The 121,542-nt window shown below is 31.8% G+C and overlaps 7 protein-coding genes and 2 long non-coding RNA genes across 15 annotated transcripts; 4 read left to right on the top strand and 5 right to left on the bottom strand.

Moving 5' to 3' along the window:
• The first annotated feature begins 13,586 nt into the window (after window positions 1–13,586).
• On the top strand, window positions 13,587–60,156 carry LOC148614943 (uncharacterized). 6 transcript variants are annotated; one of them, XM_088589490.1, is made up of 44 exons: window positions 13,587–13,610; window positions 21,383–21,554; window positions 22,752–22,885; window positions 26,771–26,844; window positions 29,013–29,076; window positions 29,671–29,877; window positions 30,327–30,422; window positions 30,858–31,008; window positions 31,744–31,811; window positions 32,146–32,346; window positions 32,883–32,978; window positions 33,660–33,810; window positions 34,690–34,781; window positions 35,050–35,247; window positions 35,898–35,993; window positions 36,311–36,461; window positions 37,078–37,424; window positions 37,721–37,822; window positions 39,050–39,200; window positions 39,893–39,978; window positions 40,196–40,396; window positions 40,662–40,757; window positions 42,174–42,324; window positions 42,947–43,074; window positions 43,778–43,975; window positions 45,043–45,141; window positions 45,714–45,867; window positions 46,279–46,391; window positions 47,004–47,198; window positions 47,673–47,771; window positions 48,305–48,461; window positions 48,843–48,961; window positions 49,322–49,519; window positions 50,188–50,286; window positions 51,901–52,051; window positions 52,291–52,404; window positions 53,433–53,548; window positions 53,938–54,024; window positions 54,425–54,505; window positions 54,875–54,974; window positions 56,080–56,220; window positions 56,503–56,556; window positions 59,590–59,633; window positions 59,884–60,156. In XM_088589490.1, the coding sequence occupies exons 1-44, from the start codon at window positions 13,602–13,604 to the stop codon at window positions 59,986–59,988; spliced, it is 5,646 nt and encodes a 1,881-aa protein (XP_088445616.1). In that variant the 5' UTR covers window positions 13,587–13,601; the 3' UTR covers window positions 59,989–60,156. The 6 variants fall into 6 exon arrangements, with proteins under 6 accessions (XP_088445616.1, XP_088445618.1, XP_088445617.1 ...); XM_088589492.1 differs by having other exon boundaries at window positions 42,953–43,074; XM_088589491.1 differs by having other exon boundaries at window positions 39,053–39,200.
• Window positions 13,617–26,745, bottom strand: LOC148614944 (uncharacterized). 2 transcript variants are annotated; one of them, XR_015923800.1, is made up of 4 exons: window positions 26,394–26,745; window positions 16,299–16,488; window positions 14,100–14,733; window positions 13,617–13,906 (listed from the first exon to the last, which is right to left on the bottom strand). It is a non-coding gene; the product is annotated as an uncharacterized LOC148614944 (long non-coding RNA). The 2 variants fall into 2 exon arrangements; XR_015923799.1 differs by having other exon boundaries at window positions 13,617–14,733; window positions 26,394–26,738.
• A 144-nt stretch (window positions 60,157–60,300) lies between the features above and the next one.
• On the bottom strand, window positions 60,301–64,350 carry LOC148614945 (uncharacterized). The gene is made up of 5 exons (XM_088589500.1): window positions 63,347–64,350; window positions 62,743–63,021; window positions 62,128–62,262; window positions 61,790–61,880; window positions 60,301–60,753 (listed from the first exon to the last, which is right to left on the bottom strand). Exons 1-5 carry the CDS (start codon window positions 63,408–63,410, stop codon window positions 60,348–60,350), a joined length of 975 nt encoding a protein of 324 aa, XP_088445626.1. The 5' UTR covers window positions 63,411–64,350; the 3' UTR covers window positions 60,301–60,347.
• On the top strand, window positions 63,523–66,768 carry LOC148614946 (uncharacterized). Its single transcript, XR_015923801.1, has 2 exons — window positions 63,523–63,644; window positions 66,480–66,768. It is a non-coding gene; the product is annotated as an uncharacterized LOC148614946 (long non-coding RNA).
• Window positions 66,769–67,584: 816 nt separating this feature from the next.
• LOC148614947 (interleukin-1 receptor-associated kinase 1-binding protein 1-like) lies at window positions 67,585–70,959 on the bottom strand. The gene is made up of 3 exons (XM_088589501.1): window positions 70,675–70,959; window positions 68,857–69,053; window positions 67,585–67,949 (listed from the first exon to the last, which is right to left on the bottom strand). Exons 1-3 carry the CDS (start codon window positions 70,957–70,959, stop codon window positions 67,685–67,687), a joined length of 747 nt encoding a protein of 248 aa, XP_088445627.1. The 3' UTR covers window positions 67,585–67,684.
• A 52-nt stretch (window positions 70,960–71,011) lies between these two features.
• On the top strand, window positions 71,012–78,614 carry LOC148614948 (protein jagunal homolog 1-like). Its single transcript, XM_088589504.1, has 2 exons — window positions 71,012–71,350; window positions 73,978–78,614. The coding sequence occupies exons 1-2, from the start codon at window positions 71,262–71,264 to the stop codon at window positions 74,462–74,464; spliced, it is 576 nt and encodes a 191-aa protein (XP_088445630.1). The 5' UTR covers window positions 71,012–71,261; the 3' UTR covers window positions 74,465–78,614.
• Window positions 78,258–89,093, bottom strand: LOC148614949 (eukaryotic translation initiation factor 2 subunit 3-like). Its single transcript, XM_088589499.1, has 13 exons — window positions 88,994–89,093; window positions 88,314–88,377; window positions 87,967–88,028; window positions 87,017–87,082; window positions 86,514–86,635; window positions 85,407–85,501; window positions 84,406–84,567; window positions 83,685–83,819; window positions 83,218–83,312; window positions 81,506–81,650; window positions 80,778–80,947; window positions 79,988–80,160; window positions 78,258–79,536 (listed from the first exon to the last, which is right to left on the bottom strand). The coding sequence occupies exons 1-13, from the start codon at window positions 89,009–89,011 to the stop codon at window positions 79,464–79,466; spliced, it is 1,380 nt and encodes a 459-aa protein (XP_088445625.1). The 5' UTR covers window positions 89,012–89,093; the 3' UTR covers window positions 78,258–79,463.
• Window positions 89,094–90,969: 1,876 nt separating this feature from the next.
• LOC148614950 (eukaryotic translation initiation factor 2 subunit 3-like) lies at window positions 90,970–104,692 on the bottom strand. Its single transcript, XM_088589498.1, has 13 exons — window positions 104,586–104,692; window positions 101,624–101,687; window positions 100,783–100,844; window positions 100,034–100,099; window positions 98,729–98,850; window positions 97,947–98,041; window positions 97,438–97,596; window positions 96,374–96,508; window positions 95,669–95,763; window positions 94,188–94,332; window positions 92,285–92,454; window positions 91,741–91,913; window positions 90,970–91,277 (listed from the first exon to the last, which is right to left on the bottom strand). The coding sequence occupies exons 1-13, from the start codon at window positions 104,655–104,657 to the stop codon at window positions 91,214–91,216; spliced, it is 1,422 nt and encodes a 473-aa protein (XP_088445624.1). The 5' UTR covers window positions 104,658–104,692; the 3' UTR covers window positions 90,970–91,213.
• A 227-nt stretch (window positions 104,693–104,919) lies between these two features.
• Window positions 104,920–116,892, top strand: LOC148614951 (membrane-bound transcription factor site-2 protease-like). Its single transcript, XM_088589497.1, has 9 exons — window positions 104,920–105,350; window positions 107,890–108,159; window positions 108,957–109,060; window positions 110,019–110,265; window positions 110,874–111,054; window positions 111,705–111,799; window positions 113,000–113,195; window positions 114,187–114,262; window positions 114,785–116,892. The coding sequence occupies exons 1-9, from the start codon at window positions 105,276–105,278 to the stop codon at window positions 115,002–115,004; spliced, it is 1,464 nt and encodes a 487-aa protein (XP_088445623.1). The 5' UTR covers window positions 104,920–105,275; the 3' UTR covers window positions 115,005–116,892.
• The last annotated feature ends 4,650 nt before the right edge of the window (window positions 116,893–121,542 follow it).

Here is a 121,542-nt window from a genome sequence, read left to right on the forward strand (position 1 = left end):
ATACCCGACAGTCACAGCAACAAATACATACAAGTTTGTTGTAGACTAAAATAAGTTGAGTGTTTTAGTTTTAGAGCTGTATAATGAATCTTTGACGGCCTTTTTTCTCGTAGCCATACAAATGCATATCGAGGTAAGGATTTTTCTGTTTCTTTTTCACATAACAGTTCGCTGTAATTTTGATCCAAGATTCGTAATAAAGTAAACCAAGTTTAAGCTTTTGGCGGTATTGGCCACGGTTATAATTAAATTATATACAAACATATAATATAAAACAATACTTGATATTTAAAAATGCAAGAACTGTTCAATATAAATTTAAGGAATTATTTGTTTATTAAACCGGAAGTTGGGGAATCATGCGATACAGCGATTCCCCATAACACTGTCACTTAATGTTGAATAGGTATACTCTGTATTATTGTTGTTGATACGGATAAATTGTCAAATAGATCACTAAATATTTAACCGGAAGTGTCAGAATGAAATGTTGGACCCTGGGGTAGAGAGGTCCAGTTATACTTTTTCAACGAAATTATGTCACTGCGCGAAGTACGCTATGGTTGTACCGTAGCTTAATGATTCCTTTGGATCCCGGGTTGGAGAAGACCATTCTGCAGTATTGTTTTGCCACTGGATACACGTGATTATTCTTTGGTAACATTTATAAAGAAAGCACAGTCTATTAAGTTTCATCCTATGCATCTAGTGCTCTACGTGTCGATAACGATCATTAATTGTCTATGACAAGCGTCGAATTTGAATTTACAAAGTACATGTAACATCTATTAGGCAACAGACAGTGGAAACTCAGCTGAAATTAGAAAAAAAAGGAAACCCAAACAGCAGTATCTGTTATATTAAATAAGGGCGGGTGGATGGGTTTTAAAATATCTTTAGCAAATAGTATGATTCCAACCAGTTTTCAATTTAGCGTGAAGGGAAAATTACGTCGGTTTTACGTCACTAAGGATGCATACAATTACCAATTGCAACGTCAGTTAGGCATATCAACGCACGATAACGTACTGCAAATACCAGCGCTTGTATAAACCAACTTTTGTTTCATAGTACAAAAATTGCATTATCCAAGAAGCGTAATAAAGTAAACCAAGTTTAAGTTTTAGGCGGTATTGGCCACGATTATAAGTAAATTATACACAAATATATAATATAAAACAATACTTGAAATTGAAAAATGCAAGAACTGTTCAATATAAATTTAATCCAAGATTCGTAATAAAGTAAACCAAGTTTAAGCTTTTGGCGGTATTGGCCACGGTTATAATTAAATTATATACAAACATATAATATAAAACAATACTTGATATTTAAAAATGCAAGAACTGTTCAATATAAATTTAAAGAATTACTTATTTATTAAACCGGGAGTTGGGGAATCCTGCGATACAGAGATTCCCCGTATCACTGTCCCTTAATGTTGAATAGGTATACTTGTAAACTGCATTCTTGTTGTTGATACGGATAAATTGTCAAATAGATCACTGAATATTTAACCAGAAGTGTCAGAATGTTTGTTTGCTGTTTGTTTGTTGGGGTTTAAAGTCCGAGCAGCAATATTTCAGCTATATTCAGACGATAAACATGATAGAGGTGATAAAATGAACATGAAATGATGATGAAATGGAAAAGGGATTGGACACAAGGACAATAGGGTCGACAAATTTTGATTGCCACTGGAAATAGGGAGAGGTGGGTAGGGTCGGGCAATTTAGCCTACTGTGGCGGAGCCCTACGGTTCCTACTCCGGGGGAATACCACAGTAGGGTTCTTTAACGTGCGAGGAACGTGGCATCTTTCCCAACACGGTGCACCACTATGGTTTGCGGTCAGGTTTTCCGTATTATAGCCTGACAACCCCAGCATGTAACACACCAGGGGTACCCCATTCCACCACCTGTGGCACACAACCAAGTTGCTCTGTGGGCAGAGCGCCCTATCCCCCGGCTAAGGTTCTGAGCACTATTTAGTCGCCTTTTACGACAAGCTTAGCGCTGCTGCAGGCCTATTCTTTAGACACCCGGACCTGCACGGGGCTGAAATATTGGACCCTGGAAGGCTATTTAGGAAAATGTCGTTCCCCATATATGTCAAATGTACGCCGTCTTTTTAAATGAAGCCGCCTGTCAAGGAAATGTCGTTATAACGTAAGTAATGGCCGCCTTAACTGACCACAAATGCACCAATAGAATTGCTTATCCTTTTCCTTGCTTCATTCATTGCTTTCTTATTTTCTGAATAACGCCACTTCGATCTTGACAGGATCTCAGACCATATAATTCTAACATTCAGAATCATTTCGTTCCTCAAATATCCTACTTTAACTTTCTCCAGGTCATTGCCCCCAGCATGTAATACTATAAAGTAAGGTGTGTCTTCCACTTTGATCAGATTCTTAATTTTAGGCAAAATATCAATTACCTCTAGACCACCTAGGCATCTCAGAGTAGTTCCATAATAATTCTCAAAAGACCAAGATGTATACCCTCCTGACTTTTACAGGCCCTATTAAATGCGTCCCTTATTATTGAGGAACCTATAATCCAGGTCTTCAGTAGAGCAGACAAATCCTGAGCTATAAATTATACTGATAAACAAATTTACTTTTGATTAATCTTATAGACTGGGTATACGGATGTAAGTCTTGAAAGCTTTCGACTTCCATAGACCCATTTTTGAATGTCATCATTGGACAGACCTATCATGGCTGAATGGATCCCCCACCCAATCCTGAAGGAATGCGTGCCAAACTTGCCTAGAGATTTATAAATCAAAATCGAGAGAGACTTTTTTTTAAAATTGATGAACATTGATACCTTGTCAATGGTTTGCCCCCATAATGACAGGAAAGGGGGCCTTGAAGTGGTGGTCTAATAGCCAAATAGGATTGTATTAGATGAATCGGACAAATTTTGGTTACCGATTGCTTGGATGTATTGATACTGACACCTTCGTGAAATTGGTCGTTTTTTGATGATTCCAAAAATATGTTTACTGAAGAAGCGGAAACTTGAACGTTTTCTATTTGCAGCATGTGGTTTGAATTGGCCTGCGCTTTTTCAGTGGCGACCGTGACTTCTCCAACCCTAAGTAAGGCAAAAAGTGCTGATGAAAATGCACTAGAAAACATAGTAGCTTGATGTTTTGAATTACAAATATTAGGCAAAACTGATACAATCTAAGTAAGAATTTCCAATGTAATCAAAAGTCTAGAATCTCTTTGGGGCTTTTTAACCCTTTTAAATCTTCAAACATTATTTGCACGACAAATGATTATTCAGCTATGTTATTGTGCACAGCCAACTTATGGTAGTAATTTATTCCAGATATATGGCATTTTGTCGTAGAAGGAGAAAACCCATTTAATGATAAATAAGCTATGTATTGTGTTATGTGATCAAGTGTTATTTGCCAAGAATCATATAATTTCATAAAGACACGAAAATTACTGAAGGACTCTAAAGCCTGCAGTAGGTTTTCGTTGAATTAGCGGAGAGGGAGTTAATCTGTCAATTTCAAGCTTGATATCAAGCTGTGAAATGCCTGTGGAATTGGATCTGGCTCTTCCGCCGCTTCCGGGCACAACTTCTTGAAACGTCTTGTCTTAAAGCGTGAAAGACTGTCAGCGACCTCGTTCTTGACCCCTTCTAGAAATTTGGTCTTAAACTATATACCAAATTTCATTGTGAACAAAACCAATGGACGAATGAAGACCATCACCATCTTGGACATTGAAGTCCTATTATTTACTATGGAGCACAATGTATAGTTGTCTATTCTGAAAATTATTTTAGAATTAGATAATTTAGATCCCCATATAAATAACGATAATACAATGGGTACAAGCTCCAAGAAATGATGTCCCTCATAATAGGTTGATTTTCCCAAACAGAAGGCCAGCGGCACTGCACAAATCGACCCTGAAAATATGACGCACAACCCAGTTTGGAAGATCCGCTGTAGTCTGAGAACAACTGTAGAGTATCATTTGTCACCCAATCATCACCTGAGATGTAACATATATCTTGAAGTCTTTGAGAAATTTTAACCAAACTGAAACATCTTCCCTAATTTCCTTATTAACATGTATCGAAAATTGGGGATTCTTATACTTACCTGTAGCCAAAATGTCATAAAATCGGAGCATAAATGATGACGCAATCGCTTTCGAACAAAATGCCATCAGACCCACCATAGATTCCAATTCTTTGATCTTAACACGTTTCTTCCACAAAAAGGCTCGTGCGAAGCCCTTAAACGGCGTAGTTGATCTTCAGGTATTCTAACCAACATTTCAATGGTGTCTATCTCAAGGCCAAAAAAGACTAACTTTGTAACGGGTCCTTTACTCTTTTTTTTTTTGGCTATAGGAACCCCCAGATCCTGAACAATGTTAGCGAAAGTATCCATTAACTCGAGACAATCTAGAGTCCCATCTTTCCCGGCAAAGAAATAAGCATCTAAATAATGTGAAAGCGAACTTTTTCCGGATTTTTCAGCAACTTTTCAACGAATGAAAGATGAAAACGTCTGAAAAACTGAACATGATATGCAACAACCCATCGGAAGACATTTATCGACATTTATCGTTGAAATATATTCCGAATAAATCAAAATCTGCTCTGTGCACTGGCATTAAATGAAAGTCAGATTTTATGTCATGGACCCCCAACAATGCCCCTCTACCCAAAGAACCTATCATTTGCATGACTTCATCAAATGACCCGTATTGTACGCTGCAATATATCTTATCTATAAAATCGTTTATGCTTTTGCCTTTTGGGTGTGACAAATGCGTAATAAGCCGCCAACCCCCATCACTTTTAGGAACAATACCGATTGGCGAGGTGCGTAATGTCGCTATGAGAATTTCGTCAAACGGACCCGCCGTACGACGCAATTCTATCTCTTTTCCTGTAGTACAAACTTATTTTCGTCAGCTGATATTTTTTGGATATTCTGGGAATTCTGGGAAACTTGTATTCTAGCCGAAAACCAAATTTAACAATTTTGTTTTTTTGGTCAGTAAATGGGTAATCTCTCAACATATTTTCCATAATTTCGATTTCAATGGGCGTTTTACCTAGGGCCCACACATCTGTAGCTGCTTGCGTTGTTTTCCCCAAATCTGAATCTTTGACGAAATCCAGATTTGACATATTGTGCACGAAAAGAATCATTGGTTCTGGGGGTGATATGCCTGTTTGTTAAAAACCTAATAGGACCTTGAGATACATGTACTTGCTTATGACAATAAATCTGAGCGTGAAGTTCATCACACCTTAAACAAGAGTGCTGATAAAAACAGCCTACTTTTCTACAAGTTCCAGAGTAGTTAAAATCATAACATTTGAGATTGTATGCGTTTCGTTTTACTGGGTAGGTTGGGAGAAATGTTTGGGATTGCATACAAAGTAACCACAGCTCAGAGTCGATGGCTCCCCAAGAATTAGTAGGGTCTTGGGCCTTCTTTAACCTGTATTGTTCGTCATGTGATATCCAACCATTCCCCGAGCAGCGTTTTGCCCCAAGCCTAGCAGTATTTATGTATTTTAATAACTCCTGAAATCTAATTTTGAGAACCGAACACATTTCAATGTTTGTTATTTGCTTTGTTTATATTGATGGCTCGACAAACAACTGGCCCTGGCTGAAACTTATGGTCTGTTTCTGGTTATCATTTGTAGAATTATTGATCAATCTCGACAATTCTACATGTTCTCCCTTAATTATCGTTTCTTTTATTGGTTGTGGAACATTTAATGCTATTTCATCATTGGCACATTTAGTCATATTTGGTGTGTTAAATTGGTTTTGTGTTCCCATATTCATTTGCACTGGCAATGTAATTGAATTTGTGGTTGTATTTAGTGCCTGTGTGTAATTGAAATTACGTGATACGTTAGTATTACCTTCGAAATCCGACGATTGTTTTCCCGATGGGCCCCTGACTGGGTTTCTAAGCGTTAAATCAGGCGTGAATGTAGAATTATAAGATGGAATGCCTGTTGAATGTAGCGATGCTTTTCCGAGTACTTTTTCTCAGGGACAGCATTTTAACCAATCTGAAACTTACCAATGTACCAGTTAACATTTAGAACATTCAACTCGTACATAATTCAGTAAAATTTCCTTGCAATTTAAAGATAAGTCTGGTGGATATACTCCAAATCCGAATACTGTTTCCATCCTCACTCAGAGCATTCGTTTATTCGCAAAGAAAGATATCATCTACTCAATTTAGCTTCCAAGAAGATAAATCATTTACACTTGTCAAAGCTTATAGACCAAATTTAATATTATAACCGTGGCCGGATGAATGAGGTGTCCTTCATGGTACTTTACATCATCTAACATTCGTCAAATGTACTTTCAACACCTCACAAATTGTGTAACAACTCAAGCAAAACAAATAGTCAACACGTTTCAACACTATAAAACCATGCCTTCATATTTTATGGGTACTTTACCTTTTTAAATATCTTTAGCAAATAGTATGATTTCACCCAGCTTTCAATCTAGCGTGAGGGGAAAATAACGTCGGTTTTACGTCACTAAGGATGCATACAATTACCAATTAATGTAAGTACATCAGTCTCATCAGTACAAACATTGAATTTTGCAATACAACAAAGCATTGCGGTATTGCTGTTATCAAATATGGCGTTACTTGTAATTACAGATCCTTTAAAGAGGGAAGAAAACATTATTGCTTATATAGTATACCATCCTAAAATTATCTTCGAATAGACCTTATGCATCTAAAAGGTGACTCATTTAAAAATACCAAATAATCACAGTAACCAATTATGGCACGACAATAACAAAATAGTTTCATAGGAATTTTACTGTTAAAAGCCAAAACATGAATGAAAAATCTTTAATTTCTCGCAGATGTGTATCAAGGTATGCATTAGAAAAGTTTCAATAATACATTACATTCTAGTCTTGATGGCAGTTTTGCAGTCTTGGACGCTTATGTAGTTTGTTTGAAATGGCATTTGTTGCTCCATTTTAATTTTTGCATCGCTGTGTTCAGCGAAAGTACTTTGTTCGCGGTACTGAGAGGTTTATCGCGTTTGTATTACTTATTGTACCTTAGTAACAGACCAAAATTCTTTCTTAAAACATTTAAACATCAATTGTTTTGGAATATTATCACCAAAGGTGTTTCATTTGAAAAGGGACTAATTATCAATTGGTGTCATTTAACATAAACAAAAACTTACAAGAAATAAAGTGACCAATCAACATTTCATATTTAATATATTCCAATATCTATATCAATCGCAATAACCAGTTTAAAGTCAGTAGTTAAAAATATGTTTAAGATTTTCACAAGCTCTAAAACGGCTTTATGATTGCATGTTTTCCTGCTAGATATCTATCGCGTTCCAACAACAAATTACAACAAAATGGTTTGTTTATTTTAAGTGAAGATAATAACAAAATTACCGAATAACACATTTCGATATCAGGGTAAAAACCAGAAAGATAGGAACCATCATCATAATAATCCTAATTTGTTAAAGGCATCTCCAATATTACAGGCGGTTTAAAGGAGGTTCCATATCACGCTTAGCTTTCCATTACGGTTCATTATTTACGGTATATTTCAACACAAACGCTAAGTATAAGAAGAGGCCACACGTTAAAATCAGTTAATTACGAGCATCAAAGCAGTAAACAAATGAAATAAATAGAAACTTAACACAATTAAAATTAAATAATCTAAAAAAAACGAGGATAAAAACAAGTCTTGAACATTGTTGGGAAGGCGCATCAAATTGGAGATCAAATTATGAACTACAGAAAATATTTCTTAACGTGAAGGAAATCCATCACCTTTAAGTTGTTTGAACGATTTCTGTTTTGAAAAAGGGGAAATCAGTGAGGATGTTCTAGTGATCTATACTATATCAACTTCATTTAGCTTTTGAGAAAGAAAAACAAGGATCATGTTTGCAAAATATGGATGACAATTCATAAAGAACCTTGTAATTCGATATAATGTGAACGACTTTATTACCAGTTAATGTACATGCTCAGCGACCAAACGACTTCCTCCCTGCCTATAACTATCGCTTAGAAACTACAGTCACTAACGGATTAAATCTAATCTTTATGATTTTGTTGAAATCGCTTCTGAAGTATTTTTTATATACATTTGAAAGAAAATAATCCCACTCGTGGTGGGTGTTTGTAATGTATTAATGACTAAATACCGTCTTAGTCATTTGGTTTTATCTGATTATGTTAACACAACTGTATGAGTTGACTTTTATTATGAATAAAAGGATATTTGAAGACCTTTCGTTTCATTGAAACAGGATTCGTGATCGCAAATTTGGAAACTTACATTGTTTGTTTTCATTTAAGCGACAAGTTATATAATCTACTCTGTTAAAGGAAACGTTATGGAATCAAATCCTGTTTACATGATAAATGATAGTCGCGGGTTTAATTAAAGAAAATTTCACTCCTTATCACCAAAATTTCTGTTGAATGTAATTTTGAACCATATAAGTGTAATGTCACCTTTACTTTTGATTCTCTGTACGTGTTATTTTGGTTATTTCATAAACGTCGTTGTGTGTGTTTGTTTTGCGTGTGTGATCTTTATTCTTCTATTGTATTCTACATTTCTGCTTTAATCTTGGTTCCCTTGATTTCTCTTTGGAAGCTTATGCTCGGTTTGAGTTTCATATATGCTGATACCACAAACTGGAATAGAAATTAGTCAATAATTAATCGTGTAAGATCGTGAAATGTATATCAAAATGTATATCAAAATGTGCGAAATCAGAAACCCTATAAAAACAATTTCATATTCAATTACATATCTTAATATCATCAGTACAAACATTGAAGTTTGCGATACAACAAAGCATTGAAGGGCTGTTTTATCAAATGTGGCGTTCCTTGTAATTACAGATCTTTAAAACAGAGAAGAAAACATTACTGCTTATATTATATACCATCCCAAATTTCTCTTTGAATAGACCTTATGCATCTAAATGGTGATTCATCCAAACATATCAAATAATCACAGTAACCAATTAGCAAAAGACAATAGCAAAAATAGTTCCATATAAAAATGTCTGTTAAAAGCCAATACATGAATGAAAAATCTTTAATTTCTAGCAAATGTGTATCAAGGTATGCAATAATACATTACACTGTAGTCTTGACGACAGTTTTGCAGTCTTGGACGCTTGTGTAGTTTATTTGAAATGGCATTTGTTGCTCCATTTGAATTTTTGCATCGCTGTGTACAGTGAAAAATCAAATCAAATAAATAATTATAATGGGAAAAAGTACTATTTTCACATTAAATTTCACATTAATGAGAAGTGACGCGTTTTTGTATTTCTTTGTGTATCCTAGTAATAGATCAAAATTATTTCTTTGAACATTCATTTAACTTCAAGTTTGTTTTTTTTTTAATTTTATCGACAGTGTTTCATTAGAAAAGAGACTAATTAACAATGGGTGTCATGAAAAAAAAAACACGTAATACAGTGCCTCAACGACATTTCATATCTATACATATTGCATTCATTCCAATGTCTTCATCAATTGCAATATTAAATTTTACAGTCAACAGTGAAAGATGTATTTGTGATTTTATTTTTCAATCACAAGCTTTAAAAAACGGCATTATATTTGTTTGTCTGCTATATATCTCTCGCTTAGAGGGTTTTGTCTGCATCAAATTCACACGGTTATATTTGTGACTATAAAATAAAAAAAAACGCTTGGTTTTACGCTTGTTTGTATGTTTGTTGGGGTTTAACGCCCGAGCAGCAATATTTCAGCTTTATTCAGGCAATGAACATGAAGTGATGATGATGAAATGAAAAAGGGATTGGACACAAGGATAATAGGGTCGACAAATTTTGATTGCCACAAGAAAAAGGGAGGGATGGGTCGGGTCGTTCAATTTAGCCTCCTGTGGCGGAGCGCAAAGGTTCCTACTCCTATCGAATACCACAGCAGGGTTCTTTAACGTGCAAGGAACGAGACATCTTTCCCAACACGGTGCACCACTATGGTTTGCAGTCAGGTTTTCCGTATTATAGCCTGTCAACCCCAGCATGTAACACAGCAGGGGTACCCCATTCCACCACCTGGGGCACACATCCCAGTTGCTCTGTGGGCAGAGCTCCTAGCCCCGGCTAGGTTTCTGAGCACTATTTAGTCGCCTTTTACGATAAGCTTAGCGCTGCTGCAGGTCTATTCTTTTGACAGCCGGACCTGCACGGGCCTTGGTTTTAAGAAAAGTACTAAAATATGTTAACGTACAATACATTGTATCGAATTGCATGTCGATATTTAGTTCACTTCATGGACGAAAACAAAAGGTTAAAAAAACAAGAAACAAAACATTTAACCAAAGAAACTTCTGTATCTGTTGCGTGTTGACAAATATTAGAAAAAATACTTCCATGCAATATTGTTTAAGGTTTTTCTTAACCAAACACAACCAATGTAAGCAGTAGATTTTTAAAAAATCATATAAATACTTTTCACCTTAATTCTGTTTAACTCGATTTTTGTCAAATTTACTTTAACCTTCCATTATTCTCTTTTGTATTAAATGTTGTTCGGTACATATATATGCTATGTTTTCTTTGGTTATGTGCTGCTGATCCAGGGAAGTTATCGTGTCGCTTAACAAATCATCTTCCAAATACAACAGAGGAAGATGTTTACAAAATGCTGGAATTTTTAATCGACAACATATTTTTTCAGTGTTGTGGACGTGTTTTTCAACAAACGGTCGGCATTCCAATGGGAACAAAGTGTGCTCCTTTACTTGCTGACCTATTCCTTCACTCTTATAAGGCTGACTTTATGGCTGATCTGATCAGAAAGAAAGAATATCGTTTGGCTAGATCCTTCAATCTCAGTTTCCGCTATATAGATGACGTATTATCTTTAAACAATCCTAATTTCGGGGATTTGATACATCGCATCTACCCCATAGAACTTGAGATAAAGGATACTACAGACACTGTGAAGTCAGCCTCATATCTTGACCTACACTTAGAAATCGATGGTAAAGGAAAACTATTGACCAAACTTTACGAAAAACGTGATGACTTTTCATTCAGAATTGTCAACTTTCCTTTCATCTGTGGCAACATACCTTCGGCACCTGCGTATGGAGTGTTCATATCACAACTCATACGTTATGCCAGAGCTTGCCGAAACTACGCAGACTTTTTGTATCGCGCAAGAACTCTAACAAATAGGCTTCTGGAACAGGGTTATGTTGCTACAAGATTGAAGTCATCACTACAGAATTTTTATGCTCGTCATCATGAACTCGTGGATCGTTATGGTGTATCTATCTGCACCATGAAAACTGATTTATTTAACGGGTCATAGTTTTCCTTTCCTCGTTTGTCTACCCCGGACTTGACTTTTTATGAGCAACTCGTTGGTTGTTTCTAGAAAAGCAGAGGACGCTTACCCTACCGGTACACCTGGTCCACGCTCCCAGTTTTTAATGGAGTCAGAGTTGCTCATTTGCTTTTGTTACTTTGTATGTATGATTTTAGTTACTTTATGTTCTTTCTTGTGTATGTCTGTTTTCCATGTCTGGTCTTTGTCCCTGGATTACATTCTTTCAATTACCGCTATAACCTCGGTTCCCTTGATTACTTGTTACAAGGCTGAGATGTCAAGGCATCCAAAATTTTACATACTTATCCAATATTGTAATGTTTGTTTGGTTAGATTTTTTGTTTTTTGTTTTGTTTTTGTTTCATTTTGTTTTGTTTGTTTTGTTTTTGTTTTTGTTTTGTTTTTGTTTTCGTTTTCTTTTAATACACTGTTACAGAAAGATAAGAGCATTTCTCCATACACAAAGATTTGGTCAAATGACTTTTTTTTTTAAATATTACAGTTTTATTATAAATCCTTCATGAAATTATCCGCAAAAAAACATTATGAATTTTGATCTGAATTTTAGAGATGTATCTTGTAACAATATGTTTGTTTAATTTGTAGGAGTCAATGTTCAGACTTTTTTTCAAAATAACATTTTTCTTTAACAGTTCTCTATCAGTTTTTATCTTGTATATCTATTCGGTAACGAGGAAGTTAGAGGAGTGTAGGTAGATAAAAAACGTTTAAATGAGCTTTTAATATCGATTGTTCCAATGTAAAAAATCTAATCATATACTTTTAAAACTATGTTACTGTGATCGAAATTTACATTGTCATGATGATTTGTCATTGCGGAAATATATTTCTCCCATAACTACGGTCATATCATTGTTCAATGTCTCATAGATTGAATCGCTTACTTAATAAACAGACACATTATCTTAGCTGAAAGCAGACTGGATACAGAAAGGTAAGACAAAACACAAAATGCCACCTTTAATGATTATGATATCTTACTTTAGGCTGTTCCCAATATGTTTCCTCGTATTTTCTCCGGAGAGTTTTTTTAATTGAAATACAGGCTGATGCTTATATCTTCGAAAACGTATATAACAGTCAATTTATGATGTATATAGACAATGTCTCCACAGATTAAAGCATTAAAGTTTTATTGGTAAATATTCATGCGCTTTTAATAACTAACATTTATGAAATTTTCATATTCCAGAGCTTCTATTGCATTTCACTAGGTATGCCATTCTGTGGAAATAGTTTTAGTTTCGAGCAACTTCAAACGTCTTTTACTTTTAGATGACTATATTTTGAACTGATGGGGAACTGGTGTATCACTAAGAGACCTTTGTTCATGGTTTTTGCTTATTTATGAAGTTTTTGTTTTCATTTTTATGCTTATGTATCTACGGTAGTTGTATATAATTGTTAAAACAACTATTTATAAACAAATATAGTATCTGACATATTTCAATTGCCGTTTATTTTTCAACTGTTATTTAATTAACATTTTAAATTTTGCTATTAATTTTGGTTGTTCTTTATCAAAACGTGTAGAATACTTGAGCAGTAATGCGATGTTTATTTTAAATTATCTAATAAGAATTGTATATTGAGTGCATTGTATCTACTAACTACTACTGATGTGCTATTTAAAACTAAAACAATAAAGTGGCACTTTATCACATAATAATCTTGCTATAGACTTAATAACGACCTTGACCATTTTTTTTTTTGTTGTTTTTTTGTTTTTCTCTTGTCGCTTAATTGGGAAGATAACCTTACAAGATGACAAACAAACCTATGACAAATCCCACTGAAGATCTACCCTATGTATCGCTGTCATCAATATTATGTATAAAAATATGTCCACAGTGATATCTTTTAAGTCAAATATTTAATGGTGTATAATCGATAAAACTGCTGATTTATCAGATTGGTTTTATTTTCTTAATAAAACGATACGATAAAAGATAAAAGTTTTGGCAATTTATTATCCAACACCTACGTCGTCAAAAGGTAAGCTTTACTTCCTTTTTTTCTTTTTTGCTTGGTAATAATTTTTATATCTGTGTAAGAAACTCTTGAATCAGGGGTATCAGGAAATGCGTCGGAAAAGGTCTGTTACCAAATTCTTCATTAGATATCAGACATTGTATATTCACACCACAATGGAAGAGGTAGGTTTAGCGATAGAAAACCTAGATTTAATCCATCATTTCATTTGAAATGCCTGCATTAAGTCAGGTACCAGCTGCTCCAGTGGTGTTCTATTTTTTTCCTTTTTTTTTGCCAGATTTATTTTGGATTTGAATTGATTATGGATAGTATTAGTGTTCTGTAATTTTGTTGTTACCCTTATTTGGAACGAAAACGTGCAGTATTGTTCTATTTGGTCATTAATGATGATCTGTCCTACAGTATAGACAATAAAACATCACGGATAGTTTCATTCAGCTGTTGCAGGTTAACATTTCTACAATCAGACGAGACATTTTACTTCATTTACAATCACGATAAAATAGAACAGAATTAAATTAGGATGAATTGATTGGTTGGTTGTGGCTTAACATACTTTGATATATATTTCTTTAAGACAAAAACAGTTTATCAATCAAAGCAATCCTGACTGTACTTGCCCTACCGAGCAATTTTGTTAATATACTAACTTGCAGTAGCTACCGCTTGCAGGCAGGCATTCCAATACTATGTCGCATTATCCAAAGACAACTAAAGTCACTCCGTTTCATATAATACATATGTATGAATGAGAAGCAGTTACCATCAATTTTGAAGTCTCTGGACTTATTTGACGGCCGGAGGTCTTCAGCGCTAAAGGCTAAAAGCCACTAATTCCACTTCCCATAGGCTTCTATGCTAATTTCACAATATTCAATGGCTTCTCTGGACTTTACCTTAACTTTAACCTGCAGAGGACTATATATCAGCATGATTCTACATATGTCAGCTCACAATCCTCAGAATGGCATGTGGGGTTAGCAGACTTGCAGTGCAGTACTGGTCACCGGAAGTGAAGGGTCTATAAATAGCATGGGAAATCCAGTGTTTTCACAAGATCGCGGTATATTTAAAAATCATTATGAAGATTAGGCTTCATAATCACAAGAAGCAAAATGCACCTATAAAATGTACAGAAATGTTTTTACTTTCAGAAACTGTTTAAATTTTTTAAATAAGATGAGAACTTTTTTCACAGCACTATGAGGAACAGGGGTAATTTCTGCGTAGGACTATTTTTGCGTACGTTCCAAATGATCATTGGTTGAATTGGTGGTCTGTAACCTAAAGTAGAAATATATCATACATTGTACAGCATTTTATTATCTTATATATCATGGTATTACAGTTCGAAACCTTAATGACACCTTAGATTTTGAATTATACCCACATTATTTCAACAAACCATATATTAAATATGAGTACTTTAACAATGGACTGTTAATAGATTTCCCCATATTGTAAATTGTCTTTGCTATCTTAAATGCACGATATTTAACATACCATTTGTCCTAATAATAAATCATGTGATTAAATAAAATTGATTTGTCATGAGTGATAAATGAGTACTTGAAATATATTACTTTAATTTTACTATTAACAACTTTGTCGTACATAAAACTATTTAACAGCACCGTAAGGTAAGACACTAATTTTGAAATGTTTGTAAAAGTTAAATAATATATATCAAAATATGTTTCATCATATTTTTTCTTCTAACAATTTGAAAGAAGTATTATTAAAGATAAGTATCAATTACCGGATACAATGATAGGTGTGGTGGACGTTCGTTAAATTAAAATGTTAAAAAAAAAGTTTGCATGGAATCTTGATATTTTACAAAGTATAACCCCGAAAATTTTCCTGACCTGCTTTGCTCTGCATCTCACTCTATTTACGCACATAACCAAAAATTCTATATTCGCGCACGATAACTTATATAAATATCATAAATTCTATTTTTGCACATATTTCTTTTACTATTTTCTGTCAAAAGCATGGAACTGAATGGTAGATTTTGTTTTTTCAATTTCAAAGTTAAACTTTTACACCGATCAATGAATATTTTTGTAAAGCACGCCGTATTGCAGTTGTGATATCAGTTGACATGACATTTTTTGTAACTCGAGCGTGCAAAGTATTATTGCTCGCGGGGTACCAATTTTCGCGTTTTTTTTTAATGGATTTGAAACTTCCATTTCATTAGTTTGATAGATTTGTCAAAGTCAGGAATTCAAGAATCTACGAAAGGATAATTGTTCTTGAAACCACGAATATTGGTACCCACGAATAAAAGTATTTCACAGTAATATAAACTTCATTTATAAAAACTGATATCATTAACAAGGCGTGACTCTTCGATTTTCGATGCTTAAGTGCAGTTTAGTTGTTCGTGAAAATGGTCTTTTAATTCCATTGAGTATTATTTCATACTGATATCTGTTAGTTTTGCTACAATATCACCGATAATACATCTTTGTGGACAAACATTCCTACTGCATTAACCACTTGTTAACACTAATATCACTTTAAATATCGTCTCCACTAAGTTATGAATATTATACGGAAATAAACATGACTCTTCATAATAGGATATTTTAACGTAAATGGATAACAAAATGTCATATTGAAGAGCATGATCCACATCACAAACAAGTACCTCAAAGAGATAAGGATATTGTTATCGGTCAAATTTTATAAATATAATTGTTTAAATTCGTCTTCATTATTTTTATGATATTAGAAACTTCTATATATTTTCAAACGAAATCGAGTAGAATAATGATGTTCGATAACGTAAGTAAAGTCAAATTGTGTTTCCTCCTCATATTTTTTTAATTTTGGGTTACCTGGCAGAAGACCATGTGAGTTATTGCCACCACTTGGTGTCAGTCGTCATCGTTAACAATTTCTTCAAACATCTTCTCCTCTGAAACTACTGAATGGATTTGGATAAACTTCAAATGGTTGTTCCTTAGAATATCCTGCACAAAATGACCGTTTGGATTTTTGATCTGCTAAAAAACATGACCACCGTTTCTAAAAATATAACATAAGGGTCAGACAGCAAACCGTTAGGTTTAACCAATTTATGATATGGGAAAAAAGTATTAATCATGATGAGATCTATCTGTGGTCAAATGTTGGTGAAAATCTGCTGATCCATGCTGGAGTTATTGACTTTTTTGTACGTTTTCAGCTATTTTTGATGTTATTACTTTAAAAAATCTTCTCCTCAAAAACTACTATACAGAATTCAATGAAAGTTTGTAATTTTGTTTTAGGGTATCCTAAACAATATTAAAAGTTCAGAGAGTAGTTGTTTGCATATATCTCCAGAACGGTTAGGTTTAGCCAATATCTTTCAAATACTGAAATGATCCTTATTATAAGACCTACAACGGTCTCTTCAGGATCAAAGTTGTCAGAGGATTCCATGTAAGAGTTATTGCCCTTTATAGGTAAAAAAATTACTTGTTTTACAGTTTTCAGCCAATATAGTGAAAACTATGACAGATAGAATGAAACTTTCAATTGCTGAAATGATTCTTATGATAAGTCCTACCAAAGTCTTCATGGAGTCAAGATTGTCATTGTTAGAGTTATTGCCCTTGAAATGCAAACATTTAACCAGGTGAGCGATTCAGGCTTCTGAGAGCCTCTTCTGTCATATCATATCTATGGCATTTTTATACTGAGACTACCTAATGAATATTTTTAAACATAGTCTTGCTTAGAAATTCAAAGACTCTCATAGTTTTTACTTTTGCCTATCCGTACATTTTAAACCATTACAGGGTATGAGTGTTCCAAATACAAGTTGGTTTTGTGTCAAGCGTTATTCATCTATCTACAACAGCTGATCTTATTTACAGACTACAAAAAGGGGATCACCAATACTTTTATTTTTATATTGTCGAATATTTGATAACAAAACGCCCTCATCTATGTAGGATATGGGTTTTGTTAAGCTCATAGTTCAAATCCACACTTAATATCGCTTCAGGTACAGACACTACAAAGAACAATACGTTCTGACGTAAACGAAAAAAGTCATCATCCATGGACTAAAAACCTAATGTTTTACCGTGAACAAAAAAGTCATCATCCATGGACTAAAAACCTAATGTTTTACCGTAAACAAAAAAGTCATCATCCATGGACTAAAAACCTAATGTTTTACTGTAAACAGAAAACAGTTTAGGTACAGGCAACACTTACTTCTTAAATAAACTTCTTCCAACATTTTATTTTTTTACATGAAACAAAATATATTTTTTTGTTTTTGCTTTTTTTTTGTTTGTTTGTTTGTTTGTTTGTTTTTATTTATTTATGTTTTTGTTCAAATAAGTCTATTGTACAGTCCATTTTAAGCCAACTTTAAGAAAGTTAAAAGTAAATTTTGGTACAGATAGCTACACTGCATTTAAAAGTGAGAAGTTCAAGTTGAACAAACAAATCTAATTACACTTGATAAAAGGTTTAAGATAGTAATACACGATCTAGATGTTACACTGAAATAAGTATTAAACCGTCACCCAAATTTACAGTTTTTGATGACAGGAAATTATGTATTCATTTTATATTCAATATTTTTTTTTAAATCGAACTAATTCAGTTCGTATGTTACGACATTTGTTCTATTCCACCTTTTGAACTTATTTCTGTTAAATTTAGTAGGAAGATAACCGCTCTTTTGAAAATGTGAAAACGTTTTGCTAAGTCATTATCATTTGTCCTGACAAAAAGTATGAAAAATGTGTTACAATTAACAGTGAATATAACGTATTAAATAGCTTTCCTGTGTTAAATATGCCACTGTAAGTCTGTACACGCTTTCAGTAATTTTCTACAAATATACATTTCGTTCGTCTCTGCTAAATTAATATGGAACGACGTTAAACACACGTTTTGTAAAAGTTAACAAAATTGTAGAAAATTTAGGGCTGAATGGCTTTTTAATGAGCGACTAATTTTGAGTGTAGTTGCATAATCGTCAATAAAATGAACAGTTTAATATTCAAGACAAAATGATGAAAGGTACATTCTATTGCTTTAATTTCTTAAAATATTTTGAAATTACACAAATATAGATCAAGAATTATTTTCCAAATTAGAGAGTGTTTTGTTTACATATAGAATTAAATGCCCTCAAATACATTTAGTTTAACTGAGTTGATTGTAAAAATACTATAACAAATAACATAATGACAACTGAACGCATATTAACTAGACTACTTAGATCATCAACTGTATAACCTTTTGTTATATATCTATTTTGACGAAATTTGAACGATTAAAATTTCTGTCGTCATTTATTTCCTTCATCATCTTAATTTAAAAATCCGCGTTTTAATATTCTCAAATTATTGCGTTTTTTATTTACGGTAAATTTCTACCCTTTTGGGATAAATGTTTAGCTTAATAAGTAATTGTGGAAGAGTAATCAAGGGAACTAAGATTATAGCGGTAATCGAAAGAATGTAATCCAGGGACAAAGACCAGACATGGATAATAGACATACACAACAAAGAACATAAAGTAACTAAAATCATACATACAAAGTAACAAAAGCAAATGAGCAACTCGGACTCCATTAAAAACTGGGAGCATGGACCAGGTGCACCGATAAGGTAAGCGTCCTCTGCTTTTCTAGAAACACCAACGAGTTGCTCATAAAAATTCCGGGATAGACAAACGAGGAAAGGAAAACTATGACCCGTTGAATAAATCAGTTTTCATGATGCAGATGCACGAGTTCATGATAACGACCATAAAACTTCTGTAGTGATGACTTCAATCTTGTAGCAACATAACCCTGCTCCAGAAGCCTGTTAGAGTTCTAGCGCGATACAAAAGTCTGCGTAGTTTCGGCAAGCTGTGGCATAACGTATGAGTTGTGATATGAACACTCCATACACAGGTGCTGACGGGATGTTGCCACAGATGACAGGAAAGTTGACAATTCTGAATGAAAAGACATCACGTCCCCAAAATTAGGATTGTAGATTGTAGATAATACGTCATCATAGCAGAAACTGAGATCAAATGATCTAGTCAAACGATATTCTTTCTTTTCGAATCAGATCAGCTATAAAGTCAGCCTCATAAGAGTGAAGGAATAGGTCAGCAAGTAATGGAGCACAATTTGTTCTCATTGGAATGCCGACCGTTTGTTGAAAAATACGCCCACTATACTGGACATATATATGAATTTTACTTTTAATATTTTTATGGACACCAACTGAGAACTTTCGTAACCTAGCTCACCTTTATTTGAACGTTTAAAATTTCAATACGCTAATGCTCAGCTTGGAATAGTCATGTTTGCTTTAGTTCTAAAAAAAGTCACTTTTATGTATAAAAAACACCTTGATATCACCCTATAAAAACTGAATTTTAAGAAGTGAAACATATTTTCATTGTTCATGAAGCATATACAAATCACATTGTCTAGTATCCACTCATATATTTATTTTTGTTTCTGTTCTAACATTTATAATGCTTTGATCTGGATTTTAAGCGTTTTAGTTATTAAATTTATTGATTCATACCAAATGAAATGTTCAAACTGTTTTCTATGCATTTAAATATCAAAGGATGAAGATTATTATTAAGAAAATATTTATGTCATAGCTGTAGTAAAATATAATGTATATGATATCATTGAAAAGGTTAAAAACTGTCTTAAACTTTGTTACCCGGTACATCAAACGAAAGAAGACAAAATATACTCAGGTTGTTGACCAAACACCTTCATTGTAAATAATATTCCTTAGTGACACAAAAATCAGTGGTAATGTCAAAATTGAGGTGTAAATATTTACCACTGATTTAATTTACTACATACCTAAACTTAGCCAGTCTAATCATCAATTTAATCAATATTGTAGTAGAGGCCCTGATAAAGTTGACTATCATATTAACATGTTTGTCTCGTGACGGATATTTTCCTTTATGCACTCTAAATTGGATTAAATGTGGCTGTGGTACGTAATTCATTTTGAGCCTTAACGTATGTTTTACACGTCATACTTTCAATGCTGTATATTTGCATCTATTCATGCAGTATTACATGATCACCTGAATGAAAACAAATTAATTTAAAATTAAAAGTATATAACCTACATTTTTTCATCACTACACGTGAGAGTCGTCAAGCTATTTCTCAATTTACAAATGTCCATTTATGTCTTTAGGTAAAATGTTTGTCTCTACAGCAAAATACTCCGATAATTTGTTAATTTAATCATTAACTTTGAAATCATCAGTGGTTTAAAGTTCTTTTTAGATAGACATATTTTACTATTTCTCGAAAATATCATTATTCTATTTATTTAATAACTTGTACCTACCGGGGCACCTGGTCCATGCTCCCAGTTTTAAGTGGAGTCTGAGTTGCCCATTTACTTTTGTTACTTTGTATGTATGATTTTAGTTACTTTATGTTCTTTGTTGTGTATGTCTGTTTTCCATGTCTGCTTTTTGTCCCTGGATTACATTCTTTTGATTACCGCTATAACCTTAGTTCCCTTGATTACTCTTGTATCATTTAATCCCTTGTTTGTTTGAATTCTCCTCCTCAAGGAACTTATATATGCAGTTAATTTGCATTTACTCCCGACTACAAATCTAAACAGAATTTACTAATCTTTGCATTATTCTGACAGAAAGGATTATAGATATTATTTCTTGAAAGACTGTTCTTTTAAATACAGACTAATCTGTCAGTACACAAATGCCCATTGTAGCATTAACATATTTATTGTGTTAGGGTATTTTAATTCAACTATTTATCCTTCAGCAAATATTGCTTTGTTGGACCAACGATTCTTTTTTATGCAGTAACAAATTCTCCACCTTGGAGTGAATATAATATTTTATTGTAACATAATATATTACAAAAACTCCTCTATAGAATTGTTAATTTTAGACAATGCTGCGTCTTATGGTTGTTGTGGGGCTTCTGGTCTTTGGCAACAGTTTCCCGTACACTAAACAGACGAGATTTTCTTGCCAGAAATCAGAAAAGCAGTATGTTTTACAAACAACTCCGGCACCTTTTACACTCTCCGTACAGGAAGGACAGGATGGAGACTTATTAGGTAAGATATTATCAATAGAATATCTATATACTATACCGATGAAGGGAATTGTTACTAAAATTTGATAGAAAATTTCATACTTATATACATATGTTTAAATAGAAAATAGTATTTGTATATTATCCTCCCATAAACCCTTAAATGGGTGGTAATATTTATCGGTACTGAATGTGGTTTTCTATTTCGATATATTTGGTTTTGAGAACTTCTTATATAAACTTTGGTTTCTTTACTTTCCTGTGTTTCCTGTGCATCAATTTTGGTAGTAAGACTTCCTCGATTACCGGTAAATTACCACGTGTGCAAAGCTATGTTGGCTCAAAATTTAAACCAAAAAATTGAACAGTTGGTTATATTTTTGTAAAGACGTGTTCTAAAACAATGATATTGAAAAGACGTCCCTTGATACATGGGTTGTTTTGATCCCGAATGAAATATGTATGATGCATCCGTAAACGGAAAATGGCAAAATCCTGAGTTTTTCGAAGACCATTTTTACCACAATTGGTGTTACCGAAAGAATAGGAAAGGCGTATAACGCTCAGGTAACCCAAGGGTATATAGGACCAGTAACGTTTTATTAATGATCACTCAAGGAAACCAAGTTTCAATCGGGAATTAAAAGTAAATAGTCTTAAGGGAAAATAGACACACGCAATGAAGAACATGAAATCACCAACGTAACACGAAAAAAGCGACCCACACTCAACTAAAAATTGGGAGCAAGGATTAGGTGCATACAACGAAGGGTGAAAGGATGTCAACCACTTGTTTTCTTCTTCCCACTTTCCACTTGAACGATACCGAGGTTAAACTAACTTAGTAAAGTTCATTCGTAGTAATTATTCTTCGTTAGAATCTTAATTTTGTGGTTTAACACTACCCAAGAAAACCACAAGAATTGATACCCAACAAATAATCATGAATCCATTGTACAATATTTTTTTTTATCTTTAATTTACTAAGTATTTCATACTGATGGGAAGTTACTTCTTGAAAAACATGTACAGCAGACCGAAAATGACAATGATGTATATGATTGATATTTTGTAAAAATCTTCCTTCATTTGTTCATTTTTTAAATGTTTAAGAACTAACGTTTCTGCCAGTTACATTTTTTATTGCTTTTTGAACATACTAATCCAGTTCTGTCCCTCCAACTATTGTTTGAATTTTCTGTTTCTATTCTATTTGAAGTTACAATTTCCGCATCGACTGACGTTCTTATTTCTGGTTTTGATATCGATACAACGGTAAATACTAGTATATATACGGAGGCGATGTTCTTACTGATTGCCGATGACGGAGACCTTGTGGATGAGTGCAATATTGTAAGTAAACACATTTTTCCTTCAAAATTAGTATCATAATCCGTTTATTTCCTCCAGTCTTAATATATTGAGAGAGTGTTCTTAAAAGTTAATCATGCACTTGCAATAAAGGAACAATCCTTAATATTAAATTATGATGATATATTAGAAGCACAACGTACTATTTTAATGTTCATTTTATGAATCAATTTTGAACCTATAGATAATTGTGACATACATTTTTATTTGAGTAAAATTATCTCTTTCACTGTTGGATCAAGGATAACATGATCTGACCGAAATAATACAAGGCGAATATACAAATTGGAAATGCTCTATAATTTGTCCTACTTTTTTAAAACCCATTCTAATGTGACGTGCTTCAAAGCTCTTTAGACCACAGTCATAGAAAATAAAAATGATAAACACATGACCAACCTTTCGCACAATAAATAGGCTGTGTCTTTTAAAACATATGAAGAAGCCATGCCTAATAGAATTGAAATAAATCATGGAAACTGTCGCTAGGGATAAAACAATGCGACATTAATGACCAGTCCGTGGAAAAACAGAGATGATTTTATTTCTTAAATCACATGACATTTTATTATTTATTTTCAATATTTAATTCTTTTTGTTGTTTTATTTGGCGTTGTTTTATTCATTTATTTAGATATTTTTGCAATGAAGTTACTTAGATATTTTATTCTTTGTCAATTTGTTTCTGGTTTGAATGTTAAACTCTAGATCAAATATTAACATTTTTACACCTTGTTTTATTAGCCAAGTTTTTTTGTATACCGATTATATTAGAGTCACATTTTTAGCTAACCGAACTTTCTTTATTAAAGTTGTACACTGTGACAAAAAAAAATTAAAATGATTTTGTAAAGATAAATTTTATCAAACATACGGATACACTTTCATAACTGGTAGACACTTTTACACTTAAAGTCCAAAAAAGGACACATTACTGTATTAATTTTGGTAACTTCTATTTGCAACTGTCTTCCTAATACAATGGTATAATGAAATATTTGTTTAAACGTGTATTGGATGTTGTTTTTCTTTGAATCATTGTATCCATGTCGCTGAAATTGCTAACAATTTCGTTAATAACTAGCTAATGCAGTATTGCCAAGCAATATTATAAACACATTGAAATTGCATAAATCAACACTAAACATTTATAATTACTTATGAAGATAACACTTATAATATAATGATTTAATTTCACAAGTAACACGCTTTCCGATCGGATAAAAAATTTTAGACCATAGACCAATTCTGTAATGCGACAATGGCGTCATCAACCTTTTTAAAGATCTGCTCCTTGAATTTTGATACTAAATTTAATCATAAGGAATGACCGTGATATTTTAAACTATCTATTTGAAATAGCCTCAATGTCCTTGCTGCACAGTTGAAAATAACCTGCGTAGCAGTTATTTAGTATGCATCATGTGATTGAGGATATTATTTTATAGAGAGAAAAAAAAATAAGTCATTCATTCCTCAATCAAATATAATCATTTATTCCTCAACCAAATATAATCATTTATTCCTCAATCAAATATAATCATTTATTTCTCAACCAAATATAATCATTTATTCCTCAATCAAATATAATCAGTCATTCCTCAATCAAATATAATCATTCATTCCTCAATCAAATATAATCATTTATTCCTCAATCAAATATAATAGCTCCTGAAAATAATTTTGAATATTTTGAAGTTTATTGTGTATCAGACTTTCATTTGTTTAACTAAAAGGAAACAGTCATTCAGAAAGAAACTTAAGTGTTCTTCTACACAAAAATAAAGGTGGTGCAAACAAAGTAGCTATGGCAATGCTAATCATTAATTTCTAAATACATGTATAAATGAAGATTATGAGTGTTAGTGAAATATTGTTTTGATAAAGTGAATATCTCAGGTAGTAAACTATTTACCTTCCCAGTATTCATACTGAGTAAATGACTCAAGTGTCAATAATGAAATAATGATATACATCAACAAAAATGAGCCCTAGAAACGCTTAATATCATTTTCAAAAGATGAAAATAACACATAACTTGTGAAAAGTCTCTAAAAACCTGAGGACGTTTATTTCGATATGTTCTACTTTTTTATTGTTTGCTAATGCCCTGATAGCATACATCATGCGGTGATAAATAAATAAACACATGACAAGATAAACCTTAGTAAATGGGGATGCTTTGTCTGTCTCAGTTAAACAAAGACTTTGAATTTGTGCGATTAAGTTGTTAATATAAATCTTGTGTCTGTTTCCTTCATGATGGGTTCTCTCTTATTTGACGCTTATTTTTTCCATATATGAAGATAATTTGTAATATTGCAGACAGCACTGTCAGAAGTGCTCCATGTTTGAGATTAAGTGTTAAATAATTTTGCTGGGTTTAATTTTGTTTTAAATGATTTAATAGGTTCTTCTGACAGCCACTTTGCAGTGTTTTGTTTTGTTTAGTTTTTTGTTTGGTGTGCTTTGTTTTTGTTTTTGTATTGTTTTTATTTTGTTTTTGTTAATGTTTTTGGTGGGAAGGTTGGTTTTTTTTTTTTTTTTCGTTTTTATTGTTTTTTTTTGGTTTTTTTTTTGTTTTTTTTGTTTTTTGTTTTTTGTTTGTTATTGTAATCACTTGTACAATGAGTGCATTTGACCTCATTTTATGAATAAGCGGACCGTAGTGTTTGAGGCGATACGTTATCGACAATCATTATAGCCTATTTATAAGATGAAAGTTTTCATTTCAACAGAATTTGCAAAGACATATGAATCAATGATTCACATACTGAACAATCTTGATTTATATGCAGTCATAAATTCCCCCGAAACAACTCTTAGAGATTACAAACTGTAAAACAATCGGAATATAATATTGTATCCAGTATATAGTCCTCAGTCCTGTTTTCTTTACCCCATAGGCTTATTTAGTAAGCCTTAAATTTTCATGATGTAAAACAAAATAGTTTCAATCTAACTTTTGACCATGTTTATTTTTTTAAGGAAATGGATTAAACTTGATTTTCTTAAGTGCTGATACAGCAATAACAACGGAAAATTGGATCAGACGGATTAATAATAGTGCAAAATATTGGGAAAAAATGTCATTGAACATATAAATTAATCTTCATTTTTACAATTTGATATTAGACGGGAACAGAAAAAAACAATGTGTTGTATAATTTAAATGTAAAATCGTTTTTAGGGACAAGAAACCAAACACTCTATATCGATCATTCAGACCATGCCAAAGGGACGGTTCTTATCATTTTGGGAAAATATCCAAGTCAGGTAGCTTTCGTGCAATATGTTTAGCTCAATAGATTCAATTGTCGAAATTTCTTGCAATTTGTTAAACTTAAAAGAAAAAAATTACTTGCGAAAGAGAAGAAAAACTGTTACTACATTAGAAATAACATTTGATAATTGAGAATTCAAGATTCAAAGCCAGTCGAAAGCTAATTATTTCATTAATTTGGGTTTAAGATAAAAATTACAGGCTTACTTCGGTGTATCTGTGGTGTCCTTATCATCAAACTTTCTTAGGTAGATGTGATAAATATAGTCACCATATCTAGAACTGTTGAATGATAAAACGACACTGAAATGATTGGGACAGTGTTAACGTGCATACATTTTGCTCGGGTAACATATGTAAATAAAGTATGCTTTATAAGAGTAACATATGTAAAGGAAGTACGCCTCATAAGAGTAACACTTGTAAATGAAGTATGCCTCATAGGAGTATAGAAGAAAATTAATTGATAGAGGTATACAATGTTCATTCCGTCGCAATGTAAACTGTTTTCCCAAACAATAGCGTTCTAGGTCGCTTGGTACGTATTTTAAAGTTGCTATCGTTATGTTCTTCTTTATTTATAGGAGAATCCGAAGAGAGATGTTACAGTTTTATTGAAACTTAAAGGCCGCAGTGTTAAACACGATGTATTGCTAGAGTAAGAACTTGTACAACATGCACATTAGGAAAAAAAATTGAAAGTAATCCTCTACAATTATGGCGGTTGTATTTGGTTTACTATGCCAGCAATCCACAGTATTGTAGAACTGCCTAGTTTTGATCTTGTAATCTGATGCCTTATAACATTTTTCACTTTAAAAAAATTTCAAGCATCTGTAACTCTATATAACTCGAAATAGCTCAAGCCAAGGCCTGCAGAATGCAGTAAAAATTTTCTGGAAATAATTTATCCACAACACATAAGGTTACCATAGAAACCATGAAAAATATGATAAAATTCGCGAAAAAGTTGATAAAATCAGGTTAAAAATATTCAAATATCCTACAAAATATCTTAAATTTTTATTTCATGCCCTGAAAGAGTAATCAAGGGAACCAAGGTTATAGTTGTAATCAAAAGTATGTAATCCAGGGACAAAGACCAATACACTTAGTTTAGTATGGTAAAGAATTGACTTACTTTCACTTTCACAATGAAATCAAATTGTCAAATTGAAAAAAGCCCTTTCAACATTGAAAATATATGAAACATTGCAGAATACTTTTAAAAGTCCACTTTTCAGAAAATATCTACAATAGATTCATTTTTAATCACTATAGCAACCACCAGTTTCCATGAATGTCATTTTTCATCCCTATCCAAAAGTGCAAAACTAAACTAAACTGTGGAGTGCAGGCTAAACGTATTAACTGTGAATTCACTCTTAGCTGCTTGGTTTTTATAAAGCAGCATACTCTTATCTGGTCGCAAAATTTTATACCAAAGACAAACTAAAGGAAAGGAACATATTAATTCAATGTTGATACAAGATAGAAGTAATAACTAAACAAGTTTTGTTGTCGTCATCACACACTCGTGGTTCATCACGGTACATCTATCTACACCATGAGAACCGATTTATTCAACGTTTCATAATTTTCCTTTCCACTTTCATCAACCCTGTACTTGACTTTTTAGCATCTCAGTGAGTGTTTCTAAAAACAGAGGACGTTTACCCTACCGGTGCACTTGGTCCATACTACTACTTTTTAGTCCGAATTGCTCATTTATTTTTGTATCTTTGTACTTATTATTTTGGTTATCTGGTGTTCTTTGTTATTATGTGTGTCTGTTTTCTCTGTTTGGTCTTTGTCCCAGGATTACATTCTTTTGATTTCTACTAGAATCTTGGTTCCCTTGATACCTCTTAACTTCTAAATATCTCAGTTTGATCTGTTTTAGGACTCCTGGATGGGTTGTTTCTTTTGGATAAGACATGCTTTTTGAACAATTTGTTTCAGTACCGTGACTTAAATAATTACAATAAATACTCGAATACTCAAAGATATCCCTATAAAAAATTTAGTTTTTGATGTATGTCGTTTCTATTAATACAGATATTCAATTATAAGGATTTAAATGATTTAAACAAGTTATGCTTGCATTGAATAATTAACATTTAAACAGTTTGTTGACGTTTGTTTTACTTTTCTGCTGTATTCACAATTCTGGTTAAAAAACCGCTTATTGAAACTTTTTTCTGGTCCTATTCATCGTGTACAATCATTTTATCATCATCAAATATCTACGATTATTTACTTGTGTTAAAAATTACCAAAATGAAAAACGAAACACACGAATAAATTATAAACTTTAACTTCAAACATATTTTGAATCTCTTATTATTTGATGTCATAGTTTAAACTTCATTCTGTTGGAAGATCAAGACCAGAGCTTTGAGGTCAATACCTAAATAAAATGCATATTATTTGTGGATACGGGAAACTTCATAACCCTCTACATGGAGGAAGTCATCAAATGACATTTCAATGTAATTGATAATACTAATGTGTAGTTTTTACTATCACTTAATGTGGATTAATATGTTTACATTTTACCCACCGGACAGGATATAGACCTGTTAGAAATCACATCTTGCTGACATCTGCATTTTGTTTGTTTTTTATCCATTTGTTAAGATAATCAAAGTGAACTACGACAAAGAATTACAATGTTGCCGAGGAGTGATTGATAGCATAAGGCAAGAGGAAAGCACGTCTATCGTAAATTGATTAGTTACGTATTGGTGTAAATAAAGGTGTGACGGAAATGTTTACTCTTTTTCAAATTTCAAAAGGAAAGTACGTAATTCAATATTCATTTAGTTTCAGAGCGTCAGTCTGGGGCAACGATTCGGAATATTGGACAGGAATTTCGGCATCATATAAGGTGTTACATAATGAAACAGTCAATAAGAAGCTTCTATGGAAGTATCATTATTCAATTAGCTGCCCCAAATGAAACACAGAAAGTAAAAAAAAAGCAATATATATATTTTATTCGTACACTTAAAACTGAAATAAGTTCTTGAAAAGTACATATGTAATTACATAAAGCCCTCATCTATGTCAAAAACAGCACTGTGTCAATGTTCTCTGCCACTCACGTTCTTTATATACCTAATTTTATTATCTCGCTTATTTTACTCTCTTGGCAATCTTTAAGTCTCATTTTTGATGTGACTGATTTATCCCTTGTTTAATGAGAAAGTGAGGTATTGTAAAGTGCTTTTTTTATATTAAAGCGTTTTGTTTTATATCATATCAGTAGAACTGTAATCTCCGTTCACCTTTACACTTAACATTTTTTTCAATCTAAACGTTTCTACGAAAAATGATGTTTGTTCGCATTCTTTCTTTTAAAACAGCGAAGCTTAGCTGAAATTCATTGTTATTCTCTCAATGTTTATCTAATGTGTAAAAGTGAAAGTTTTTAGTATTTATTATTTTATCATTACTAATCGAATTTATATCACCCCTTTAGTCAGTTATTCCTATTCTGCCACCAAACCCTGACTGTGGAACAAAGATTGAATGCTTTACAAACTGTACTGGCGTCGAGTGTCAGTATATAATCAGCTGGTTACAGATGAACAACGAAACAATCAATTTTAAGATCCAGACTAAGATAAACAAAGGAACGTCTTTAAATACATGGGCTGCTATTGGGTTGTCATCTAACCAATCAATGGTAAGCCATTTATCTGCTATTCAAGTAATGGGTTGAATTATGTAATCATTTATTTTATCATAATTAGTTTTAGCTAAAAACTCTGGTTTTAAGTATGTTAGTAAATCAGTCGAATTAACTGCATAAAGTGAAACTGATTTAGTAAAAGAGAAGGCATTTCGTTCAAGAAATATGGTCGCAAACTTCTGAAACTTGGTTTCTATTTATGTTAAACACGTTTGACGTCATCAGCGTGTTATATTCTGAAGCAAACTGTCCGCATTATTGATCAGAATTTGTCTCCTCATTTGGCCACATGAATCTTGGATGGTTATAATGTTATGTATTTTAAGTTTCAATTTTCCAATATGCAAGAATGTTCCTCAGTTAGTGGAAAAGTCGAGGCATATTCAAATGCAGTTAAAGAGCTTATTGCCAATACATAATATAGAACAAATAATATTTTATAGCCAGGGTCAAGTATATTAATGTGTATGGCCATCAACGGGAACATGTCAGGACAACTTGGGTTTACTAATGGCCACCAATATGAAACACTGGTTACGGTAAGGTATTTTTTGTTGATATTTGAAAAAATAAGCAGGAATAAAGCTCCAATTTCTCTTTAAAACGAGTTTATCTCAGTTAGATGTTATATTAAGATGCTCACCTTGTAATCACGCCGCTCATTTATATTGTTTAAATGCTATTTCTGTTTCTTTATTTATGTATGTCGTTATTTAAAGTCATACCGTAATAACATTGGGGGTTTCAGAAAAAAAAACGTTATGCAGACAACAACATTAAATTAGTATGGAATAAATAATACTGATCGTTTAACGATGATTGAATTCATATAATTTTTAAACTTTAAGTCAAAAGAACACGAACCTTCATATGATATCCCACTTTGACAAACAAATTTAATTTTATACAAAATCAACTTAAAACGCTCCAAACAACATTGGCTTCTTCAAAATTATATTACTTCTACTTAACAGGTACCGGGATTGTTCACCTATATATATGGATCAACCGATGGGAATACTTTAGAATGCGAGCTTCAAAGGAAGATAGTGTCAGATGAAGAAAAAATATTTGACTTGTCAGAGGAGTGGTACTTACTTTTCGCGCGTGGAAACGTCAGTGAAGGTAATTGCTATAACGGATCAAGGGGGTTTCATTGATTTTATGACATTGTCAGCGGTTATTAATGACTTCTTCGATAAGAGACTTGTTTTTACCAACAAGTGTGAGATTATACTTTTAAATAGCTCTTAGTTTGATTGAGTTAACAGTTTGCCTTAGTAATATCAGCATGTTTTTGTTATAGCAAAAACATTTTATGAACATTTAATTATATAAATGCAAAGAGTCTTAGATAGCCATTACTAAAATAATACTTATATATAACTAAATGCAGACGAATAGACTCAAATACATTAACGTACAACTTAATTTCAGAAGTAACACGGTTTCCTATCGGAAAAATCGTCCATCATCTCATAGACCAAATTTTGTAATGACTAATACGTCATGAAACATTTTAATGATTTATTCGTTGAATTTTGATACTTAATTTCAATTATAAGGAATGACTGTTATATTGTTCTTTCTTTTTGAAATTACCTCAATACTCGTGGTGCCACTAATATTATTTAGTGTGCGCCACATGATTGAGGTTATTTCTTCATAGACCAAAAAGAAAATAACTGTCAATCTTAAATATTATAGATGTAAGTGTGTCTGTTTATCTAACTGGGTAACTAATGTGATCCTATGTATGTACATTGTATTGTAGATTGAGCAATTCAATAATCATCCATTATTTTTCCGTACTCTCTCCAAATAGAATTGATTAAATGTCTTTTCATTGTTTCCTCAAAGGTAGACCTATTCATCATGACTTCAGAGTAGCCAGCGATAAAAAATACAATTATAAAGGACCATTTGAGGTACTCTGTCATATTATTCAATAACAATAAACTGATAAATTATAGGTCTTTTAATCAATTATTAACAATGCCTTAATCAGACCAAAAGACATTATAGCACTGTAAAATTCAAATACATTTAATTCGTTGCTCCGTCGCTCTTTGAAATTAATGAATGAATCGTTAAATTTAGTATAATAATTTCTATTCACTTCAGTGATATAATAGGAATCTGTCTATATCTTAAAGGTATTATATATTGTTCGACCAGGTTACTTCTTCATAAGTAAAAAAACAAATGAATACCAAGTTAATGTTTCATAATGTTCTATAACCAGTGATTAATATTCGTAAGGTAAAAGATTTTATCAAGCCAGACCCTTGGTGTGGGAAAACAAAAGGTTGTTTCATGAACTGCACTACCCACGAATGTGAATATCTTGTCGACTGGAACCATGATAATGAATATGTCACATTTGAAATACAGACCAAAGTTGCAAAAGGGACAGTTTATAATTCTTGGACAGCTTTAGGACTCTCATACAACCAAGAAATGGTACGTGGGTGACAAGACTACAATACTTAAATTTATGATTAAATGTATATTATTGCAGTTTTTTGCCCTTTCCTCTACCGACAACAACTCCATGTCCAAATAATATAAACTCTAGTATCTTATGATCTTTTTTTAATTAATTTTCCCTTGTTACAATCAGTCGAGTCCTGTGATATTGTTGTGTGTCTAACTTCCTGCAACCAACTTGCTTAGTATGCATATATATATATATATTATTTTCGTTGTTAAATTTTTATATGCTCTGTGTTGTTTTTATTTTATTTTGTTTTTGTTTATGTGTTTGGTTTTGTTTTTTTGTGTGTGTTTTTTTTGTATTTTTTGTTTTTGTTTGTTTTTGTTTTTGATTTGTTTTGTTTTGTTTTGTTTTTTGATAATTTATCAGGAGATAAAATAATTAACCTCGCAATGTGAATATATGAAATTTTACTTATATTAGATTTGATCTTATATTTATACAAGTGTATGCTTTGTTCTTAAAATGTGTTTTTACAATTGTACAATATATCATATAATAGGATGGGTCCAGTATTATGATGTGTATGTCTGATTTTGGATTGATGAGAACAGAATTGGGATTCACAACGGACCATTCTTACCTGAAAGTTGATGATGTATGTTCAACTTGCCCAACTTAAACACACACACACGTATTAATATGAACATACATTTATACATATATACATTCATATATACATACATACATACATAATGATTTATCCCTGTACCATGTTTCAATTACAAAAAGCTTAGATATCATACATAAAAACATCTGAAAGGTCGTTTGAAGATTCAAATACAAATTTTGTAAATTTCAAAAATTGATAAAATGTATACAGACTCTAAAATTACATCTATACAAAATATGTTATCAGATTCGTCTTAGTCTTTGATGGTCATATACAATATATTGTTGAAAATATAACTTAATAATTCCTAAATACCATACATGGTAAACCAAAGAAAACAGACAGAACTATTTTAACATAAATTCACTAATTAAGGAGGTAGACCTAGGGTAAGGGACACAACTCATGAAATCAGTGATATGTTTGTATCATATTCAATTTCACCAAAGCCTCTCAAGCTTCCGTTTGAAGCAGAATAAAATTAATCCAAGTTAATTAGATGCTTACATAAGATTGATGTAAAATGCTGAATACAAACGTTCCAATGATTTTTAAGAGTTTTGTCCTTTACTCTAGGTCTACCTCCTTAATTAGGCAAATTAGGTGCGTAATTGGGAATACAGTTTTATTGCAATTTGTAATCATTATAGTTTTATATTTTTCAAGACATATGGAGCGATGTATTTTATAAACGGAAGTACACGAGGTGACATTCTCCGATGCAAATTTAAAAGAAAAATCCATTCGACCGAAGACAACATATTCGATCTAGCAGATGTTTGGTATCTTTTATTTGCACATGGACAGCTCGTTCAGGGTATCACAATATCTTTATTTTTCATACATTGTGATGTTTTTAATAGATATATGAGGTCGACACTACAAGCAAAAAATAAATTGACAGTCGGATTTTCTAAACGATTTTTTTTAAGTAACATTAATGTCATAAATATGATTTAAGTACAACAATATAATATTCCCATCATGAAAAACAGTTCAACGGTACGATACCGAATCATATCACAGATAGTGTGCATTTTTACAAACTCATATAAACTCCTGAATATTGTGGCTTAAACTTCCTTGTATTGCACATGCTAGAGCCTGCGGTGTTGCAACAGGGTTTGGTATTCTTGGTTGTAAGTACTACTTGTGTACAATATATTAAGTAACATCTACGCATGATAAAAAGTTCAGTCGACCTTGAAGAATTTGACCCAGATCCTGAATTGATCATAGCAAACAATTTTAAAGATCTAATTTGTAGCATTACCCCCTAAATAAACGCAAAAAAGTCGAACTTGCGAAAACTCAAAATAACCATTTCGTATGACAAATTGCCATTGGAAATGGGAAACAGATCTATAAATTTGAAGCCAAATTAATGAAATGAAGGCATAAGAGACTTTTATCAGAGAATCACCGACAAATTAAAAGAGTTATCTTATCGTTTTTTAAGAACAACTTAGATTTAGACTTTTATACTTTTCTGTGTATGTATGGAGCATCATGCTGTATATTTTATCTGTCAAAGTGTCATTTAACTAGATTATATGCATTTGGTTTTAATGCTACTGATTAAAGGTTGGTCACTGAAACACGTGTCTGCAATGTTACTATGGTTGGTATTTTTTTTCTTTTTTTTAGTAAAATGTTCACATTTTTTCTAGATAATACGGTTAAGATTTACTTCCAGGGTTTCCACAACATCATAATTTTAGAATCACCAGTACAAGGCCTCTAGGCTTTACTGCTCCGTTATATAGTTCTACGCGTACAACATATCAGGTTAGTATTTTGTACATATTAATGCATTTAACTTTAACTACTTATATGTTACTTATACTCTTTTACGCCTTGTTTTTTTATAATTTGCAATTTGACAATCATATTTTAAGCATGCTTTATTGAATCTATTAAACTGTAACCGTCGATGAACTATTTTATTTCGCTACATCCTTTTTTGCACTAAAAGTACTATTTCAATTCAAGTAAAAAAACCTCATAGGTGTTTATATGTTTTACACTTATTTTTGTAAATAGCGATTTCTTACAGGTAGGTAGTATACCACCTGACGACAGGTGTGGAAAATCAAAAGGTTGTTTCATGAAATGTACAGCAAATGACTGTAGTTTCATTGTGAGCTGGAACACAGATTTGCAATCGGTTACCTTTTACATCCAAACTAAATTTACCCCTGGAGATATCATGAACTCTTACGCTTCTATTGGACTATCCTCTGATGAGTCAATGGTGAGTACTTATCAATGTATCATGTTATCTTGGTTTACGGATTACCCTATCATAAAAACAAGTTTTGTTATGGTCCAAAAATTAACATTTTTCAAAAAAATTTTGTTTTAACTATGTTAATGGTAGTTTGATTTGATTTTAAACTTAAAAGGAAAAAAATGCATTTAGTGAAAATTTTCTTTCATTAAAATACTTTGTTTTCATCGAAATATTTTGTAATATCCTTTCTCAGTGGAATATAAATTATTCCTAGGATTGTATGAGGTCGTAACGTTTCGAGAGTAAACACAAGCGATTTGGTAGAAAAAAAATTGAAAATGTTATAATTAGTTATCGTAAACATTCATTGGTTGCCTCGCCTATGATGTATAAGTCCAAACAAGACAATTTACTTCGCTGTGACGATCAACGATTATCTCATAATTGCTATCAAATCTAACAAACTCGGGTTGGGTAAAAATGATCATTTGGATATTAAAAAATGATTTGCCAAACGATGTAGACCACCATTGCATGGATGAAATTAGTGAAAAATCTATAATATTTAGACGAAAAATAAAAACTTTAGAACTATGTTAATTTCTCAGCTAATTGGTTATATATTAACAACCTTTCACATGTGTAATATCCTTACCGTCTTCTCATTTTAGCCTGGGTCCAGGATTATGATGTGCCTGAATGTAAATGGTACCATGTCAGCTGAATATAGATATACTACAGGACATAAGTATAGCAAACTTGATGATGTAAGTGAGGGTCCTTGATTATTACGTTCAAATTAATTAAACAACTTTTGTTTTTCTTTGATATTCTATACTTGTTTGAAGAAAGTACCAACGACACTTTTTTATTGAAACACATGAATTCATCATGTCCAAAATGTCTTTTTTGTGTTGAAAACATTGAAACATGAAAACTTAACGCGTTTATCAGTACAAATATAATTGATTACTTTTCATTCACATGGAAGTCTTTTAAAGTCTTGCAAAATAGCCACAGTTCGTGCGACATACTTAATCAGATGTGAAACAAAGGAAACTCTTACCAAAAAAAAACTTTTCAGACGCAACACAAACTGACACTAGTTAACAGCAGCATTGATGGAAATGTATTTCGATGCGCTGTAAGGAGAGATATCGACGTTCATTCTGACAAAATATTCAGTCTTAGAAACGAATGGTTTATGTTGTTTGACAGAGGAAATGTCACCAAGGGTAAATCTTACTTTATTTGCAAGTGTTGTTCCAATATATTTGATGACCTTTAAAGCGTATAGAAATGTTCTTATGACAAATCGATAAATAATTATTACAATTTTTCAAAACAAAATATCAAATAGAACAAAGCGTATTTAGTGAATAGGGACTCTTCTATGAACAAACTGCCATATATACTCTTTAAGACACATCAATATATTTGTGCAGACAATACAAATGTAACATTTCAAATATTCTCATTGCAACTATTCAAATATTTGTCTTAGCATTTTGCATAACTGATCCTTAACAAAAACAGAAACAAATAAAACAAAGAAGAAATGCATCTAAAATAGCAAAACCAAAGATATACATTAGGAAAATACATGCATGGAGAAATCAATAACTGGACACCAAAAGTAAACAGACAAAAAAGAATCTTTTAACATGAAAAAACTAAGAAGTACAGATAGAAAACACCAGTAACTCGACCTTCATTCAGAATCTTGACCTAAATTACATATTCAGGAAATAAATTGGATCTTCTACACGACATCCTTGTCGTTGAAGTTCAAGTCCGGCAAAATTTACAAAGGTACGAGGGAAAAATATTTTTCATTATTCCTTTTCACAGGCATACCGATTCATCACAACACCAAGATCACTAGTATTACTAAAATTGACTTCCTTACGTCAAAAGAAAAGCTATATCAATCCTCAAAACTCGAAAAATTGGATAATGAACCAGGTTATATTAAAGATGTTGAAGGAATTCAAACAAAGGAATTCTCAGAATTCTCATCAATTGGAGAATGTGGTGTTACTAAGCACTGCTACCATGATTGTTCAGCGGCAAACTGTTCCTTTATAATAACCTGGATACCTGATGAAGATGAAGTAGTGTTCAATATGACAGCCAAAGTAGAAATGAATACCGATTTGGCATGGATTGCTATTGGCCTGTCAGCTGATGGAACAATGGTAATTACAAGAAACCTCCTTTATTTTTCCATATTTCTAAAAGTCCTAAATAATAATTAGATTCGTATATTTTCAATTCTCAACTCATTCCAACCATTTTTGACATCATAATAAATGACTGACCATTGGTGAAAACACAACACGGTACGGCATTTCTTTTCGGCAGTAGGAAAATTTATTTGAAATTAGAAGAAATGTGTATGAATTTAAATGTGACTGTTTGTAATAATTCAAATCTTTAGTACAATACGAAAGAGTTATAATATAAAGTGTGTCTGGTATTTGTATATTTTAAGTTAGGGTCTAGCATCATGATGTGTCAAAATGTTAATGGAAAGTTTTATGGAGAATATGGATATTCTGATGCAGATTACCGATATTATACTGCTGTAAGAAATGTAAGTAATATTTTTAACATACATGCACTTCTTTTTCCACATAAAACTATAGCAATTAGTGGGTAGAAGACTACGGCTGGTGTTTAAAAAATGTATTTCCGAGTTGGATAGCAACTCAAAGTAATGTGTAATCATGACGTTATAAAGCCTGATTCATTATCATATATTCTTGTACTTTATGATTCCTTTTGTATATGTGTAAAACCCATTGGGGTGCACTATACAGTTTCATTTAGGTGCGCTGTTTCGCACACCAAGTTATCCCCGTCAAATTTTGTAAAACTTAAAATTAAAAGTAAAGCATTTATACATAGACAGATGTAATATATGTAATGGTAAACGTGTGTAATTTAAATGAAAAATGGTATCCGGAACGTTTTAGGCCCCTGCTGTATTAGGTTCTCTCCTCAGCTTCAGATGGCTGATTTTCAAAATACCTTATTTCGCATGAACTTTTGGACCTAAAATTGTGAGAGAATGAATCGAAAAGGGTCTTATTACTTTTATCCTTTTCAACTACTTCGTGCATACTTTTATCATGTGGTAGTGTCTAAGTGCCTAAAATTTTTAAAACATAGTATTTGGCTGTTAGTTTTGGAAAGGCACCACTGATTTGTATTAAAACTCAGTAATATTTCTTTTTCAGTATGATACCATGGCCACTGGATTTTATAACAATAATCACTAAATTACTTATAAATATCTTGAACCCTTACACACCAAGGATTTCAAAAATATGCACTTTTTATGACAAAACACTAGAAATTTCTGTGCGAACTGCCTCAAAACATCTTTATTTCAACAAAATGAGACCACATTTTCATAAATGACCTAAATATATTGTACTACATTATGCAAAGTCAATACAGAAATGTGGTATCAGGTTTTGTAAATAATAAGTAAAATAATGACTTGCAATGTGATGGGGACTGCTAACAGAACAAGTCATCATTTCACTTCCGGAGCACATGATCCCATCACTCCAGACTTTGTAAAAGTTTATATTGGAAATGCTTACGTTATGTTTGCTGTCTTGTTTTTCTTATCTTTATATTTGTTTTAATCTGTTTTCTATTATGTATATATATGTTTCGTCTCTGTTTATTTTATTTTCACGTTTTGACAATGTCTTTCTATGCCTCTTTATTGTCCTCTGGTTTTAATATCTCAGTATTTTAATCGCCATTTGAATTGCATAGTTCGATATATTTTGCTTCTTGTTGTTAGAAGAATTTAACGTTGCTAGATAGTTCAGTTAATGGTGACGTACTGCAGTGTTCATTTAAAAGACCGACTATATCAGTTGAAGAACACATATGCAATTTAACAAAACAATGGCATGTTTTGTTCGCAAAAGGGGCAATGTTTTACTCAAAAAGTAAGTAGTTGTATCTGTTATGTCAGCTGAAAAATCTTGCCTAATCAATATCTAGCTCATATACAAACGGCCAATATTTATCTTAATGTCATATTCCATCATGACTGTAAACCTTTCGGTATTACAATTACACGATTAAAGCAGAAAAGCGGTATTTTGAAACCCAAATCAGTAATGCACGTAATGATAGTGTTTATGTAGTGAGCAACTCGAGCTACACTATTATGGCGTTGGGTGGTTTCTCTTTAAATTTACAAAAGAAATTTAAAAAAAACATCTTTTAGGTTTAAACCCCGGGTAGTGTTTATATCCTTAAAGTAATTATAGTGATTTCAGACACTGCCTATGGTGGTTGACGGTTAATAAAAACCAACCGAACAAACAATGCTTCTTTTTCAGTCTGCATGGGCTATAACTTTATTAAGGCAAAATAGTCCTATCTGTAATTTTGAGAAATCAAGCATTAATCTCCTATTTAAATCATCACAATCTAAGTCTAAGACTTAATGCTTGCAATGTTTCAATTTTATAAACAATATATATATTTTATCTCAAACGTGCAACAATTAAATAATAATCTGAACCTGGAATAAAAGTGAATGTTACGGCCTTTTGATATGCATGAATCACCTAAAGACTACTTCTTAAATACGTCGAGAAACAATTATAAAACAATATTTTACTTAACCTAGGTAGCAATGTTCGTACTCCAAGACCGCATTACTTCAGCAGCGGGAGCCCATACTCCTACAGCTTTATTCGAGCACCGCAAACTGAGGTAATAATATGTTTTAGGAATGAAAATATTTCTATACATTTTTTTCGCTTTGCAAATATCATGTCATATTTCTACTGTATGGTAATATTCGAAAATTATATACATTTAACTTGTTTCCGGTTAATTGAAGCAGAATAATTTGCTTTTTTAAAAAACAAAAAAAAACATTTTTATTGACATTTTTGTTTTATTCAACATTGACGTTTTATTTTTATAGGTTCTCTCCGAATTTTCTTCAAAAGACGAATGTGGAATTTCAAAACATTGTTATCATGATTGTATTACGTCCAATTGCTCCTTTATGGTAAGCTGGATACGTTGTGGAGATAATGTGTTGTTCAATATGACAGCCAAAGTGGAACCAAACTCGGGCCATCTTGCATGGATTGCCACTGGCCTTTCACCAGATGGGAACATGGTGAGTTCAGATAATTCATTCCTACGTCCTTTTCTACACTAAGCGACCAGTTTGTTCTTAATACAAAAAGAGTTTGGCGGATATTATTAATCTGAATGGGAATAATATTGGTAATTCTTTGACTGCTTGTAAATTTTTATTATTTATTTTATTATATTATTATATTTTTTTGCAAAGTTTGAATTCTTTATTTATCTTAGAGGCAATTCTTACTTAAAAAATGATCTTCAATAACGCACTCCACTTAAATATCTTGTAATTCTAGGCGTATTCAAATTTTATGATGTGTCAGAATATAAACGGGCAATTCTATGGAGAATTTGGTTACTCTAGTCAGTGGCAAGAATTTCGTCCTATCGATGTAAGTATAAATCACAGAGCTTATATTTAGCCAATAACACTACATTGACTTGTCATAAAATAACTGACAGAATAAGGACAGAACTGCAGTGATAATATAGAGGCTGTGTTGAGCCATTCACTGTATGGATCAAAGTTATTCGGAGACCTCAAACTCTTATGATTAATAAAAGACTTATCGTCATCAAAATTAGCAGATTTTAAAAAAAATTTTGATAATCTGATGAAACCAAACATTCAGTATTTACATTAACTACCAAAAAGAAAAGTTTCAATGGGCTCGGTACCATGGAAACCATTGATGCAGACTTTATTGTACTTTAGATAGTTTGACAACTCCATGAAAATAATAAACATACTGGGGTATCTTTAGTGTCTTCAATGCACCAATAGATATGCGTATGATTTCAAAAGTGGATAGAACTGTCCTTGCACAGATTGCTACAAAAATTAATGAAAAATATAGATGCATTATTTTAAGAGAAAATTGATAACCAAGATAATTTGCTAGAAAATCCTCGATTCGGGAATTTGATACATCCCATCTACCCCCAAATAACTTGAGATAAAGGATGCTACAAACACTGTGAAGTCAGCCTCTTATCTTTACCTAAAGATAGAGATATATGGTAAAGTAAAACTGTTGACCAAATTATACGACAAACGAGATGACTTTTCAATCCGTATTTTCATCTTTCTTTTCATCTGTGACAATATCCCTTCAGCACATGCGTTTCATATCATAACTTAATCGTAATGCCACAGCTTGCCGTAACTACGAAGACTTTTTTTATCGCACTAGATTTACAATTAGGCTCCTGGAACTGGATTATGTTGAAGTCAACACTACAGAAGTTTTATGGTGGTCATTATGACCTCGTGAATCGTTACGGTGTATCCATCTGCACCATTAAAGCTGATTTGTTCAATGTGTCGTAGTTTTCCTTTACTTTTTGGTCTACACTGGACATGACTTTTTATGAGCAACTCGGTGGTTGTTTCTAGAAAGGCTGAGGACGCTAAACCTACCCGTGCACCTGGCCCATGCTCTCAGTTTTAAGTGGAGGCCGAGTTGCTCATTTACTTGTGTTACTTTATATGTATTAGTTAGGTTATTTGATGTTTTTTGTTGTGGCTGTCTGTTTTGCATGTCTGGTATTTGTCCCTGGATTACATTCCTTTGATTTCCGCTAGAACCTTGGTTCCCTTAATTACTCTCTACTATTATCATACAGCAACAAAGAAGTAAGAAAAACAAGAAGTTATTATAATAAACCAACGTGTCAGCATCACATATGTATGCCAAAAATATATACTTTAGTAGGAGGTGTCCCTTAATATGTAGTATCAAATAAGCATGTAATTCGAAATTTGGAATTAAGAGAAAAATTTTACTCTTAATTTGATTGTTTTGCAGAGAAATGTTACACTCATAGACAGTTCGGTAAACAATGATGTTCTACAGTGTTCATTTAAAAGGCCAGTAATATCTGTGAAAAGTAATATGTTCAATTTAACAAACCAATGGCATCTTCTGTTTGCCAAGGGGAAGATGTTTTACAACAGTCGTAAGTGAAATATACTTTCTGTGTCTTAGTGCAGTTTGAGCCACCTAACTTATATTTTGTTGACACTTAGACATAATAAAAACACATGAGGTAATACAGTATATAAGTTGCCATGTTTTGTTCAGTCATTTAAGATGATCAAGAAATTTCGACTAATGCAATACAACTTTTCTTTCTCTCGGCGACATGGATGCCCATTACATGTTTTAGTTATATTAATTATGTCCACATCATGTTCTATACCTTACGTTTCAATATAGAATGGACGCTACCATTAATAAATAAATAAATATTGGTTTTTAAACACACTTAAAGGAAGGAAAATTTGTATTGTTGATCATTTATTGAATTATTCCCCCAACAAAAAGCCAAAAAAGGTTGAGTATAACTTAACAAAAGTAAAATGATAAAATGATAATTGGCAATGTTCAACGATGAAGTCACTGTATAGTGCGGAATTTTCAGCACAGTACTTACATTTTAAAAATGTTGATAATTCACAAGAAATATGTGTTTTCATCTGTTTCCTTTTATTAATCAATTAATTTAGATGACAACAAGATAAGCAAATCTGTATATATACGAATTAATAGCTTCCACCTTCTCACATTATTAATTTCAGATCAGAATATTCGTAATACGAAGTCCCACTACTTCAAAACAGGGAGTCATGATGCGTACAGCTTTGTTGAAGGTCCTGAAACGGATCTTACCAAGGGAGTAAAAGCACAATCCACATTTCCATCTCTCGTAGGTTTAACATGTCCATCGCTTAGTTTATTTGATATTTATATTTTATCTAAATTATTCAACATGTTTTTTGGCTGCTTTCTTTCAACAAATTAAGAAGGGTCAACAAAATATGTTTCTATAGCTTATTGGCTGTTGAATTGCACCTGTGATATTGGTCGTGTAAACTTTATTTGGAAAACACGATAGGTTAGAATATTTACAAATCGGATGGTGAATCGGGATCACGAGTGCGAATGACCGCAGAGTTTTATATCGTGCAAAATTGTTCCGTATTAGTTAATTCTTGAACCAATAACTAAATTTTGTTTATTCAATAAAACTTATTGATTATCCGATTTATCATATAGACTTATTGCTTTTTTTAACACAAATTTTTAATTTTGTGTTGGTACATTTTAGATGGAGAATGAAATAATCGAATTTTACACATGTGAATTATCGAAAATTACTACACAGGCGACTTCCGACAAATTCCGGCAAATCACTGCAATCTTTATGATAAATTGATTTCTTATCATAATTGTGTTAATTGTTTAGTCGATACTAATTCAGTTGAACCATTGTTTTTGTTACTAATGAAACAGCATAAAGGCATAAACAATCTTATTAAAATTGCCACAAATAAAAAAAAAACTTGGACAATACTTGTAGCTCCATGTTGATACTATTCATATACTCTATACTGTAACCTTCATTTTAGAAAGCAAGCATTCAACCAGATAATGGATGTGGTATATTAAAAGGATGCTTTAGTGACTGTGCATCTGGTACTTGTTCTTTCTTAATCACGTGGTCAGCAGACACCGATGACGTCACATTCTCGATATCAGCAGATCTGACTCGCTATGATGTCAATTCAGCGTGGATTGGAATTGGCTTTTCTCCTGATGGTAAAATGGTAGGTTTTTGTTCTTTTATGCTAAACAGTTTTTGTAACGATTTCAACAAATGTAATAAAACAATTTGAAAATAAATTATACACAAGAAATGAAACATTCATAATGGATTCTTTTTTTTATTTTGAGTTAAATCAATAACGCAAAACAAACGCTACATGTTTGAAACAAATTTGTCTTTGATTATTTGTAAATGCGTAAAAATGTGAAAAAAAAAATTTTTATTTTGCTTTTTGATTACTTTTTTCGTTTCTCATTTGTTTACCCATTTGTCTTTATCATATGTTTATAGGCTTTCGTCAGTTTCCACAACGTGAACCGCGTGCAAATATTATAAAAATGTTAGGGAGCAATGTCAACAAACCTTTAGCTGATAAACAACAAGTTTATTACAAATGCACAATCAAAGGGTCGCCTAGTTGACATCAACTGACCTCTTGTTAATTTTATACCTTTGTAGAGAAACATATGAGCTTGTGCAGCGTGAGGACCTTATTGTTAATCTTTTGATTATCATAATTATTATTTCCCTCTTGCATGTGAAATTGAATTAGTAAGAAAAGTATGCAGTACATTGTTACGACACTTCAGTCTATTAAATCTACATAACTAGGATTATGCGTTATGGACTTGCGGTTTATTGGCATTAAATGAACAATTAATGATTTGTCTTCTGTTGTGTATAGCAAAAATCAGTGGGTCTTTAACAAGACAATCAAACTATTCCTTGTTTGGAAAAAAATTATGTCCCGTTAACGAAAGCTGTAGAGAGACGAAACACAGGACTCTCAACATTCACCCTATGTGACAAATGTTTTTCTTTTTTTTTAAATGTCTTAAAATGTTAAACTCTGTGATCTACTGTTATGCTGAAATAATACATGACATGGTTTGATACACATACTAATATTACAAAAACTATGTGTTTATATTCCCTTTGACATTAGGAACTATATTGAATTTGAAAGGCTATTGAGGAATTATAGGAAAAAACTTTCACAGAATAACGTTAATATTTGTAGCAGATGACGTCCAATTAGTAATGGAAGTCATTTCTTTTTACTTTTAGCCTAGATCGAGTTTTATATTGTGTTTAAATAATCAAGGGAATATCACCAGTGAATTTGGATACTCTACACAGTATCAACAATACGTTCCCATTAATGACGTAAGTGAAATCTTCAATGTTCTAAAGCAAACTATACTTTGAAACAGAAGTAACAAACAACATTTATCCTGTTGTAATATTTACACAATTTCAAATATTTTGACCTTTTTTATTAAAATTAAAACATTTTCACCATCTGCTCTACATTAACACAAAGAATATGAAAAAAAACTTTGCATTTTAGTTAGCAATTTAGAAACTTACAAAGTTACTGGTATTGAAAAACAATTACCATTCTATACAAAAAAATCATAATTTCCTAGAAAAATGACGCAAATTGCAATTTTCTGCAAGTAGCAATTATTTTCATGTTTTGCTTAATCCGAACTGAGTTTTGCAAAATCTTCATTTTCCTAGAACTTGATTCTATATTGATTCCAAAATCAAAACTGCTACTATGTGAACTGACATATATATCTGAATTGTATCATTGCAAAACAGATACAACACAAAAATTGATATTATTAAGATATATTAAATCGTTGTATGGCTTGTAAAGAATACATGTTGAAATCATTGTTCAGTCAGCAAGAATTTTTCTTTTCATATTAACGGTGTTTTAACGCTTACAGATTCCTGGGCCTTCTATAACATCCAGTACTGTTAGTGGGAATGTTCTCCATTGTTCATTGAAACATCCAATTACATCAAATCACATAAATATATTCAACCTTACTGAGCAATGGTATATATTATTTGCTCACGGGTCAATTCGTTTTAACCAAGGTATGGATGATTTATTTCTTTAACACTTTACTTATTCTGTTTACTTAGTTTCGTTATTTGGTTTAAAGATCTGGCTTTTGACAAAAAACTACATGATGCCACTTGGGATAAATACTACTAAAGTAAACTCATATAAATAAACTGATCACCCAAGCGATGTGCACTTTGTAAAGTACTATGAATAAAATTTCAAACGTGCATGACAGTTTTTTTTCATTTGAATGCAAGGAGTACTTTATATGTAAAATTGAATTATGTAATTTAGAGCAATTTAAACATGAAAAGTTATTAAAATATTAATGCTTGTTTATAGGTATACAGTCAACTTATCTTTTTAAGCAATTTACATGTGGATTAGAAAGAAAATTACAAATTTAGAATCTGAAAGGATTTAATTTTTTTATACTCTAGGTCAACTGTTTGCTGCTTATCACGACGTGAAAGAATCAGGAACGTATCCAATTACCTTCCTAAATGTAACCAGCGGTCAAACGACCCCAAATCCAGATGCAACACCTCCTGTCGTATGTTCACCAGATTTGTCATTTCTTTAATTTCCTAAAATGAGGGATATAATGTTCGTTGTATAAAAAAAGATTTTAGACTTTTGTTATGAGGAACACATTTATTTGTACTCAAGTAACCTTAGTTCATAATGCGCAAATATGTTATATCATTGATATCTCGATCGACGGGATTATGCGAGACCCTCTATAACACTTTCTATGCGTGTGCATTATAAGTTTAAACAATGACTTCCTACTTGCATACGTCATTTTCGAAATACACAACTTCCGACATTCATGTTTCAGAGAATTTACATATAAAGGACGTTGCTGACGCTCCGTCCCTAGGAATCATTGAAGTTTATGTTCTTTTTCGTAAATATATATATATTGTTCTAATGTTTTAGAACTTTCTGTGTCAAAATCAAAATAACTGTATTATTCTATTAGGGGTTTTTTTTGTTTTAATTGATTTTTGCCTTTTTTTATGGGGTTTTATTTCTTTGAATGTTTATATGTGCGAATAAGAAATGTAAAATATTTACAGTCAAAAGTTGCTGCAATATATACCTAAGATTACAGTAATCTGAAAAGTCTTGCTGTGAAAATAGTATTTCATTCTCCATACAGGGATCTATAGTACCCGATAATGGATGTGGTGTAACGAAAGGATGTTTTGATGACTGTGATTCAAATTCCTGTACTTACATTTTGACATGGGTAACAGATGGTGATACAGACGTTATATTTACAATATCAGCTAAAATCAGCAACAATATCGAGACTTCTTGGGTTGGAATAGGATATTCACCTGATGGAAATATGGTAAAGTATTTTAATACATATATGTAATAGAGGACGAAGTCCTCATACTGATAATCAATATGAATATAACCTTTGACATGAGAATCACTTAGAGCCTGATTTCAGTCCGACAGGAAGTTAAACTGAGGAAGGTGTACTGGTACCCTAAATGAATAACATAAGTAGTAAAATCCCAGTAGCAACCAGTAATAAAGAATAAGGATCTTACTAGTTTAGTACTTTTAACAAAAACAAATATTTATAGCTCTCACCTAAAAGATTTATAAAGTTGTGAAGAAAAATAAATACTAGTTATCGTAAAACTGTAAGAGGCATAATTGTTCTTAAAACTACCAATATTCAACTTAATCCTCTTACAGATTACACATTCATCACATTATTATGTGGTATACACATTACTCATGATCATACATATGAATTGTTTCTACCATCATTTTCCCAACAAATGTTTTAAACTGTCTATATATTTATCAGCCAAGTTCTAGTTTTATTATGTGCTTGAACAATAAAGGGAACTTCAGCAGCGAATTTGGACATTCCCCTGCTTCTACAACGTATATCCCAGTGTCTGATGTAAGTATTTGTTGTCGTGAAATGTTCAGTTAAAACAAACAGGAAGATACTAAAACAAAAAAATCTGTTTGGTGTATTCTTCTTGGTGTTCTAATGTATTGTTTGTTGCTTGTATGTTTATCATGTTTTTTTTCTTTAGGATTGTGAAGAGTTGTTTTGTTTTGTTTGTTTTTGTTTGTTTGTTTTTGTTTTTGTTTTGTTTTGTTTTGTTTTTTTGTTTTTTTTGTTTTTTTTTGGGGGGGGGCTTTTAGGTGTGTTTGAACTTCTGTAAACCGGACATCTGTGTAAACGGATGAGAACGACCGGTCCGAGAGGGATTCGGTTTACCCAGGTTTCACTGTATACATCCATTATACATATAATGTGATTTACTGTCATCTAATGTTAAGAGAAATGTATATAAAAAACTTAATACAGTGCAATACGTTTTGCTTTACGTTTTTAATAAAAAAAAAAAAAAGGCCCTTTGTTTGCTTATAAAAAGATGTCATTAAATGTATGAATTCATATTTTTATATCTTGATGTGTTTAAGATACCTGGACCTAGTATAATGTCGAGTTCCATTAGCGGAAGTGTTCTTCATTGTTCAATGAAACATCCTATAACATCTAATCACAGTAATGTCTTCAATCTAACTGAGAAGTGGCATATACTTTTTGCTCATGGAGGACTTTCTGTTTCTCCTAGTGGTAAGGCTTCTTTCAACCTGTCCATTAACATAGTAACCCATTTTTTTTTCAATTTTCGCTACACCATTTTTATCATAAGGATTATAATTATTATAATTGCATTATTGGCTATGGTATTAATACGAATGATTTTTTATATTATACTTTAGCATGGAGTGCTTGGAAAGGTGTTATGAACTTGTAGACATTTTCCGCTCGCTCCATTTGGTTTTCAACCGCTGTTGGTAACGACAGTACATTAAAAGGGACAGAAAATTACCTATGGTTTGATTCAATTCCAAACAGTTTTTTTTTTTTTTTAATTCTAAACTTTGCATTTTTAAAAGTATTTTGTGGATTACGCATTTAGTTTACGTATATTTATCAACTCTTCTTCTCCAGGCATACCAACACCTAATTATCATTCATTTAGGATAGGAGGTTCTTACAAGATCAACTTCCTTAATGTGACTAATACACCTACTACACCTAGTTCTTCATCACAGCCTACCACGCCGACGGTATGTTTTTATACTGTAAACGTGTCAATTTTCGCGGTTGCAATATTCGCGGATCCTGTCAAGAGAATATATTCGCAGATATCAATTTTCGCAGGTTAAAGTAGCGAAAATTAATATGTTTACAGTAATCATCTTGTATAATGGTATAAGGTGTAGAATTGCAAGTTGATATTTATCTTTAATTGATGTTTTTTTCAATGATCTTGAGGTAGTACGCAATAAGTTTTTTTTTCTTTTTTTTTTTGTTATTCTTTTTCCGGCATGAAGAATAAATATTAATACTTTGGTCTCTGTTTAATTTTACATTCATTAAAAAAGAATGTAAGCGAGCTCTATTTTTTTTTAATTCGACATTTTCAGCCTTCAGAATCAATAACTATAGATACAGAATGTGGGAAAACAAAAGGATGTTTCTCCAGGTGTTCTGGACCGTCCTGTACGTCTCTCCTTACATGGCAAAAAGATGGTGACAGTATCAAGTTCGAAATACAAGAACAGGTTTCCTTAAGTCCAGAAAATAGATGGGTTGCTATAGGTTTTTCAAATGATGTTTCCATGGTAAGGTTTAAATAAATAAAACAAATATCATAAATCTATAGAAAGTCTAACAATAAACATAACTGCTTGCTCGGAGGACACACATCTGTTACTAAGTAATTTTTATTTGCTCGGTTATTTAATATTGAACTTGTTTGAAAACATCCAAGTCGTTTTTTATGTTTCAGGATGGCTACAAATAGAAGTTATCTTCTGCCAATTTTAAATATCATCTGTCCACGTATAGACAGATAACGTTCTAATTTCTTCAAACCATGTGTGTGTCTTTCCATATATTGTGGTGAAAAATGCGTATTTTTTTTACCTTTGCGCATTAAAGGAAGAGCTTTTCTTTCCTACTTTAGCTGTGCGAGATTTCCTCATCTTATAAGAATAATATTTATTTCGAGAATAGGCGATGATTGATTATTTCTTGCAGTTACTTAATTTTTTAAGGTACCCATATTTTGCACATTGTCCTGAGAATCGCTGCCTACATTGAAAAGGTGATGAATGTAGGTCTTTTTTATAGGAAAACAAACTCGAAACGAGAAAAAGAATCAAACACCTGCGTTTCCCATCCAAAATTTAGATACCTAATTCATTAATTTTTGTTGTGAAACATTCGGTATCTACTTTTTTATTTGTTTTCTTAACAAACAATAAAGCTACATTTTATGTTTTAACAGGGAAGTACTAGTGTAATTATGTGTGAGCATTCTAGTGTTGGAGATAAGTTCATACTCGGCTATAATGACGGATTATCATTCTCGCCTTTGTCATCATCGGTAGGTCATACGTATTTAACCTTGTTTGTGCTAGTATAGGAGTCACGATAGGATTATCAGTGTGCAATGTACTTTTCTTTTTGAGTATTGAAATTACTAGAAAACAGACCGTTAGGCACTGATTATATACTTTTCAACGATGGGGATCTTGGATTTTATGTCGGGTTAATTTTATTTTGCTTTGTTGAGTAAATTATCCTAGCACACGCCTTCCCCGGTCGGTGCCTTAGCCATCCATAACCCGATGGTATTGTAATTGTGGGTTCACGTGTACCCATACATTTGTTAATACACGAACTGAACCCATATTATTAATTGTCTCAGAAATTTTCCGAAACAAAACAATTGTCCAAAAAATGATGTATACAGAATTGGGTTTACCAATCCACTTATAACAGTCTATCACAATTTAACTTTTTTTATCATACAAGCATGTCATTCTATTTCACCATTTGCGGAATGTATCTATTAGCATTAACAAATCCTGAATGCTATTTTAATTGACTTGAGTGAATACAGTTGGCGAGATATGACAGTCACACATAAACCTGAACCCAGGAACCCTTGATGTCTGGCATTTCTTAATCAGTCATCATGCCAATAATTCAGCAACAAATGGAAAAAAAGCGGGAACATATTTGTGTTATAATGTTTGTTTTGTCCAAAACACTAAAAATATAATGTGTTTCCTATTATCTTTTAATTTCTAAATACCTGGCATGGTCATGAACATTAAGCAATATTTCAAATCTGATGCTGATCAACAACCCAAATATTTATTTTACTTAGGAACATCCAATCAGGGATTCTATTTTCTGTCATGAAAATAAAATACAGACAAAATCCACAGAAGAGTGTGTTTTTGTTATTTTTTGGTTGCAACGGCATGAAAATGCTGTCCATATCAGTTAAAAGCAAATACTGCTAGATATCTGAGCACCGACACTTAGAAAGAAGTAACCCATCTCCTACTACTGTAAGGGATTAAATTGGTTATCATGTTTATTTTCGGTTCTTCTGATTTTGAATTTTTACATTGCACTCGTTCATATGTTTGAAGACAATTTTTAGTCACTCATGATGTGAGATTTTAGTAAAATATAGTGTTCTTATTGTTTGGTTATATTTTTCTTATCATATATGTGTAATTCATATGTCACGGACTTGATCCCTTTTTGGTATTCGGCGCTGGAGATATTTTAAAATAAAATATTATCATAGAAAAGGTACCACTTCGTACATGTATGATCGAACTCAAGCATTCAACTCTCTTCATTAAGTAGTATAGACATCTAAACTAGACATGAACTCAAGACCATTTCTTGTTGCAGTATTTTTTGTGAGAAATAAAAAAGAAGTTAAAGTGGCAATATCCTCTTTCAAGCAATAACTAACCGTTTAAATATTTGAATAGGGTACCTTTTTGTTCATAAAGGTAATTAGTACTTATGGTTGTCATGAATGGTAATGAAATATTAAGCTTTCTCCCTGATTCTTGTAAACTCAATTTACACAATTACCTTAAGATTTTGCAATGTTCATTTCGGTTCTTGACATATAATAGGTGTTGCAATTGTTCATGATATTGTTTTCAATGAACGTCATGAATTTCAGAATGAGCCTGTGATAACAGACGCCTCATTGACAGTTACAGGGAACGTCATGCGGTGTAATCTCCGTCGAAAGATTAATTCTACCGACCCAAAAGTCTATGATTTGAGCCGAGACTGGTATATATTGATGGGAAATGGACCAATAGCAGGAGGTACATTGTTTCAAATATGACTTTCTTTATATTGCTCTTCAATTTAACTTTAATTAAATTAATTTATTTATACGGATCATTAGTATCAAAATATAATTATTTCTAGTATCCCTGATCCAATATTCTGTTCAGTGTAAACTATAAAATTGAATTAATAATGATCATATTGTCCGACATTGTAGGATATTGGAGTCAATTACCACAGAAAGCATAATTTTCATGTTTGTTTTATATCTTAGGAACGCCTCGAAAGCACGAAAAAACACCTATTGCAAGTACAGCTAAAGCTAATTTACAGGAGTTCTCCAGTGTTCAGGGCGGTATACAGACTTCAACTGTTATTAAAGTTCATGGTTTGTAATACTATAGTTAATTTTAAGTCGTACATAAAGTATCACAGCAAGCCCAAACAGTTCTGTCCACACGTTCAAACCTAGTGTTCAATAAAGTTTTTATCGTTGACGTTAGGAATATTCTATAATTTAGTATCACAGTAGTCGGAAATGGATAAATCGGTCAATAGGAACAATTTGAAAATGTTGAAGTAGCCGATCGGAGTCTCGATTGACCTATCAATAGAGAATATCTAGTATTAAAATGTCAAAAAAACGATGATCCCTATGGCTCTTTCACTTTCTATTTCCTTGCTCCTTAAAAACAATTTGAAAAGATTGTTTTTGAAAGTCCTATTATAACATTATGACATTTTTTAGTTCGAAACATCATAATAAGACTTCCATATTATTAAATGAAGTGGCATTTAATTGTATCATCAGAGTATTGGATTAATATTTAGTAACTATATCCTGAATTTAAAATTCTGTGGCTCTCTATTCTATTCGTATTATATTGTAGGGTAAATCAGTATTAACTTATCTCAAAAAGATGTGATGCTTGTGTATTATTTTATTTTTTGTGTTTATAGTGTTTATATCATTAACATCATTATAATCAATAATATCGTAACTCATGCATACACATTATTTTGTAAAGTTTCCTTTTGCTTTTGTTTATAAATATACTCATCTTTTTATGTGTTCTTAGATGTGCTAGTTTTGTAAATATATTCCCATAGTACCAGAAGAATTAAACATGTAGTTTAATGTATAATTTGGTTGAGAGTATCTAATTATGTACTTAATAAAAGTCATGATATAAGTCTTATAAGAAATGACGACGGATCTACTTACCAGTTTAAATTGTCATAAATAAAAATTGGAGAAGCTTGATTTTTTTGCTAGTTAATGTTTTTGTACTTTTTTTATTGTGTGTTTTTCTTTAATTATTAATGTTTTTTAATTAATTTTATCTTATAAAATCTTTACTTTTTTTTTTTTAACTTTTTTTATATTCAATATCTAGTAACTCAAATGTGTTTCAGGATGCCTAATGATAGTTGCATGGATCTTATTTTCGAGTATTGGAATTATACTAGCTAGATTTTTCAAGAAGCAGTGGTCTGACTCAACTTGGATGAAGCAGAAAATTTGGTTTCAGGTACATTTATGCATACAAGTTTGTATTTCTGGTTAAAAAAAAACCATCGCGGAAATCATATTGGGTATGTTCTTCTAACGTTATTTCATACATCTTTCTTTTATGGTTTAATGTAAGAAAAGCATATAGCTTTAGTGATTGACCGGGTACTTTTTTTACTTTTAGATATACACACTTCCAATATATATATATATATATATATATATAAGGGTCTGAAAAATTCCCAACGATTTTTTCAGACCCTTCTATAAGTTTACGTTATATTCCCTGTATCAATTTGATCCGATGGAGAAGTGTAGAGAATAGAGTCGTCACATTCTGAGACGTTGTATATATATATATATATATATATTAATGATACACATTTGAAACTTTTTTTTTATTTTCAGATCCATAGAACTAGTATGGTGCTAACAGTGTTAATTTCTATTGCTGGGTTTATACTTATAATGGTTGACAATGGAGGGTACAGAGAGGTAAATAAACCATCGCCCATCCAATGAGATATTACACTGTGAAACAAAAATTTAATTAGAGCATATAATTTCAAGCGAAACCATTGTTTTGATGACATTCAATATAACAATAGACGACTGTACAACGAACAGCTCCTATAACCTGTTAATCATTAAAAGAGAGACAGCGCCAATCCAATGATAACAGCACATTATTGTTGTGACCAAAGCAATAACTGTGCTCTTCCAGAAAAAAAAACCAACTTTCTTTCAAAGGTGCATTTCATTCGTCTTTACGTCTTGTTGATGGAGTTAGTGTATTTTATGTGTTTACCTTCCTTTTTTGAGAGTAGCAATATGGAAAGTTTATATTTTATCGCAAATTAATTCATTTATTTATATATTTTGGATTCTTTTCTAGCTTACCGAGATAGGAGATTTGAGCTACGTTAATTTACATCCTATATTTGGTATTATTGTTGTTTGTCTAGCTGTATTAAATGTAAGTTTATATCGTTTTTGATCAATTATATAAGAAAATGTTGAATACTTGAATCGTGTAAGAAAAAAATCTACAAATATTTAAAAGACATTGGGAGATAATAACTGTTTTCTACGCCCAAGAATATACGGTAAAAAAGTTTACAGGAAACATAAAACATATTTACTTGCGTTCTATCTTTCTTTATTTTAACAATTGAGAAGAGTTGGTGTATGATCCACGACTAAACCTCATTGACAATTATTGACATCTAACAAAAGTACAAAATAATAGTGACATTCATAAATCTTTCTAGTCGCTTTGCAATGTTTTAAAATAACTTATTAATATTTCTTTTTAATAAATTGATTAAGAATGTTTATTTTGTAGCCAATTATTGCATTATTTCGCTGTGGTCCTGATGATAGCCGACGGCCTATTTTTAATTGGGTCCATTCCATTATCGGTACCAGTGCACATATATTTGGAGGTTTGTAAATTCATGTATGTCCGATTCATAAATGAAAAATTACTTTGGAATAAAATGAAGTTTTCAAACGCACAAGCATTCCAATTTTAAATCGTTTCAAAACCATGCAAATTTAACTCTTGATGGCAAGAAACACAAAAAAGCTCAATGCAGCGTCAGTCGTACGTTTCCTTTTATTTACTGCTTCAGACAGACCTTTCTAAAGAGAGCTATCTACAGCGTCTAGAGCGAATTTCAAACGACAGACACTGTTCTGAGGCTTGGAGTTATGCATGTATCAGTTATAATTGATATCCGTACAAAATCAGTACGTAGGTCCAATAAAACAAAAACAAAAATGATACTTTTCCAGTTTATTTTATTTCCAGATAATCCAGTTTTTAGTGGAGTCCGAGTTGCTCATTTACTTTTGTTACTTTGTATGTATGATTTTAGGTACTTTATGTTCTTTGTTGTGTATGTCTGTTTTCCATGTCTGGTCTTTGTCCCTGGATTACATTCTTTTGATTACTGCTATAACATTGGTTTCCTTGATTACTCTTCCACATAATATAACCTTCCTGATTTGTGAAATAGTGATACTATGCTGCGTATTTTTCTTCTCAGGCCAAAGGTAATTTAAAAAAAAAAACTTCAGCTCGGTGATTTGTACTGTGTGTACGACATTAAGCATGGTTAAACATAATCTTACTGTTGACTTAACGTCTGTCGATCTTAAGTTTTTGTAGTTATTCTGTGTATTTTTGTCTACCCATTCAGGGTAACTATTTTACATCTAGTGCGCAGCGTGGAATCATTGGAATGATTTCAAATTGCTTTTGACCTCTCAACCTAGTAAAGAGTTTTATTAAATGAATACCAATGTTTTCTTGCATTCTTCATCTGGCATAATTAATAATTGTGTTTGTTCTTTTGTGGCAGCTAAAACTTAATACATATCGGAATGATTTTTTCATGATAAGTTGTGTATTTATGGAATATCCGTTCTTTGTTTACCAACTACATTATTACATTTTCAGGTTGGCGAAGACATGTTAGGCTTGTGTTGTTTGGACACATTTCTTCTAAAAAATCTAATATATATTTAATTGTTTGTAATTTTCAGCTATTACAGTAGCGTTTGGTTTGCATATTCCTAAAGCTGCTGTGGACAGTTCTGTTAACTACGTCATCATTATTTATGCTATAGCTTTTGTTGTCGTAGAATTTTTACTAACGAGATTATCACAACAAGACAATACTCCAAGTAAGTGTACAATATTTTATAAAATATACATAAAAATAAATAATCTAATGTACATACGATTATTTTTATCAACAACTTGATCGGAATAAGTACTGTATTTTGCAAAGAATAGTATGTGCAATTTACGTATTTCTTCCTAAATGATATGCATATACATGTATTAGCAAATGTGTTATATGTTCATTCCTACCGCTGACCAGAGCTATTTTGAAAGATCTGTAAACGTATGTTTTGTACTTGTGTTCTATCCTAGATATATATATAATGATATTGTTTTCTTAGAAAATAACAGAAAGGCTTTCACTGACTTAGCCGGAATGACAAATGGTTCTAAAGGTATCTCGGAAACTACATGATTCACATTTCTTAGTTTATCTCATTAGGTTTAAGTCACTGCTATGTAGTATCGCTATAATGCTTCAAAAGTACTTTAGTGCGCTGTAATTGTTCATTAGTGCTTCTAGTGGTTGGTTAGCTACAATCATGTTGTAAATTCAATATAAAGATTTGAACGTTCAATCCGAAGCGAAGATTCCTGGTATGACCTACACATTCTTCAATATTTTAATTTCGGCCCTCGTAAATTAAATGTTTGTTTGACACAGCTACGATGTTCACCGCCTTTCCTTACGATTTACACAGAGTTCATATTGTAGCTGATTCTGTGTGTAGTTGCGGTTCTCCCATTGAAAATGTCTACCATTTTTCGAATGCAAAAAATATACAGAAAACCGTATTACACTTCGCGTTCAGTTCTTTTAAGAATGGATGTTTTACTGCTTACCAGAGGCAGTACTGATCAAACGTACGAAGAAAATGTACTTATATTTGATAATGCCTTCATATTTATTAAAAGATCAAAAGATTTTCTGATCTAATATTATGAATATAAAAGTCGGTGCCGCACAAGAACAGCGCATCCATCCGTCCCCTTTATGTTCCCTTCAGTTTTGTACATATATTTCTGAATTTTTTTATTTTCTTTTGTCTTCATTGTACTGTTGTTTTTCTTTTTTCACCATTGTCTCGTTTAAAACATTTTTTTTTAATGTGCATAATGATTTTATGGATGCTCTCAATGTTCAAATTTATGTACTATATATTATTGTTGGGGGACGACTTCATAAGTTGTGTCTTATCCCTTCTGCGAAGTTGACAAATAAAATTGTTGTGAACTAAAACATGTTGAACTAAAAACATGTTTGTCTTGCATAGTGTTAGAGCTGGATATTTTTAGCTTTATTGCTTATATATAGAATAGCCATTAGATAGAATTTCTCTTATATGCATTTGAAGGTCTTTGTCATACGAAATGTTAACAATTACTGTTTATTGAATCATTTAACTCTTCTTCATTCGCCACGTGCACATTGTCTGTACAGTGTGTAGTTCACATCTATTGAGACTGTGTGTTCCTAAAGACAGGAATTTTACAATGAGAAATTGATAGTCGAACATCAAAATTAAAACAAATGTTATATCCATCGTAGTTTTTCCAAGTCTAATATCATGCGAACCCACGTCTGAAAGAAACAGAATGCAAACTATATACAAAACAAATCAGTTAACGGTAACGTTAGGTTAAAATATTTGGAACAATAGTCTCACCAAGAATGTGCAATTAATGGAAATAACACTCGTTGTGTAAACTGGTAGTGCAAGCTACATTTTATATAGAATACACGCGTCATGTTTGTGGTTTTTATGTTTCTCTTATGAAACAAGGAACCACGCTGAAAGAACTATGCAGCGTTAAACATGTCTCATTTTGCACTTTTTTAGCTCACCTGGCCTTTGGCTATTGCCATCATTTGGCGTCTGTCGTCGTCGTCGTTAAAAATTGTAAAAACTCTTCTTCTCTTACACTATTTGGTCAAATGGAACCACTACAGAATTTTTATGGTCGTCATTTATGAACTCGTGGATCGTTACGGTGTATCCATCTGCGCCATAAAAACTGATTTGTTCAACGTGTCATTGTTTTTCTTTCCTCTTTCGTCTACCCCGGACTTGACCTTTTATGAGAAACTCGGCGGGTGTTTATAGCTTACTGGTACACCTTGCTCATGCTCCCAGTTTTAGTGGAGTCCGAGTTGCTCATCTCCTTTTGTTACTTTTTATCTATGATTTTAGTTGCTTTATGTTCTTTGTTGTGTATGTCTGTTTTCCATGTCTGGTCTTTGTTCCTGTATGACATTCTTTTGATTACCGCTCTAACCTTGGTTCCCTTGATTACACTTTCTTGGGGTATCCTGTATCCTGATTTTTAGTCTGTCGAAAAACATGGCCGCCGTTACTAAAAATAACAAATAGGAGTCAGACAGTAGTATTTTTGTATATACAGCCAAAACCGTTGGTTTAGCTAACTTCTGACGTGCTTAAAGTGTTCAGCATGATAAAATCTATCTGAGGTTAAATTTTTCTTTTAATCTGTAAAGCCATGTTGGAGTTATTGCAATTTTTGACGGTTTTTTTTTTTTTTTTTTTTTTTTTTTTGGCTGTTTTTAATGTGTTTTTTTCTTTCAAAAATCATCTCCTCGGACACTATTTCATAAATAGTGGCCCCGTTACTAACAATAGAACATAGAGGTCAGACAGTAGTTTTTTGCATAGATCTGCAAAAACCGTTAGGTTTGACTAAATTCTTCAGGTAAAAGAATTCAGCATGATGAGATCTGTTTGTGGTCAAATTTCCGTTATTGCCATTTTCGACGTTTTTTTCTATTTTTAATGTTATTTCCATCAAACATTTTCTCTTACACTACATGACCAATTAGAACCAAACTCTATTTGAATGGTCCTTGTTGTGTCCTGCATAGAATTGACGTAGGTATTTGTGATCCGTGGAAAAACATGGCAGTCGTTACTAAAAGTAGAACATAGGGGTCAGAAGGTACTTTTTCGCGTGTTATATATCCAAAAACGTTAGGTATAGTCAAATTCTTTCCATTGCTGAAATGATTCTTGTCATAAACCTACAAAAGTCTTCAGGAATAAAGGTTGTCAGTCGTCTCCCTGTATGAGTTATTGTCCTTGAAATGTGAAAAATGACGTGTTTTTTTTTTTTTACAGTTTTCAGCCAATATCATGAAAACTATGATAGATAGAAAGAAACTTTCAATTGCTGAAATGATCCTTATTTTAAGTCCTACCAAAGTCTTCTTGAATCAAAGTTATTGGACAACCGCTTGAAAGGCAAAATTTAACCAGGTGAGGTGAGTTATTCAGGCTCCTTGGACCCTCTTGTGTCATTCATTGGTTTCATTTTTTTTTCTTTTTTGTGGGGATGTACTTTTAACTCATTCTTAGCCTGTCGCTGTTTGAGTTTCGATTACTATTTCTTTGACTTGGATATTTTTCTATCTTCAGAGAAGGATTTCAACCTTTCGGGGTCAGAAGAAAAACCTTCGGGGGTAAGAATAGTAGTAATTTTAGTTTATTTTAATCTTTTTGGTCAAACAATCGAATAGATATTTAGTTATAATGCATCCTAAGCTCTAAATAAGTTCATACTCTGGATAAATCGAGCAGTGGGAGAACCATTGACCGTGTAATTACATGAATTTGTACAATTCAACCCCCCCCCCCGGCCAAAAAATAAGTAAATAAAAACAAAACAAAAAACAAAGGTGTCACATTATATCTTCTTGTATTTTATTTTAGGAAAACAGTGCAATGAAGTTCGTCCTGTTCTTACATTTTGTTGTTATGATATCAAGTTGCGTTGCCTTGGTGTATTTTGTTATCAACGCTGGAGAAAGTACTTGATATAAATATATAGACATGTTTACAAGGCATTTTCACGTAGTTTACTCTAGTCTTTCATCTTGTGATCTTTTACCATAACTTTTGATCTTTACTGTGTAGTAATTTTACTTCTTTAGCTTGTACCTTTACTGTTGCCATTGTAAACAATATTAAAGCTGCATTTTGTAATGTATTGTCTTTTGTTTTAATTCCCTGTTCAATAAAAATAGTTTATACTTCTCAATGTAACTCCCTAAATTAATCATTTCAGTAGTCCAGGTTACAGTATGTACACTAAATTAATTAAACGAAGACTGTACATATATTTACAAAACTGTGAAATGGAGACATTAAGATTTTTTCTCCAAAATGATGAACTGTTACACATCCGTAAACATGTGGCCTGTACCGTTTCCATTTAAAATTTGATCCGGCTGGTCAGAATTACTCTCCTGATTCAAGTCATTGTCCGCCCACCTGACGTGGATGACATTGTCTGTTTTTGATTCATGAAATGAACTGTTGTTCACCACCTCTTCTATAATTTCTTTTAATACTGTTTTAGTGCTTGAGTTGCGGCAACTATTTTTGTTTACTGGAAGTCCTGAATATACCCCAGGGTTCTTTCTTGTTGTATCAATAGTAGCGACCGGCTGTATGTCATGACTATTTACAATGCTATCGTTTTTGATTGGTGAAGATAAACTTGGTGTCTCACAACCATCGGGAGGGTGCCGCTTACAAAGTACGATAAATAGTTCCTGTACACATTGTTTTTCTCCTTGCCTTAAAAATATACAAATATAGTCAGTCTATCGTCAATCACACCTCGCGTCAGAATTTACGATAAATGAAGATTGAAAATAATATCAAACGTTTGTTTACTTGTATCATATATTTAGATTAAAATATAACTATTTTGCATATATATTATAAGTGTTTGTTTCAACTCTATAACGTCTACCCTATATCGCATACCCTATATCACATCTCCAGACCTATATCGCATACCCTATATCATACCCGTAGACCTATATCGCATATCCTATATCACATCCTTTCACAGAACATATTTGGAGTATGATTAAAATATATGATGTAATGAACATGACATGTTAAGTAACTGTCTTTGTAAGAATCATGCAAAATCTGAAAAATGTGATACACCCCAAAAAAGGTTACATATTTTTATTTTTGTAATTAAGTTGTTTTTGGGCCTATACTATGAAATGTGTAATTGTTCATTCACATCTGCCTGCTCTCAGGAGATAATCAACATTGAAAATCCAATATATTCTATTGTATTTGGGTGGCTTTTACAGAGTTATCTCCCTTAATATTGAAATCTACAGTGCATTCTATATAATTTTTATCTCCTAAGAACACGGGTTATATGAAAAACTGAATGTTAACTTCTGTTTACTATGGCAATTCAAACAAAATATCAAAAATAAAAATATATAGGTTGTTTACCCATGAATCACATTTTGCATGATTCTTAGCTGGAGTGCTACTTAAAATCTGTATCACATGCTGTATTAACCCGAGACTCCTATGTCACCCCAAGGGCCGTTATAGGAATCTCGGGTTGATACAGCATGTGATACAGATTTTGACATGTAATATTCAGTATATATCAGGGGCTTAACAATATTCTTTATATCATTCTCTTTTAAAAGAACCTAGTATTTCATGTCATTAACAAATTTTTACAGCATATAAAAAAGTATTAACAAATTGAATTGGCGCTTGTGTTTCTGATCTAATTTTGATAAAGTAGAAATGATATATCTGAAATTCTGAAGTAACAAAATTTACTTACCACTGGAACTTTCTCAGTAAAAATATCACTGTAATTATTGCCATCAGAAGAAAAGCGACTGTTACTGCAGATCCGATAATTATATATAAATCTGAAAAATTAAAATCATTAAAGACGCCAAAGAATAAATTTTATCTTAGTTATCGTGAAAATGTGTACTCATCGAAATAAATAAACTGTTTATATTTATGCATAGTGTGATTTTGATAAAATAGTATAATTACAACATGCATAAGTAAAAACTGTGTCCTTAAAGGTTTAAAATTTTCGTTTACTGTAACAAACAGACCATGTTTTATTTGCTCTAGATGTTAGATAATCCAACACGATATACTTACCTTTTGATTCGTCTTCAGAGAAAGATATGGGAAGTATACGATCAGGAGCAGTTGGAGGTAAAACGATTGATTGAGTCTTAAGATTATCAGGATCTGAATTAAGTTCATTCGCAATATCGCATGACGCTTTTTCAGCTAAAAATAGAATAAATGTGAAGGTTTTTATTTGTTTAAAATAACGGCAGAAATTTTCATAAAATTCATAAATATTTTGATTTTGTGTTGATTCACTTTGTTCCATTGTTAACTTGAATTTTTTCTTAATGATTTTTTTTTTTTTTTTTTTTTTTTTTTTTTTGTGGTGTTTTCATGTTATTTAGGGTATCAAAGCATGAAAAGTCGGTAAAAACTGTGGATCCGTTTTTAATCACATAATGAATGTTAAAACTTTTTCGACTTCTTTCGTTGTTTATATAAGAATTATCAAATGTTTATTTTTTGCAATGGAACATTATAGCATTGTCAGTCATTTACATGTAAACCAAACTCTTTCCTTTAATACTAAAAAGTCATGTTATTATGTTTAGAATTAAATTCAAGGTGTACTGTTTATACCCTTGTATAACTTGATCGTCATCAGAGTTTAATTTTAACGTAAAATTCGCATAAACTTACGATTCTCACACTCATATATAATTCTGAAAAATGTCACATAAGCCATGCATTTTATGGAATATATTTTTCGAATGGCTAAAGAACAGTCACTACGTCCACAGCACTGAGTGTCAACATTGAACAGTTCTGTACAATCCCCGACGAGATACTGGCAGTCACCCCAACGGTTTCTTCCATATAGAGCCTCTTTCACGTCTATAACTAAACCTTGAGGGCACTTCAAGCTAACAATCTGTGTTTCGCTAGAATTCTTATTTGTGCAACGAAACTCTGTCATTCCTGCAATAATGAGATAATGCATTGTTATCTCTTAATTGTATAATTAACAAAAGTCAAGTTTACATGCAAAGATGTTGAAAGAAATGAATAGCGCAAAAAAAAAGTATTTAACATGTAATAAACGGTTGGTGATACCACTTCAAACTGCTTGAAGGTAACATAACAGTTACATAAGTTTGATGAAATGAAACTGAATAAAAATAAAGCCAGCACATATATGTAATCAAATAATGGCTGTTTTCCACCTTTACAAAAAGAAGTTTACATGTGAAACTACTCGTGGACTAGACGGGTTCTTTATACCCTTTAATAACATGTAACTTACCAGTACAGAGAATTATCCAACTAAATAACAAATCAACAAGTAATTCTATTTTGATTGCATGCATTTCACCATTTTATAAATTCTAAACCAAAGTTAAAATTTCTCGACACACGACCACAAATCTTTATGAATTTTTTATTTAAAGTCGTGGTTGTCTTGAGAAAGTTCAGTGGAGTGTTAAGGAAGGCAGCTGGGGCCTTTAGCCAACTATTGTTGAGATTTAGCAAACATCTGTCAGATCGGGTTCAAAAAGTTATCGTCGTATTGTTACCTGTGCCTTACTTCAGACACACGCCAGGTAAAAATCTCATTTATAATACAGTGATATAGTATCAATTCTTTATTCAAAATCGGTGAATGTGAGAAATTTGATGTTTACTATAAAATTTAAAATTGCAGCCTTTTATATATTTTCCCACCACATTATTGAAGTGGTGTGTGGTTTGTTGATTTGTAAAGTAAAAATAAAGAATTAATTTGATATACAAAATTTATCAAAAAATCCTTTGAAAAGAAAATTAGAATTTTGTTTCTTATATATCGGTACACGATCATAATTGCTAGAGTTTTTACCACTTTAAGGTTTTTAATACCCTAAGCTTCAACTGATTTGGAATCGGAACCTTAAGCAACTGTTTGGTTGTTTTTTGTTTTGTTTTATTTTTATTTGTTTGTTTTTGTTTTTGTATTTTTCCATCAAAGTATCATAGGAATGAAGTTAAATGATATTTTAGAAGTATCTGTGTGACAATTACTTATACATCACACCATGAATTAGAGAAGCATCAAGTAATAAAAAATGAAGTACGGAACCCCACCACCGAACGCGATGTCTACAGGTATACAGCATACAAAGTCAATGTGACATGTCATTAATCATAATATTTCTGTAACATATCGACTGCGAGCTTCACATTTACGCTGTGGTCCAGTTCTGTAAAAAACAGGAACATAGATAAGGTTATAAGTATGCATCGCAATCAACCTGTATGAATTTGAAATTTTATGAAAATAACTTATTTTTGTGTTTCAATGAATGCATAAAAAGGTGTCATCCCACTTAGGTGATTCTCTGGATCCGCCTCTGCCGATTCCTCCGCTGCTAAATTAACACCAGAACCATAATCTACACGATAAGGTGTAGTTACCTTTAAGGGTACAAGCTACTTTAAACAAACACATTTCTTTCTTCTTAAATAAAAGTTACATTGCTTTGGACACACTTAGTCCCATGGCCAATTGAAACCAATTGAATACAAAAGTAATATTTTTAATAGAACCCAAATTGAGATTTGGGACCAACAAGTATTATACAGCAACAGCATTAATCCAGTATATTAAGGCTTAGATATAGTAGGCACCGGTCATTTTTAATCCTGATTGGGGAGGCGGACTGGGATCAGATAAGAAATTGTTTTCAATGGACGAGTAAAATAAAATTCTCCAAAATTGGAACGTTTGTTTGTTTGTTTGTTGTTGTTTTTTTTTTTCTTATTTTATTTTATTTCAAAAAGATCCTAGCCCCTTTCCTCTTAATGCTAATAAAATGGTCGGTAACTTATACCAAACATTAGACTGTAGGTCAATGGGCTTTTCTGGTAGCAACGTATCTGCTTGCGTATGACACGTATCATAAACCTATAAATTTATTCAATAAACGTCTCTGCTTTCATGATGAATCAAATAGATAATGTCATTGCTTATAGTACGTGGCCTGAAAAAGTTGCGGAAACACTTTCTTTGGTTATTGAGTTATATGTAAAATATGCAGCCCTATCGCCACAAAAATCGTTAAAATTGACTTTGTTTTTAATATCAAAACATAAAGAGTATTTATGTATGTTTCTGTAATAAAAAAAGGCTTATTTGGTATTTTCTGTTTTTAACTATCACTATTGATACTTTTGGAGTATTTTCGGTACTTGTGGCGATTTTCATATTCAGAATTTATCAAAAATTGTTATATGGTATTTTCGATTTTTTATAGAATAAGTCCTTTAAATCCGACTTTTTCAAGTTATTACACGACGAAAATATTTTAAAATTGGTATCATTCGAAGTCAACTTTTCACATTAGGAAATTATGAAAAGCTTATTTTAGCTCACCTGGCCACAGGCCAGGTGAGCTGTTGCCATCACTTGGTGTCCGTTGTCGTCGTCGTTAACAATTATACAAAACTCTTCTCCTCTGAAACTACTTGACCAATTAGAACCAAACTTGGTATGAATATTCCTTTCATGGTGTATCCTGCATAGAACAAATGTGGGGATTTTTGATCTGTCAAAAAACATGACCGTTGTTACTAAAAATAGAACATTGGGGTCAGACAGTAGTTTTTCGCATATATCTCCTGAACCATTAGGTATAGCCAAATTCTTTCGATAGCTGAAATGATCCTTATCATTAGGACTACAAAAGACTTCAGGGATAAGTTGTCAGATGACTCCTTGTCAGAGTTATTGGCCTTGAAAGGGAAGAAATGACAGGTTTTTTTTTTTTAGTTTTAAGTCAACATCTTGAAAACAAAGATAGATTAAAAGAAACTTCTTGTTAAATTTATTGCCTTTGAAAAGACAAATTCAACCAGGTGAGTGATTCAGGCTCCTGGAAGAATCTGATTTTGTACGAATTTTGAATTCCTAGAAAATAAAAAAAAAATACAATCACTTCCCCTAGAAAACAGGTCTCAGTTGTTCAATCGTAAGTATTACCAAAACTTTTGATGCCATTGGAGAGCTGAGACATTTACCTATGATATTTAGTTTATTCCTATGTCCCAACTTGACTTAGACTCGCAAGTTTACACACTCTTGACTTCTTAACACAGTGGTACAGATTTGCTCCAAATGAAACAATTATATTAAATGATCTCACACTTTTTACACACTTACCATGTCTAATCATGTTATTGTATAATTGTCAAAGGTCTGAGAAAATTCCCCCAAAAATGGGCAAGAAAGAGCGCTTCATTTTGGGGACTTAAAAGCGCATACGAAAAATTACTTAAAGCAGAGATGCCTTCATTGTAGATTCGTAGAATGAGAGCCATGGCCCTGGAAACATATAAAAATATGCAAAACTATATATATATCTCCGTCATGTCTAATTACGAAATTCTGAATATAATTTCAGATACAACAATATACTGGCCATTCCACAGGTGAATCAAAAAGCTGTTCAAATTTGCAGCAGCTACATTGTAGAATAGCCTTCCAGACCATTTCAGGACAGAAAATAGCTTCTCTCAGTTTAAGAGCTTAATGCATTCTGGGAATGGTACTGGCTGTGGTTGTTCTGCATGAAGATTATTTATTTTCTGCTACTGAAATTGCTGTTATTTGGTTGTATTTGGCTTTAGATACTACTTGGCTCTGCTTTTAGGCACCAACCAATGTGTACTGACAGGGGTGGCTGAGATTTTTTTTGAAAAAAAATAAAGTTGGTGCTTTCCACCTGGATCCCTGCATCCATCAATATACAGTTGCTCTTATTTGGTAACTTTGCATGTTTTATTAACTTGTGCATTGATGCTGTGCATGGATTACAATGAAAATCCAGCCACCTGGATGCCTGTCATCATTAAATACAAATTATTTGCTTTGTTCGCTATGCATTGCTATGTCCTGATATGTCTTTGTGCTTGCATGCATTGTCTCATGTATCTTGTATTACATGTTATCATGTGTTTTATTTTCAGTTAAAAACTCAAAAGATCTTTTGTTTAATGTTATATATATGCTGAATCTAAGTAGTTTTCTTAGTCTTAATCTTGAAGTGATAATTAACCTTATAATCTATCAACCCACTGAATAGTAGCCCTAATTACTAATAATTCTGCAATACATACACCAAATTGTATCTCCACAAAAGTCATATTCACTTTCTTCAGTCAAGCTTAATGGTTTTAATTTTTTTTCTTTTTTTTACAATGTATCAATATTTTTGCCTGTCTGTTTATCTTATTTACAATAGCTCATCATTCAACTTCTACCTAATAGAGAAATGAAATCGTAGAAATTTCAATGCTGTGAATCTAATTTATTGTTTCAGATACTTTCTTTCTCTTCTTATTGTTAGGATATTGCCCAAACTATGAGTTTCACTCTTACATTCTATTTCCATGTCTTATAAATAATTATATACTGAAGATGATTGAAACAAAAATTGAGCTACATTAGTTCTATGATCACAGAAAGTTAAGACGATCAGAAGCTAAATGACAAATAAAATATTGAAGTAAACTTCCAATTTACAACATTTATTACATCTAAAATAAATCCTAATGTACAATAAAAAATTATTACATATCACAGTCTACTAAATTTCAGTGGTCCCAATCAGCTAATTGTTTTCTTCTTTAACTTTGGTTTTAGTTCATATGTTACAGAAACTTTACTGGATATGGAAATAGTAGAGTTAGCAATTCTTTGTTGTACAGTTTTGATAGATTCGACATCCTCCAATGTTTCATTGGTACCAGACCATTCTTTGGTTTCTTCCTCTCTAACACTCAATGGTCGTCCTACAGCTTGGTGAACTAACCTAGCCATCTCCTGAGCTTTCTGTTTGGCATTGTGTATGGCAAGTAAACTAGCCTGTTGTCTGTCAAAAGACAAAAAAAAACATACTTAAATGCTTTTGTCTATTAGTATTTGATCTAAGTTAGCAACCTTTGAATTTTTGTGATTGCACTGGGTCATATTTTGAATGAAAATTGAAGAACCTGATACCATGGTGAAAAAAAAAACATGAAGAGCATCTGGTGCCAATACAAGAATCTACATACTTGGTAAGGTATCTGTAACAACAAAACTAGTTCTGTACATCTTTCTACATCAGACTGATTTTAAAGTTCCTCAATATCATTTAAAATTATTCTGAGTCATGGTAAACCAATACATGTACCTGTCTAAACCAAACAAATTTTAAAGTTAAACAGGGGTTTGGTTTACTTATGATTTACAGCAATACATTGTAACTACATTGTATAATGTGCATAGGTATGGTGTCAAAGAGACAACAACCCCACATAACTCACTTAACAGTAATGTTAAGTATTAAGTATGGCAGTGATGGAAATATAAGGCTTGAAATTATAGTAAATACATTTCTTCATTAGATTGTGAATCATTTTCTCTAAAACTTGATTAGTTGAAAGAAAATGTTGTGACATTTTTAACGTTGTTCATCAGACACTATTGGTGACAACATACATGGACGATAGCTAGAATTTCCACCATGACATATGCCGAACATCAAGTGGTCAAAATATTCTAGAGGAATCATAAAGAATCATAGTGAAAAGGTTTTATAACTCATGAGTTAAATATCACAAAATATCAACTCGCTTCAATTAATTTTGACATCATAACACACTCTCCAAGGCTCGTTTGTTATGATGTTAAAATTAAATAACTCAATGAGTTGATGTTTTGCTATATTCAACTTTCACTTTTAAAAAACCTAATAGGCTATACGCATGCTTTATTTGGTACAATAAAAATCCTACCTTAAATTGTGTAGTGTTTGCGGTGCATGACTAAACTCTGGTAAACATACAGTAACATTTTCATCTAATTTCTCCACAAGAATATTTGAAATTGTTTGGCACTTGTGTACTTCACAAAACATCACTTCTATAACTGTCTCTAAGCTGTACATACTGTCAACTCTTCTTATATTCTTGTAAACTTTAATATCTGCCTCCTTAAAAGAGTAAATTAGCACCATTACATGCATCTCGGTGAAATAAAACCATGCCAATTATTCTTTGCCATACAAAGTAGAAAAAATACAAAGATTTAAACTTACACACAAAACTGCAAATGGCATAATACATGTACATGTATATATATATATATATATATATATATATATATATATATATATATATATATATATATATATATATGTGTGTGTGTGTGTGTGTGTAATAGTATGCAATTGATTCATGTCAAACTTAATAGATTCTACAATGTACATGTATTTGAAGCTAAATCTGGCGAAGCTTCTGAATACAAATCTGTCTTGTGTAGTTGCATACAAAAGGCAAAAAGTATTTAAATCGTAAAGCTACACATCATGGAAGTGATTTAAATTCAAACCATCTTTTTTAAATTTCTGGTTTGATTGTAAGTTAACAACTTTAACTAGTTTCCTACATGTAAGTAGTTTTAATGACCAAAATAAGGTCATATCAACCTTCTTATAACATAATTAATGTAGAATTGTTTCATGTTTAATTAGGATTTGTCATGTATCAAGCTGATATGACCAATTTTTGTATAATTTTGTTGCAGAATTGTGTTGTGTTGCATTGTTACAATATAATCATTGTCGAGCCGTAAAAATGTAATAAGTCAAATGTGCAAAAACAGATATGTTTAATCTGCTGCATCCACACATCTTCACCATCATTACATACAGTTACGGATAAACAGTTAGTTAAAACATGTTAGTAGACTGTACAATACATCTGCATTCAAAATTGAGAAGTGTGCATGCACATTGTAATACTACAAATTTTGAGGAACTGGGTTTTTCCATTGCATGGAGAAAAGTCATATCTGACACAGTGATACAATTAATGGCTCCTTATAACAATTTAAGTAAATCCAAAAGAAAAATAATGACTGAACGAAACTGATATATGTTTGACACTTTGTTTGACATGCATTCACAGATATGATACAATATATCTGTACACAAGCCATGTACATTTTTTATGTATATATAACTCTGGGTGGAGTACAGGAATGCTTTATTTGTGCAAGCATTAACAGCAAATTTTTTCTTACATTGCCATGATACCCACCTAGACAAACACAAGTCCAGTCTTTTTATGTCTCTTTTAGATGGTTAGTAGCAGCTTTTAGTTTTGTCATAAATTTTAAGAAAAAACTTAGCTTTTAACCTTACATGTACTTAATTTTAAATTATCTAATAAGGATAATATACATGTAGCAATAATACCAGTCATACCTTATTATATGTATTATACAGCACAACTTTATAATTAATCAATTTAAGAACTTTCACACAAATGTTCTACAAAAAAATGAGCACTATAGAAACTTCTAAAGGTTCCTTTTATTATTATTTATCTTTTGAATTATTCTAATTAATCTTTCATGAACTTTAGTACCCACTGTAAACCGCCCTTCATCTTCTATTTTATTTTTATTGTTTTTACCTTTTAAATCATAACATCAAATTACATGTGTCTCATCCTGATCATGCGGTGACCCTTACCATAGGAAGGATTTCCCATACACTGAACAAGACAAGTAGGTGAAGAATGATCTAATCTAAAAAAAAAAAAACTAACCTTGACAGAATGGTTATGTAATGTCTGGAGAACGTAATCATATCTTCTAGCTACACTGCTCTTCGCCTCTTCCACATTACTTTTCTGTGACACAATTTTGATCACCAATTTACATCTATCTGGGGGATGGGAAACTTCTCCAACTGCAGACACTTGTATCTGCCTGTCAATTAATGTTATGTCAGTCAAAGGAGATATGTTTTCGTCATCCATTACATGCGGGTGTTGTTTTCTGGGTGAGCGTAACACAGATCCGTAAACTTTAGAAGGAGAGTAAGGATTCATTTTCTAAGCTTTAATATCACCAATTTGTTTACCGTCGAGACATGTTTGGAGTCGCTTACAACATAGCAAATATTTCATTGGTACTATTTGCTGAAGATATTTTGCTGAAGATATGATTGACCATCTTCAATTTTTGTGATGCAAATTTTATTTTGAATAACATGACTTTAAGAATGCAATTAAATTTCGAATATGTAACATTTCTTAGTAATTAACTGGTTTATTCATTGTCTTAAGCGACAGGTTACTTTCTCATTGGATTTGTGTCAAGTTGCTCTGAATTATTTACACGTTGAGCCGGTATGGCATCCAAATATGGTTCTAGACCGACAGGGACCGATGGAAGCGATTTTTGGCACAGAGAAAGTGTTGCCTGGCGACACAAGATGAGGTACAATTATTGTAGGCTTGTGTACTTCAAATGTTGCCCACACCGAACATTTCACCATATGTTGTCCACATCATGTCAAAATTGTATTTACCTGTAATTTTCTATTTTTTATTCATAAATGCATGTTAATTTTGCATTACAGCTGTGTATCTTATATTTCAAATATATTTGTTCTGTTTGGAAATTGATAACACATTTGTTTGAGTTAATTCTATATCCTACATTACAAATGACTTACTGGAGCTTTAGTATGCATATTATTATGAAGCATTTCAGTTATGATAGTCGTATACATACAATTTACTCAGCTAATTAGCTGATAAATTAGTCTAAATTACTTTGAATGCTACAGTTGTTTCATCTATTTTTGTTTCTCTAACGTCAGTAACGATCTGTAAATTGTACAACAGTACACTAAAACATGTAATTGTGTATTAATTACACAAACAATGTATTGGTAAGGAGCCATTAAGTCAGGAAACTTACACTTTTGCTGACTATGCTTTGTTGATTTCAGTTTTGGGTAATGTACCTGTATATATGTACATTGTAACTCAATATTTACCAACAGTTTTATATTACTGATTTAAGGAAATATGTTTCTATCTTTGTGGTAAGAATTTTACAAATTGTAAAGCCTTTATATTTACTTTGATATCCATGTGGTTGTATGCATACATCTGGTATAGAAATCAGAGCTAATTAACTTAAGTGGTTGTACACTGTTTGATGAAGTATAGTACATGTACATTTGTACATGCAAAGCAGGGGTGAATCCAGACACTTTGAAAAGGATGGGTGTCAATGGGGGTTCCTCAGAAAAGCGAGGGATATTGGGACATTATTTACCATTTTTTGTTAATTTTACGCATGAAAATGACATGAAAAATTTTTAAATGAAAAGGAGGGATGCCAACCCCTTGCACCCCCTGGATCCACCACTGCTATTACATTAAAAGATTTACAATGTACATGTACTATCTGTATGTACATGTATTAATAATGATAGTAGGAATATAATAATATTTAAAATTAGGATTACAATTTTGCAGGTACTGTACATGTACAAAAAAAATGTACATGTATGTTTGTAAAGCTTAAAAAATAAAGATCCTAGTGACCTCAGAGTTTGGATTTTTTACTGGGCCAAATCCATATAGATATTGATGGCAAGGAGAAGTTTTAGTTAATTCTTTTAAAAAAAATAACAATATGTACCGCTATTGGCATTACTGTAATCTATTATAAAAGCATCTCACTGTCAAAGACAGATGAGGGAAGTGAGCACAAACAATGAGCAGTTTTTGCTCTTTTCTCTATCTAGATACATGTACATTTTGTAAGGATATGTTTTTATATTCTAAGCTTTGTAAAGCTGTGTTTTTATATTCTAAGCATACAAAGTTTGTAGAAATATGCAGGAATCACCTGGTTTGCCCATCTGTTCATATACATGTACATGTATGTGTTGCATCCTCGTCATCACCATCCATCCTTAATTTTTCTTTAAAAATCTTCTCTGAAACCATACAGGGGATTATTACCAAGCTTGGTCACCAGTATGTGTAGGTTATCTCACTTAAAAATTGTATTTATTATATACATTTATGTAGATTAAGCGTAAAACATAGAACACGGTTGCCATTGCTATTTTTAAACCACAGGGGTCAAGTCACCAATTTCTACATATTTGTACATGTATATCTAAAAAAATATAAAGAGATATTCGAAATTAAATGTGACTATCCTTCTTCAACTTGAAGAGCTCTACAAAAGTCTGTATTGGATCAAAGTTGTGAGGTGATTCCTTGTTAGAGTTACTTGCTTGAAAAGTTTCTGCCAATGTTGTGAAAACTTAAATAGATAAAAAAAACTTTCAATTGATGAAATGATCCTTATGATTAGGCCAACAAAATTTTCATAGGGTTAAAGTTGTCAGACAACTTCTTGTTAGAGTTATTGCCCTAGAAAGGCAAAATATGATTTTTTTTTTTTTATAAAGTTTTCCAATATTGTGAAAACTACATTATAGAATAGATATAAAAACTTTCTATTGATGAATGATCTTTATGATAAGGCCTACAAAAGTCTCCAGTGGGTCAATGTTGTAGGAGTTATTGCCTTTAAAAGGCCTTTTTTGAGTTTTCAGTTCACCTTGCCTAATAGGCCGTGTTAGTTTTGTCATCAGTTGGCATCTGTCATTTTCTACGCTGTCTTCCGTTTTTAACAAGACTTATAAAACCTTCCTCTTAAACCACTGTACAGAATTTTATGAAATTGGTCACAATCATCCATAGCATGTTTACTCCCAAATTTGTGTCCATTATGGTTCCTTGTCAAAAAACATTGTCATCATTGTTAAATATAGAGCATAGGGATCTCACTAGATCAACATGTACATGTGTACGTGTATCTACCCTCTAATTAGTGCACTTGAATTAGCAGACACAAAAGTTTTCTTCTACATGTACATTTGTACATCATGTACATGTACAGTGAATAAAAATTACCTGCATAAATTTGTATCTTAAATCACTACAGTACATATTCTTTCAGTTAACAGATTAACTTTGTGTCTCTCCTTTTGGTTTGTGTTTTTTTATTTTAAGTCTTTTTTCTCTTTTCAGTTCTATCAACAAGGCCAGACTGAAAATGGGTTTAGCAATCCAAATTGTTTTGTGCATTTTTATGACAATTAGAATTTTACCAGCACTAGTCTCATTTGTTGGGGTTGGTCCAGTTCAACAGCTACGTAGATGGAATTTACCAGCACCAAGGCCATGGGAGTATATGTGGGTGATAAGTATGATAGCAGCTATTCTAGGACTAAAATCTATTCCTAAAAATGATAGTTTTCTTCTGAAGCAGTACATGATAGGAACAGTTGTGTTTGGAATTTTACCTGTTGTTTATGGTATAGTGGACCAAATAGATGATCTGTATGCATATCTGAATGAGAAGAGATGGAATGCTCAGATTTTTGGATATCCAGCAGTTATCATTTGGTTTATGTTTTTAACAGCAGCTATTCAACTTCATGGATTTGGATTGTATTTTTCTAATCAGCTCTTAAAATCCTGGAAAGTGAAACCAACAGAGAAAAAGTCACGATGAGAGTGCTCAATGAATGTAGAAATTCCTGTTTTTTTTTCAGAATGTGCATTTAGTAGTTATTTTAATTTAACCTACATGTATTAAATTGTTATAATAACTTGTGCCATTTATCATGTTTTGCATATTTAATGCATTTGTAGATTTTCTTTTTTCTGAATATTGAAGGCCTATACATGTAAAACCAAAATCTACAAATGTACATGACAGTCTACATCATCTATTTCTTTTCCTATACTTAAATCAAATGTACATGTATGGTTAAAAACAACCAAACTATGATCTACATGTGTATACCTCCTTAAATTCTTATGCTCATTTTCAAGTTAACATCAGGGCAAAACAAACAAGGGCTAACAGGAATTGGAAAGAAACGTATTATGTACTGAACTGAATTGGAGGTGATACAACCTGCATAGAAATTGCATATTTGGGCAATTCCTTGTAATGAAAGAATTAATACAAAGGTAATACCCCTGGCGTGTTACATGCTGGGGTTGTCAGGCTATAATACGGAAAACCTGACCGCAAACCATAGTGGTGCACCGTGATGGGAAAGATGCCACGTTCCTCGCACGTTAAAGAACCCTGCTCTGGTATTCGATAGGAGTAGGAACCTTTGCGCTCCGCCACAGGAGGCTTAATTGCCCGACCTTACCCATCCCCCTTTTTTCCAGTGGCAATCAAAATTTGTCGACCCTATTATCCTTGAGACCCATCCTTTTTTTTCATTTCATGTTCATTTTGTCATCCATTTCATGTTCATCGTCTGAATATAGCTGAAATATTGCTGCTCGGACGTTAAACCCCAACAAACAAACAAACAAATATACTTAAATCAAATGTACATGTATGGTTAAAAACAACCAAACTATGATCTACATGTGTATACCTCCTTAAATTCTTATGCTCATTTTCAAGTTAACATCAGGGCAAAACAAACAAGGGCTAACAGGAATTGGAAAGAAACGTATTATGTACTGAACTGAATTGGAGGTGATACAACCTGCATAGAAATTGCATATTTGGGCAATTCCTTGTAATGAAAGAATTAATACAAAGGGCCAAAATATACACTGATCATAAGAAAGTATTTCTGGTCCATGGCCCTGTATCTTATTGATAACCCACTCATACAATGTACATGCATATTCTAAATACAAAACAAATGAAAACTTGTTCTTAAAAAAATTGATTCATTTTACAATGCTGTTAACAATGAACTTTTATTCCACAGCAGTAGTTATTAAAGGTCATTGTGGTAAATAGCTTATTTCAGAAAGCTTTCTTGAATTTGTTTCATACTGCTTCAGAGTAGACTGTACATGTACAAATGTACATGTATAATTATCAATACAATTGTGTTTGAATGGTCATGTCATTACATTACATTTACAAAAATGTGCAGTTTGTGTTTCTGAATTGATGCAATTAACTTAATTTGAATGATAGATTGCAAATTTTATTTGCTTATTGTATACATTTTCATGCTTTTACATCACTAAAAAAGTGGCTGTTAATAATGGCATTCTAGTGTGAACTTTACATGTCGTAAATATGAATGTTCTTAAAGTTTTTGATATAAACATACATGTAAACATGTACCCGGGACTTAATGTGTGAGTTAGAATCAGGATTTGTATATATATATATCATTCCATTTACATGTAGTGCTTTTTATTATGGCTTCTTTTAAACAATAGTTGTTTATCTTTATAGAGTTTCAGCAAAACTGTAGCTAACTTGACTCCTGTCCTTGACTTTGGACATGTTTTTAGATAAGATTTGAATTCTATTTAAATTTAACTAATAGTGTCCATATAAGAGACCAATAAATACCTTACAGCTGCAGGCTTGTGTGATGCCTCAGTCCATACCATAATTTTGTCAAAATAGTTATAGCTAATATTATACACATCTCCATGTTGTGATCTAACATTGCATACAATTTCCTGAGAATCCAGCAAGTAATACACTGTACATATGCAGGAAGAGTGGGGACAGCAAGATAAAAATGCTTAAGTCAATAGCCATATCTTTCAAAACATTTGTCTAAACTTAAATTCCTGACCATTTGGATATATTTCCATACAATTTATTTCTCTGTATAATGATCTGACACTACAGAAAGTTTCCTTGGGTGGGAAATATTCATTGTATAAAGTTTCATAAGGATTGTCTTGGGCGGGAAATATTTAATGTATAAAGTTTCATAAGGATTGCCTTGGATTGAAAAAAGTCCATCTATATTGTCATATTTTTTATTTACAAATTTTGTAATCTACAAAATGTAAGTCCAGACAATATGCACATCTCCATATAGTATGCTATTACATATGCCTCATTCAGTGTCATGAGACAAAAGCAAGTAATATTCATTTTGTAATGGACCCTATACATTGTTGTACTTTTTTTTTTTTTTAAAGTTCACTACAAATTTCATCTTACCTGGCAGGATATGTAGATTTGAGTACAATATCAGGGATATGATTTATAGATGCTTTATAATCAAAGACTAAGCACATTGTTATATTTGAAAAATGCGATAATTCATACAGATGTTAAGCATATATGTAGCATGAAATGAGGCTGGACAGGTTTCAGGTTATTTTGGTGTTTGTAGACAGGTTTTACATGTACTTTATTGGATTTATTTGTACATGAAATAGTTATTTAGAAATAGGTTTTGGTTAGCAGATTTTAGAAAGTCTCTCCAATTCAAATGATTCAATGTACAAATATTTATTTTTTTCTATAACCTTTAAGTTGATGATTATATATATCAGTTATTGAGTTCAATTTGAATGTTAAACTTATGCAATATTTGTTGGTGGTATCTTGTGGTTTAGGTGACATGGTGTATTATAGACCGCAGTGTTTTACCTGTCTTTGATTGTTGTATTTTATGACAAATATCAAAATATTATGGTGTACATGCTGACTTGATTGGAACAGTGTAGACCTAGGAATTCTAATAGGGGATTATTCTTATAAATCTGGTCTAAAATGTAAGATGTACAGAATTATTGATATGTAAGGATGTGACAATATTTTGATTTTAACAGTAACACATAAATTGATCAAATGTAAATACCCAAGCCCATTCAAGACTATAAACCAAAAATGTATACATGTGAATGAGTTCAGTTGATAACTAACATTCATAAGAGATTAACATTGATTGATGTAATAAGTTCTGTTACACATCCTTTCACTGGTTGATTTTATGTAACAGATTGCTTAAAGTTATCTTACAAAATCATACAATCATACATGTATATGTTTTCAATGAACTTATAATGTTTAAAATGATGTAAAAAATGTATGTTCAAATCATTTTAAAAGAATTCTTGACATAATTGGATAGTAAAATTACAAGAATTAATTGTATAAAGCCTCTTTTAAGGGGAGATAAGTGACAGGAAAATGTTGTATAGATCTGTATTAAATGGGAATTTTATTATTTTTTTTTAATTCAGAAAAAAAGTTTGGTGACCCCAATTTTCTTTTTGAAATATGAAAAAAATGTCAGTTAAGTGTTCTTTATACATGCATAAATTTAGAGGAAATAATTCTATCTACTACACAGGAAAAATTGCAACATTTTTTCATATGTTTCTGAAACATGAAAAAACATGTTTTTCATATGTTTAGGACCACCATGAAAACATATGAAATACATTTGTTTTCATTTAAAATGTAAATATATAATGCTCTGTCATTTGAATTGTAGGAATGAATCCATATAAAAAATTCCTTTATTAAGGTTCAATTATCTCGAAATCAAGTTAGGTGAACCTTGTTTTTTTTTTTTTTTTTTTTTTTATTAAAATCTTAGAGCATGTTCATTTAATGTAATCTTCCAGAAAAACTAGGAAAATTTATCTACTAGAAAAGTTAGGTATGATCTACCTTAAAATAAAAATTAACTTTAATTGGCATAATAAGTTTTTCACAGTCTGGTTCATTGAATGATGTCATATCAAGTCAGCATATTAATCAGTACAATCACAATCATGTTTGCTCATTGATTAATCATTGTTTAGCAGTATTACCGGAAACCAAGGATTGGAGTGTTATTGTGCAATAGTCATCACCAGACTTATCACACAAGTTTATGTTGAATTTACCATTAAATATTATAAAACTGGGAGTTTTCTTCTTGTCAGATTCATGCTTTGTAGATTCTGGTTTAAAGTAGTAATAGAACTTTAAACTACATTGTACATGTACAAATATTTCCTTAATAATACAATGAAGATAACATGATTTCATTGGAAACTTCATCTACCTTGATCTGTACTGAATGAGAAAACAAAAAAGAACGTTTCAAAGCCAATCAACACAAATAAATGTGTATGAGTTTGTGAATACTCAGATATACTTACAGGCATTAATGATTCCAGGAATGTGAAAAGATAGTTTTGAATTTTATTAGGATCATCCATAAACAAAAAATCCAAGAGTAAGCATGTCAGAAGGTAATGATGGCCAAACACATTTGTATCACTGTATTAATGCAATTACACCACAAGTGAGAAAGTTATAGTTCTATAAGGCATCATGAAATATCTGCTTCATAAACAGAATATGTATGATATAATGACCTAAATGTAAACAATCCACTTGGCAAAGCCTTCAAGTTCAAACACTATCAAGCTGAATGCTTTTATTAATAAATCTGGGTTTCTTATCTTTTTTCTTGAAATTAAATGCTAGTTATTTTTACATGTAAGATGTTTTTACTGAATATACAGGTAATCTTAATCTATATTTATCCAAATTGTCATTCCAATAGAGTCCTGCTTGGGACTAGACCCTGTCCTGTGTTGCAGTAACATTCACATGTCATGTTTATTACAGACATGTTAGATTCCCCAGTCTGTAAGGCATCAGAGGTTCAGTACCTACTGAATGATTGTAAAGTGTAGATTGTGAATATCCAATGTACATGACCATGCACTGAATCTGGTTTCTACAGATAAATGTACATGTAGCACTGTCATGGTTCCCCACCATTAGGGATAGTTGGATCTATCTTAATACCACATCTAAATTCACCACCACCTATCAATCTGTAAAATAATCATGTACAGCTTTAAGTAGAATTTTTTGGCCGACTGGATAAGACAAACAAAATTTTTTCGTATGAAACATCAAGAACTCTGATATTAAAGGAAATTTGTTCTGAAATGCCCAACCATTAAACAAAGAAGAACTTTTCTTGTAATAATGAAGCACCAGTACATTATTTGAATTAAACATTTTGTATAAGATAACAATGTAACTTAACCAAGATGCTGTTCATGTTTTTGCAGTTAGGAAAATTCTAATGCATTTCACTGTGAAGAGTAAACAAGCTAGTTACTAATTAATTATAGTGATGAAAGAAGATATATTTTATCACCAATTATTGAACTATTGCTAATACAACTACATGAAAGACTGATGAACCACAATTCATCTATTTCTTCAGGTTTAATTAAAATTGCTGAATTGAAATAAAAGCTCTAGTATATATAGTACCTCCAGTAACGATTGATCCTCCTACAGAAGGTTACCCTTTCTCCAATATCAGCACAGACAGGGGTTTTCAGTCGTAATTTAGTAAGATCATCTTTGATTGCAAGCACTTGTCCTAACTTTGTTGAAGATCCTACAGTTACAAGTAACAGCTCATTCTTCATTAAATTCTGCACCTGTGAAACAAAACATGAATACTTTGTTTCTATCATATGTAAGTATTCAGATAGATATCTTATTATCTTCTTTTCACTTTTTCACATTCAAGAGGAGAGAGTGATGATTTAAAATATCACATTTGTTTTGCAGCAAATGAAAAAATAATTGTACATTGCTTGGCTTTTTATAGATGACTGCTTCATTGGCAATCATACTACACCTCAATTTTTTATATTTGACTGATAACAAAAGAAAAATCATATTGATGGATGTGCGACCAACAATTTATCAAAAATGGAATGACTTAAATACCTTTAATTCGGAAATTACTGTATTTTATTATTTTGAAAATTGCAAAGATATTTTAACCTTTCACTGATAAATATGAATAAAGAAGGATTTTCAACAAATGAAATCTCAACTAAAGGGGACTAAGATCTATCACATTAGTGAGGTGTTTTTAGATAATGAAATATCCCTTATTGAGGTCTAAGCTAGGGATCCTATCATTTGGAATTTTTAAAAACTGAACTGGAATTTTTAGAAACTGTAATCTACCTAACAGGAATCTAAGGTGACTTAGGTTTCCAATCACACCAGTTTGTAATTTTATTATCTTAATTAAATCCTTTACCTTTAGTGGTTTACTACCATTCTCTGGTTTCTTGCCAACAACTCTTTTCATTAAGATGTAGGAGATGGTTATCTCTGTGTATATATCTGGTAAGGAACCAACAGTACCAAGGAGACTACCTACCATTTTGTCAGCCTGACACAGGGAGGGATCTAAATCAGTGCCAACTCCTGCAAATATACCACTGAATTATTTGCTCAATGATTCAGGTCATTGATAAATTTTTGAGTTAAGAATCAGTTCCTTTGTAACATTGTTATCACATCTATTAGTAAACATTGAACCAACACCTTGAGGTGATAAAATGTTTGGGGTGGATACCTAATATGAATTGACGAGATGTCTTTAAACTCCATCATAAATAAAATGCCAAAAGACAACAATGCCTGATGTATACTGCTAGGAAATAGATTGTGTGACATGATTTACTCAGGTGGACCTGTTTCCCCTTAAGATGAGTGTCTACTAGCAGTGAGAATTGGATGTTGTGTCTTTTTTGTGATATACATGCATCTGTTCGTAAATATTTAATATCTACTAAGTGTTAAGGCTAGAATTATATATGTATCCAAAGGACATTATTGAAACTCTGTTCATAAAGTTTGTAATAAAGGCATTGTTTCCCAGCTGTATTAAGTCAGAAATATAGTTCTTACTTTTTATTTAGACATGATTTTTGCCTCCAACCATCTAAAAGCAAACGATTACTCCCTAAATAAATTACAAACCAATTAATCCTCCAGGTACAGCAAACTGGAGACTATTCTGCTCCGAGTACAGAGACTTTATACAAGTTCTAATTGGTTCACATCTTACATTCCCTACTACATCCTTAGATAAATGTCCAGGTCTTATTTCTACTGCCTGTCCAACCTATAAAAAAGATTATATCTATCCATGACAATTTATAGCACATATAATGATGATGTTCAGGAATAGAGTTGGTCTTCCTGGAATAAAATGACAATCATCTAATGAATAATGCCAAACTGAATAATTGTGAAGAAGGTTTCATCATTCTATCAAGCATAGGTAAAGACACCTACAGAAAAGTTAAAAAAAAAACTGAAAATCTCCATCTCAAAAGTCCAGTTAACTACCAAATGCAGTTCAGCAGGTGATTGTCATTAAATCAAGACTTACTCTATTCCATAAACTTCAACATTATATAAGCTGTAATACATAAAGTATTTCAAGCCAAAAAACAAACTGTTAAAAAACTTATACTAAGTCTGTCAATTAAGCAGCTCACTGCAGTTCTTAAATAATGCTTAAAGAAAATAAAGCAACACTAAAATACTAATATTAAGACAATTCATATACAAAGTAATCATGAAATAATGGTATAGTCCATTTTAGTTTTTTTTTAATTCTTTTAAACAAAATTCTTATAAGAATAATTTTTTTCACTAAATAATTGCATTTGTATTTCTATAGTATATACAAACTCTGAGAAATATTTTCAGAATTTTATCTCAACAGACATAAAAAAAATCCTCATTGGGCTTAATGCAGTCTTATATTAAAATTAGACCTTGTTCTTTTTTTTCTTTTTTTTTGTGTTCACTCCGGTGAAACAATAAAAATTGGAGGGGCTAATTTTAATTAGACTGGGCGTAATGTCCAGAATGAATGTTGGAACAGTTTTTGAATATTCTATGTGAATATAAACAATTTTCTGTGTGGTCAGGCTGCATAACAAGGCTAGGTCACTTGAGTAATATAAATATCTTAAGATGTCAACACAGGATTTGAAAGAATGTTATTATGATCTATAGATATTCAAATGAGTTGCTGTCATATGACTTAGCTATGTACCTGAATAATAAAATAGACCTAAATAAGACCTAAGCAAATAAAAATAATGGAAATATGAAAAATTTAAAATTACATTAAACCAAATAGGAATATTTGTTTGTTTGTTGAGATTAAACTCTGAAAATATTTTTTTCAGAGGTGATGTTTTATATAGAAAACAATCTACAGAAGATTTGAGAAACAAATTTTTAAGATTTCTTTTTTTTTTTTTTTTGATAAATCTCAAGCAGATTACAGCTAGCAAAATTTTCATATTATGATTGTTTTAGTCAAGGGAAATAATTGATATCTGTATGTTGAATCAAGCTGATCATGCACACTCTTTTGAATATCTTATATTTAACATTATCCATTATTTTTGTTTCCATAAAAAAATAAGATACTTCTTCTTTAAGAAATCAATCATTCATGTCATTTTTCTCAGATTCTTTTCTTAAAAGATATACTCAAATCATCTTTTAGTTTTTGAATGATACAAAGATGAGAACAATCCCAATACACTATTTAAGGACTGCAAGAACCTATAATGAAACAGCTAAGAACTTATATATGTACATGTATATCAAATGAAGAAATTACAATGAAATTCCACTCACTATATCTGTAAGGACTGACTACAAACCTTGAGTACCCCTCTCAACAAAGTGCCCCCGACTACACCTCCAAATTTATCCTCAGTTTTACAGCCAGGTTTGTTAATATCAAAGGACCTTAAAACTGAAATAGAATGTCTTGAATGAAGGGTTGAATAAACCTGGCCATTTGTGTCAGTTCTAAATTCTGTCTACATTGAACAATTAAGCTGAAAAGGGGGCTCATTTTTACATAAAAACTCCAAGGGGCATAACTCATGAAAACAAATTTGAAATATTCATGTATTATAATCAAACTACTGTATTCAAAAGTATGCAGGATTAAATTTAAATTTTTAAATTATTTTTGTCATACTAGAAAATAAAAATGGTCCCTTGATTTTCAGTAATTGGAAAGGGCTATATCATTTAATCAGTAAAGAATTTAACCCTATATAGGAAAATATTCAAAGAATAAAAGATTTACATAAAAACAGACTAACAAGGAAAAAGTTACCTATTAATCTTGGTTCTGACATAATATCTCTCTGTGGTACAGGGATATCTTCCACAATAGCTTGACAAACAGCCTCTATGTTCTGTCCATTGTGTGCAGATATCGGTAAAACTTGTGAATCCTCAGCTGTAATGTCTACAAAACATCACAATTTATTCTAAATGCATGTACATTGAAACCTGTCTAATCTTAGCTGCCGTTAAAGAACTGTCAAAAGGGTTTTGTTCAATTCAGACAGGTTTTGAATTTCCAGAATTTCTAAATACATTAACAATGAAATAGTAGGACTTCAAATGATGTATGGTTTAGAAAAGTTCACATACGTTATGGGTTAAGCCAAGCCTCCAATTTACTAAGCTAGTGGTTTAAACAGGACCCCAGTTTATTTAGGTTTTATGTTCAAGTGAGTTTTCCAGTTTACTCAGGTAATGACCTCAGTTTATGTAAGTTATTGTTTTAACAAATGTCACTATACTATTCAATGAGTTTGGCTTAAACCAAGACACTACAACAAGATTAGTCAGGTAAAGATACAGTACAGAAAAAGACAAATGATATTTATAATGGTAATATAAGAAAATAGTTGAAACAGACTCTGTCATGATAAATTTTATCACTAAATTTTCTTGATCAAAGAAGGTGCTCTTTGTTTTTTATTGGTGTGAGGTAACCCCAAACCTTTGCAATAAGCAATGCATGCTATTATTTCTGATATATTTACATTTTATGGTATCTAAAATCTGTTTATATTGCTGAACGGCTTCGTCTTTCTCTATCAAGTCTATCTTGTTCTGTATTACTGTTGTATGGATTTTTGGTTTAACTACTTCAACACAAGCCAAATGTTCCAATATCTGGGGCTGTGGACATTTCTCATTTCCAGCTAAAAAGAAACATTACAATGTATCTGTTCAACAAGTTAAGTATGCTTACGCTTTTCTGCTTGATAATTTTTCTTTGATATGTATAATAAATGAAGCCATTTAATGTCTCTCGGAATGAAATTTATTGCATCTTAGATTGTTGATGAAGATCTGAGAATTCAAAACCAGTAAAATAATGGAAATAAAACTTAAAAAAGAAACTTTTGAATTTTTTCAAAAATATTCAATATCACTTAATGATCATGACAAAAAAATCAATTATCTCCTTGTCAATACAAGAGTATTTTTTGTAAATGCATATTTATCTCTGTGATATGTTATTTCTTTGTAAAAAGTTTTCTGAAAATTAATTGATGGACCCATATACAGCAGAAGAAATGTGCTATAGGAGCAACCATTTGATTTATACGGGGAGAAAGAGGGGTTGGAATCCTGGAATTTTGTTTTCAGTGTAATTTCTTACCTTATTTGTTTTTAACTCTTGTTTGTTCTTCATGTTTTTAAAAACCAGATCCTGATTTTTTTCTACCAATTGCATACTGCCTTTATTTTACCCAATTTCTTTTAGCCACATATATTTGTCCTGCCTTTTTATTTCAAATTTCACCCAAGCCCCCTATAAAAATCAAATGTTTGTTCCCTAACAGTTAAATTATAACTGTTTACATGACATTTTTTAGAGGTACAAAGAAACTGCCTGACATTACATTACAAATTTAATCATACAGAATGGCCATTGAGCTACATCTATCTGATGACTGTCAGATTACAATTGTACTGTCCTTTTTTTCAATATGTTGGAAAGAGTAAGTGAATAAATATGTTATCTATAATTTACCTATCATCAAAACAACTGCATCCATTGAAACCACAGATCGTCGCATCACTTCAAGGAGAATGTGTATACCAGGACAGTCAAGAAACGACACGTGTCTGAAATATAACACACAAAATGATAGCAGTCAATGAAGGAATCAATAGTCAGAGAAATACACAGTATCAATAGTCAGAGAAAATACCTTTCAAAGTATCACAAGGGCTTGCTCACATTATCAATAGTCAGAGAAAATACCTTTCAAAGTATCAAAAGGGCTTGCTCACATTATAAATAGTCAGAGAAATACACACTATCAATAGTCAGAGAAAATACCTTTCAAAGTATCACAAGGGCTTGCACACATTATCAATAGTCAGAGAAAATACCCGTCAAAGTATCACAAGGGCTTGCACACTATCAAAATACCCTTCAACCCTTACCAAACTGAAATGTACATTGTGAGCTTGCGGCACACAACTACCACAAATTTGCGGCAAACAATTTTGTTTCTCATAATGTTTGCTGTTTGTTCATGGCTTGTGACAATCATTCTACAAAATTTGCAGCAAGTTTGTGGTCTAGTTGCTGTATATTTGTGACAAATGTTCACCAGAGCCATATTTTTGGTAAGGGAAAGTATCACAAGGGCTTGATTACACTATCAATAGTCAGAGAAAATACCCTTCAAAGTATCACAAGGGCTTGCTCACACTATCAATATACAGTGCAACTTGTCTCCATGTTCATATACATTGTACAAGTTGGCCTTCATATTTGATAGTGGGAGCAAGCCTGTCTGGTGGTAGCAAGCCACTCTGGTGGGAGCAAGTCACTGTGGTGGAAGTAAGCCCCTGTGGTGGGAGCAAACCATAGTGATACAATGTAGTACCCCTATCAGAGATGTATTTACTCAGAAGTCTTTTATTAGGTTTTTATCACAGACTTTGCAATATTTGCTTCTATCTACCAATAATATGTCAAGTTTAAAGTCAATCATGTTCTGTTCAAATCCATTTATATTCTTGAGTATAGTGAGTCTCGGACAAATAGCTGTGAAGATGCTAAAAAATACATCTAAAGGTAAATGAGATAAGTAATTTCTGCAAATGTTGATGTGCATTATCTCACCTAAGGACCTTGAATTTGCCCATACATTCAGTTCTGTCACAAGGAAATGCATCTTCTTTAGAACTTCCACAAGATCTATAACATCCAGGTCGAGGACAGGAATTGTTATCACATTTGTATATCTACAGAAAATAGTACTGATTTGAAAATTGTCTGAAAATACACAATGTACATTTCACAAGATTGAAGGTTGAGGCACTTACCAAGTTTCAAATCAATGGTCTACAAGCCCCTAATAAAGGGTTAATAAATAGGGTCAAAGGTCCTGGACATAGGTAAATGACCTGCAAAATGTCTGACTTTAAATATTGCATGAATTGTTACAATAGGATATTTACTGATCTAAACGCTACCAGTATATACAAGTATACTGTACTGTTTGTGTAAGAGGGGTACTAAGAAATAAAACATAAAAAGCTGAAGATAATTTGATGACAAATATCAATGGCGCACCAGGACAGCTCAGAAGAGCAGGCAAAAAACACTATTATGTGTAAAAATACCTTAGCATTAGCATAACCAAGTTTAATGGTCATATTTCTCTCCATCTCTTGCTGAAACCTCTGAGTCTGTAACAGAATTTTGTACTGTAATTGACCTAATTATCATCATTATCATCAGTAATCAGACATAAATTACTTCTTTAAATTGTTTATTGGTGCCAAACTTAAAATTCATTAGAAGCAACACCATTGTACAAAATATGAATAACATTTATTCTGTTAAATTTAATAAATTTTTATTAAAGTTTACAAACACCAAATGCAAAAATATATGAGTCACAAAAGTCAGATATTTCCAAGAATGTATACCAAATGGGTCAAAGATTAAGCTGCTGTATGTAAAATGTACATATACAAATAATGTACATATACAAATAATGCTCATTTATTGTAGACTAAACAAAGAAGACATTTAAATGAAAGATACTGCCTCCCCCCCCCCTACCTACTTAACTAAGTTGAAATAGAAAATGAGAAACATTTTCTTCTAAAATAGAAATCTTTTGATGATGTAAGAGTTATTTTTAATGAGAAATTATCAATTATAATAGATAACAAAAATGCAGTCAACATATCTTTTTCATTAAACCACAAATCATATACAGTTCTAAGATTGACTTTTTCTTTCATATCAAACTGTTGGAATACTAAAGTTATATAATATTAACTGAATAATGTACACCTACATTCATTATAATTGTAAGATGTGTCTGTTTTGGGTCTTAACAATTTATTATTGAAGAGTTTGTGTCAATAAAGTATCTAGCATTTACTATAACATATATCTGTCCTTCATACAATTATACAACATGAATTGTTGTAACCATTTCAAGTAGCACAAGAACATGTATATATAAAATATGACCATTCAAAATAATTTCATTAACTTTTTTGTTCAAAAAATCATTTCAATTCTGAGCATGATTGCAGATGATATTAAAAGTACTTACTTGTACACCAGTCATTGATCTGACAAAAGTTGATTTACCATGACCAACATGTCCTATAACACCTAAAATGACATACCAAACACTGCTACAGTTTCTAAAAATGTCAATTTTCAGTTAAAATAGGCTGTGTACCCTATGTAATTAAACGTTATTGCCTCTGAAGATCCCAGTCACACTAGTTTAAAACAATAAAAATGCTGCTGGAGTACTTGTTTTTATTCATAAACTGAATTAATTTCATATAGACATTCAAACAGAGATCAACATGAAACAATGTGTCAAATCATGCAACATGATCATAGTACACATTTTATGATTTATAACAAAATACAATTAAAAGTACTAACCTATATTTATTGTTGCCTGCTTGCTTATCACTTCACAAGATAATAAAGTCTTGTCATCAATATCCTGGAAAAGTTGTGTGCATATGTGTCAAATTCAAAATAATCATTAAAACACCTTTTTCTTAGATTTACCTCCCCTTAAATATTCAGTATTTTTGTATTTAATTAGAAAATATTTATGAAATAAAATTCTGTACTTTCCAATAGTTGACATTGAGAAACTTTGTTTTCAGATAGTGACTGCATATTTATAGTTTTGCTATATAGAAACTGTTGTAGTAAAAAGTTGCATCATATATGAGCTATGCCAGTACTGCATGACCAAATAAAAACAAAATATTGTTATGAAATACTAATCTGTAGTGCAAGAAATAAAAATTGTATACCATTGAAGGATTGCAAATATTTTAGTGTGGCAACAGCTTTCAATTAATGAATGGATGTAAAATGGTTATATAAACAAATATAATGATTATACTAACAGTTGCTCGTTTGTTGGAGATAATTTACATTTTGTAAAACATACTATAGAATATTTAGTAATTCCACTTCAGAAACAACCTTAGTGTTTATTGTGGCTAAAATGTTCATATTCCTACAATAATTCTTACTTTATGAAATTATTTCCTAACAATACATCATATCATATAGGTCATTGGTCATACTAATTTCATACTTACAGATTCTATTATCTCCATGTTGAGTTTATAGTTCAAAATCCTTAAACTTCAAAGAGTATTCATAAATATGATTTAGACTAAAAATAAAATATCTTGTATATCATTTAAATAATTTCTATAAATAGTTTAAATGGATTTATTGATTTTCTAAATGTAGTTTTAGTATTCTTATATCCCTTTAAGTGTAAGTTTCTTCTTGTGGCCCTCAATGTTTAAGTCAAAATAATGTAGTTCTGTGAATCTCAGTACCTAAATAATGAAAAATGAAGTTACTGCCAAGTTCTTTAGGAGTATGTGTACAATCACATACATTTCATTTCTTCAATTTTTTTTCATAATTGGATGCTTCAACATTTTAAAAGTAATGAAAAAAGAGTGTTGGATAAAATATCAAATATCAAAATGATCTCTAAATAATAATGAGAGAGGGATATGTGCTCAGGAAATAAAATGTAGGATGAAAGTTTTCAGTGTATGAAGTCTTAAAACATTTACAACTAGACATTAAAAAGGAACATAGAGTACCTTTTTTTAGAATTATGACCAGTGCTGCTTTGCCTAAAAGAAGTAGAAAGTGGAAATAACTAGATGGCAACAATATCTATGAACCATTTCATTGTGAACGTCTAGTTCTTGACCATATTTGGGAAACATCTTCTCACCCTGATGAAATTATATTGCATACACTTAATACAAGCATTTCATCCATACAAGGCTGTAAAGTAATAAAGACAGCATGTTTTTTTGTATGTCAGCTATAGTTCCTGACCTTTGACTTAAGACTTGGGCATTAATGACGACAAATTTCCAATAAGGGTTTTCGTTCCTTCCTCTACTGAGACTAGTTACTAAGATATAAGATCAACATGAAAGAAATTTAGAGACAGCAAAAGAGGAGCACTAACTGATTGTTAAGTTCATACAACCCCAATATCATTGGTTTTCATACAACCCTAATGACATTGGTTTTCATATAACCCTAATGTCATTGGTTTTCATACAACCCCAATATCACTGGTTTTCATACAACCCTAATGTCATTGGTTTTCATACAACCCCAATATCATTGGTTTTCATACAACCCTAATGTCATTAGTTTTCATACAACCCTAATGTCATTGGTTTTCATACAACCCTAATGACATTGGTTTTCATACAACCCTAATGTCATTGGTTTTCATACTACCCTAATGACATTAGTTTTCATACCTTTCTTCATGAAGATCAATGTGGGATAGGATCTATCTTCACCATATGTAACTCTATTGCCAGAAGATGCTACATTTGAAATTTATAACCAGAAATGAAATTGATCTGATTATTAATTGTTTACATTTTATTGACATTGCAATAAAAAAAATTTAAAATGACATAGAAACTTTTTTATTGGTGTAAAAAAATGACTTTTTTTATTTGTAAATAGACCTAGAAAATTGTCAGCTTAATTACTTTTTTACTATGGACATCTTTCGTGTGTATCACTGCACCTTACCAAGCATTTACAGAAGAGTAGTGCTATTCATTGTCATATGTGTGTTTGTGCCTCACTGTACAGACACCATGATTAGTATAACAGTATTTAGATTCACTAAAATAGCTTGGAATCACCAATTACAATATCTAAAACAATATACGGGTTCTTGTGTCCTATTGTTCAAGGGATCCTTGTCAAAATGTTTTACAATCTTCCAGGCCAGCACTTTTCCTCATTGCCAAATGAAAGAAGCAACCATACAGTACAAATAAATTTTTGAGTTGCTCAAAAAAATATCAAACTAAGCTACTACATCCCAGAGGTTGTCTAACCAATATGACTATGACTTAAGAAAACTTATAGTTACACTAAAATCTTAACAGGTATTGGTAAATGTCAGCACATATCAGCATTGGAATTCATTAAAGTGGTAAAGGTTCCACATACAACAGTTGATATTGTAATGATTATACAATATATGCATGATTAACAATAATAGGTGTTGAAGTGTTGAAATAAATATTTATTTTCAGACATATATACTGTACAATGCAATAGATTTATCAGTTTGAAGTTGACAATAATTGTTTTCATAGCTTGAATCTTAAGAACTTTTATTTTCTTGCTAAAATCATCATTTAATGTCCATATTTGACAGCATCAACAGAATTGAATAAAGTCTCCATAGCCGGCTTTTCAATATGTCTCTTAATTGCATCAGAAATCAAATGACCTGATCACATGACTCAGTCATCCTGGCTGACAGGATCTATCTTAATACCACTTCTGATCTGTCCCCAACCAATCAATCTATAATAAATAATTATCATAAAATCAATTAAATATAACTTTAGATAGGAACTTTAAATGTATAAGAAAAAATTGCCTACTTATTTTAGCTATTTTCACAGAGAACTGAAAAGCACAAAAAGTACTGAACCTGAAATTGATTTTTATCACTATATAACACCAATCATTTATTGAAACTGGAAAAATTGATACTCATAAGAATGTGTTTACATTACACCTAAATCATAGGTGTATGGCTTTTGAAACAATACATACATCTAAAGACTTCAATCTGTTCTGTAACTGAGTAAGAAACAAACAAGAGTGAACATTTTCACATGGTATTTTTTTAAGGTATTGTTTGCTTCCTCAATCGATTTCAAACATACAGATACGTGTCATAACAATATGCCTAGTTTCCACAAAATAATGTTTAATTTACTTGTATGTGCAAGTTATCATTTTTAAACCTGTTTTTAATTACCTCCAATGTTTCTCTACTCTTCTGCTGAGTGCAATCTTTTCTCCAATATCTGTACATACAGGGTTTGTCAGACCTATTTTAGCAAGATCAGCCTTTACAGCGAGAACACGCCCACCTGTTGACAGTGATCCTATGTTAACCATCAATACTTCGTTCTTTGATAACTTCTGGACCTAAAATTTAATAGACAGATGATAGTTAAGGATAGGTGTTAAGTTTTGAAAAAGTAGGATACACGTATCTCCTCCTTAAAATTTTCTCAAAGTGGGAGATTTCACATGGTATTATTTCTGCTAAAAACTTCTTTGGATTCATGAAAATTTTAAGTTTATATTGGACATCAACCAAAATCATTTTCAATGTAAGCCCAATCTAATAATTTGGAATCAATCCATTGATCCATCAGGAATCGAGATGGCTGGCACAAAATTCAGACAGATTGGATAACAGATGGACAGACAGACATATAGACAAATCAATAAACCCCCCAATAGTTTAGTAGGGTATAATTTGGAAGTGAATTCATCCATCCAACCCACTATACCTTTGCTCCTTTCTTCTCTCCTTCAGTTTTAACACCAAGAAGACGCCGAAGTAAGAAGAATGATATAGTTAATTCTGTGTAGATTTCAGGTAATGCCCCAACTGCACCAAGTACATGACCAACCATTCTATCAGCACGACATAACATAGGATCTATCTTAGTACCAACACCTTAAATTAAACAAATATGTGCATAAAAATTGCTTGAACTCATAATCTGGACAATACAGCACAAACGAAAATGGAATCTTATCTTGACATTTACTATCAGAAAATAATTTTCAATGTATGAAAAAAATGCTACGATTCAAACTTCTTTGCCACTACCTTCATAATTTACCCCGTCATATATGATGAACACAATATAGGCATAAAATTATCAGCGATAACCTCAGAAAGAGCCTCTGAATCTATGCTCATTTTTTTTCTTATCAAGTTAATCAGTAATGAACATTAAATAAATTATGAAGTAACCTTAAGAAGTAAATGTTGACATATCCTTCAAGTCATGTTTTAAGGTTCAGCTAAAGTCAATATCTAGGTCATTCCTTAATGAAATGTTTTCATTCATAGTTTAAAAATACATTAAATTTAGTGTTGAAACATTGCTTCATGCATCTTTATATGTATATAACACACAGGCACAAGTCAAACTTAGGGACACATGTTTTATAACTTCTATATAACATTAACAACAAAAACGTAAACATCATATTTTAGAATAAATCTACAGCTGTCAAAAACAAGATTTGAAGTCTGAAATTCATATATAGTTGAACCTCGCTCGCTCGAATTCAGATGGCTCGAACACCCGGAATTTCTCGAACACAATTCAAAGTACCAAAATTTTCTCCTTCATAACCAATATAAATAACCTTGGATTTCTCAAACTTCAATTTCTTGAACACTCGAACTGACTAGTCGGTCCGTTTGGTAATAAATGTTCAAGAATAACCCTCACTAAATCGAACTCATTAGAAACTTAGTCAGCTTGGGTAATAAATGGTGAGAAAAACTGAAACCCTATCATTAATCAGTGTCATTTTAGTTAATTACAGGTAATAATTAAGTCATCACTAATTAGGTAGTTTTGATCTTAAAATAATACTGATTGAAGTTCAAGAATATTTTCCGAAGTCGGTATGATGAAAGCATGAAAGAAAATCAAATGAAAACAAATTATTGACCAAGGAACTTGAAATCGTTTTTAAAAGCGAACACAGCATTTTTAATGTCCACAAATCAACACAATCTCCAGAAAGCAAATGAAAAAGATCCACAAACTAACACAACTTCATAGGAAGTAAGCAACTCAGACCGGCAACAAAAAAAATCCGAAAATATACAAACTTCAATTTCTCGAACTCCCGATAACTTGAACACATTTCAATGGTCGCTTGGAGTTCGAGCTACCGAGGTTTGACTGTAGTTATGTTCCTAAATGTATTATGCAGTGCAAGCTGGCATCAATTTTCTTGAAAAATTGCCATTTCCTTAAAGTTAGATGAATTAAGATATTTTATGTCATAATCAAGCTAAATACCAACATCAATAAACATAAAATATTAAATTTTTTATTCAAATCTGGTAATTTGTCACAAATTATTGTTAGCTTGCATTGCACTAGATATTTAGGCAACAGCATATTTGCTTTCCAAACAAAAATCTATTCTGATAAATCTGTACATTTATTTTAAAATTTGAAGTTTACACTTCCGTTGTTAGCAAAATATGGCTGTAGTTATGCATACATGTAGAATACTGTATAAAGAAGCAATAAGCCATGTTTTCAGGAATATAATAATTGCACTCAAAACATCTTGACTATTATCTTGACAATTAATGTCCTAGATTTTGACTTAAGCAGAACTTCAAGTAATTTTATCTGTGCCAGTAATTCATACCTATCAATCCTCCTGGTACAGCGTACTGTAGATCATTTTGTTCTGCGAACAGAGATAATATCCGTGATCTGATTGGTTTACAAGTTAATTTTCCTTCCTGGTCCTTAGATACTATACCTGGTCGCACCTCTATTTCCATACCAACCTAAAAAAGGAACCAAAATACACCAAATCAATACTGCTATACAAAGTCTTTCAATACTGCAACCCATAGAAACCTTTTGAAAACATTAAATTCATTGAAAAAAGGTGAGATAACTCTTTTTAATTTGAGCAAAATTTGTTCGGTAAATTTAAACTCAGCCATCCATGGTCAATTTAAAACATTCATACAACATATACATTACATTGAAATAAAAAATTCAGTGGAATAAAATTTACCCTGAGCCACCCATATAATACCATCTGCTCGATTTTCACATGGACAGCCTTTTAAGATTAATTTTATCTTTGTATAGATGTATTTCCAATGTACCTTAATGGTTTGCCTTCATGGATTCCAAAATCCTTTAATTGTCAAATATAGAACTGTAAAGCCATTTCCAGTAAATTTGAGGTAAATGGTGAAAGTGAAACTTGCTGTCACCGCATTGACTATTTTGATTATTTATATCAAAATACTAATTGGAATTTGAGTTTCATTTCATAATTCATCTTCAATTCATTTCGTCGTTTCATTCATCATGACGTACTTTCATATATGACCAAGGACACTGCATGACAACATATAATAGATATGCCTATGACGATTATTTCGCACGATAATTGCACGAGCACTGCATGTCAATTTCACTGTTAGAGATATATAAACTTTCTATTGTACAAACAAAATTTATTCGGTCGATTAATGTCGCCGTTCAGGTATGTTTTGATAAATAGTTTCTTTTCATAGGAATTTAGATAAATTTGGTATATTATTTCTAAAACACTTTTATTCTAAAAGTACAATTATAGAGAACAAAATTTATTTCAATATTGATTTGAATAATTTCATAAGAAGTAAATTTACATTTAAAAGTACGTTTCTTTTAATAATGCAAGATATTTTGAATTGTGCAGAAATTTCATAATTATTCATTTAATTTCAAATGTGCTAATCTTTTATGAGATTTATAACGAAGATTTTATCAAAAACGTTTATTGCCCCCTCTGTCAAGTAGGTGCTATTGCTATTGATTTTTACAGGTTAATGTGTCCTGTGTGTCACAAATTGTATTTGTGAATTATTATTTCTTTCAGATAAATAAATATATTTGTTATTATATGGACTCAGCAGTTATATGGCCATTATATAATAATTGTGGACTTGATTTACTGTGACATTGCCTACAAGAAGTCTGATTCAAACAAGACTTATGACGCTTAATAATCTACAATTCAAGAATTTAAAATTTCTGGTCTGAATAATATTACATCCTGTAGACAGACTTTGTAAAGACTGAGAGTAAATATTTCACTCCTGACAAAACCTGTAAGTATACCTTCAGTACACCTCTAAGAATACTGCCTCCAGCTACTCCTCCCTTTAGATCATCTACCTCACTTCCTGGTTTGTTTACATCAAATGACCTAATTACTGAAAAGTAAAAAAACCAACCTAATACAGTCCTCATGTACATTTATTAGCTAATTCTTATTGTTCCTTTTTTTCTTAGATACAAGGAGAGTGGAAATGGTGAATATGTCAATGATACAACAACCCCACCAGGATGAGAAATGTCAGCTCAAGGCCACCCATGGGTTTTCAATGAATGATGAGGAAACCCTCACACCACAGGGCAGACTGCAGCTGGCCCCAAAACAATATTATACACAGGTGCAGCAAAACAGTTGCCTCTATATACTCCAGCAACATAAAGAAAACTGAAAGTGAAAAATGAAAGACATACAGAGGCCAGAAATTTCTGACTAGGGAAAAGTGCAAAAAATGTGGCATGATTACAACCCTCCCCTTTTTAAAAAATGGCCACTTGGATGTATACTTTTGGTTTAGAAATTAAAAGTATTCATATTTTAATTTGAAAGTGTTCCAACTATACACTTACACTTTTCAAATGATTTCAGAATTCACCATTTGTTCATATAATATGTTATAAATACACAGGTAATATAAAATAAACTATAACTATAAACCAGTTAATTACCATAACAATACATTTTATTGACAAAATTTTTCTGATACATACCTATCAATCTGGGTTCTGACAGAAAATCCCTTTTAGGAACAGGTATCTTTTTAACAATATATTCACATATTACATCAATATTATATTTCAGCTGGGCTGATACTGGTATTATAGGTGCCCCTTCTGCAATTGTTCCTAAAAATAATAACCGGTTATCATTTAGACACTTTTATCCAATATTCTAGGGTTATTATAAATGTACATGTAGCATGTGACTGTCCAGCACACCATATATATTGTTGGTATTTTTGCAGGCTTCACAGTATCATCTTTAAACCACAATGTGTATCACAATTCATTGTTTGACATATTGTTATGACATTAAATTATTACCCCAGATGGCCTATCTTCTGTTTTAGTACCAAAATTAGGGTTCATATTTAATTTGAAGAGTGGAAGGTCCAAAACTTAAAGTTTCCAATCAATGGTCTCTTTGAGGAAACCAAAACTCCTCAATCAAGTGCAAATTAAAAGGGTTCAAGGTATAAGTCCTAGATACATGAATAAGTTTCTGGGTCAGAAAATTGAGTGTACCAGAGCACTAATTTAAACCACTGACAAATTCAATGCCACAAAAAAAATTACTTTAGATATGTTTCAATACCAAAAGTATTTCTTTCTTAATTGTGCAACAAAATAAGCATTGATACTATCTTAAGACCCGAGACAACATCAAACTCTATTTTATAACTGTGAAAACTGAGTTTTTTAATTGATACCGTTGCTGAAGTACTTATAATCAGCCTGCTTACGAGATATAGAAATATAATTTGATAAATTTACTCAGTGAAACCAGCCTAGGGCTGTTTATTCATAGAACATTGAAGTAGGAGATATAGTAGTTCTTTTGTAGTAAAATAAGGGCTTTTCCAGTGAAATTTACCTGGGATAAGAAGAACATCACTTTATATTTTTACTGTCAAAAAGAAGGGAAATAAAATATTCCATTTTAATATATGTAAAACAGTTCTAATTAAATAGGGGTATTAAAAAATGAGATTTCCAACCTCCTTATGGTTTCTTCACTGGAAAATCCCTAAAGTATGCATTGCTATATAAATTACCTTTAACAAATGCTAGAATCTGTTCATACTGTTCCTTGGCCTGACTCTCCTTCACTAAGTCTATCTTATTTTGTAATATCAGTATGTGTTTTAATTTCATGATTTCTACCGCAGCCAGATGTTCTGATGTTTGAGGCTGTGGACAAGATTCATTCCCAGCTAGAAACAAAAAAATATGGTTTCAACCATAAAAATGGGAGTTGTGGTGGCAGCTCAAATTTGTATTACTTCTATCTTAAGCTAATTAATTACTGTATAGCATGTAATTCAAAGAAAAGAAACAGCCATTTATATATTACGGATATTTTTTTTTAATTAAAAAAAAGGGCAAAACTTCCCAATATGAGAAAATAATGACACATCCATCATATATTTATTAAGTTGTTCACAAAAGAAAAATTTAGCACAGTATGATATACAACAATAAAATACTGTCATAGAAAAAAAAAGTAATGAATTCTCAGTATTCAATTCTAAGTTTCATATACATATATAGGTAAGAAACCTACCTATCAATAACAATGCAGCATCCATGACAGCTGCCCCGTTCAACATGGTTGCCATAAGAATGTCGTGACCAGGACAATCAACAAACGATACATGTCTAAAAAAAGAATACAGTCATTGAACTTAAACAAATAATGTATCAAAACTCTTCGTCTAGGTTCACGAATAAAATAATAATTTTAATACAAGTATGTAGAGTAACCAAGGCAGTGTTCTAGGATTCAACTTTCTCATCACCGAAGCAAGTGCAGTTTTGGTGCGAGAAAGTTGTTTTTTATGCTCCACTTTTCATTTGGCAAGTAAAACATTTGAATTTTTTAAAGGATTTGTAAAGTTAGTAAAGCAGACTTTAGCTGTGAGAAAGTCAATTTTCATTTCGAGTTTTCCCGTGAAAAATCTTACAACAGTGCAAGTTCATAAACTGATAGTGGTTGATATCAATACAGTAGTAGTTGATATTTGTACAGTCGTAATTGATATTTGTACAGTAGCAGTTGATATCTGTATGGTAGTAGTTGATATTTGTACATAGCACAAATTCAAGGACAGTAAAGGTAAATACTTCAGTCTGGAATTAACCCTTCAACCAGACAGTATTATGCACTAATTCTTTCCCTTTAAATTAAAAAAAAAAATCATGTTTGTTTCAAAATAAAATTATGTTTACGCAAGTAATATTCATTTTAAAAAACTGTATCGAAAAGAGTGCAAATAGGAGAATGGGTGGATGGACACCATCACTTTGAAACTGGTGGAACAGTGTGTAGTCAAATTAAATCCTCACCTAAGAACCCTAAATTTGCCCATACATCCAGTTCTATCACAAGGAAATGCATCTTCTTTAGAACTACCACAAGATCTATAACATCCAGGTCGAGGACAGGAATTGTTATCACATTTGTATATCTACAGAAAAAAAAGCTATCTGAATGCATAAAAGACAACACATTTGACAAAAAAAGGTGCTGATGCCTAAGAGGCCTTCTGAGTCATTACATGTAGTTAACATTGATGAGAATCACATATTAAGGAATATTGAAATACAACTATTCAATCTAAAAGCTGTTATGGTTTTCAATCTTAAAGAAGACAATTTAAGAGAGATTTATAGATCAGGGTTAATGTAGCACTAGTTCTGAAGACCGATTTAAGGATTAGGTTATATGTAGCACTAGTTCTGAAGACCGATTTAAGGATTAGGTTTAACATAGCACTAGTTCTGAAGAAAGATTTAAGGATTAGGGTAGATGTAGCACTAGTTCTGAAGAGAGATTAAGGAATTAGGGTTAACAGTCTTCAAAATTAGCCGGTAGTCCGAAGCACAAGGTATGTGAAATAGCAGTTGGGCGTGTAAAACGGTGGACAAGTGCCCATTGGGCCTGTGGAAATAAATACCACCCTTTTCAAAATCACATTAATATTTTTCTATTCATTATATTGTCAAACGCTGTGTCTGTGAAATCGGCTGAAAAGTCACCAAGTGTCAGATTTCAATATTCTTTACGTAATTTTCAGTAACATTAACTGATCCTTGAGAAATAGTCCCCACCTAAATCAGGGTTCAACACTAGCAGTAGTCCAGTAGTCCTGTGCCTACGTAATTTGAGAGAGAATTACCTTGAAATTTTAATTGGTAGTCTTTTGGGCTACTTAAATTTATTCTTGAAATTTTATTAGTCCTAAAACCTGGACCGCAAAATTATTCTGAGGACTACCTAATTAATCTATCAAATAGTCCTGTGGGCTACATAATTAGAAAAGTTAGTGTCAAACACTGTAAATTACGCACTTCTGATTACAGGGAACCAGATGTAGTGTCAAAGTTGTTTACACGTTTGTTCCTACGTCGTCTCTAAACACAAAACCAAGATAAAAATATTAAAAGATTGTCAATGACAAAGGGATATGAACTTTTTTAATCACGTCGATGGCGGCTTACAAATTTGGGCCTGTAGAATTGATGGTGGGCCTATAAATTTTTCAACTTGCAGGCCCAATGGGCCTGTAAGTTGAAAAGTAAAGTGAAGACTAGTTCTGAAGACAGATTTAGGGAAAAGGTTTAATGTAGCATTGGTCCAATGATACATACCTTTGCATTAGCATAACCTAACTTGATTGTTATATTTCTTTCCAATTCATTTTTAAATCTGACAGTCTGAAATAAAGAAGAAATATTAATATGATCAATAACACTTACTTTGTGGTGAAATATGTATCACAAGTAGCATTTAATCATATGTAAAATTTATAAAAGTTTTAACCTATCTTAAACAGCCCAAATTTTTAAATTGTTTTGTTATCTTTAAAATGAAAATAAAATGCATCACAGGAAGCACCTCAACACACAGAGATTGGACTTTGAATATTTGTAACACATTCAGACACAACATTCAAACTGCAGACCTGAATTTGGATTGTGATCAGGTGTTAAAACACAGTATCAGTCTGTCTCTAACCACAATAAATGTGATCATAAAACTTAAAAATATGTGATTAGATAAAACCTATTAACATCCAACATCCAAATAAAAATATAGTGGGTGAGGTCAAGAAGGAAATACCTTATCTATTGATCCATCCATGTATGATTTTTATGAATGAAAGCTAGTGTTACAATTTGTGGTTGTAAAAAAAATTACTGATATTTGTATTGAAACTTGTGCATAGTCTGTAAGCATCATTTTTGTAAGGCCAAAAAATCATTAGTTTTGTTCAATTTGAAACATTGACTCTTTCCAAAAAATGCAAATTAAATAGCATTTAGCAGTGCTTAATTCACACAATCTGAACAGTATTTCATAACTACATGATTAACAGTAGAGATACATTAGTACCCACCTGTACACCTGAGATAGCCTTTACTACGGTAGACTTTCCATGAGCCACGTGTCCTATTGTGCCTGGAAGTGATAAAAACTTATATAATGAAACAATTACTTTGTAAAATACAAAAAAATACCAATCATATCGTTTGCAAATTTCTTTATGCTGTACACATGATTCAAGAAGTTATCTCTCATAAGCAGCATTATAATCAAATATATAGGAAGATTTAACTGTCATTTTTTATCATTGAGTGAAAATATAAAATTAACCAACAAAACTGCAACAAAATTATTAATACATGTATGTTCGTGCAAATGAATTGAATACACATTATTCAAAAAAAAAAAGTAATATCCTTTCCCAAATCCTGTTTCAGAGTAAAAATAAACACATGCACAGTATACTGCGAGAGCAGATAAACAAATTACAGTAAACCAGATTTTTCCAGTACTGAAATTATGACTGTGAAAGAATAATTGCAGGAAGCTGTTTTCAGTGTTCGTGTGAAGATATATGTACATTTCCCCAATACATAGAAAAGAAGTCTTAAGCCATTCATAGAATAAACCTCTTGTTGTAGATGCTGATGCAATAGCTGCATTTCTCCATGTTTATTCTTTTTTTCTACTTTTTTTGTAAAAGTTGAACTAGACCTTCCTTTTGTCACATCAAACAGCATATCCTTTCTTGAACAGATTCTGCCAAATACCTTTCAAGTTAAATTGTACTTACAAAGTTGAGCAAGGCCTACCACACATCCACAAACCAATTACTACTTTTTTACACTGGAAAATCAGGTTGATGATCAGAAAATCATGGACCCTTTGATTTAAATAAAAAAATCACAACTTACCTATGTTGATAGTAGCCTGTCTGCTGATAACCTCTTGTGTAAGTGGAGTCAGCTTCTCTATTTGCTATTAATAGATGAAAGTATAAAATTAAATTGAAAAATAAACTATACATACTCTACAGGCTAAATAAATAGAATTTAAAATATTTCTTTCTGAAAAATGGTGTAACATAACATGAAAAGATACTTTTTTTATAAGTCTAAGAATAATCAGACCATAACTGTTAGGCCATACAAAAAAAAAAAAGAGAGCTATCTCAATACTACTTTAATTTTTAATGATCAATGTTAAATAATAGCCTCAATCGCATCATACTTTTTTACCTTTCTGTCAAGCATGCAGACGATTCCACTAACTAATTAAAAGTCAATACCAGACTGGACAAATATGAAATTTTCAGCTTTTACCGCAATAAATCGCAAAGTAGAAAATTTATGACCCGATCATATATTTTAACTCTAGAAAAACAGACCCATTTCAGGGGCACATCTGTATACACTGGCATTTACTGTATATATAATAATACCCCCCACCTCCCCAGGCGGTACATGTACCTACCTACCCAATTTTTTTTAAAGGTGTATTATTTGGAAAAGAAAGCACGCATACTTTTTGCCTTACTTTAAGACCACATGAGATTCATATTTAAATAAAATATCAATAAATCATCAATTGAACCTTTAATGCAAACAAAATTCAATTTGTTCCACTCAAGATAGATAACTAAAAAAAAACATAATTAATGAGTACAACCTACAACTAAAAAATTAACATATATGACTGAACAGTGAACACTGACATTTAAGCTGGCTAAATCACTGTATAATCAATTAACCTTTATTCAAATGTTTTTATTAATACATGTAGTAATATCAAGTAAAGTTAACATTATTCTTCTATACATGATGTTCATTATGAGACTTACAAGACCAACTAATTCCATTTTCGTATCTTTCAAATTAAAATCCAACAAAACTCATAAAATAAAATCTCTACAAGTTTTTTTCTTCTTTTGATCTAAAACATGGCTTCTTATATACAGATTCACTTAAGTATTACTTGATGCCTACAAATAGCATAAGGGTGATGAAATATTATAAACATTCTGATGAAATTTGTGTACTAACAATATATAAGGGACAAGTAATTACAATGTACATACAAGACTTAATTAAACAGGAATGCAGAGGAAACAAAATTTGTAGTGCTACCATTAATTTTTTAGAAATGTGTTGGATCTTACATATGTATTGCGTATAATGATTAGCCATTGTAGTGTTTTCCCCAGAAATTTGTGACGGCATGGTTATTTAAATATTTTCAGGGCACTCAACCATCACAGACGGTTACATTGGGGCAACCCACCTTGACATGCGGGCAATTTATTTACAGAAATTTGCAATTATCCTTAACCCTAGTATGATATTGTAAAAGTACCATTAATTGGTGTTATTACAACAGCAGTACATGTTAACAGGCAAATCAATTAAAAATAATTAAATTAATTTTCTGACTTAAATGTTGGATTTGGCCATCTGGGGGCAAATTGTAAAATTCATGATGAAGGCAGCATGGTGCTGGAAGATGAAGGCATGGTGCACCCCCATGCTAAATTGGTCTAGGGAAACCTCTACATTGGGTCAAACAGTGGTTGGGTAGAAAATTTTGAGAAGGAGCCATTTTCAGGTTTTTGAAAAGATATTCTAAACTTGAAGGGACAATTTGTTAACAAATCATATGAATTTCCTTTTCAAGTGAAGGGGCCATTTTAGTTAGAAGGGGCAAATGGCCCTTGCAATGTTAGAAACTTAATGCTTGGTCAACACAGACCTATCATAATTTTATATAGACCATACTGTACATTTCAAAGGAAATTGAGCCAATTTCATCATAGACCTACTTAATTTGATGTAGATTTGGTCTGTAGGTCTACTGCCGATTTCTTTCACTAGGCCCATGGCCCCTTTCCTTCGAACCCCTGGTCCAATGTTGGAATGCAACAACAAATACTTGATTTGCAAGAACTTTGACTTTAAAAGGTGTCTAAGGCCAAGAAAATAATATATCTGTTTGAGTTTACCCAACCTATCCTTTTTTTCTGCCTACCCTGCGTAGTTCTGTGAGTACATTTGTTGTATTTTACTCTTTTTTTTTTAAATGCTGCTAGACTATCATTTTTTAGTTGAGCACTATTAAAGTCAAGAAATCCTCCCAAAAAATTCTATATAAAATGATATTAAAAAATAATAATGATTTTACCTACCTACCCTATTTATTCATTCCATGTTATCACATAAATATTTTTTTCTTGGCCTATAATAAAATCATGAGCATGAATCAGCAGAAAACCATTTGGGAAAAGGCCAAAAGAAACTTTTCAGTGGCTGTGATGTTTAAACACTTTCCCATGTGGTAATAGAACAAAGGAATTTGTGGAATAAATGAAGATACATGTATGTAGGAAACATCAATATGCATGATGTTCCCTACATACATTGTAGTAGGACACTCACGAGGATAAATTCATAATCTAGGGTTTTAAAGGAGAGCTGTGTAAAAACTGTTGTAGTTTACATCTTTTTGTTAATTGGCCCCAAACTTATTGGTAAGCATTGCGGTTACCAGACACCACCTTGAAATTGGCAAATAATTACATTCTTTAGTAGTGGTAGTAGGTCAACAGGAAATGGAAATAGAAAATGGCCCATTTAATATTAAAATTTTTATTCAAAGTCCTCACAGTTGTCTGCTTTACATTTCAACTCAATGGTTTCTTAAATAATATTAAAACTCTTCCACATAAGAAACAGTATAAATGTACCAGTATGTATTGTATAATATTTCATGATGTAGTTGACAGATGGGTGAATGAACAGAATTTTGAGTATTTATCTCTAATGTCTTAGGATTTAAAATATTATTGCAATTATTTTCTTAAAATCTAATTGAAAGTCTACTAACAAGGCGAGAAAGATCTTGTTTAGATAAATGGGGCTGTAGGTTTTTCGCCGGTTCATTTTCGTCTCCTGCCATGCTTCTGTTCTGATGCAATAAATCTATGCAGAAGTGTTGATTTTTGGTGAAGCATTATAAATTTTAAAAAAATGATCTGAATCCGTAAATTTTCCTTGATATTTAATTGTAAAGGAACACTTAATAACTGACTTAATTTATATTAAAAATGGTCAATTTTAACATTAAAAATATCTAGAAGTATGCATTATTTACATAGGTAAATATCTATAATATTCCAACTTCATGGTGAAAAACAAAAGTTCAAAGTTCCGTTTCCTGTGAAAATGAAAGAGCCAATCAGATTGTAATACGTACTTTCACATTAGACTACAGGTGCTAGTCGTTTTCCTCTTGATATCCAATCGACTATGCTGGAAGAAAGGGGACTGAACTTGACTTATAAACTTTAATTTGAAACAATAACAGTACTTTGAACGAGGAGGCAGTCGCCAAAAATGATTTTTTATCTGGTTTACAACTGTAACATTGAATAAAAAGCGAACGAGCAGTTAGGACGTTGTTCTGTAAACAAAGCAAAAACAGTTTCATAATGGGAAATCATTAGATATCTCCCCTTTGATCAATATTTTGTTTATATTTGTACATGACTCATGGAACACGTGCTGAATCTTTGAGATGCTACAGACAACATGGATTGCATTAGTACTTGGCTTTTGGTCTTCTCTTTACCTCCTTGATGCATTCCTCAAGGTATAAAAAATAGCTTCTCATTGTATACAACAGTGCATGCTATATTTGTAAATCTGGCATGTCAAGTCTCATTGAATTCATTATACCTGCTAAGTGCCAATAATTTTTGGGATTTCTTTCATGAGAGCTCCAAAAATTAATTTCGTAACGAAAAATGTGATTGATTAGACTTGTGTTGTCATATAAAAAGGACAGACTATTAGTTGATGAATTTGAAGACTACTGCAATATTGTTTTGTGTGTGTGTGTTTGTGTGTAGAGGGCTATTTCATGTGTAAAATCCTTATTGACACTTCAAAAAATGTTGTTCAGGTATGAATTCATGTGCAAAGAGTGTGCATTTAAAATGTTACCAGGTGGCATATTTTACTTCAGACTTTTATTTTTCCCTTCACATTTGAAAGCATTGCTTTTTGAAAACTTGGCAGCTCATCTAAGTATGTTGTTTATTGGCAGAATAACACATTTATCACCAGAGCTTGATATCTTATAAATAAATGTGATTACAAAAATTCCGATTCACTATTACAAAGGTATCTTCTGGTTCTCTTTACCCAACATCTTTGAATTTCAAAATCTGCTAGGAGATATAATGAGGTTAGCATTAATTGTCAATTGTATCAGTTAACTTGCATAGAAGGTCAATACGTTCATTGTAATAATTGTAATTCTTTTGCAGCTCTTCTGAACAAATTTTTCAAAGTCTGGGCATTTATATATTTAAAAATATATATATTTAAAAAAAAGTAATGATTTACCCATTTCATCATATGGACTTGCTATTTCCAGCTGATCTAAGGTAAATTTGAATTCCCCACAATTTCCCTACCATTCATAAATTCTATTTTTTAGGTTTAAACTGCATTTATTGATAAGATTTCATGCTCATATGCTTACACACATATAGACCTGATTATCGGAATAGAGTAGAAATCGTTCTTTAATCTTTTTTAAGCTTAAAAAAACAAGATAAAAATTAAAAGAAAAGGATTTCATTATGAGTGAAAGTTGAATATTGCAATATATCAACTTAATTTCATCTTCATAACAAACTTATCAAGGCTAGTTTGTTGTGATGTTGAAATTAAATTGACAATTCTCAAGTTGAAAAATCTTATTCTCTATTATTCCTTTTTTTGGACGCATTTTTCAACAAACGGTCGGCATTTCAATGGGAACAAATTGTGCTCCTGTACTTGCTGACCTATTCCTTCACTCTTATGAGGCTGACTTTATAGCTAATCTGATCCAAAAGAAAGAATATTGTTTATCTAGATCCTTCAGTCTCAGATTCCGCTATATTGATGACGTATTATCTATAAACAATCCTAATTTACACGATTTGATACATCGCATCTACCCAAAAGAACTTGAGATAAAGGATACTACAGACACTGTGAAGTCAGCCTCATATCTTGACCTACACTTAGAAATCAATGTTAAAGGAAAACTATTGACCAAACTTTACAACAAACGTGATGACTTTTCATTCAGAATTGTCGACTTTCCTTTCATCTGTGGCAACATCCCTTCAGCACCTGCATATGGAGTGTTCATATCACAACTCATATGGTATGCCAGAGCTTGCTGAAACTATGCAGACTTTGTATCACACTAGAATTCTAAAAAATAGGCTTCTGGAACAAGGTTATATGGTATATCCATCTGCGCCATGAAAACTGATTTATTCAACATGTCATAGTTTTCCTTTCCTCGTTTGTCTACCCCATTCTTGACTTTTTATGAGCAACTTGGCGGGTGTTTCTAGAAAAGCAGAGGATGCCTATCCTACCGGTGCACCTGGTCCAAGCTCCCAGTTTTTAGTGGAGTCCGAGTTGCTCATTTGCTTTTGTTACTTTGTATGTATGATTTTAGTTACTTTATGTTCTTTGTTTTGTGTGTCTGTTTACCATGTCTGGTCTTTGTCCCTGGATTACATTCTTTTGATTACTGCTATAATCTTGGTTCCCTTGATTATTATTTAATATTTGGCCACTTGACATTTGGCATCAGTCATGGCAAAAATTTTAGCAATTGTCTGTCTTTGATGTCAGTTGTTACAGGATAACAGCCAAAGAAACACAACTGATCAGATTTAATTGACAATATGTCACAATCCCACAACAACTAATTAGAAGGGCAAATATTTTATATCACTTGTTCATATCATGTTGTCCATGGTCCAAATATCTAGGCATCAAAGAAGTAGATAAAATGACCAAATTATAGAAAAAAATAGTTAAAGAATGGCCAATTCAGGCCATAAAATTTTCTAATATCAATAGTGCTTGAACTTAATCTTAATTATATTTTTGGTGGTTTCAAGTGTGTATCATATGCATGAGGTTATTTAAAGTATAAGTTAATCAATAATTTTACATTAGTATCCAAATATAAGAAATGAATAATAATCAAAAATCATTGATAACATCACTGTCATGTGGTAAAACTGGATCTAAAGAGGAATCAAAGCCAATCAAAGATCATATCACATGCAGAAAGCTTACTGCTAAATTCATTCATGCTTTTATCAATTCAGACACAGAAATGGTCAGGACGTCAGTACATAGAAGGATTGGACAGAACAGGACTCTCGGTATCAGTATGTCAGATTAGATGGTACACAGCTATATTCAATAGGACATTTGTTCGTCTAGGACAGTGGCGCCCTCGTTTCCTTCGGCTATGGTTTAATTGTGGTGTTGTATTTGGACTGATTGCAATGTTCATGTCAATATTTCTACTGACCTTACTAGTGTTCAACACATTCCGTCAACAGCCTGTAGAACAGCAAGTGTTGACTCCTGTCGTAAGTTGTGGACAAATTTTTTTTTAGTGATATCAGAAAGGTATAGTGCCTTTTAAGTGACCTTAAAATGTTTTGATCTCACAGAACTTTCAAGCCTGACTGACTTTCAAAAGTAGTGGACGAATTATTGACTAAAGATATCCCTTTTTTCATGTAAATATACACTACTATCAACCTAAATTTTAATTTTCCTCTCTTCATAGTAGAGTCACCATTTTCCTCCACTGCATCTCCATCAAATCAAGAACTGAGATAAAATTGCTTCATTTCAATCATTATTATTTATTTTTTCTGTATATAATTCAAATACTTTTAAACTTTAAAAATCATTAAATGTATTGTGTTGTGTGAACAGAAGAATTTAATTACAAATATATTTTGAAATAGTGACCGCACTGGGTTGGGTAAAGACCATAGAACTCCATTCATAAAGTCTCAATTTTGAAGAGTGGGTAAATAAAAATAGTGGTGACAGTAGCTGCATGTCAAAATGAATTGAGTTTATTATATATTGTTTAGGTACATTTTTTTGTCTTTGCAAAAAGTAAGACAAATATACATTTTGTATCTTTGATTAACAATGATTAGTTATACTGATAAAGCACTGTAAATCTCAAATCAAAAACTATTTTAGTTTGTAAGTTTTTATAGCTAATTCCGACTTGATTAAACCTACATGTATGTTATCAATGCTGTATGGTTGTAGAAGTGTTCTGCTACATGGAACATCTACAGTCATGTCTCCTTGTTGTTAATTTCAATTGACTACCCCTATTAATTATAAAATTGTTTTGCAGATGCCTGGAATTAACTTACCAATCAGTCAAATGTCATATTACTTGCTAACATTATTGGTTTGCGGAATTCTACATGAAGTTGGACATGCCATTGCAGCTGTAAGGTACAATATGCTTCTATGGTTTACTATCCCACTAGAAATACAATTTATGATCAAATAAAGCCAATATTCTTTTTTGTGAGTCTCTATAATACATCCATGGGTCTTCTAAAATTTTGTCTTATTACATGTAAGTTCATGAATTTGTCTGATACATGTACATGTAGGTCAAAAGCCACAATGAACAAATATATAGATAATTCTCATTAGTATCATTCTTTATGAAGATCAAATTGGAGGTGATTCATACATGTCGAAAACTAACAAATTTCACTTTATGTATAATTCAGAAACACAGAACATATACCTAATGTTAGTTTGTCATTTTATGATTGCACTCTTGAGATAAACTTATATAGAATGTGTATGAAATTGGCACTTTCTATATATGCAAGAGTTGGTGTTCTTGATTTGGTTTGATTTGGTGGATTTTAGTGGAAGATGAATGAATGGTTTTCTCAAAAATGCAGATCTGAATACAGAAAAGACTATTGTTATGTAAAAATATAGCATATGTAGACAGTAAGAGCTTTCTTTGTTTGATAGATTTTTCTACCCCATGAATCACCTCTACCATAGACAGTGTCTTAATTTTATTTTGACTGGTACTTAATAGGTCATAGTCTGTTCAACAGACAATCAATACAAAATTATTTGTACAAAATCAAAATTAAGATGTTCATTGCATAGTCTTTTGTGAAAATAAAATTATTAAAAGGTACTGAACAACAGATATAAAATTCCTATTTGCATAGAGTAATATGATACTAAAGATCATCTTAAATGAATTAGTACACTAAATGTTAAAATACCTTGATCTGTTCTCTCATGTGGAACCATAAAGGCACATGTATAAACAAAGCTTTCATTTATAACTAGTTTCACCAAAAGCAAAATGTTTACATTTTAAAATTTTTACATCTTTTTGCTGGTGTTTATTAGTGATAAATTTATATTACAGGGAACAAGTAAGAGTAAATGGTTTTGGACTTTTTATTCTGGTTTTGTACCCTGGAGCTTATGTAGACCTCTCTACAGAACACCTACAAGCCGTTTCTCCAATGCGTCAACTGAGGATCTATTGTGCTGGAGTATGGCATAACTTTGTCATTGTTATCCTTGCATTATGCGTTTTACTGATACTGCCAATACTACTGGCTCCATTCTATACTACAGGGGAATCAGTAGTCATCACTCATGTTACACAGGTATTTAATGCTCAGGTTTCTTAAGGGGGTACACAGCACCTAAGGAAAATAAAACTTTTTGGACAGTCTGATGTCAAAATCATAGCATCTAAGTGATCAAAGATTTTCTTGTTAAGCTACTATATGTTCATCAAAATTATTCCTATGAAACGTGGTTAAAATTTCTTGAAATTGACATATTTGACTTCTTTTATCAAAGTAAAACACTGAATAAAATTTCAAGAAATTTAAACAAGCCAAATAAATTTGAGAAGATGTTAGGTTTAACCCCTTTAAATACAGTGGTTTTGGGTAAATTTTTTAAAAGAAAATAATATGTATTTGCTACAAAAGGATGGGCTTACTGATGAATTTCTTTAATTTGTTTTTCCAAGATTGAAGAAACTGTTTGATCTTGATTTATTTTTTATTAAATAAGCCATGAGAGTATAAAAAAATAAATAACTCATATTGAATGCCACTTAAATTGAATGTAAATCATATGTAAATCATATGCAAGATTACAATTTGATTAGCATGTACCTAGATGTAGCTGAAAGTATCATTGCAGAGTATCAGTAATGAGTAGATTATTTAAGTCTGTAACGGTATATATTTTATGAATACAGAACTCAGCTGTTTCTGGACCAAGAGGTCTAGCTGTTGGAGAAACGGTTACCAGTTTAAGTGGTTGTCGGGTAACCAGCACTGAGGACTGGACCACCTGTCTGTCTACCAGTATGAAGGAACCATCTATGGGACACTGTATGGCTGTTAATATCATCAAAGAACTAGATACCTCTCCTAAAGGTGAGATTTATACTGCTAATGATGGGGAATATCTTGACAGTGCAGATTCATTGGGCTGTGAACCCTTACTATTTTAGCATAAGTTTTCTGATTTTGGCCATTAGAATTTGGGTAAAAATTAGGAAGAAAATCTTATGATTTCCAAATGTTTCAGTGACAAAAAACCCTGAGGTCCGGATCATTTTCATTGTCATGACTATTTCTGGAATTAAAACAGGTAAAATCCACTTCATAGTCTTTTAGGCAATTGCCTGGAATGTATTGAACCTCATGGTTGCAACAAAGCTCGTGTGGAGACTTTATGGAACAAAATGTCTGCTCTTCACAAAAAATATTCAGCAGACTCCAGGCCTTTCAAATTTTCATAACTTGGGGGGTGGGAGTTCTGTAAAAGCTCCTGAGAGCTCATGTTGATTGTTATATGTACTAAACCAGACTTTACATAAAATTACTTTCTAATAATACAAAGGACTAATGATTACATAAATCTCTTTGCTACTAATTAGTCACATAAAGTACATTATGCTGTTTCAGTTCTGTATTTTTATTGTACAGAATAGTATAAACTATTGTGATTTTTTTGTATATTGTCTCTTTGCATCTATTATACTCAATTTAATTAAAGAATATCATATTGTATTGTTTTACAGACTGGAGCAAGACAGAGAAGTCCATTGATTGTTGTAATCGTAGTAGCAGTACTCATTTGTGTTTCAACTACCATACCAAGACAGCTCCACATGATGTGAGTATTGATTATTTATAGAGCACCAAAACTTTACATGATAACTGTTATAATTATCAGTATTTTTTTTTGGTAAACTTATGAAATAATTTAGATTTATGTGCAGAAGAAAACTTAGGAATTCAGTCCATGCTTTCCATATGGAATTAATACATACAGTCGAACCTCGATGTGTTGAACTCAGATTAGTTGAAATCTCAGATAACTCGAATTAATTACAAAGTCCCAGCAAAACTCCCCTTACTCCAATATATTTTGACCTCGGATGACTCAAACTCGGATGAATCGAAACTTCGGATAACTCGAGGTAATCAAATAGTCCCCTCGATAGGACTTTGAGGTTATGTAACCCTGATGTCTCAAAGTCAACTAATTAGTCGGAAAACTGATTGCTTTATTACCCCCCATGATCGAAGTGTATTTTAACAACAATTAGCTTGGCTTTTAAAATTAATTTGTTGACACTCTTTATGGTTTGATTTGTTTATTTATTTAGTTTAAAAATGCACGTGTTGTTAAAAGAAACAAATTTTATTAAAAACACGTGGGAATTTACACTAACAGTGATATGGGACATTTTGATATTTTGAAAAGTTTTGTAAAAAATACAGATGAATTGTATTATGGTAATCAAAAAGACAATAGTAAGGGTATTGCAATGGCTACATTCGTTTCGCTAGTGATTTTGAAATTTTACCATAATATTGTAGAGCACATGGTTTGACGATACTCCTGATTGTGAATCAAACAAAGCAGCTTGTTATGAACTATGACGTTTTTGATATAGAAAAAAATAAAAAGGAAATTTCACTAAAACACTCGGTGCTGTTCAGTATTTCAAACATGATATACAACTAAGAAAAAAAATGTCTTCCAATATGAAACGCATGACATTACTAAGTACCGTGTTAAGCGAAGTACATGTACATGTACAAGCACAACAAATGATGTAACTACAGAAACAATCATGGACCAAACTACTAGTATTACCGGTTTATCATCGACCTTGGATTACTCGAACCTCTGATAACACAAACATTTTTGCATGGTCCCTTTGACTTCGACTTAATGAGGTTCGACTGTACATTATTCAGGGCATATGAGAGTAACTTTTAACTGCTATCAGCATCATTACAATGCTTGTCCTTTTTCAAAATTTTAAGCGATGGAAAGTTTTACTTAACAGAAATCTATTTTCAGAACCATGCCTGTTTACCTGCAAGAGCTACAACAGAGAGACCAATGTGTAGATTCCAGAGTGATTGTTATACACCTAAAGTAGAGGTGGCATGTGTATACCCAGCATTAGATAATGATACCAAACTATTACAAGTCTTCCATGGTCGTAAACCACCACTTCTTTTCCTAGGTGATCCACTAGATCTCCATTACTCAGGTAAACCCTTTAATTTAGTTACTGTCTATATCTTTCAGGTACATTCCATGATTCTGGGGGAAAATGTCGTCAAATTTTGCATAACCTTATAATGTTTTATGTCTTTCCTAAGTTGTTAAAGTTAGAGGAAGATGTTTTGCACATTAAGAAGTTATTATCTAGTGTTATAAGCTTTGTGTACTACTGTAAACATATTAATATTTGGTTTTGCTAATTTTTGCAGATTCTGTTAAGTAATCATATTTGGGGTATCAATTTTCGCAATAAAAAAAATGATTGGCATTATGTTATGTTTAAAATCATTTTCGGGTATACTACTTTTTTGGGGGGAAATAGTGAAAATTAGTATGTTGACAGAATTCGATGTTTGATTGTTCTGTCATGTAGTCATTCCATCCAGTAACAGTTCAATTGGTTTTATAGCTAGTTGAAATATGCCAGTTCCAATTTCAATACGAATCTAGAAAGGCCACTGAGTAGTTTAAAGAGTAATCAAGGGAACCAAGGTTATAGCGGTAATCAAAAGAATGTAATCCAGGGACAAAGACCAGACATGGAAAACAGACATACACAACTAAGAACATAAAGTAACTAAAAGCATACATACAAAGTAACAAAAGTAAATGAGCAACTCGTACTCCACTAAAAACTGGGAGCATGGACCAGGTGCACCGGTAGGGTAAATAACTCTTTAGGTAGAAATCTGCCCTACATTATACCTGTGTGTCTTAGATAGTTACACCTGAACACATGTGTAATCTTTTGGACACTGTCTAAAGTTTGAATAGCTGTGACATGGGTGTTCAAAAGAAATTTTTTACAGTAGGACACATTGTAAAATGTAGGGCATATTTTTACCTAGAGCTATTTAATTTATTCAGTAACCTACACGTACCTAGATTTGTTTTGAAATTTCAACTAGCGGTAAGAATTAGAGGTAACTACTGTTCATTGCAAGGAAAATAACTATATTTTTCTGATTATATTACAGTAATGCTGAGTAATTATGTACCTAAAAGTTTTGCCATTCCATTGAATCTGCCATATGTTGTGGAAACTTTTAGCAAGTATCCTTTTATAAAATTTAAATAAATGTAGAAAGTTTTGACTTCCTGAAAAAAACATTGGTTTACCGAGGTAGGTAGAAAAAGAGTAGTATGTACTTACCTTTTAGATATAATTTGTATATTTTGATTAGAAGTCTATGTTGTTTAAACACAAATTGTATGATATTCTGCAGCAGCATTTTTAATTCAAAAAGTCTTGTGGTTGCTTTGTACAGTTAAATAAAATTGACATAGGAACCAAGATAAGTGTATTAGAGAATGAATTAATGTAGACTTTAGTCTATCAAAGGCACTTAATTATCAGTTAAAATCACAAAAAGTTCTTACATCAGACATGATTTTTTCAGTTTTTTAGCAGAATTCCGCTTTTTCAAATCTGGATTTCTGTTAAGATTTTTTTTTTTACTGTATATTTACTTCCGATTTTACCAATTTCCGCTTTGTAGACCTCGTAAAATCATGTCTGTTACAGAAACGTTATGCCACCAATTATACAATTCAAGTAACCTTAACTGAATACAGATACCTAATATCACTCTCAGGTGCTCTGATTATTCTGAATGTTGTACCATGTTATGCCTTGGATGGACAGTGGATTTGTCGAGGTTTTATAGAGATGGCGCTGCGCTCAATGATATCAGACAGAGAGACGAGGGCACTCTTTTATACTGTGATAATTTTATATGGAACTTGTCTTCTCTTTGTTAATGTTGTTATAGCAATGTGGGCTTTGTTCTCATAGTGACTGCTGTCCATTTCATTCAAGGATCAAGTTTTCCATAAAACTTCGCTTTATTGACAATCATGTTAACTTTGCAATATACATGCAGCTGAAAAAAAGGAAATTCATAAGGAAAGTATGTTTTGAACATGGGTAATGTAGAAACTGTTTTAAATTAATTTGATATAGTTTTCATTAAACTTTGTAATGTATTTATTCAATGGAAAAAAAACAGGGGTCTCTGTTACAGTTTAAACATGGTGTTGTTTGATAACAATGAAAAATTTTACTTTCAAGGATTTTTTTTTTTTTTTGCATACAAACTTGTTACATGTTCCTGTTGTTGAATGTATGATCATTTCTACCATATTTATGGTAAAACATATCAATATCAATCTCTACAATTTTATAGAAAACAAATTCTTGTATGAAATGGACAAGCATATTAACTATATTCACTTCATCAATCATTAAATGTGTGATTGTCATCCATGCCAAAATTCAATGTACTACTTATTAAAAATATTGGATGATTGAAAGGTGTATGTATGTAGGAGAAGGTTGGGTGATATTATGTGGGTATAAACTGTATGGTAAATTTTTTATGTTCAATTTCATTTTCATGTTTTCATTTTGTAGCACTGTGCTTAGTTCTCTTTTTTTTTGTGTGGAAAGAATATATTTTTATTATATAGAAAGCAGTGTTTTATCCAATGTTCCCTGTGTAACCAATTTCGATAATTCACACTGTGAAATGAATTAAGTAATTTCACTCTCAGGATTTCTCTGGCTGAAAGGTCCTATTTTTTTTTTATATCAATCCGCCAATCCCAGAATCTAAAATACATTTTGAAAATATTGATAAATTAATCTAGATATTCAGGAATAATAGAAATATTGATACTGTAAATTAGAAAAAAAGATGTGAAATATGTAATGTGTGTTATCACTGAAAAGTCCACAACATCCTTATTTACAGATAATTTATTTAGCAGAAATCTTGAAGAAGGAATTTTCCATTTTTATTCCATATGTTCAATTGTGATTCATGTTTTTACTCTGAGGCCATCCCTGTTAACCTTTGGAACAGGTTATATGGTTGATTCTGACACTCCTTCTTGTGGCAGGTTCTGTACTGAAAAGCAGTTTTTTTATGAAAAAAATCATTTTTTGATTATACTTTCACAGACAAAATATAGTAATTTTGACCAAATATCTTCCACAAATCTGACAGATGTAAGTGGGTTATTCCAAATATTTTCATTGATTTGGGAAGATTAACAGGCCAAATATGCTGAAGAATCATTTTTTCTTATGACTGGACTCATTACTTGAGTGTCTCAATTACTTGTAAGACATGGATAGGAGAAAACAGTCTTACCGTTAGACATATTTTTAACACATTTTTGGGGACGTCAATGTGAATGATGTCAACTATAGTACATTGTACAGTATTTATTACCATTGATATTTTGAAATCTTTACCATGACGTCATTTTGATTTTCTTTGAAGTATGTGAAACCAACAAAATAATAGCTGTAAACAAGTTGAAGTGCTTTATTAAATGCATGCATTGATTTATTAATATACAATATACCTGTTGCACGTATTACATTGTACATATATCTACTTACAGATGACCAGTGTTCAGATAAAATATTATATCATTGTCACTTCAGTCATAAAAGTTTTTTCTATCATTTTTTAACTATAGTTTCTTTTATTTTTATATTGATGATATGGTTGTTTTGCAAATTGTAAAAAAATATGTGGGATACTAAATTAACTTGGGCTGACTGTAGATGGACAATGGTTATAAAAAGGATTGGAATAGTTTTAATTGTTTTTATTTTACATGCTTGAAAATGGTTTTGCAAGTGATTAGAAATAAAACTGTCCATAGCTCTGCGTGTGTGTGTTTGTCTTCTATTAAAAAAAAACACTCATTTACTTATATAAATCTTAACCAAATTACACTTCACATATCTCAAGAAAATAATTAGTTATCGAAAGGGAATAAATATTAATACTAGAAGTATGTCCCCCTTTCACAGTCTCATCAGTTGTTATCCCCTGATATATTAAACTATTATATCAGTTCAGTGCATTTGATATTACGTTTTAAATGTTCCAAAAACATTATATTTAATGCAATGAGCTGCTGTAATTGTTTAATGACATTTCTCGGTTGAAATTTTATTACTTTTCCCCTCGGTCACTTTTCATTTTGATTTTTAAAATGAAATTATGGTACATACATTCAACGTGGCCGAATCAAATACTAGTAGATAACAATATCACATGTATTCAAAACATGCATCATAAGACGTGGGTGTGTCAGAAATACATGGTTAAAATAAAACTGTAAAAATATCTTTAATGAAGCAAAAATTAAATGGACGCCTATTTGTATCTAGTTGTCCAATGATTAAACAGTAACATCAATATCAAAAAAGAAGTTTAGGGTTATATACCTACTACTGTATTGCTTAAGTTGATGCGGGATAGACAAACATGGTATTTTGGCTAACATGGAGGAACATGTTTTTATATGACGGCAAATTTGTTTTTCAATAATATAATGGAAACACCCTGTCATCATAGGCGACTTGACTTTCGTTCATTTACGATAACTTGAGTTGTACATATCCTATTTTTTGAAATTGTTACACATCGTTCCTGGGGACATGGTGGAGTGTACTTAGGTTTTGGTGGATTTTTACCTTTCCCTTTCAAAATTAATCAGGTAAATAAGTGTTATCATTAAATGTTATACTTACTTAGTAAATATAATTCTTTAAAATTGATTTTAATTCTGTTTTGTTAAAACAGGTATTGTAGGACATTATTCAGGAGCACTTCTAATTTAAAAATTCTTGTGGTTGCTTTGTACAATTGACAATAAATAAAATTGGCAAGAATGGGCCAATTTTAAACTTTAGCCTATTTAAATTGGTAGTCATAAGAAAAAAGAAAAAATATGCCACCAATTGAACAAACCCAAATGACATATACCTTATATCCCTCCCAGGAGCTCTGATTATTCTGAATGTTGTACCATGTTATGCCTTGGATGGATAGTGGATTTGTCGAGGTTTTATAGAGATGGCGCTGTGCTCAATGATATCAGACAGAGACAATGGCACTCTTTTAAACTATAATGATTTTTATATGGAACTTTACTTCTCTTGGTTAATGCTGCCATAGCAATGTGTGCTTTGTTTTCACAGTGACTGCTGTCCACTTCTCTCAAGAATCCAGTTTTCCACAAAACATCACATATCAATTTAAAAAATATCTACTGATACATGTAGACCCCTAAAATTGTAAGGAAAATTTCTTATGAAACTGATTGAGGTAATTGTTTTCAATTACTATTTATTGTGTTTAAAATGTTTAAAATATGAAAATAACTAAGCTAGGGGACTCTGCTGGTTTGCGAACGAATTTCTACTCTACTGATCAACATAAATCTATGATTTGATGAAAAAATAATCCTTGTATTAAATAGACAAGAATAAATACAATACTCACTTCATTAATCATTAAATGTGTGGTATATACTTAATGCAAAAATTCAATGTACTACTTTAAAGTATTGAATGATTGAATGGTATATGTAGGTATAAATAGATTGGGTGATATTATGTGGGCATAACCTGTATGGGTAAAATATTATGTTCAATTTCATTTTCATGTTTTCATTCTGTAGCATCATTTTAATTTTTTATTTGTGGAAAGAATTTTTTTCACATGCATTGATTTTGGTCATTTAAATTTTAACTAGATGGTCAGGGATAAAAATTGTATTGATACTGTAAATTTAGGGGGAAAAAAGTTAATTTTCAATTGTCTGTTATCAATAAAAAAAAAAAAAAGCCAAAACATCAATATTTACAGATGATTTATTTAACAGAAATCTATTGTCATTTTAGTCATATTCTATTAACTACACATTTATTTTTATTTTTATATCACAATATGTTGTTTGCAAATTGTCAAAAGTATTTGGGACACTAAATTAACTTGGGGTGAATGTAGATGGACAATGGTAATATAAAGGATTTGAATAGTCCAAATTGTTTTTCTTTAACATGCTTGAATAAATGTTAATGCAAGTGATTGAAAATTAAACTGACCCTTGCTTTGTCTTTGTGTTAGTCTTTTAAAAAAAGAATTTTAACCCAATTACATTGTACATATCTTAAGCTGTACAGGTAATTTTAAAAATCATATCTTGTTTGTTTGTGATAAGACGAAATATTATTACCTTAAGTGTGACATGTCAACATGTATATCATAGAATTATGTCAGTTCAGTGCAAGTGATATCATGTGCTAAGTGTTTCATTAAATGTACTGAGCTGCTGTAATTGTTTTATGATATTTATCTGTAGAAATGTGTGAAAATTTTCACATTCAGTTACTCGTTATCTTGATTTTTCAAGCATACATTTAACATGGTCCAGCCAAATAGACAGCCGTGCAATAACACTTGTATTGATCAAAACGCTTGAGGTACAGTATCACAAAATATGAAATATAAGGTTAAATGAAACTACAAAAATATCTTAAATGAAGCAGGAATTTAAATAAATTGCACCCATTTGCAGCTACTTGTCAAATGATTAACACATACATTGATATCAAAAGTTGATGTAAATACGTAAGTATAACAATTTGTTTGATAGTTCTATACACACTACTGCACTGTTAATATTGGTGCAGCCCAAACATGGTAATTTTACTACCAGTGAAGTACATCTTTTGATTTGTAAAATATTTGTGGTATTTGGAAGATCAGCTTTATACAGTATTGTTTTTCTAAGTAAGTAGATTTCCTCTATATGGTGTCATATAGTTCTTCAAAAGAATGCCGTGAGAATAAACTCTTGGAAAAACGTTTTGGTACACTGATAAATAGTTGTGATCAAATAAAGAGTTGTGTGTATTGGTTTACCTTCATGTTGACAAAAACCATAAAAACACTTTATTAATAAGCTTTTGGTAATTGTATTGTGACAGAAAGTTTGCATCACCAAAATAACTGATTGCAAGTTAAGATATGATAATTGCGCCATATTACTTCATCTAAGTAAAAGTAAAGGTGTAGCACACCTTGGATAATTTCCAGTAAATGTCTGGGCTTGAATAACGCCACAACATCGCCATGACATTTGTACACTTTTGTTAAATTTAGTAATGCTGTTTTCCGGAAGGAGTATCGACCTGATAGTGGTCAATGACATACTAGTTGTACTTCTAGCAAAAGGGAGGTTTATGATATAGTTTGTATCTCATTTTGTAGACTTGTCTGTGTGTTTATGAGTTGTTTTTTTTTGTATTACTATCCAGTATACCATGTTACACCCTCTATTTGATTCTTAAAGATACTGTATTTAAGTACTTCTTCATCTAAGAATCGGGCAAAATGTATATAAAGTGTGGCACATGAATGAAAAAAACGCAGATATTTTATGGCATTAACCAATTAATTATACCTGATAACCACCAGAAATAAGCATCAACGTGTTTGTAAACTTTGCCTTTTTAAGATATTAATAGGTCGAATTTAGTTGAAATGCACTACGGAAAATTTTCCCGCACTCTTTCCCTATATAAGCAGTCAAAAAATATAAGTCACAGATGCTTCAGAATAAACGTAAATGGCTTTTTGGTTGTTTTCTAGATGTACTGAATATATTTTAGGCAAAAAATGATTGTATTGGGGAAAATGATGTGCCACCCATTGTTTGATTCTTACAAAGAATGGTACTTAAGTCTTTGTACAGGTTGGTTAATATTATCCACAAATTAATTTGTAATCTCTCAAGATTTAGTAAATATCTGCAAGAAATACTGAAGGGTCAGTATTGGGAGAGTAATCAAGGGAACTAAGGTTATAGCGGTAATCAAAAGAATGTAATCAAGGGACAAAGACCAGACATGGAAAACAGACATACACAACAAAGAACATAAAGTAACTAAAATCATACATACAAAGTAACAAAAGCAAATGAGCAACTGGGACTCCACTAAAAACTGGGAGCATGGACCAGGTGCACCGGTAGGGTAAGCGTCCTCTGTTTTTCTAGAAACACCCGCCGAGTTGCGGGGTAGACAAACGAGGAAACAATTCAAACATGTCAAAATAAAAAAAAAACATGACCTGAACGTGAAAACAGAAAACGATAATCTACGCACACAGTAGTGAGCCGAATAAAACGAGTAACATATAACAAAATGAAGATAAAGAAAACAAGGAATCGCACGACATACTAAATTACAAGGAATATCAGCTACCATAAGTAAAACCGTAAGTGATATCAGGTGCTCCGGAAGGGTAAACCTCCCCTTCTTGTGGAAGAACACATGTAGAACACAAAGTGACACATAATCTCTCGACCGGGACGAAGTTACTTAAGGTATTACATCGACGTGACCAAAACAAACCTCGCTCTTGTTCACTTAAGGCACAAATACATGTGTTTACAGCCCGGTCACCAAGACCAAATTTAAGAAAATTCAATAGTAAGCTACAGCTTAATTATACACGGCA

Source organism: Perna viridis, chromosome 6, assembly GCF_037379345.1.
Source record: "Perna viridis isolate PV_CMFRI_1.1 ecotype Kerala chromosome 6, ASM3737934v1, whole genome shotgun sequence".
Taxonomy (NCBI): Eukaryota; Metazoa; Mollusca; class Bivalvia; order Mytilida; family Mytilidae; genus Perna; species Perna viridis.

Bases quoted from the DNA above. Each gene is read 5' to 3' on its own strand.
- LOC148614951 (XM_088589497.1), top strand. From the start codon at position 105,276: ATGCTACAGACAACATGGATTGCATTAGTACTTGGCTTTTGGTCTTCT. The intron at 111,055-111,704 runs GTGAGATTTATA...ATTGTTTTACAG, and splicing joins ACTAGATACCTCTCCTAAAG to ACTGGAGCAAGACAGAGAAG. The intron at 114,263-114,784 runs GTATCCTTTTAT...AACTGAATACAG, and splicing joins GTTGTGGAAACTTTTAGCAA to ATACCTAATATCACTCTCAG.
- LOC148614945 (XM_088589500.1), bottom strand. From the start codon at position 63,410: ATGCATGCAATCAAAATAGAATTACTTGTTGATTTGTTATTTAGTTGG. The intron at 63,022-63,346 runs GTAAGTTACATG...TCATTATTGCAG, and splicing joins TTGGATAATTCTCTGTACTG to GAATGACAGAGTTTCGTTGC. The intron at 60,754-61,789 runs GTAAGTAAATTT...TATATTTTTAAG, and splicing joins TTACTGAGAAAGTTCCAGTG to GCAAGGAGAAAAACAATGTG.
- LOC148614949 (XM_088589499.1), bottom strand. The intron at 86,636-87,016 runs GTATTTTTACAC...TATTTTCTGTAG, and splicing joins TTGGTTATGCTAATGCTAAG to ATATACAAATGTGATAACAA. The intron at 79,537-79,987 runs GTACTATATATA...ATTATTTTACAG, and splicing joins AGGATCAATCGTTACTGGAG to ATTGATAGGTGGTGGTGAAT.
- LOC148614950 (XM_088589498.1), bottom strand. From the start codon at position 104,657: ATGGCAGGAGACGAAAATGAACCGGCGAAAAACCTACAGCCCCATTTA. The intron at 95,764-96,373 runs GTATGTATCAGA...TTTACTTTTCAG, and splicing joins GTCAGAACCCAGATTGATAG to TAATTAGGTCATTTGATGTA. The intron at 91,278-91,740 runs GTAATTAAAAAC...TATTTATTATAG, and splicing joins AGAGTAGAGAAACATTGGAG to ATTGATTGGTTGGGGACAGA.
- LOC148614943 (XM_088589490.1), top strand. The intron at 33,811-34,689 runs GTATCACAATAT...ATTTACTTCCAG, and splicing joins ACATGGACAGCTCGTTCAGG to GGTTTCCACAACATCATAAT. The intron at 52,052-52,290 runs GTACATTGTTTC...TTTATATCTTAG, and splicing joins AAATGGACCAATAGCAGGAG to GAACGCCTCGAAAGCACGAA.
- LOC148614948 (XM_088589504.1), top strand. From the start codon at position 71,262: ATGGCATCCAAATATGGTTCTAGACCGACAGGGACCGATGGAAGCGAT. The intron at 71,351-73,977 runs GTACAATTATTG...TTCTCTTTTCAG, and splicing joins GCCTGGCGACACAAGATGAG to TTCTATCAACAAGGCCAGAC.
- LOC148614947 (XM_088589501.1), bottom strand. From the start codon at position 70,959: ATGAATCCTTACTCTCCTTCTAAAGTTTACGGATCTGTGTTACGCTCA. The intron at 69,054-70,674 runs GTTAGTTTTTTT...TACTCTTTTAAG, and splicing joins TACATAACCATTCTGTCAAG to GAGGCAGATATTAAAGTTTA. The intron at 67,950-68,856 runs GTAGGATTTTTA...GTCTTTTGACAG, and splicing joins CAAACACTACACAATTTAAG to ACAACAGGCTAGTTTACTTG.